The following is a 136319-nucleotide window of genomic DNA, read 5'->3' as shown; positions in this document are numbered from 1 at the left end:
GACAGATCCCAAGGGAATAGTTGTGTTGGTGGGGGTTAGATTAAATATTAGGAAAGGTTCTTCCCCCAGAGGGTACTGGGCACTGCCCAGGCTCCCCAGGGAATGGGCACAGCTCCAAGGCTGCCGGAGCCCCTGAAGCATTTGGACAGTGCTCTCAGGCACAGGGGGGGATTGTTGGGGTGTCTGGGCAGGGCCAGGGGTTGAACTGCATGATCCTTGTGGGTCCCTTCCCACTCAGGACATTCCATCACCCTGTGTTATTCTATGAAATTAAACAAAGGGCTTGAATTCCTTCTGCTTTTCATCCTGCCTAACCCTAAACTGCTGAGGGCAGGCAGTCCAGACAACAACCATGATTCATTCCTGGCACAGCCTATTTTTGACACAACAGCAGCAGCCAACAATTTGCAACTCCATAAACCGGATGCATGATTCTAATTTATGTGTGAGCTAATGGATCGTTGCTCCTGTAATAAACTGCTCGGAGTGGGCTGGATTTATCAGCAAGTGGATTGCCCTTTACACATTTTTATTTAATTTTGCTTTATTTCGTGAGGTGCCAAGTCAACAAATGATTAAATATGAGCAAATATTTTTCCACTGGAGTTTTATCAAGGTACCAAATCCTGTTAAGGGATGGAATGTAATTGATTCTGGAAGCAAAGCTTGTTTTCCATCAGGGTTCTCAATTAAAATAAAGAAATAAATAAAGGGGGTTTCCCTTCTGAGTAAAACAGGAGGTTACAGAATGTGTTGTGCCTGGAAAACAAATAGGGAACTTGTTGAGAAAACGGAGGCTTTGGGTGGGATTTTGCACAGCCCTGTTCTCACAGTCAGTGCGCTCAGGGGACATTGGCTTCCCTTACCCATTTTGGGAAGCTGTCCCTGCCTGTTGCTGCCCAGCAGCCTTCCCCTGTGGGGCATAAATCAGAGTCCCCTCCCCAAAGAGTCACTGGCCTCTCTCTGCCCCCTTTTCCCCTCCAAGGGAAGGGTACTGAGCACATCCCATCTCGCAGGGCCACAACCAGGGAAGGGCCACTTCAGGAGCCCATCCCCTGCCCAGCTGCTCTTCCTGCCCGGCAGCAAATACAGGAGAAGGTTTTAGGTAGCTGGGGGAAGGGGCAGGGGATGTGCAGAGGGGGGACACGGAGCATTAAGGGGACTGCTGGTAGTTCATTAAACACTCCCAGGAGCCGCAGCCAGGGGCTGTTTACGGCGGCCAGGGCAGAGGTTAAAGTGCTTCCCTTGGCAGATCCGTCTGATTTAGAGCTCCAGGTCCATCAGGTCGAACCACAAACCATGCTGGAGTTACTGTCAGTCACTATCAACACTGGAGTCACCAGGGCTTGGGAAAACCTTGCTCTCCATCCTCCCTGCAAGGGAAAACCTCGCTCTCCATCCTCCCTGCAGCATTCCCAAAGCACCGGTGGCAGCATCCCTTCACCCAGGGAAAAAACCTCAAACCTCCCTGCAGAAGGGGTGAGAAAACCTCAAACCTCCCTGCAGAAGGTGACAGTGTCCCAAACCTTGGAGGAGCAGACGAGCTGGAGGATCCTGAGGGAGCTGGGAGTGCTCAGCCTGGAGAAAAGGAGACTCAGAGGCGACCTTATCACTCTACAACTTCCTGAAGGGTAACTGTGCTCAGCTGGGGCTGGGCTCTGCCTCCAGGAGCTGACAGAACCAGAGCACACAGCCTCAAGCTGCACCAAGGGAAATATAGGTTAGATATTAGGAATAAGTTTTTCACAGAAAGAGTGATAGAGTTCTGGAATGTTCTGCCTGGGGAGGTGGTGGAGTCACCATCCCTGGGTGTATTTAACAAAGCCTGGATGTGGCACTGGGTGCCAGGGTTGAGTTGAGGTGCTGGGACTGGGTTGGACTCGATGGTCTTGAAGGTCTCTTCCACCCCAGGGATCCTGGGATTCTGTGATTCTGGGATACTGGCCCAGTGCCTCCTTTCCCAGCTGCTCCTGCCCAGCCTTGAGGGCAGCTCCACTCGGGTGTGCAGCTCAGCGAGGGAATGGTTTGTGCTCGGGATTACCCGAGTCATTTGCTGCTGTTCTGTGCCTGAATTCTCCCTCTGGCTCGCCAATGCTGCCACCTATAGCGACTGTGCAGCAGCGAACAGCTCCGGGAGCAGCACCTGGGCAGGAGCCTCTGGAGAGGATTCCAGGGAGCACAGAACACACCTGGGCACAGAGCCCACCTGTGCCCAGCCCGCCGTGCCAACCCCTGCAGACACACACAAACAAGGGAAATGTTTCCTTTTTCCTTTTTATCTTTCCTTCTTGTGTTCCCTCTTCCACGTCCTGGCCTGAGCCACTGACGTGTCCCCCCACTCCTGAGCCCCCACAAGCACTGATTCAGGACTGTCACAGAGCAGAATCTTCCTTTGCCTTTTGTTTACTCAAAGAAATGAAAGGAAATACAACAGGAGTAGCTCAGAAATAGCAACGGGTTAACTCACTCTGAGTCAGGACAGACCTTCAGAAGAGAAACACCTGAAATACCAGAGTCCTGGAGGGAGCCTTGGAATTCTGTCAGAGCTCAGAGAGGGTAAAGGACAGAACAGAAAAAATCATCCAAGGGAGGAGAGGGCAGCTCTGAAGGCAGTAGATTAAAAGAGAAGCACAAGGAAGAGGAGCAGGTGTGGGTGAGGAGGGCTGAGGTACAAAAGGGCAGCATCAGCTGCTTCCCTGAGGCTTGGATTGACTCAGGCATGGAGGGAAGGGCAGGTGGGGGCTGTCTGTGCTGCTGCCCCTTCCTCAGTGCCAGTGTGGGCTCTGCTCAGGCTGGGGATGAGCTGGTGCACTCCAGGAAGGCTGGCTGGGGAAAGGTGCAGGGCACAGGCAGCCCCCTCTGTGTCTGTGCTGCCAAGGACAGAGACAAAGACACATCTCTGACAGCCTGGCCCTCTGGGCAGCCCCAGCTCTGCCAACCTGGCAGGGCCAGGCCAGGACTGCTGTGGATGCAGACAGAGCTGCTGGTCACTATCCAGATAAATGAAATCACAGAATCACAGAACGTTTTGGGTTGAAGCTCATCCAGTGCCACCCCTGCCATGGCAGGGACACCTCCCACTGTCCCAGCTGGTTCCAAGCCCTGTCCCTTGGGCACAGCCAGGGATCCAGGGGCAGCCACAGCTTCTCTGTGCCAGGGCCTTACACCCTCACAGTGAAGAATTGTGTAAATTACTGTAAATATTCGAGAAATGCTAATTCATCCATCCCTGCACCAGCCTCCATTGCTGCTGCTCTGCCTTTGAAGCCAAACTCTGGATGTTTTCAGGTACATTTTCTGGTTGTACCTTTACCACCAGACACAGTGTGTTCCTCTAGGATTTCCAGCACATGCAGAGCAGCCCATAAATATTGCATCTTTTTTTGTTTTAATTTGAAGCTGTCTTGCACACTGAGCTGTCTAATCCATGGAACATCTGCTCTGAGCAGGCAGCAATCTCTTAAATGCCACTGTGCACTTAAGGCAGCTCTGCAGGAACCCCTGGAAGAATTGAACTGATCTAAGGCACCTCCCACAGCTCGAGCTAATGATCACAATACAAACGACATTTGCATGCTATGATATTCCTTTTGTGCAGGAGGCAACCTGCACCCCAGCATCCATTCACCACTGGCAGCTTGTTTGCTCTCTGGCTGAACATTTTATCCCAGCCCAGGTGATGCTGCCACTGCCCCAGCAGGTGCCCTGGGCTCCTGCTGCACCTCAGGGTTCTCTTCTGGGTGTTGTGGCCCCTTCCATGCTTGGGGAGGACTGGGGGGGTTTGGGGCCCCTGGAAAGGGGATGTGGAGCAACACCACGGCCCCATGGAGGGGAGTGGGTGCTCTCTGCTGCCTGGTTTTGTGCTGTGGTGTGGCAGGGCTGCTTGCCATGGGGTGCTTTTGGGCTGCTCAAAATCTACCCTGACCCTTAAGGCAGCTGCTAATCCTCCCTGGCAGGGCTGAGAATCAGAATCTGGGAAAGGGAGAAGTTCCAGTGCTGCTCCAGAGCTTCCCACCAAGACCCTCAGCAGCACCAGCAAATCCCTTCAGTTTGTGTCTTTCTGCCTGATATTTTTCCACTCTTAATTTGCTTTATTTTAATTGATTGGGGTCTCCTGTGGCGTAGCAGCTTATTGGAAAAGAAGGCAGTAAGGTACAAAAAGAAAAACCAGCCCTAATATTTACTCCCTTGCCTCAGGGATTTGCACAGCTCCCCTGCCCCAGTCCTTAATGACACAAACCTATAATGGCTCAACTACAGCAGCCCAAGGGACTCAAAATCAATGGCATGATGTTGAAATTACAGAAGATTTGTTGAAAAATGTTGTTTCCCATTGTTTGCTCACTGCAAATCCCGGCAGTCTCACCAGAGCCAGTTCATGCACTGAAAGCTCCCAGCTGGCAGCAGTTTAACAGTGGCATCAATGCTGTAAAATGCACTTTTAGGTAGGGTCTGCCAGTAGGATGAGCCATGGGGAGGGGCAGAAAGGCAGGAACTGGGGGTCTTGCTTAGAACCAGGCTTAGGGAAATGTTTCCTTTTTCTAAGTGGCTGCTTTGTGTTCCCTTTTCCATGTCCTGGCCCCCAGCAGCCTGGCCCCCCACTCCTGAGCCCCCCAAAAGCACTGACTCAGGACTGCCACAGAGCAGAATCTTCCTTTGCCTTTTGTTTACTCAAAGAAATGAAAGGAAATACAACAGGAGTAGCTCAGAAATAGCAACGGGTTAACTCACTCTGAGTCAGGACAGACCTTCAGAAGAGAAATACCTGAAATCCCTCTCCCCTGCCTGCCCTCACCAGCTCCACAAAGCAGCCAACAAGACAGATTTTAATGGGACTTACATTCAGGAAGACAAAAAGAGGGGAAAATGGAGAAACTGAATTAAAAATGCTTCCAGAGCTGAGGCACCAGACAAGATAAATAGGGATCATCATTCCTCCACTCGGGGAGGTGCTGCCACAGTGCTGCTCACCTGGGCAAGGCAGAGGTAAAATTAATGCCACCACAGGCACATTAATGCTACTCACCCCGGCCCATTTGTCTCCTGCTGCTGGGTTCCAGGCCAGCCCGGACACCTTGGCTTGCTGGCAGCCAAGCCAGGCACGAGTTTGGTTTTTCACTCCTCAGCCTGCTGCTGAATGCACAGGGTGAATGCTGGGGGGGCATGGTGAGCTCTGACCGCCACCAGCTGCCCCCAGATGTGAGGCTGTGGCTGGGGAAGCCCTGACCCAGAGCCCAAAGGCAGCATGGGAGGGGAGAGAGCAGCAGAGTGGTGGCAGTGGGATGTACAGCCACCCAGGAGGGACATGGAGACCTGGGGGACGTGTCCAGCCAGGCAGTGGAGGTGGGGACAGAAATTGGCTGCCCTGTGTTGGCCCACGAGTGGTGCTGGAGAGGAGCTGAGCTCCCCGTGGCTGTGTCTTGGGAACAAGCCCCCATCTCTCCCTTCCAGTGCCAGAGCTCGGGGCTGTCCCCACTGTCAGAACTCACCAAAGGCCAAAGGGACTCTCTTCTGTCCCCTTGTCCTTCTGCAGAGTCCTCCAGGTGACATTTCAGGAGAACTGGAAGCTGTGAAATTTAAGCATCGGGAGCTCAATCCATTAGTGTCCTGACAAGCCTTTCAGAGATTTACAATGGGTTTTACCACCTGCTGAAGGTGCAGCAATGAATTTCCGTCTCTAACTCATTCTTGGGCCAAGATTTACAGCTGCCATCAGCCCCGTGCTGTCAGTGTCGCCTCCGACCAGGTGGGGAAAGGTCACTTCTTAGAGACACAAATGATGAGGCTGTGACCAAGCCACCTGCCAGGCTCCACCTGCACTGAGCCTGTCCCCAAAGCGGTGACCAAGGGCTTCAGCAGGGGGAGAATTAACTTCCCTGTGACCCTTGAGAGCCCCTCAGGAACTCAGGGGATTCGTGTCACTGCTCACCCTTCAGCAGGGGGAGAATTAACTTCCCTGTGACCCCTGAACTCAGGGGACTCGTGTCACTGCTCACGTCTTCCAGGGATTTCCTAAATCCATAGAGTTTGAAGCCAAGAGGAAAGGGGATGTGAAGGAGACAGGGTTCTGCTTGCTCCCAGTATTTATTGCCAATGAAACCTCCTGCAATTTGGGATCCAAAATCCCTGCCAGCTTCACACACTCCACAATATTTTCCCAAATATTGCTATCCCAGCATGGCAGCCCTTGTCTTTGGAAACTCTTCTGTGCCTGAGGGCTCTCCCTGCTCACACATTTCCCTGCTGTTTAGTGTAAATCCCATCTCTTAATTTCACTCCCTTCCTCTTTCAGATAAATCTCTCCCCATCCTTATGCCCAGGATCTGCCAGGAGGAATTTTATCCTCGCTTTACACACTGCTCTTTTTTTTTGGGTGCTACAACAGAACATGCTTACTGAAAAATAAACCTTTTCATAACTCACAAGAACAGCAATAGAACACAAGTAGGAGCTTATAAAGGGAGAGAAATAAAAGATTAATCTCCTCCTATTTTACAGTGCAGCATTTAATACATGGCAGTGGCTGTTCCTGTTGCCTCTGGAGTTTATCAGCAGCTGTAAAGAGCCCAGCATGTACACAACACACAGACCTGCCCTGTACATGGAGATAGAGCAGTTGGTAAACTCAGGGGCCAGTGAAATTATCTCTAAACAAACCTAAAATCACAGCCCTTGGGAAGAGAAGGAGAGAGACAAGACAGGCACAGACAGTTTTTCCTCCATTTGCACCGAGCGGAGTTGCTGCGTGTGAATGACAGCAGGAGAAATTTCAGCATAAAAATAAAATTTAAAAGCCCAAATTAGTGGCCTCTGGGAGCTCCCCCTCAGAAAACCCAGGCTGGGATGTCCCAGGCTGCTGCACACGTCTGAGGCTCATTTCCAAGGGGAACCAGGAGCCGCACAGCTGGATGTTAAATGGAAATATTCATCTCTGCGGGTGGGCAGCCATTAGCATGTAGCCTTTGTGTTACAGCAATTCCCAGGTGCGGGAAGCCCGAGGGATGCGGGAGAGGAGGCAGCCGGGAGGGTCCTGTCCTCTGCCAGGATCCCCCAGCTGCGGGATCAGAGAGAGGAATCCTGCAGGAGCCTGGGAGCCCCTGCACTCTCCAGGTGTGCTCACAGGAACGGGGACTCCGGCTCTGGGGCACGCCCCAGGTAACTGTCAGGAACATTAATCCACTAACACCTGAGGTTTGTGTCCAAAAAGAGACAGAGGAGTCCTGGAACTTCATTCCAATAAAGTTGGAGAGGCCATGGGGCATTTCCCATGCGGTCTCTCAAAATTTGGAGGACACAGCCTCCTTTTTATCCCAATTTCCCGGCTGCCTTTCACGCTCTCTTTCCACACTGGCTAAGGTACTTGAGAGGTACAAACTTCCCAAAACGCCCATTACAGACCCCCTTCCAATGTATAACCCCCTTTTTCTTTTCCTTGTGTCAATCAGTGGCATTCCTATGGAATCCATGGTTCTTCCCATTGTTTCTTTCATCTCTCAGTATCCAATTTTATTTATAAGCAGACCTACAGTTTGTTTGTAAAGACAAATCCCTCTCATTCCATTTATCAATCAGTGGAATCCTTCCCATTGTTTCTTTTATCTCTCAGCACTAGTTTTATCTACCAGAAACCCATGGTTTGTTTGCAAAGACAAATCCCTCTTTCCTTTCATCATGAGCCACCTCACAAGGAGGTGGCAGCCCCTGCCTGTCCCATGCCCCCCATGCTGTGGCTTTGCTCTTTGACAGACTTCTCTGTACTTTCAATTTTTATCTTAAAAACCCTTCTTGAAACCACACACCCCTGGTGCAGGTGCAGTGTCCCTGCAGCAGTGACACAGAGCTGTGACAGCTCCTGGACAGGAGCAGAACATGACCCTGTGGCATTCACATTCTCTGAACAGAGGGAGATAATTCTCTCTCTCAAGTTTTTTTCCTGAAGAAGCATAGAGGGAAAACAATTTTTATCTCTGCTTGCTGCTCCTGGTGTTTTGCACATGTGGAATGTGTTGGGAAGATTCTTTATCTAAAATAATTTAATAATTATATCCTGGTGGAGATTCTTTATGTTACTTAGCCTATCAAGTCCAAGCTGTGTGGACTGTCAGTCTGCAGACAGTCAGGAGTTTTTCAGTTAGTAGTAAATACGATATAATATAGTATAATGTAGTATAACTCTTTAATATAGTTGTAATGTAATATAGTATAGTTTTAATAAAGCAAGTGTTCAGCATTCTGAAACCTTAAAGTCAAATACCAATCATTTCCTTCATCAGGAGTATCTTCTTTTCAATATGACCCTGCCTCTTGGGAGAGCCCCCAGCACAGGATCTGCCTAAATGCCCCAACCTGGCTGGATCTCCTTTCTCTCCCCTCATTTTTCTCACTGCCCTTGGGTTTTTTCCTGCTGCTCTTTTGCCAGATCCTTTTCACCACGTGTCTGGCCCTGGATTGCTGTGGGATCTTCTCTCCCTTCCCTGGTGCTTGGCTGCACTTTGGGGACACACAGGGTGGGACAGCACCCTGGGGTTCAGGCCTGCTTGCTGTCATGACACTTTCCCGTGGGATTTTGGGCTCCTTTCTCTCTAAGCCCAACCACCCCAGAGTTACCTGCAGCAATGGGAGGTGAAAAATGCTGGGGGAAGGGAGATTTGTTCCTTGGCACCGTCCTTATAATGCACATGGGGAAATTAACTTAAAGCCTGGGTTATGAAGAGAGCTAATTAGTTAATCCATGTAAAGTGCTTTAAGACTCTGGAATGAGGGGGAAGAATAGCTAATGGGGGAGCTCAGACAGGGCTCTCCTGATGCAAAGTGAATTTCTGACAAGAAATCCTTACTGTACAGAACGGAATTAAATTCAAGGGCTTGTCTAAAAGAAAAACCTCAGAATTGATCACATCCCAGTGAATAAAGACAGTCCATCAGTTCAAGGGCATCTTACATGGATATCCATGCCCACTAATTATTCTGCTTCAAACCAGCCTTCCTGGCAGATTCCCAGAGTCGATGCATCGAGGACCTCTGTGTCAACATTAGCTTTATATCAGACGGATAATTGGTGGTAAGTACCCAGAGCTGGACTGTGCTGGACAACATAATGGCAAAAATTAAATTCTTCCAACAAAATAGCTCTTTGCAAGCATGTTCAAGCAAACCAGGCTCGGGAGAGAGCTCCTCTGTGAGGCAGCACAATTACAGAGCAATTAGAGGGGTGAACTTCAGCAGCTCACCTGCACAACACCTATTTTCTCCTCTACAATCATCTGTCAAGGCTTCAAACATTTCCTTTGTTCCAAACAACAGTCACTGGCTGAATTACCATCAGCAAGAACACCGTGCAGCCATACAGCCAGCAGGAATCTGGGAATGGTGTCTCACAGCATTTGCCAAAGGCAAATACTCGTTTCTGGCCGAATCCTGCACTTTTTAGAGAAATTGTTCTCCCCATGGGCTCTCTCAGGAGAAATGATTTGCACCTCTGAGCACTGGCCATGTTGGTACCCAGGAGATGATACTCATGTCTCCATCAGGCTCTGCAAGCACCAGTGTGCCCAGGGGGGAGAGCACCCAAACTGGGCAGTGCTCGCTGGGGTGTGGGGCTGGATGTCACCTGCTGGAGCAGCCCTGTCCCCACCCTTGGTGGCAGCTCTGGGGGTACCAGTGTGTGGCAGCAGGAATAGGAAATCTTTATTCCCCTCCATGGGTGCTCAGGGCCCTGCAACCCTGAGATAAACCCTCTGCATGTCTGTTTTAACTCCTTCCTTCCCTCCCTTTGGCTCTCATGTGGGCGGACTCTGGGTGCTGGTAACCAGCACAAGATGGCTGAGTTGTCTCCCTGGGGAGTTCCATGGCAGGGGAAGCTCAGGCCAGACATTAGGAAAAGGTTCTTCACCCACAAGTGAACAGGCTCCTAGGAAAGCAGCCGAGGAACATCTGGACAACACTCTCAGGGATTGTTGTTCAGGCCAGGAGATGGCTGTGACGATCCTCACGTGTCCCTTCCAGTCTGGGGTTTTCCGTGATTCTGTGGTTCTAAGATGCCATGGCTGTGCCCAGGGAAGCCTGACACTATTCCCATTCTCCCTCCCACACTGCACTGCTGCTGGACTGATCTTTGGGATGGTGGGACACGGGACCCATCCCTGGAGGTGTCCAAGGAACACCTGGATGTAGCACTCAGTGCTCTGAGCTGTGTGACAAGGTGGAGATCAGTCACAGGCTGGACTCAACCACCTCAGAGATTTCTTCCCACCTAAATAATTCTGTGTTTCTATGACCCCAGGATGCTGGAATTTGGAGACCCCCAGGATTCTGGGATGTGGGGAGCAGCCAGACCCACCACCCTGGGGCTCACTTGCTGTCAGCAGCCACTCAGCCATGCGGAAAGGCCGAGCTGTACCAAGCTGTGCAGAGCTGCACCGAGCTCCCACTCACCCTGAGTGGCACGAGAGGGAAGCAGAGGTGACAGTGATGCAGGAGACTTGAATCAGTCCGGCTGCTCTGTCTAGTGAACGGCACAAATTGGATTATGTTGTGAAGTTTCCAATGAGGACAGCTCTGCTGTTTGAGTGGCATTTCCATATTCTGTCAAGCAACCCACATGCCCATAAAATCTGATAAGTTTTCTCGGTCATCACTTTGTGTATTTTTATGAGTCTATTAAAATGTGATTTACATTTTTCCAATTTCCCCCCCCCCTTTTTCCTTCAATATGCCCAAGGGATGGGTGAATTAGATTGGAGGGAGCCCAGGACCATATGGCCAATTGGATTAGGCTCTCCTAAGTGCTCAGCAGAAAGTAATAGGGGTTTTAAACCTGGATCCCAAATTCTGGATGCCTATCTTGTCTGAACTGCCAAACAGCTCTGTTTTATAAGGCTCTTGTGGAGTGCTGGGGCCAGTGGCATGGTGACAAGGATGCCCAAGGTGTGTCCTGGCAGCTGACTGGTGACAAGGACCTCAGGGCTAGTGCTGGGGTGGCACTTGAGGCACAGGACCACCTCCACCCCCTTCCTCACACTCTGGAATTAATCACCAGTTAATCGTTGTTCAGAGCCAGTATTTTTAGTCAGAGCAACACTTTCTGTTTGAGTCAACAGAAGCGTGAGTTGTGCTTCCTGTGTTTCTGCTTGCTCAGGGCAAACGCTCCTGTGTTCCCGGGACAAGACCACAAAGGAGATGCTTGTGCTGCTGGATGGAAATTTCCTTTCAAATTTGAGAGAATATTTGTAGGAATTCCTTTCTCTGCTATTTGCTCAGCTCTGCTAACAACGGGCTGTCAGCCGGGTTCAAGGACAGACGAGCAATGGGCTCTGAGCAGCCGCTGTAATTCTCTTTGCTCTGAAGAGACAGAGGGAGATTAATAGAAAAAGCAGCAGCAGGAGGATTTGTCAAGAAAAATAATCATTTTCAGGCCAAGAAGGCTTTGCTATCTTGATAGTGAGCAAATGGCAGGAGCAAAAGGACTCCTGAGCCTGCCCCTTTTTACTGAAAGAAGAAAATTAAGGCAATTGCAGTTGAGCAGAAAACTAACATTTGGCTTTTTGCCCCCTCAGCTGCTCTCCTTGTCCCCAAGACCCTCCCAGCCCCCTGTCCAGGGCCAGGAGCCGTTTTCCAGCCCATGTTTTCATCCACAGGGTGATGGGCAGCTTTGGCTCAGAGTCTCCCCAAGCAGCGCTGAAGCACCGCGGGAGGCTCCTGCCACCTACAGAGAGAGTCTGGACAGTGGGGACCAGGAGGGACAGCAGGGACCAGGAGGGACAGCAGGGACCAGGCAGGGACAGCAGGGACCAGGAAGGTCAGCGAGGACCAGGAGAGACACCGAGGACCAGGAGGGACAGTGGGGACCAGGAGGGACAGCGGGGACCAGGGAGGGACAAGAAACACAAAGTGACCAGAGGGGGACAGTAGGGACCACAATGCGGACCAGAGCGGGCAGGAAACACAAGGGAGGGGCAGGGGGGACAAGGGAGGGACACCAGGGAGCAGTTAGGGACAGGGGACTGTAGGGAACAGGAGGTGCAGGGGGGGAGCAGGAAGGGACAGCAGGGAGCAAGGGAGGGACAGTGGGGACCAGGGAGGGACAGTGGGGACCAGGGACAGGACGCAGGGACCAGGGAGCAGCAGTGGGGACCAGGGAGGGACAGCAAGGACCAGGGAGCAGTTAGGGACACCAGGGAGGGGCAGTGGGGACGAGGGAGGGACAGTGAGGACCAGGGAGGGACAGTGGGGACCAAGGAGGGGCAGTGCTGGCCAGCACTCTCCCTGGTAGAGAGAGTGGGCAGGGGGGGATGGCAGGGAGCAGGCAGAGCAGTGGGTGGTGAGGGCAGGGTGGTGGTTCAGCCCCGAGCTAACACCTTCCAGCCCCAAATGCTGGCTGGAGCACCCAGGACACCCTGGGCATTGTGTCCAGGGGCTGCAGGTGTGACAGGCTCAGCGGGTGCCCCTGCAAAAGGGCAGCAAAGGGAGGAAGGCACAGTGGAGGTTTTGCTGCCCCATTCCCCTTCTCTCCCTGGACAAGAGAGCAATTTACTCTGATTAACAGCCAAAAATAATCTAGGTTCACTCTCCACCTCCACTGGCAGCACATGCGTTTTGTTTGTTTTCATTCTCCAACAGCCTCTGTATCCCCTGACACTTCTCTGCTTGTAAACAGTCAAGTATCACATTCCCCCTGTGGAAACTGTGGAAACCAGGGTCGACAAAAACCTGAAATCCACCTTTTTACTTTCCCCCCCCCCCCCCCTTTTTGCAGCTGTGCTGCAATTTCAATTACCATATGCCTTGTTTTGCCCCCAGGGAATGGTGGTGAGACGAGGAACAGGGGAAGTGTGGCAGGTAATGAAAGACACGTTCTCATTTCTGCTCCAGCAGATAGTGCAAGTGCCCATTAAATGCAGAAATTAATTGTTTAAATTGTTCTGAGCAGCATTTATGGTGATCTCCTTGTCGGTGCAGCTGGGCACTGCCTTTCAAAAGCTTCCCTGGGCTATCTGCAGCCCAACGCTCCAGCAGCGACTGTCTCACCACAAACTAATTTGTTCAACACGCATTTATTGCACAACACTTACAAAAATACGTGGCAAAAATGCAGATTTTTTTCCTTTTTCCCCTTTTGTGTTCATGCTGATCCAGGGACAAAGTGCTGCAGCACCCAAAGGTGGCACTTTGTGACACAATGTCGTGGGCACAGAGGTGTTTGGTTGAGGGTTGAATCCGATGATCTTGGAGGGTTTTCCACCATAAATAATTCCATGATTGGAGCATTCCAAGGCACTGTCTCACCCAGCCAGAGCAGCTGCATCTGGAAAACCCAAAAACCCCACTGGAGCTGTCTGAGGGCACAGCCAGGATGTGCAGAGGGCACAGGGAGCCCTGAGAGCCAGGAGGGTGAGTAAGGATGGAAGTGCTCCCAGTGCTCCCAGTGCTCCCAGCCTGCCCAGCCAAGCTCCTCTCCATCCTACTAAGCCTGAAGAGGGAAACACACAGGCTGCAAGTGGGATAAATCCCCTGCTCCAGCCCGTTTCAGAGGTTGGGCACTGATACAAACCTTTGGCTGGGTGCTGGAAGATTAAATAGTCCCTGGCTGGGACTGCTGGTCCCAGGGTCTGCCCCCTCCAGGGACCTGTCCCCTGGGTCTGGGGCTACCAGGGGCAGGCACTGGAACCTCCACAGGCAGGAAAAGGTCCTGGCAGGGCAAGGGACAGCTCCCTGTGAGTACTGAGGAAGGCAACAGCTGTCAAGTGATATAAAACTCCAGCATCCAGTAATTCCTTCTGTTTTTCCAAAGCCTCGGTGCCTGGTGCCAGCAGGGCTGACAGGGACTGTAACGGCCACCAGCCCAGGGCAGGGTTTAACACACATGGATGTGGCACTTGGGGACATGTGGAAGTGGCACTTGGGGACATGTGGTGGATGGGCAGTGCTGAGGGAATGGTTGGACTCGATGATTTTAATGCCTTTTTCCAGCTCAAGTGATTCTGTGGTTTATCCTGTCAGATGAAAGCTCCCATCCAGGAGGGGCTGTGCAGCATTTCCCTCATCCAGGGGGGGTTGTACAGCTTTTTCCCCATCCAGGAGGGTTTTAGCCTTTCCCCCATCCAGGTGGGTTTCAGGAGCTGGTTACCCACAGTGCCAACACGGTCATCTCAGGGGTGAGACAAGGAATCACTTCTGTGCCTGTGAATATTGTACAGCTGCTTAGAAATTAAAATGAATTTTGAATTGTGTAGCATTTATCTGCACTCCTAATTTATGTTTGAACAGGAGAAGAACTATTTTCTGTCTTGAAATCCAAGCTTAATTTTTATCTTTATTATCTTAAGAGCTTAGTGAATAATTAATTCTTTTTCTTGCAAGTATTTTTTTTAGATTTGAAGAAAAATTAATTCAGCCAAGGGCCCAGCTTTGTTGTCATTGATATTGCAGGAGGTTGTGGAAGTCCCAGAGTAGCTGAGGGTCCTCTGGGGCCAGAAAATCAGACAGTTTTGGGGATAAAGAGACTCTTCCTCCAAGCAGAAGAGCCAGGGAAGTAGGGCTGGGATGGAAATCATGACAAGGAGTGGGATGGACAGAGACCAGGACAGAAGGGAAAGGGTGTCAGGGAGTGGGTTGGGCATGTGGTTTCTAGAATTTGGCACCTCTTCAAGGATGGATATGTGTTTCTGATGAGATTTTTATTACTTTTTGTCACTTAAAATTTTGATTTATCTTTAATTAGAGATGAAAACCAGGTATAAACTATCCTGGAGCAAACGAGGATGTGGAAAACACCAACCCTGGGATGAACCAGGGCCTGAGCAGCCCCCGTGCTGGGGATCCCCCACCTCAGGCACTGCATCAAAAGGAGCAATAATTTCTTTTTCCAGACAAAATGTCATCACAAGTGAGGGTCCCTCATCCTCAGAGAAAGGGCAGGGGGGCTTTGCCCTGGCTTTTTCCAGCACAAATTGCCCTTGGAATCCCCACAGCCCCCTGGATGCTCCTGGCACGGCCAATTCCCATTTACAGCCAGATTTCTGCTGACAGCTTAAGGTGCAAATACACAGAAATTCATTCCAAACTTCCTGAATATGGATTTTATTATTAGTGGGAGGAAGAGCATATTATTCTGGCAGCATCCCTTTATGTAGAAAAATTAATAAACTCAGTATAAATGCTGTGTTTCCATCAGCTCTGGGCTGTCAGTGCTGGCAGCAGGGAGCCACTGCAGGTTTGGTGTGTGTGGGTTCTTCACTCTCCACATTAACCTTTTCTGTGCTGCCTCAATATCAATTCTCTTCTAATCAATTGCTGTTTCCAGGTTGTTTTCCAGCCCAATACCTGCTGTTATCAGCACCCTGGCCTGACTCTGGCCCCAGCCCATGGAGCCCCTGAGCTCCCCAGTTCCTCTCAAGGTCCCACCTGGCTGGAGGTGTTTTGAGGGGCATTTAGGGAGAGGAACTGAGGGAACACTTGGGGAGCTTCATCTTGCACAGCCATTGTCATTGAAGGGGTTTCATTTGCACTGGCAGGAGCTGGTACCCTGCTGTGATTGGCATCTTAATCAATCAAAACACTCAGCTATGGCTCCCCCTCCTCCTGCAGAGCCCTATTTCACTCCAACCTGGATGTGGTTATGAAGCAATGCCTGTGTTTTTATAAGATTATTGTTCCTATCCAGCTGATGGTTTTGCTCCTATGAAGCACAGGCCAAAATGCCACAACCAGCACTGCAATCTCCCTTGGGTTTACTCCAAGTGGTGCAGATTTTTGTGGATTTTTGCATGTCTCAGAGCCTGGAGAGAAGGAAAGCCCTGGATTCCCCTGCATTTAGGATGAGCTACTACACAGGTCAGAAAAATGCCAGGGAGGAGTCCCCATTATTGGGGCAAAACTGCTCCAACAGGGAAATTTTCAGCAGTGTTACATGGTGTAGTTAATTTTCAGCAGTATTACATGGTGTAGTTAATTTTCAGCACTATTGTCCTGTGTAGTTGACCTCACTGACCTTAAATAATTGCATCTTAAAACAGTCTTAAAGGAGCTAGTTAAGGAAGGGAGTACAGCTGGCCATATTTCAGCATTGATTTTCTGCCAGCTCTCTGTACTTTGGATAACTTGAACTCCACAGATCCCTCACTGAGCTCCCCTCCCTGGGATGGGGCTGCCCCCAGTGTGGCAGGACAGAGGGACAGGATGGGATGGGCAATTTGTGTTTCACCTGCACCTCTCAGGGCTGAGACCTCCCCAGATGATGCTTAAGCCCAGGTTGTGTATAAACAGGAAGGATTTCCAAATTTTTCTAAGAGCTTCGTAATGTTTTGAAACAACTTTATCTCTTAATTCAAAAGTCTGTTTGAATAACCCAAAATGAGATCAGTGTGGAAGGGCTGGAAGATCATCTAACAAAGAGCAGCAATTCCTTCCCATTCAACTCAATTATCCCTGGCTCAGTCTTGGGGAAACAGCCCGATTGCTTTCCTGCCAGCTCCTGGCTGCCGAGTTAATAACATCGCACGCTGCGTGTGATGCACCAGAGCATTTTGCAATTACTCCTGGAGAATTTCCCTGGAAGGGGCTGGGAGGGCTGCAGGGGCCGGGGGCATGTCGGGAGGTGCCTTGTGTCCTTGAATGTCACCCTGTCCTTGCTCCTGTTGAGTGTCACCCTGTCCTGGCTCTGGTTGTGTTACCTTGTCCTGGGTCCTGTTAGGTGTCACTCTGTCCTGGCTCTGATTGATTGTCACCCTGTCTTTGATCGTGTTGAATGTCCCCGTCCTGGCTTCTTTTGAGTGTCACCCTGTCCTGGCTCCTCCTTTCGGGGTGCTCCAGCACTGACAGACCCCGCTGGCCCCAGGCTGTGCCGGGCGGGATGAGGCACACCGGATCGATCTGCCTTGCTCCCCTCGGCTGAGGCACACCCGGCCGATCCCCAGTGCTCTCTCAGATGAGGCACACCGGGCTGATCCCTGTGCCCCTCTCGGATGAGGCACACCAGGCCCATCCCCAGTGCTCTCTCGGATGAGGCACACCGGGCCGATCTCCCATGCTCCCCTCAGATGAGGGACACCAGGCCCATCCCCGGTGCTCCATCCCAGATGAGGCACACCAGGCCGATCCCTGCGGCTCTCTCGGATGAGGCACACCAGGCCAATCTCTGGGCTCCCCTCGGATGAGGCACACCAGGCCGATCCCTGCGGCTCTCTCGGATGAGGCACACTGGAGCGATCCCCGGTGCTCTCTCAGATGAGGCACACCAGGCCCATCCCTGGGGCTCTCTTGAATGAGGCACACCGGGCCCATCCCCGGTGCTCCATCCCCAGATGAGGCACACCGGCTGATCTCCGGGGCTCCATCCCCAGATGAGGCACACCGGGCCGATCCCCGGGGCTCGCTTGGATGAGGCTCACCAGGCCCATCCCCGGTGCTCCATCTCCAGATGAGGCACACCGGCCGATCCCGGGGCTCCATCCCCAGATGAGGCACACCGGGCCGATCCCCGGGGCTCGCTTGGATGAGGCTCACCAGGCCCATCCCCGGTGCTCCATCCCCAGATGAGGCACACCGTGCCAATCCACAGTGCTCTCTCGGATGAGGCACACCGGGCCGATCTCTGTGCTCCCCTCAGATGAGGCACACTGGGCCCATCCCCAGGGCTCGCTCAGATGAGGCACACCGGGCCCATCCCCGGGGCTCCATCCCCAGATGAGGCACACCGGGCCGATCCCTGGGGCTCGCTTGGATGAGGCACACCGGGCCGATCCCCGGTGCTCTCTCGGATGAGGCACACCGGCCGGCCAATCTCTGTGCTCCCCTCAGATGAGGCACACCGGGCCCATCCCCGGTTCTTCTCGGATGAGGCACACCGGGCCGATCCCTGGGGCTTGCTTGGATGAGGCACACTGGGCCCATCCCCAGGGCTTGCTCAGATGAGGCACACCGGGCCCATCCCCGGTGCTCCATCCCCAGATGAGGCACACCATGCCAATCCACAGTGCTCTCTCGGATGAGGCACACCGGGCCAATCTCTGTGCTCCCCTCAGATGAGGCACACCGGGCCCATCCCCGGTTCTTCTCGGATGAGGCACACCGGGCCGATCCCCGGGGCTCCATCCCCGGTGCAGCCGGGCCGGGAGCAGCAGTGTGCAGCAATTGTGCTCCCTGGCTGCCGCACCGAGCCCTGCAGCTGCCGGGGCTCCGGAGCTCGGGCTGGCACCGCGGCAGCGCAGAGGGGCTGCGAGGGGCTGACACAGGCTAAAAGGGCTGGGGCTGCTCATTTTTGGGCTTTGCAGAGTGTGAACCTGTCCAGAAACACCAGCAGAGCTGGACCCTGCGGGGGCTGAGGATGCTACCAACGGGCACCCCGGGACAGGGGATGGAGGGGGGCTCGTTTCCAGCTCCCCTCGGGCAGGATGCGAGCTGTGACAGCCTGTGTGTCGTGGGGGACACGGGCAGAGCGGTGTTGCACCCCTGCTCTGAGCCCTGGCGGTGTCAGGCAGAGTGTGGCCATCCCTTCTCCCCGAGGTGATGCTCCAGGCCTGGCTGTCCCAGCCCTCTGGCACCGCCGCCGTGGCTTCCCTGGAGATCCTCGGCTCCTTTATTTCAAATTCCAGACCCATGGACGTGTCCCCTTTCAAAACCAGGCAGGAACTGGGATTTCAGCAAAGAAGGTTATGAATAAATAAACTGATAAACTCAAATAACGTAAATAAAGGTAAAGGGAAAAACAAAACCAACCAAAAAAAAAACACCAACAAACAAATAAACAAGCAAAAAAAAAAAAAAAACCAACAGAAAATGCAAACGAACTGTTAAATGAACACAAACTGTAAATTTCTAGTTACAGAGTCACTGGCTGCTGGGGAAGGGGCATCCTCAGCCCAGTGCCCCTCACAGGCTCCCAGTGCCTAAGGGAAGGGATGGTGAATTAGAGAGGCGTCAAATATTCTGTCAGTTCAGCTGCCAACCTGAAAAACCTGGTGCTTACAGGTGGTTTGAAACCCACTTTTCAAGCAGTATTAATTTCAGATCAACCTGTGCCTGTTTCTCTGCCCTCAGGAGTGCCACGAGCAGAAGCCAGCTCGGGGGTGACAAAGTGTCCGTGCTCCCTGTGCCCTGCTGTCCCCTCCCCAGGACTCCCCAGGCCCAGCCTAAGGGGAGGGGATGGGTCAGGCTTTAACTCCTCACTACAGTGAATAAACGCTGTGTGCTTTTACCATCGCTGGTCCATTCTGATTCCATTCTCACACCCGAAACCTTCCCTGGCTCGCCTGACAACGGCGTTTTACAAGCTGGATCAGCGCTGTCTCCTGCTGTAAAAGCCAGCAGGGCAGTGAGAACCATCGAGGGCAGCACACGGGGACCCGCGGAACCCCTGACCGCAGGGAACCCTCCCTGTGACAACTCCCTGGCAGCTACCACACTGCCAGCAACCACAACCCCAGGCTGTAATCCCTCCTTAAGCACCTCGGCAATGAGAGGATTAACCAGGGATCTGCCATGGCCGTGTGCCATGGCCGAGCCTGAGAAATCCCGATGGGAATTGCCGTGCCCTCCCCATCTCCCTCCCGTCCTCCTCTCTCACACAAGGATGCTCCCGTGTGGCAATTAATATTGCTTGAAATTAATATTGTGGGAATTAATATTGTGGGAATTAATACTGCTTGGAAAATGGGTTTCAAACCACCTGCAAGCACCAGGTTTTTCAGGCTGGCAGCTGAACTGATAGAATCCTTGACATCTCTCCAATTCACCGTCCCTTCCCTCAGAGGGAAACCGACGGGAGGTTTTTGTCCCGTGCCCTCCCGACCTCCCTGCCTCCTCCTCTCCCACACAGGGATGCTCCTCCAGTCCCTGCTGTGCTCCAGCCCTGGGCTGTGCACAGCCCAAGCCCCTGTTGATGAGCAGAGCCCCATTTTCAGCCCTCACCCGTGGGAAGTGGATGGATGGGGCAGCACCTGCGGGCAGGACACCTGTGCTCAGCACTTCCGCAACACCTGGAGGCCCCAAAATCTATCCCCAAACTAACCCTTCCTGCTACAAACTGCTACCACGGTATTTTTATGAAAATCCTTTTACCAGGATATTTTCTCCTGAGAAGCTGGGAAGCTTCAGCTTCTCCATGTTTTGCTGCTTTGGAATGTGATTTGGAGAATTGTTTACACAACATGTGAAATTGTTTTTTTACTTGATGACCAATGATAGCCACTTGTGTTGAAGCTGTGAGCAGTCACAAGATTTTATTATCATTCCATTCCTTCCTTTTCTTTCCAGCCTTCTGACGGATCCTTTCCCTGTATTCTTTTTAGTATGGTTTAGCCTGGGACCCTCAAACACAACCATAACAAATATCACCTCTCAGGTGCAGCCTGGCCCTGGTCCCCAGTGGGATGTCCCTGGGGGCTCCCACAGTGACCCAGCTCTTCCAGATCCCTGTTCTGGCTCTCTCTGCTCCATCCCCCCGGCCTGCAGGGGCACAGCGTCCCCTCACAGCCCCAGCTCCCCGCACCGAGCACAGACATTACTTTTAATGATGTGCAAATTGGCTCAGGGCAAGGACAGCGGTCAATCCTGGGCTCAACACGTCGGTGAGGGAGCTGGCGGCTCTTTGTTCGGGGGCAGCAGCTGAGGAAGAGGAGGGAGGGAAGGCTGCTCTGCCCGGCGCTCCAGACACGCAGGAATTGATTTGGGATTGTTTCTGAGCAGCAGGCGATCCAACAATCAGATCTATTTCTCTTGCAGGTCTGAGTGCAGAGCTCTATTATTCATACTCTGGCTTTAAGTTATGGCCAGTGTCGTGTCAAATGTACCAATTCCAGCAGCTTTAATGGAGTTGGCCTCTGCACCCCTCGCCAAGTGGCAGCTGATATTTTCTGCCCACATCCCTTGTATCTACGAGGGGAAAATATCGAATGCTCCCTGTGGCTCTTGTTCCAGTGCCTGTGAAGGGGAGGGTTCCTGGTCCTGGTGACACCACGTGTGCCAGCGTGCACATGGCCAGGCACGTGTGGCTCCTGGCACAGCCACAGCCTGGCACTGCCACACCAGGGCACCCCAGGGCCACCTTGTGTGTCGTGACCAGCTGGGCTTTGCTCCACCAGTGGCACCCAGGGATCTCAGAGAGGAGAAAAGCCCAGCTCCACGTGCTCACAGCTTTCCTGGCCCTTTGGCCACCACTTTGCCAGCCAATGGCCAGTGCAAGCTGCCATGCTGGTGCTGGTGTGACAAGCAGCAGGACCTGACTGGGAGCCTGGGCACAGCAGGGTGCAGGATGCTCACTTCAACCAGCCCTCACTCATCAGCCTCTCTCAGCTCACACCAGTGAAATACCTGACTTGGTGGGAGGAAAAAACTTGAAATCCTGCCACTGAGAGGTTGAAGGTTTCCCCTCAGCTGCTCTTGCTGCCTTCTCCTCCTCCTGCCAGCCATGGGGAGGCTGCAGCTCCAGTGAGTGTTGTGTGCTGGGCATGGGGATGGGGATGGGGGGAGGAAATGCTTCCTGCAGGTGGGATCATCCTCCAGAGAGGTGGTAGAGCAGGGCTGCCCCTTGGGAAGAGGGCAGGAGGGTGGGTGGTGCCTGGGGTGCTGTGGGAGGCCCTCACTGTGCCACCACATCTTCCCTCCTGCACACCCCTTCCTGACCTCGGTGTCTGGGAATGCTCCAGGCAGGCCCTGAGCAGCTGGGAGGGCTCAGGGCATGTTCCCATATTCCCTGGTGGCTACACATCCTATCCATGCTCCAACACTCCCACTGCAGCTGGGGCAGAGACCCTGCAGACGTTTGGTTCATGTTCTGCTGCCGCTCAGAGCTCAGCCTTTGGTCCATAATTGAACCAAATGTTTTAAAACAAGCTTTGATCCCTTGAAAAAGGCAATTCCCCTGGCTGCCCCCATCACCATGGCACCCGTAAACAACTGGCAACCTGCCCACCTCCTAATTTTAGTAACTAATTACCTCTCGTTATCTTGCATCAGGCCAGTAGCCAGCATGTCACCAAGTGATTAATACAGTTCACACAGCAACATGAAGCTGCATCCCTCACTCACCACCAGAGTCATCCTGTTTGCCCTCTCCTTGTTTACCTTCATAAAGCAGTGAGAGAGGCAGGAAATACAAGGAATCAGTATTTACTGCTGGATGAGCAGCTGGGAAGGCAAAGGAGCAATAGGGCTGGGCCAGGAACTTCTGGAGGCAGGAGAAGTGGCTTTGAGGAATTTGTAATTAAGATTTAACCCAGGAGCCTCTAATGGGCTTGTAAATCCTCTGCATGACCAGTGCAGCCTGTGGGCTGCTGACACCCTGCAGAAGGATTTTAAACCTAAAGGTCTTGAACCACAACAAGACAGAAGGAGGATTTCTCTTAAATTGTGCAGTTTGTTTTTGGTTTTTTTTCCCATAGGTTCTCCCACAAGGCTGGGAAGGATCCATTTGCATCCTATCCCACCCCATCCCTCAGCTCCTGCTCGTGGCTGGTCACAGGATTATGCACTATAAATTAAATTGTGGTGGCTTCATCAATATCAATCAATTTGATGATACTAAAAAGAGCCTGACCAGAGGCACCAACCCTGCTGTCCAAATTAAAACAGACTGGTTTTTCACCCCTGAAATTGTCCCATTCCCTCAGCCCATGACAGGAGCATCGCTCAGTCACCTTGGGATAATGGGTGTTGGGTGGGCTTGGGAGGAGGAAACAGTGGGTGAGTGGTCTGGGGCAGGAGGGCAGCTGAGGGGGGCAGGAGAGCAGGTTTGGGGTGTTTGGGGCTCAAACTTACCGAGGGCTCAGTCCCATCCTCACCCAGGCTCCTCCAGCAGCAAGGGCAGGCAAGCACTTACAATAATGAGGTATTCAGCACTGACACTTTTTAATTCCCCAAATGATTAACTTGCAGCAGATTAGAGCTGGGATGGCTATTTAATTAACAGACACGTCAAGCTTGCTTATGAGTCATTAAAAAAACCCACCCTAATGATTGACTTGTTAATACGGAAGAAATCAATTAGATTTTTTTTTTATTCCTCCTCTGAAGTTTTCAGATCCAGCCGAAAGGAGGGAAGAAGAAAGGATGCTGGGATTCAGCAGAGCTTTATTCTTTACAGAGGAGGTTGCAGGAGCAGCTGGATGCAGGGGTTTGGAGGGTTTTTGGGAGGCAGGGACTGAGCCCTGTCCCAGGATGCAGAGGAGGATGCAAGCAACCCCTCAACACCAGGTTGGTTGTGTCAGAAAAGCTGCCCTGCCCTCCCTCAATCCCCTCACTCTCACCTCCAGGACCTAGTTCCAGGTGTTCCACCCCCCTTTCCCAAAGGCCTTTACACTGAACTGCCTGGCTCCCCGTGTGGCTTTCCCACAGAGCCTGGAAGAGGGGATGGGAATGGCTGGAGTGGGAAGGGGGATGCAGGGTGGCTGCCTTGGGGCTGGGGCAGCTCCTCAGCCCAAAGCTGGGTGTGCTGCTGGGTTATTGCACGGGGTCCTGCAGGTGCTGAGTTCATGATGCACCCAGGGAAAAGTGCCTTGGACAGGAAAGGCTGGACCTGAGCAGGAGTTGTCTGCTCAGAGAAGTTCAAGGGCAAAGAGGATTTGGGAGCTGCAGCCAGAGAGCCCCGAGCTCAGCAGGGTCAGGGTCGGGGAGGTTTGAAGATCTCCCGAGCACCACATCAGTGCCAGGACAGGGGAGAGCCTGTCTGACCCTCCTGCTCCCTGGGGAAAGCCCACGAGGGGTTAAATGCCTTTCTCACACACAATTATGTATTGCTGTCTTCGGAGTCTGACTTAATGCACAGGAACTCTGATTGCTCAAGTCGTAGATTGCCTCTTGACATTAATTACTATGTAAATCCGGCAGATTAACATTGTCAGATGATGAGTGGCAAGTCTCACTCGCAGTCAGTCTCCCAGGAGCGCCGCGGTTGCAGAAGTTGCCATAGCGATTTTTTCCTCTTGGAAAAAAAAAAATAAATCCCAGATAACAGAATAAACTCAAAACAAGCCAGCACATCCCTGTGCTCCCACCAGGCGCTGCTGCTCTCCCTGCTGATCCCAGAGCCTCAGCCGGACCCTGCTGGGGCAGGAGCTCAAGCTGCATTTTGACCCTTCAGTGGGTTTAATGCTCTTCAAGTGCCTGTCTGGCTCCTCTTAATGCTTCATGCCTAAGTGGCCGTGATGGGGGGCTCATCCTTCCTCCACAGGAGCTGCCTGGCTCGGCTCCCCCAGCTTTGGTCACTCTGTGCCCCCATGGGGGCTCATCCCTGCTCCCCAGGATCTGCCTGGCTTTGCTCTCCCAGCTTTGGTCACTCTGTGTCACCATGGGGGGCTCATCCCCCCTCCCCAGGAGCTGCCAGGCTCCTGCTCCTCTGGCTTTGCTCATTCTGTGCCCCCTTCACACTGCTGGGCACAGTCCTGGCAGGCAATGTGGTGCTTTTTGGGGAACAGAAAGCCCCTCTGGGTCTGCTTGAGGAGGATATTTGATGTTGTTATCCCAGTCTCTGAAGCCAAACAGTGCAAAGAAAAGGGAAAAAACCCTCGTTTTTCACTCAAGATGAAAGATGCATGAGCAGAACGAGCAGAGCTGCTCACCGAGGAGTCAGGGGCTTTGAAGGTGAGCTGAAAGCTCCCTACATAAATTGATAAACTGCCTCAGATCTGTGGTCAGGAGAGCACAGGCAGCCGGCTGCAAGCCTCGCTGTGCCCGGGGGTGCTTTGGCCTGACCCCCCAGCCCTGTGCCCTGGCTCATGTCAGCCCTGAACTGCCAGGTGGGTGCCTGAGATGCCCCCGGGGTCTCTCTGGTCCAAGATCTCCTTGCCAGTGTTCTCCCGCAGGTCACCCAGCTCCCAGGCACTGAAACAGGGGTCCCCAGGGCCCCCCAAATCCCACTTCTCCCCCAGGCTGAGCCTGGATCAGCCTCTGCTCCCCAGGGACAGACCGCGGGACTGGGTGGGCTCTGCAGCATCACCACCACCTCTGCGTGCCCTGAGGGAAGTTGCACGACAGAGGTTGTTTATTGCCTTTGAAAGGCAAGAATATGCTCCTCATCCATGTCACACTTCTAAAAATACCAGACGTGTTGCCCCGACTCTCCTCTCGTGAGCTAATGACAGCTGAGGAGCGACGTCTGTATCATAATGGATGAGAAACAAGTGCCTCTGTACCCGGGAGAAGGCTGATTATTTTACTGGCAAGATGCATTAAAAAATGCCTTGTGACACAAAGTAACATTAATGTCAGCAAGCGGCAGCGCGGCGCCTCCGGGGAGCCCCGCTGCTGTCACCCTGATTAAATTAGCGCGTTCCCCGCATCCAGCCGCACATCAATATTCATGTCGGGGTGTGCCCGAGCCAGGCTGCCGCGCCTGACAGCCCCGAGGAGGCGAAACAGCTCCGCCGCGGGATGCAGGAGCGGATCCAGGGGTGGTTGCCCTCCAGGCGGTGCCCGAGCATCCTCCTCTCCATCCCTGCGGTGCTGCATTTTAGTTAAATGGAACGCTCATTGGCCCAAGTCTCATTCCGCGCCCACTTTGAATCTCCCCCTTAAGCGGTGAGAGGGAGACCAGGCTCCCTCTTGGCCCCTCTCTCCCCTAGGCTCTCCCTCCCCCTTCCCCCTCTGAAACCATGTTGCCCCCGGGGGTGGGATCCCCAATAAACCCTCATCTAATTGGGGTGCCCCCCCCCCCCCAAAACAAACTGCTACACATCCCCAGGCCTCAAGAGGGGCAGGGATGTAGCCAGGGCGATGCCCTGGAGTGATGCTCCACAGGGAATTCCTGCTTGGTCCACGGGGTCTTCCCTCAGCAAAGAGAATTTTCAGAATGAAATTAATTTTGGAATGAGAACATGCCAGACCCCCTCCGTTTGGCTCGGTGTTTCCTGCTTTCAGAAGCCCCAGCCCGTGGGAATTGACAGTTCCTGGCTGGAATGCCCATGCCTGGAGCTGCTGCAAGGATCTCCTGCCTCTCCTCAGAAGGTAATTATGCCCTACTGGGCTCTGCAAAATTCATGGCTATAAATGTCTCCGCACGGGGAAGGTGCTGTAACTCATGAAGAATCAAATGCCAAAATGCTGCTGAGGAAAGGCCGGAAAGAGCTTTAATTGCCCCAATGAATCAGTGTCATCCCAGGCTTCCCAGGCATCACCGCTGCACATCAGCCCTGCTGGCAGCCTGGCCTGGGGATGTGTTTCCAGAAGTGCTGCCAAGCAGGCAGCTGTGGATCCTCCTGCCAGCTCCCACCCCTGTGAGTGCAGCATCAGTCCTGTGCAGGGCCAGCCCTGGCTCCCAGTTTGCCCCCATAACCTCTCCTGGATGCAAGAGCAGGATCTCCTCATCTCCAGGAAGGAAAGCAGAGGATGAGCAGAGCCTGGGGAGCTGCAGGGACACCCCAGCACTGCCAGCTCCAGCCTGGGATAACTCTTCCATAACTCTGCTGCTGCAGGGGGTGGTAACGAGTGAGAACAGGCTCAGGGCAGTTTAAGGAGCTGTGCAGGGGCTGCCCTGAGCTGAGCTCTCTGGAAGGTGCCAATCTGCTGGGTGAGAGAGCCTGGACTCGCTTTGTTCACATGGGAGCTGCCACCCACCGGAAGCATTGCCTGTAGGACCTCAGACTGGTTTGGGGTGGAAAGGGCCTTAAAACCAATCTCATTCCACCCCCTGCCATGGGCAGGGACACCTCCCACCATCCCAGGGTGCTCCAAGCCCTGTCCAGCCTGGCTTTGAGCAATGGGGCAGACACAGCTTCTCTGGGCAACCTGTTCTAGAGCCACACCACCCTTCCAGGAAAGATTTTTTTCCCAATATCTGGTCTAAACCTGTTGTCCTTCAATTTAAAACCATCTTTTTGGTGACCCCAGCTCCACCCTCAGTTCAGGGCTGACTTGCCAAGGGATCCAAGCACTGGCACTGGCACTGCTCCTGCTGCCATTGCCACAGCTGGGGTCCTGTGGGCTCCCAGTGTGGTTAACAACTTTTTTAAAACTGAACTCCCTGGGAACTTGTTATTCCAGAATTGCAGCCATTAAGGGCTTGTTAATATTTATGAAATAATTAATAGATGCACCTCTGTTCTTCAATAACTCATGTAAAGTTGTGCTGGGGAAGGGGGTACTGGGTGTTCTGCTCAGAGCAGCTCAGAGCAGGAGGAGCCCTTAATTATGTATTAAACACACACAGATTTATTGCACAAAGTTATGAAAAACAAAGGCATTTAATTTTAGAAATAATGAGGCAAGTTCTGCTACCTGGAGAGCCGTGTTAATGAGGAAACTGGCTGTGGAGCTCTGCTCCAAGGAAAAACATTTCCAGGGGCCTGGACCCATTGTGGTGTGCTCGCTCTTTATGTGGGAGGTTCCGTGCTCAGCAGGGCAGGGGTTGGGAAGGGCAGGCAGGGCCACCCCAGTGCACACACACAATGCTTTCTGGGAGCTTTCCCAGTACCAGCTCCTCTCCCTGAGCCCAGGATGTTCCTTTGCTCCAGGGACCCCCGTGCAGGTGCCCCCCACGCAGGCTGAGGGTCTCTGGAGTGGCACCGAGGCCCTGGTGGCACACGCACAGACTGCTGCCCAAACCACGATCCGTATTTTCAATTTTCCAAAAGATTATGTTTTCATCTTAAAAGATGTTGTCTGCTGCTTTTTGACCTGAATAAAGTGGAAGGCAATAGAATCCAGATGAAATATATATCCACATTAATCTTACACAGCCTGGCGCTGCTTCCAGGTGCTGCGCCAGGAGCAGATCCACTTACAATCAGGTGCCCACCTGGGTCTGAGTGATTCTCACTCTGATTTAACAGCATTAAATGCTGCTGTAAATGCAGCTGGTCCCAGTGTAGGGAGCACAGCTTCCCCCTGGGAGGGGGCTGGAAAAGCTCAGGGGGATGTTTTCCCTGAGCAACGTCCATGGCAGGGGAGGGGTGTGACCCTGTCACCTCCAGACATCAGAAGGTGACAGTGGGGTTGTCGTGGCAGCTCTGGTCCAGGCTGGGCCATGCAGCTGCTGCCAGCTGGGCAGAATGGTGCTGTGCCCAGCAGGATTCTGTGCTGCGCAGTGGGGACACAGCCTCAAGCTGCACCAAGGGAAATTTAGGTTGGATATTAGGAAAAGGTTTTTAATGGAAAGAGAGATAAAATTCAGGAATGGTCTGCCCAGGGAGGAGGTGGAGTCACCATCCCTGGGTGTGTTTAACAAAGCCTGGATGTGGCACTGGGTGCCAGGGTTGAGTTGAGGTGTTGGGCTGGGTTGGACTTGATGAGCTTGAAGGTCTCTTGCAACCCAGTGACTCTGTGAATTCTGTGACTGATGCTGTGATGAGGGGATGATGCTGTGCCCAGCAGGATGGTGCTGTGCTGGGCAGGATTCTGTTCTGCCCAGTGGGATGGTGCTGTGCTGAGGGGATGATGCTGCACTGAGCAGGATGGTGCTGTGCCCAGGGGGATGTCACTGTGCTGAGCAGGATTATGCCACCTCAGCATTTGGACAGGCACTTCCACCTGGATTTTGGCAGCAGGGGAGGTTGCCAGGAGCCCACGGCAGGGGCCAACCCGCCCACCTCAGCCAGCAGAGAGCATTCATTTTGCTTTGTATCTCCTCAGTTTCCTCCTGCAATTTGCATTTCAAAGCCTCTCGTGTGCTGCCTGTGTCCCCAGACAGCCCTTGTGCAGCCACAGGAGCTCCAGGCCAAGGTGAGGGGCACTCACAACCTTCACAGACACAAATCCCTGCCAGGGACAGGCTGCATCCCCCAAGCCAGACCCCAGAGCCAGGCATGGTGAGGCTCCAGCTGTAGCAGGAGAGAGTACTGGGGGAAGGACAGGGAGAAATTGGATTCAGAGGCAGCAAATGCAGCTCCCCAGAATGGATGTACATTTTCATTATACACTGAGTAATTGGTGGTAATACAAGAGATATGGGCAGTATCATTATAGACCAGGCTGTGCTGGAGATGGATTATCATCATCTGTCATTATCTGGGCTTCCTTGTGGCTGCTAAAATTGTAGAACATGATTTTAATAACCCTGGAAGGCAAGAATCATTTTTCTTTTGTCACTTAACAACTTGGCCTCATTCACTGATACCTTTAAATAAGAAGGGGGGATTAATTTCTAGTGGGATAAATGCAGACCTGGTTGTTTCCTCCTCTCCTCATTTGCAAAGGGGCCCCCTTCCATGCCTGACAGCTTTCAAGGAAATTGCAGATAATGGGGACAGGATGTCAGCGTGGAACAGGGGGCACAGGATCACCCGGAGACAGGTGGTAGTGCTGACACAGTGCCAGCCCGGGGACCCTCGCCCTGTGCCCCCCAGGAAGGGCACTGATGGCACTGGGAACCACAGCCTGAGGCTCAGGGAGTCTTGCCCAGGAGATTTGGGCAGTCTCAGAGCCATCAGGGTGGTGCAGGCATCCCAACCTTCAGTCCCACCTCACAGGGCACGGACACGGAGCCAGGGGAGCTGTGTCACTCCTGACCCCCCTGGACACTGTCAGGCTCATTTGGGGATATTTCATCTGTCACTCCTCTTGGCCATGGAAAAAGCCAGCAGCAGGAGAGGGACAAATCAAATTACAAGGCAGCTAATGAAAATAATGGGGAATAAAGCACTTTTGGAGGCTGCTTGGTTGGATTCCTATTTCCCTGTGTCACTGGGTTCAAGCAGGGATGTTTATAACCTCACAAGGACATTTCATTGCCTTTGTGATTAGCTCAATTGAGTGTGGATTTTTTGCTCTCCCAGATCTCAGCCCCTGGAAGAGGAGAAGTGCCAGCTCCAAGTCACATTCCTGCCCCACAGCTCGAGCACCCAGAGCCCCCCTGTGCCTTCCAGGGGCCTGGCACTGGCAGCATGTCCCAGAGTGACATGGATGGGGAATGAAGGGGGTCTCCACAGCCCAGATGGGGGGTTCATACAGCAGGAGCAATGAGGGAGCACTTGGGAGAGCTTTGCCCCTTTTCCATGCAATGCTCCAACCATGAGCAGCTGTCAGTGCCTGCCTGGGCTGGCAGCCCCTACCTGCAACTATTGACTCTGAGTAAATAATCCCCAGGTATCCTTTTCCTTTTCTCCTGATAAAAGCTGGGGTTTTTTCTATTATTGTCAGAGGTGTTTATTAGAGCAGAAAAATAATAGTGCTTTGCTTGCAGCCTGATTGCTGGGAAGTGACGGGAGTGGCCCCAACAGCTGGGATCAGAGTCAGACCTGCTGCCTGGCACCACGGGCACAGCCAGGTGAGGGGCTGTGCTGGGGGGAGAGAAGCCCCTGCCCAGGTGGTTTGATGGGTGGCAGCATCAAAGTGAAATTTCTTCTCAGCAACAGCAGAAGGAGGAGATGCTTCACAAGTCTGAGCTCTGGAGTGACTCAGCAGAAAAGAGCAGGAATTTCCAGGAATATGAGGGGTGAGAGGCTGGTGCAGGGTCAGCCAAAGCTCTTGGGGAGGTTTCTCTGCCACAGACACCTGTGCAACAGAGGCAGGAATTTAAGGACAGGCAAGTTCTAGGTGGTCCCATGGAGGATCTCTCCCTCTTGCCCATCCACCCTATCAAACCACTCTGCCCAGCTGGAGCTGCAGCCCCTTGGCACCACTGTGGCATCTCGCAGAGCAGAGATGAATAATGGCAGCACATCCCACCCCTCCTCCCCTCCCCATGCCCATCAGGGCCTCCCCGGATCTGCCACACAGAAATTAATCCTCCTGCCTCATTAATTGCAGGAATGTGTCGGGAGCTGTTCAAGGTCAGCCTCCAGGACCCCTGCCATCAATCCTCTCCAAATTGCCTCGCTGGGGAGGAGCTGGCAGTGGCACAGCAGGGGGGCATCTCTGGTGTTTGGGTGACCTGAGCCTGCAGACAGAGGAGGGTCCTGCATGGGTGTCCCAGGCGTGGCTCCATGCTGGCAGGCTGCCCATGTCCCCCTGTCCCCTGGTGATGCCATTTGGAGCCAAGGATACTCTCCTGACCATCTCTGCCCACTTGATGGGGAGCCCTCTGCTCCCTCCTCATTGCTGATGGCTGAGCAAGGGGGTAGTCTGAACTAATTGCATTGGGCACCAATTAACCAGCTCTCCTCACCCATTAGAGACTGCAGAAGATTTTGCACTTAGATCTTGCATCTTACATGACTGGCAATATTCTGGTTTTTTTAGGGAATGAAAAGAAGAAAGGGAAAATCCCTTTAGGGGAGCTGGGCTTTGCTGCCTGCAGAGCTGCTACACACCAGGAATGTACTTTATTCTGTTTAAGAGCAATGATCCACCCAGCAGGGATGGAATCAGAGGCACTGGGAACAGAGAGGTTGTTGAGAGCTCCCAAGCACCGAATGTGGGGCTGCTGCCTGTGGACTGCAACCAGAGCTGCCCACAGGGTCTGGCCATGCCCAAGGGCTGCTGCCCAATGCCTCTGGACCCCATCCCACACACTGCAACCAGGGAAAACCCCACAGCTGCTTCCCCTTTCCACCTTCCCCCTTGCCTGATGGCCTCAGGCTTGGGAGGCTCCTGTGTCACAGACCGGGAGCCACGGCCCCACCACTCACCCCAAAACTGCTTCATGAGCATCCACCCTCCCTCCAAACTGTGCTCACCCTGCTGTCCTGCACCATGGCCTGTGTCACCTGCACCGTGGGACCCTCGGGCACCCAGCTGGCTCTCTCAGCCCGGCACCCCCCTCCCCACATATCCTCCTGCCCCAGCCCCTCTGCCAGGCTGGCGGGGACGCACGGCTCAGGATCCCTGCAGCACCCTGCACCCTGCCTCGTATTCCTGTCCCATGGCAGGGACGGGATCTGGGAGCTTGTGAGCGTGACTCAGAGCCGAAGGGGAACCGAGAGCGCTGACAGGGGGCACGTCTGCTCCATCCCCGCTCTGGGGCGGCTCTCCCGGCAGATTGGCACGCTCGGAGCCGCCTGGGACGAGCCTTTCCCAGCAGAGCAGGGCGAGGCGAGCCCGAGGTCAGGCGTGCGCTGGTGAGGGATGCGAAGTCCCCTCCCCGGCCCCGACCCCAGCCTGCGGCGGGGCCCCACCGGCGGCGGGCGCTTGCCGGTGTCCAGCTGGGTGTTTGCAGCGCTGCGCCCTCGGTTCCCACGGAGATGCCCAGGTCGCCATGGCTACCCACGGATTTTTTCCTGCTCGGCTGGTAAACAGCCCGCACGGCACCGGCTTCCGTCCCGAAGAGCTGGGGGTTGCTACACCCCAGGGAAATGTTGCGAGGGCAGCTCCCCAGGCCCGGGCAGGCAGTGGGCATCGGCCCTGTGCCCCAGCCCAGGCTGCTGAGCCCTCACCACACCCCTGCCAGCAGCCTGACCCCATTACAAGCAGGGCAGATTTGGGGGAAAGTGCCTTTGCTTGCACTGTCGGGCTTGTGAGGTCAGTGGTGAGAGGCCCAAGCCATCCCCTGCAGCTCTGCAGGAGGCAAAGCCAGATCTCCCCAGGCTGCTCTCCCACCACACCCTGCTCCCAGAGGGCTGCTCTGGCCCCCCAGATTTTGGCAGTGTGGGGCTATGGGAGCCCGGAGTGTGGAGATGAAACCCCGCCCCAAGGCAGAGTAAACAGCTCTTTGCACAACAGCCGCCGTGGTTGCGAAGGCTGTGAGTGTGGGAGGGTTGAGCAAACCTCTGTTTACCCCCATGCCAGCCCCGTCCCACCAGACACGGGGTTCCCCACCGGCGCTGTGTGCCAGCCTGGCACGGGTGGGCACAGCAGCTCGGCACGGCCCCAGGCAAGGAGATGTGAAATAACACAGGTTAATGGTCAGCACTGGGAGATACTGGTGGGAACACCGTGTCACGGATTGCCCTCGGGCACCTTGTGGGCTGCTCACCCTGGGGCAAGCTGGACTGTGTGGACGTGGACACAGACACGAGTGTGGGGGTGTGAGCTGCTCCCAGACAGCATCACACAGCTGGGTTTGCCTCCTGCCCCTTGAGTTGCTCATTCCCTGGCCCATGGCCTGCTGCCACTTTCCCCAGCGTCCCTCTGCCTGTCCCCCAGCCCAGCCCGGTGGCCCCAGGGCAGTTGCAGTGAGGAGCTGTCTGTGCCCGGCTGTGCCAGGTCTGGCCCTGGCGGGCAGGGTGAGGCCGGGCGCTGCTCGGGGTGCCCGCGCCCCCTGGGCTTTCCTGCCTGCGGCCAGCAAGGAGGGGGTCGCAGACATCAGGGAAGTGTTTTGCAATCACCTTCTTCAGAGCGTCGCAGCAACTAACGGCCCTGGTTTTGAGGAACTAACGGGGAAAGCAGCATGTGAGCAAACACTCCGAGCACGGCCAGCCGCCGGCTGCCGCAGCCCCGCGCTCGGAGCGGGCGGTGAGCGCTGCCGGGCACACCGGACACAGCACAGGCAGGGATGGAGCCGAGGTAGGGATGGAGGTGGGGTAGGGGTGGGTGCCACTCAGGTCCCCCTGAGCAGCACCTGATCTGCGGCTGCTGTGCCAGTCCCCAGCCTGGGACAGCCACACGTGCCAGGGGTGCCGCTGTCCCACTCGCACACTCGAGTGCTTTGTCTCCCACTGGATGTTGGCGTGGGGGTGAGGAGCTGTGGGCACCCGGAGCTGGGCACAGTGTGGGCAGCCCCTCCTGGGCCACCAACGTGGCTGGGACCCATCCGGGGCAGAGGATTCGGGCAGGGGCAGAGGCAGCCACCGCTGCCAGGGCCATTCCCAGCAGCAGGCAGGGGACAGCCGGGAGGGGCGTGGGCAGGACCCCGCAGCCCCGGCCAGTCCCGCTCTGCTGCTGTCGGTCATTCGCTTCCCTCTCCCAGCTTATCGCCCTCCGCCGCCCTCACCCGCCCTCAAACCGCAAATCTCTGCCCGGCAGCGGCTGGAGATAAAATCATCCCGTGCCTGCGGCCGGGCACAGGGCGCTGTGCCCGGGATGGGGCGCGGGGCCGGGACGGTGGCGGCGGTGCGGGGGGACCCGCGTCCCGGGGTCTCTCCGCCGCGCTTCCCACTCCAGCGGCTGTGGCGGCGCGGGCGGCGAGCCGGGGGCGGAGGTGTCAGAAGGGCTGCGGGAAGGGCTGACGCTGACAGCGAAAGGACATTCTGCTCCAGCAAGAGCCGCTGACAATGGAGCCCGGCTCCTGCAGCCCACCTCGTTCCCAGCCCTTGCCGACCCCCAGGACAAGCCGCTTTCTCCGTTCCAGGTGATGCCAAAGCCACGGAGGAGACCATGGCCAGGCGCGGTGCTGGGACACCCTTCCTGCGGCAGCTCTCCCTGCTCCTGCTCCTCCACCTGGGCGGTGAGTGCGGGGTGCATCCTGTCCTGTCCCACAGCCACACCATCCCCGGCAGCCTGTGCCCTGGCCGGGGCCCCGGGGCAGGCAGGAACAGCAGGCACGGGCAGGATGGGGCCTGGCACGTGCCCGTGCCTTGCCCAACGCTCGACTCTTCCTCTCCAGAGTGGGGGGCCCATCTAAGGGAAGAGGCTCGTCCCTATGTCCTGCCTGGGCGCTGAGGAGCTCAGATGGCTTTGTCACAGCAGTGCCCAGGATGTGACATGTTTTTCCTGCCCACAGGGACACTGGGCTGCGCCTCGGTGACTGTGAGCCCCCCCATTGTGCCCCTGGGCTCGGCTGTCAGGGCATCCTGCACCGTCCAGAGAGAGCTCTGCCACGGCTTGGAGCAGGGGAGGGTCCGGATCAGCTGGATGCTGGACAACAAGCTCGTGGCTGGGAGCCAGCGCCAGGGTCCAGGGGGCACAGAGGTGTCCAACCTCACCCTGCCCCGCTTCAACCACACTCAGGCCAGGCTGTTCTGCTGTGTGGAGTGGAATGGGACCAGGCAGCGCGTTGGCATGGCCGAGATCAGGGCGGGCTGTAAGTCTGCTGCCACTACAGATCACCCTCCTTCGCAGCAGGGACGGGCACTTGCTTAGGCTCTTTCTCCCCCAGACCCTCCTGCAAAGCCTCTCAACCTCAGCTGCGTCCTGAACCTCGGTGACTACGGGCTGACATGCCAATGGCAGCAGGGAACCGACAGCCACCTCCCCACCAGCGTCGTGCTGAAATGCACGGGGTAAGTCCTGGGACTATTGTCCCCCTGCCAAACCCCACAGCAAGGACCCCGAGCCCACTGCCCTGTCTGCTGCAGGAGCAGAGCCCAGGCAGTGACGGGCTGCACCCCGCGAGGAGGGCACAGCCACTGCACGGTGCCAAGCCGGCTGCTCCAGGTGTACCGGCAAATGGAGATCTGGGTGTCTGCCACCAACGCCCTGGGCACGGCCGAGTCCGAGCACCTCTGCATCGACCCCATGGATGTGGGTGAGTGATGGCACACAGGGCAGGGGCCGGGGAAGCTCATCAGCCATGACAGGGGCATTAAAGTGACATTAAAGCACGTGGGGCCTTCACGGGCAGGTTCTGTGATGAATGTCCTGCCGGGATGAATCTCTGCCAGCGCCGCGCTGCAGAGCGAGCAGCACACACGGCGGGTTATGAGCTGCCAGTTGACCTGCTGCACTCCACAGCTCCTGCAGCAATTGATTACCCATTTATTCAGCAGCTCTATTAATAATGGATCCCGTGCCTATAAACTATTTATAAAAGGAGCCTTCCCAGACGGAGAGGCTTATCTGCCCTGATCCGGGGCTGGGGAAGGGCTGCCGAGGAACCAGCTGAGCTCTCCCCTGGCTGTGCCACACTCTCACCCCCGAGCAGACCCAAATGTGGGGTGTCCCAGGCACCACGCCCCATGGAATCTGTTTTCTCTGCATAGGCATTAATGCAGAGCTGTGCTAGTGTTGCATTACTCTGTCCCAAGCAGGGCCACACACTGGCTCCTGTCCCTTGCCACCAGCCATTCTCCTAAATGGTTTTGGGTGGTTTCCCCCATTTCTTGCTGCAGCACCCTGGCTGCAGTTCCTAGCATTAGCAACAGGCACATGTGAGGTCGTGGCTCTGAGCCCTGCCCACCACACACCTCTCAACTCTCCCCTGCCCTTCCTACAGCCAAGCTGGACCCCCCAACCCTGCAGAGTATCCAGTCCATCCCCTTCCAGACCGACTGCATTGCCCTGGCCTGGGATGTGGCGTGGGGCACAGAGCACATGGAGCTGCAGTGTGAGCTGCGCTACCGGGCACCCGAGGACCCTGCCTGGGCCCTGGTGAGTGCTGCTGGGGCAGGGGGACCGGGCAGGAGCCAGGACCCTCCCTCTGCTCCAAGCAGTGGGAGAGGAAGGGTCCCTATGTAGTGGGACAGCAAAGTGTCCCCTGAGCCCACAGCAGGGCCAGTCCTGCCCGGGGCAGGAGCCAGCACAGCCCTCGTTTGGCTGCCATCAGGTCACGGGCATCATCGGGCAGGCCGGCACCGCGCAGCGCTGCGGCTTCCTCTTCGGCACGCAGTACCGCTTCCAGATGCGCTGCCGGCGGAGCTCAGCCTCGCCACTGGCCTCCTGGAGCGAGTGGAGCCCCAGCAGGAACTACACCACCCACGAGAAAGGTGAGTGTGAGGCACCCGCGGGGTGTCCTCTGCCCAAGGAGGCGGCACAGCACTGGGGACACACAGCACAGCACTGGGGACACATGGCATGGTGCTGGGGACACATAGTACACTGCTGGGGACACAGGGAACAGTCCTGGGGACACCTGGCAGAGTGCTGGGGACACATGGTACAGTGCTGGGGACACAGGGAACAGTGCTGGGGACACCTGGCAGAGTGCAGGGGACACATGGTACAGTGCTGGGGACACATGGCATGGTGCTGGGGACACATGGTGCAGTGCTGGGGACACAGGGAACACTGCTGAGGACACAGCACAGCACTCAGGGCATAGGGCACAGCGCTGGGGACACAGAGGGAACAGTGCTGGGGACACAGGGAACAGTGCTGGGGACACAGGGAACAGTGCTGGGGACACATGGCAGAGCACTGGGAACACAGGGAACAATGCTGAGGACAGAGCACAGCACTCGGGGCATAGGGCACAGTGCTGGGGACACAGGGCATAGCGCTGGGGACACACGGCACAGCACTGGGGACACAGGGCACAGTGCTGGGGGCAGAGCCACATGGGCCCCTCTCAGTTTCTCCCGTCCCCCTCCCGTTGCAGCCCCCACAGGGAAGCTGGACGCGTGGTGGGGGGCTCAGCCGGCCGAGGGGCGGCTGGAGGTGCAGCTGCGCTGGAAGGTGAGCAGGGGGACGGGGGGCACAGCCTGAGATCCCCGCAGGGACTGACACCCACCCGCCCTGCCCACACCCAGGCCCCACGGCAGCGGGAGGCCAACGGGCGAGTGCTAGGCTACCGCGTCACCCTGAGCCCCCGGAGGAGGGGCAGGGACCCCCCCACCATCTGCAACACCACCCACACCCAGTGCAACTTCTCGGTGCCCGCGGCGACCAGGAGGGTCTATCTGTCAGCCTACAACGCTGCCGGCGAGTCGGCACCGACCGAGGTCATCCTCCTGGAGAGGACAGGTGAGGGCAGTGCCCGAAAGCTCCGCGTGTCCCCAGGGCTCTGCTCGCCCCGAGCAGGCTGCACAGCCAGGGCAAGGAGAGGGCAGACTCCAAACCCGGTTGTACAGAGGGAGAGGTGCTCCCCTCTCCCACCATCCCGGCTGTTTGTCCCACGCAGGTCAGCCCCTGGCCGGGCTCCGGGCCGTGCCCGGGGGCGAGCGCAGCCTCTGGGTGCACTGGGAGGCACCGCTGGCCCCGGTGATCGCCTACGTGCTGGAGTGGCAGCGGGTGGCAGCAGAGCCTGGGCACTGCAGCGCCTGCTGGCAGATGGAGCAGGACGGGGCAGCCACCACAGCCCTCATCCAGGGTAAGGGGGGCTGCCAGGGGGCCCTGATCCTCTGGTCAGCTGTCCCAAAGGGTTGGCACCCATCCTGACCAAACCAGGACCCAGCCCTGCCCCCAGCCCACTCCCCACCCTCCCTGTTTCCTCTGGATCCACCCCCAGGTGGGTGGGGGTGCCGTGGTGCTGGGGGGTCTCAGCAGTGCCTGAGCTCCCGGCCCCCTCTGCTCTCCATTGCAGATGGCATCGAGCCTTTCCAGCGCTACAACATCTCACTGTACCCCCTCTACGAGGGCACTGTCGGGGTGCCCATCCACACCACAGCCTACTCCCAGCAGAAGGGTATGTGGGAAGGGTGTCCCACCACCAGAACTTTGCCCTCCCAAAAGGAGGAACCACCTCTTCCCCATGTACCCCAAACCCAGGGGCTGTACCAGAGAGCTCAGCCTGGGGGGCTGGATTTGTCTCATCTCTGAGTGAGCTCTCAGCCCCCCTGCAGCATGGACAGGTCCTGATACCCACACCTTGGGAGTGGGACCCCCCCATCAGTTCCCACCTGCAGCAGTGGCTCTGCTCAGCACTTGGTCCCCCCCTGTCCTGATCTTTCCAGCACCATCCCATGCCCCCAAGCTTCACCTGAAGAGGATCAGCAAGTCAGAGGCCGAGCTGTGCTGGGAGCCACTGCCAGTGGAGATGCAGAACGGCTTCATCACCAGCTACACCATCTTCTGGGCCAGCAGCATCACCAACGTGGCCAGTGAGTCCTGTGTGCAGCACCTCTGACCTGGCCCTCTGTCCCACCTCGATGTGCTGGGTGGAGATATCAGGAGTCCTCCTCAGAGAGGGTCAGGGGGTTCTGTGGGTCCCTCACAGGGCTCCCTGCCAGCAGAGACCTGGGGGCTGTGCAGGTGGGGCCATTCTGCCACACCAAGAGCCCCGTGTGTCCCCAGGTGCCACCGTGAATCCTTCCCTCAGCTCCTTTGCCATGCGGGGGCTGAAGCCATCCACCCTGTACAAGGTGCACATCATGGCATCCACGGCTGCTGGCAGCACCAACGGCACCAGCCTGACCCTGGTGACCACAGTGCTGGGTGAGGGCTGCGGCCACCCGGGCGAGGGGGACGTGGGAGGGGACCTGCAGCCCCTGGTCCTGCCCTGGCATCGTGGCACAGCGCAGCTGGCAGTGCCCACTGCATCTCCCTGTGACCCTGTCCCTCTTCCCAGACGACAGCGAGATCCAGTTCCTCTTCCTGAGCCTGGGGCTGGTCTTTGTCGGGCTCATGGTGTTGCTCATCTGCTTCCAGAAGAACGAGCGGTGAGTAGCAGAGCCCTGCCCGGGCTGGGCTGCCGCTGCCGCAGGGTGGCCTTGGAGAGCTGCCATCCCACCGGGAGCCAGTCCAGCACTGAGGCCACCCATTCCAGCCCTCCTGGCTGAGCCCCCTCACCCCCCTGGTCCCCAGGATGAAGGAGCAGCTCTGGCCCAGCGTCCCCGACCCCGCCAACAGCAGCCTGGGCAAGTGGGTGCCGGCAGCGGTGCCGCAGGTGAGACCGAGCGGCCGCTCCCCCATTGCCCAGCCAGCGCCTGGCCCCCGGGAGGGACAGCAGGGACGGCTGGCACCGCCCGTGACCTCCCGCTGCTCCCCAGGAGCCGCTCCAGCTCCTCGCGAGGGAGCCCGGCCCGGCCGCCATCTCCACGGTCACTGTGCTGGAAGGGGAACCGGGCAAGCAGCCGGGGAAGGAACCCCCCGCCCTGGCCGCCGCCCCCCCGGCGCTGCCGCGGCCCTACGTGCGGCAGGAGGGTCCCGGGGAGCCGGTGCAGTACGCGCGGGTGGGCGGCGCGGGGTACCGGGGGCAGCGGCTGCTCCCCGAGCCCGCTCCCCGCTTCTACGAGAACCTGCGGGGCCGCGGGGACGGCGGCGGCGGCGACTGGGGGTTCCTGGAGGAGCCCCCCGCCACCTTCCCGCTGCTGCAGGGGCTCCGCATCGGCGGGGCCGAGGAGCTGCACGAGTGCCGGGCGGACTAGCGCGGGATGCAGCCGGGCAGCGGCAGCCCCGGGCTGCGGGGTCCGCCCGCGGGGCTCTAGCCGCACCCCGGGGCGCTGCCCGGCTCCGCCCCGCTCCGTGTGCGTGTCCCCTCCCGACCGCCTGCCTCCGAAATAAACCGGGACGTGCTGAGAACAACCCGGGCGGCTCTGCGGGAAGGGAACGGGGATGGGGACAGGGACAGGGACAGGACGGGGACCAGGATCGGGCAAGGAAGGGGACGGGACCGAGACAGGGATGGAGATGGAGATGATGGAGATGGCGATGATGGAGGTGGAGATGATAGAGATCATGGAGATGATAGAGATTATGGAGATGATGGAGATGGAAGTGGAGATGGAGAGGGACCGAGACGGGGACAGGACGGGAACCAGGAACGGGACCGGACCAGGACAGGGGCGGGACAGAGACAGGGATGGAGATGGGGATGGAGACACGATGGGGATCGGGACTGGGACAAGGACGGGGACAGGTAGGGGACAAAACCGAGACGGGGACGGAGATAGAGATAGGGACGGGATCTGGATGGGGACGGGGGCTGCGTCGAGGATGGGGATAGTTAGGGGACCGGGAGGAGTCCGGGACCGGGACAGGGACGACGACAAGGAGGGGACCAGGATCCTGGACGGCCATCGACACGCTCGGCTTTCGCTCCCTCCGCCCTGTCTCGGCGCTCGGCAGTCGCGCCTGGGCAAGATGGCGGCGCCCATGGCGGCGTGTCGGTGAGCGTGGGCCATGCTGGCGCTGCTGGGCCGCGGCCTGGCCGGGCCGGCCCGCACCGGGGCCGCCGTGCTGGGCAGGACAGAGCCCGGTGAGGGGCACGGGGGGCTCGGGAGGCCGCGGGGAGGGAGGGTGGAAAGGGACGCGGACCCCGCTGGAGGAATTGGGAGCGGCCGGGGCCGCGGTGGGGCCTGAGGGTGCCGGGAAAGGGCGATCTCGGGCTGGCCGGGGACACTCAGGGGCCACACACCGGGCTCGTGGTGTGTCCCCCTGAAACGAGACAGGGCACCGGGTGACCTTGGGGGCTCCCGGGTGCGGGCAGGAGGCCGGGGGTCGCTCGGGACAGCGGGGCCGAGCCGGGCACAGGCGAGTGGCCTGAAGCACGTCCTGATCCCAGCAGCAGGGCCCTGGAAAAGCAGCTGGAAGGGTTGGTTCTTGAAAGGTCAAAGAAGGACAGAGTGCCGGCTGGTGGTGAATATTCGCATCTGTGTCACACAGAGGTTGTCCCCGGGTGTCACTGCCCCTGAGCCCTGACACTGCGGTGGCCCAGAGCAGCCCGGCCACGTCGCTAATGAGATTAATTAATCAGTTAATTCAGCAGTTTCAGCGCTCTAAATGAACACGTTTGCCCTCACACTGCTCAGACTGCAGTTGCTGCTCCAGCTGTTTGCCCCTGTCAGGCAGCACAGCCTGGTTTGTGTGAGAGCCCCCCTGAGCCACCCCACACCCTCTGGGACAAAGATCTGCCTGGTCACTGATCACCCGGAGGCTCAGTGCTCTGACCACACACACCAAGCAGCATTTGATGTACAGAGCTGGAGGAGAGCACACCTGCCTGAATCCTTTCTGTTTCTCCCACCCAGGCTGCAGTCCTGTGCTCCAGGCAGCCAGGGGCTATGCCAGACCTGTGACAAAGAAGAGGAAAGGTATGTCAGATCCACAGGAGTGGTGTTGTGCTGTTGGCATGCTCAGAGCTGTACCCTCGTGGCACAGAAATCATTCCAGAAATAGTTCCTTGCCAGCTCAGGAGTTACTATGAAGATTCCCCTCTTTTTCAATGTGGGGGAAATGAACAATTGTCAGTAGGATGAGATCTGTGAGGGTGGGCAGGCCTTGGCACAGGGTGCCCAGAGCAGCTGTGGCTGCCCCTGGATCCCTGAAGGTGTCCAAGGCCAGGTTGGACAGGGCTTGGAGCACCCTGGGATAGTTCAGTGTCCCTGCCCATGGCAGGGGGTGGAATCAGATAGGCTTTAAGGTCCCTTCCAGTACTTTTTTTCCAAACTCTTTTGGTATTCTGTGATCTCTGAGCTCAGTGGATTGCTGTAAATACATCTACACCATACTGTGAATCCAGAGTGCTGAAGGGAAGAGACTGAAGCTATTTTTTTCACTCAGTTCCTGCCCTCTTGGCTGGATCTGCTTAATTCTTTTTGTTTGGAGCACACAGCCAGTGTCCTTCAGAACATGCCAGAGCTCTGACTTTGTCCTGCTCTTCCTGCAATGTTTCTCTCTCTGTAGACATCCCCAGCCATCTGGATGACCTTCCTCCCACCATGCTGAAGAAGGATTATGCCAATCTCCCAGTCATGAGCAGGTATGGACAGGGAGAGGGAGTGGCTGCTCTCTCCAGGGGTTTGCACCTGGCACATAAAGTGGGTGGAAGCTGTCACCTGCTCACTAATTACTTATTAATGCTCTGTGGGCACAAAAATGGCAAAGTCAGGTTGAAATCAAATTTACAGACACAGACAGTGCTCAGGGCTTGATTGTTCACTCCATGTGAGATCAAGTGCTGGTTGCCAACATCCTCTGTGGGCTTTGTAGCCCATAAGGAAAAAAAAAAACAAACCAGGAAATAATCTTGAAATACTAGAAACAGTCATCTTGGAAATAATCTGTGCCTGTCCTGAACTCAGGTGATGGAGAGAGTCATTAAAAAACTCCACATGAATTCAGCTGCTGCCAGATTTGGGCTCTGGGGCTCAGCACTGTTGTGCTCTGATGCAGAGCTGCTCATGTGTGGTGCAGGGAGGGCCCCCAGTGGCTCAACTGTGACTTTCACTGCTCCCTAGAGGAACCAGCCTTAAAATTAAATATTTTTGCAGCAAAACTACTCCATACTCCTGTAAGCTGAGCCATGATTTTGCTTAGGAAAGTGAGCACCAGTTTATGGCTGCCAGGTTTGGCAAGAGGAGAATCCCTGTAAATTTGTAGACTAAATTAAAGCTGAGAAAAGTGAGTATGTTCTGAGAACCTGAGTTCATTTCTGTTGTTACATGGACTTGTTTCTGGTTTATAAGCTAATTTGCCATCCCTTGCAGCGTGGATGATGTGGTGAAACGGCTGCTGTCCCTGGAAATGGCAAGTCAGGTCAGTGTCATTCTGCTTGCTTGCAAATAAAACAGATTTAATGAACACCTTCATGTGAGACTTGTCTATGTTGTTAAATACTTTCACTTACTGTATCTGGAAGTGACAGTAAACATGGGTTGAGGAAATACAGTGATAAATCTGATTTGCTCTTAAAATTTATCACACTAAAGTGGTAACAATTGCATATTAAATGGAGAGAAGAAAGTATTCAGGGGTGACAGGGCAATGAGCTGTTCTGCTGCTGCTCCTGGCTGACCCCCTGTGTTCTAGCAACCATTGCACTGGACAGCAGATGTCCTTCAAGTTATTTTTCTTTCCATATGCCCAGAAAACAAACAGGTAGGAAAGTGGCACAGGGATCTCTGTACCATTCCTCTGTGCTTGCCACTTCAATTTAAAAAGATTTGTAAGCACTGAGTAAAGGTCTGAATTGCAAAGTCTTTAACTGGGAGTTTGGGAAGGGAGCTGAGTGTTCTGGGACAGTGACAACCTCTTTTCTGTGCCCCACAGAGGGAGAAGCTGAAGGTGAAGACACAGCAGCTGGTGGAGAAGGTCAGGAGGTCTCCCAATGACAATGGCTCCTTTGAGGTGCAAGGCAAGTTAAAAAGGAAAGAGTATTGTTGGCAGATGAAACATCTCTGCTTCTCTTCAGCTGCTCCCACCCCAGCACTTCCAGTGTGCTGTAGAATTCAGGAGAATCTCCTCCAGGAGAGCTGCTGAGAGGCAGGCAGCCTGCAGGGTCCCCTGCAGGGCTGCTCCAGGTCTGGAAGTGTTGCAGAGGCTGCTGGGGTTCTTCCAAATTCCTGCTCCACATCCACCCTCCAAAGGCAGTGTGTGCTTTATTCTGCTTGCTGTGCTTCTGTGAAGCACTGAGCTGCAGCTGATACCAAAATGAACCAAATTCAGCCACAGAACCCAAATTTTTCTCTGCATCAGAGAGCTGTGCCTGAGGCACAGTGGGGACAGTGCAGGGACAAAGGTCATGTTGTACTGACCACTCCTTTGTCATCAGCAAAGCCCTTCAGTGCCTCAGGATGCCACCAGCCCCTCCCTCCAGAGCCTGAAATCCCAAAGACCTGGCTGCTGCCTTTGGAAAAAAACCCTTTATTGCTGTCTGCTCCTCCAGAGCTTAAATCCCATGAGGTGAAATAAATGTCAAATCACTGTGAACTGAATGTGTGCAATAGGAATAGATTCACAGATAAATTTATATAATGTGTTGCTAAAACCTTACCCTCTAATTAAGCAGCCTCATAACAGTCACAACCCTGCAGGTTGTGTGTTCCTGTTTGTTGAGGACAGGGTTTTGCTGTGGGGAATGTCTGTTCTGCTGCTGTGGGCAGTGTTTGCTGTGGGCAGTGCCTGGTGTGTACAGTGTTTTGCTGTGGGCAGTGTTTGCTGTGGGCAGTGCTTTTTGTGGACAGTGTTTTGCTGTGGACAGTGTTTGTTGTGCTGCTGGGGGCAGTGCTTGGTGTGAACAGTGTTTGGTTGAGGACAGGGTTTTGCTGTGGGCAGTTCTTGGTGTGAAGAGTGTTTGGTTGAGGACAGGGTTTTGCTGTGGGCAGTTCTTGGTGTGAAGAGTGTTTGGTTGAGGACAGGGTTTTGCTGTGGGCAGTTCTTGGTGTGAAGAGTGTTTGGTTGAGGACAGGGTTTTGCTGTGGGCAGTGTTTGCTGTGCTGCTGTGGGCAGTGTTTTGCTGTGGGCAGTGCTTGGTGTGAACAGTGTTTGGTTGAGGACAGTGTTTTGCTGTGGGCAGTGTTTGTTCTGCTGCTGTGGGCAGTGTTTGCTGTGGAGATTGTTTTGCCGTGGGCACTGTTTTGTTTTGGGCACTGTTTTGCCATGGGCTGTGCTGCTGTGGCTCCCTGCAGGGGCAGCAGTGCTCAGCTGGCAGCTTGAGGCAAGGCAGAAGATCCTGGCTCACCTGGGAAAGCTGCTGCTCTCACACAGCTTCTCTCTGTCCTTCACAGTTGCTATTTTGACTGCCAAGATACGCACGCTCGAGGAGCACCTCCAGAGGCACCCCAAGGTAACTCAGGGATCTGAGCCCACAGCTGCTCAGGTGCTTTTCTCAGTTTATAACAAAAGGAGCTTAATCCTGGGGATTATGGCTTTCCTAAGGAGGTTTATGCAATGGTTACAGCTGCTCCCTGGTGCCAGTGTGGGGAGCTGCTGGCTCAGGCGCAGCTGGATTCTCGCCCGCTCTGCTCTGTGCTCTGGTTTGTTACTGTAGTGGAGGAAACAGCTGAGGAGATTCCTTTGGGCAAACTGGAGCTCCATTTCTCCTCACTGCGGATGTGGCTTCACTTCTTAGTTTTCACTAATTAATGAATGCAGCTGCAGTAATTAACAAAGAGCAAAGTCTGTGCTTGTTCTGCTCATGGAAAGGTTTGGTGGACAACACTGCGTGAATGTCCCACTCCCCTGCCTGCAGCTACCTGGGTTCGGGCCCAAATTTGAGACATCTTCTCCTGAATTTATGTTCATAAACCAGACATCCAAGATTCTTTATGCAGGGCAAAAGGTGGGAAATGGATTGATAACTGTATTTGAAATAAGTGCATAATTGTTACTCATGAAAAGCTGGAGGGTACAAGAGAACAGAATTGAGCTTTTTACTACAAGCCACCAGAAGCTGTATCAGGTGTTGAAGTTGGACCTTTTGGAATTTCTTGGCTGAATTTTTTACATAAATCACTTGTATAGGACAGGAAGATGTCTCCTGTGAGGGATTGCCCTGAGTGGTGTGGCTCAGGCTATGCTTGTGCCCTTCCAAAGAACAGCCAGACAGTCAGAGCCAAGTCACAGATTATTTTCATATTTATTTTCTGGCAAAACAAAGGTAAATGCTTCTGTTATTCTGAAGCAGCACCCTTCAAGAGAAGCAGGTTTTAGCCAGAATAATTTCCCTGCAGCTTTGGCACAGCCTGAATCTGTACACAAGCTGAAAACAGTCTTCAGGGAAGCTGAAGGTGCAGCCATGGAAGGGAGAAAGTAATTCCAGTACAAAGTAAATTACATCTCCTTGGATCAGCTTGTGCTGACCTGATGTACTCGCAGCATCTGCCAACAGAAATTGTTCTTAGACTCTGTCCTTAACCTTATAATTGCCTTTCAGCCAAAATCTGCTCCGTTCTCAGTAATTTACTGGACAGGCAGGACAATCTGCTGTGGCATTCACATTTTCTAAAAATCCCTTTGCCCAGGATTTTTCTCTTGGGAAACTGAGAAGCCTCAGAGAAAAAGGAAAACATAATTATCTGATTTGCTTCTCCTGTGTTTTGCTCCTTTGGAATGTGTTTGGAGATTGTTTATCCACAGGTGATTGTTTCATTGGTGGCTGCTGTGAGTTGTTTTCACTCTTTGGCCAATCAAGGCCAAGCTGTGTTGGGACTCTGGAGAGAGTCACAAGTTTTCATTATTATCTTTTTAGCCTTCGGTAAGTATCCTTTCTGGATTCTTTAGTATAGTATTCTTTAGTATAATATAGTATCATAAAATAATGAATTAGCCTTCTGACAACATGGAATCAGATTCATCATTCCTCCATCTGGGGGCTGCACAAATACCATCACGTGCCTGCAGCAGAGTGAAGGCTGGGTGCCTTGCAGGACAAGAAGAACCGCAGGTTCATGCTGATGGATCTGGACAGGCGGAGGAAGATGCTGGGCTACCTGCGCCGGGTCAGCTCCAGCACCTTTGAGAACACCTGCAAGGAGCTGGGCATCCAGTACAGCCCGCCCCAGCCCTACAGCCGCCGCCTCACCAAGCGCTGGCTGGCCAAGAAGGCTTTGTGCATCAAGGTATGGAGCGGGCTGCACAGGGAAAAACCCCTCTGGAAAAGGGCGGGAAAGGGACTTTGTGGCATTCACATTTTCTGGGAAAATCCCTTTGTGGCATTCACATTTTCTGGAAAAATCCCCCTTTTTTGTGGCATTCACATTTTCTGGGAAAATCCCCCTTTTTTGTGGCATTCACGTTTTCTGGAAAAATCCCCCTTTTTTGTGGCATTCACATTTTCTGGGAAAATCCCCCTTTTTTGTGGCATTCACATTTTCTGGAAAAATCCCCCTTTTTTGTGGCATTCACATTTTCTGGGAAAATCCCCCTTTTTTTTGTGGCATTCACATTTTCTGGAAAAACCCCCTTTTTTGGTGGCATTCACATTTTCTGGAAAAATCCCTTTGTCCAGATTTTTCTCCTGGGAAGCTGAGAAGCCTCAGAGACAAAAGAAAACAGTTATCTGATTTGCTTCTCCTGTGTTTTGGTGCTTTGGAATGTGGTTGGAGATTGTTTACCAACAAGTGATTGTTGTATTGGTTTCTGCTGTGGTTTATTTTCACTCTTTGGCCAATCAGTGCCAAGCTGTGTCAGGACTCTGGAAAGAGTCACAAGTTTTCATTATTATCTTTTTAGCCTTCTGCCTGTATCCTTTCTGTATTCTTTAGTATAGCATTCTTTAATATAAAATAGTATAATAAAATAATAAATTAGCCTTCTGAGACCATGGAATCAAATTCATCATCCCTTCCTTCGTCTGGAGGAAAAGGAAACACAATAGGATTTGTAGAGAATTCTTAAAGTTTGATAGAAGTTATGTCAGCCCAGCTCCTGGACTGTTTGCAGGTTGCTTTGCAATGGGAAGGAGTTTCCAGGAATAAATTTGTAAATCTTATGCAGACACAGCACGTGCAATTGTGTGAAATTCAAATAGTATGTATTTGTATGTAAACTTTGAGATAAGAAATATTTTTACAGTTTGATGCCTTAGGTTTGTAAATGCTAAATTTTAGTCCAATTAAATTACAACCAAAGGACTGGACCAAAGGTGTCCAAGGAATGACTAGACATGGCAGTCAGTGCTCTGGCCTGGTTGACAAGGTGGGGATGGGTCACAGGTTGGACTCTGTGGTCTCAGAAGTCTTTTCCAGCCCGAGTGATTCAGTGATTGACTGGGTGACTGTAACAGAATAATCTCAGATGGTTCCCTGGAGTAAGGAAGGCACAGAGGGAGGATTTGATCTGGCTCCTGCTGGAACCACTTTGCCGGCAGCAGACAGCTTTATCTCTCTCCCTTCTCTTCCACAGGTGTTCCAGGAGAAGCAGAAACTGCAAGCAGCTGAGAGACTGAAGCAGAGGAGAGAGTGGCAGGCGAGAGCAAGGGCTGCACGGGAACAGCAGGAGAAGCAGGTGCAGGAGAAGGAGAAGCAGGCACAGGAGGGGACACCTGTGTAGTGGCACAGCCAGGCTGGCACAGCCAGGCTGACAATAAACACCTGCCCAGAGGCCTGAAGCCTCTTTGCTCATGTGGTGTGGTCTGTGCTGTTCTGAGCACCTGGGAAGGGCAGCTGGTGGTTTGAGTGGTTTAGAAGTTTAATTTCAGGCCGAGTGCTGGGCAGGTGGGTCTGTGAGAGGAGCTGGGGCTCCAGCATTACCCTGCAGGCACAGCTCAAGGGCTGCCTGTGCCCTGTCAGCACAGCCAGTCCAGAGGTTTGCACTGCCACATTTTCTTAGATATCTATAAACTGAAACTTAAGACATTTAGATTGGACATTATGAATAAATTCTTCCCTGTGAGGGTGGAGAGGCTCTGGCACAGGGTGCCCAGAGAAGCTGTGGCTGCCCCTGGATCCCAAGGACAGATTGGACAGGGCTTGGAGCAACCTGGGACAGTGGAATGTGTCCTTGCCCACGGCAAGTGGGTGGCACTGGATGAGCTTTAAGGTCCTTTCCAATCTAAACCATTCTTCAATGCGCTGGGGCCGTGCTTGTGCACTGGGGTGATCCACACAGGGACTGGGATGGTGGCACAGGGACAATGCACACACATGCCAGGGATGATGCACACGGGGGTTGTGACAATGCACACACACCGGGACTATGCACACTCACACCAGGATGATGCACACATGGATCGGGAGGATGCACACATGGATCACCATGATGCGCACACTCACACCGGGATAATGGACACACACACCGGGATAATGGACCCTCACACCGGGATAATGGACACACACACCGGGATAATGGACACTCACACCGGGATAATGGACACTCACACCGGGATAATGGACACTCACATCGGGATAATGGACACTCACATCGGGACGATGCACACACTCAGATCGGGAGGATGCACACATGGATCACCATGATGTGCACACTCACCGGGATAATGGACACTCACACTGGGATGATGCACGCTCGGACCGGGACGATGCACACTCACACCGGGAGGATGCAGACATGAACTGGGATGAGGCACACACTCACACCGAAACGATGCACACTCAGACCGGGAGGATGCGCACACCAATCGGGATGATGTGCACACTCACATCAGGGGGATGCACACGTGGATCACGATGATGTGCGCTCAGACCGGGACGATGCACACACTCACACCGGGACGATGCACACACTCACACCGGGAGGATGGACACTCACACCGGGAGGATGGACACTCACATCGGGATAGTGGACACTCACACCGGGAGGACGCACACGTGGATCACCATGATGCCCACTCACACCGGCAGCTGCGCATGCGCGCCCCGCCGGCCAAGACGGCGCTCCCGGATTGGCCCCGCGGCTGCCCGGCAACGGCGGCGCGGGGAGCGGGGCCGGGCCGGGCCGGGCCGTGCTGTGCCGGGCCGGGCCGGAGCCATGTCGGTGCGGACGCTGCCGCTGCTGTTCCTGAACCTGGGCGGGGAGATGCTCTACATCCTGGACCAGCGGCTGCGCGCCCAGAGCATCCCCGGCGAGAAGGCGCGCAAAGGTGAGCGCCGCGCGGGTCCCTCCGCGCCCGGTGCCCGCCGTGTCCCCGGGCACGGCTCTGCCCCCGCCTCCCCGAGAGCGGCTCGGGCTGCTCCGCCCGGCATTGCCACAGAATCACAGAGGAAAAGGCTGGAAAAGACCTTTAACATCACCCAGCCCAAGCCGTGCCCTGCAGCTCCTCGCAGCTAAACCCCGGCACTCAGTGCCGCCTCCAGTCTGTGTTAAACACCTCCAGGGATGGTGACTCCACCCCTCCCTGGGCAGACCACTCCATTTCCCAGCCGCTCTTTCAGAGAATAATTTTATTTTTTCTAATGTCCGACCTCAGCTCGGCGCAGCTGGAGGCTGTGCGCTCTCCCTGCCAGCCGTGGCACCGGGACGCGCTGTGCTGGCACCGGGGGATGCTGCGGACTCACGGCCTCGGTTTCCCTGCCCCGGTTTCAGTCATGACCGCAGTAATTACCACAGAAATCAGCCCTCGGTGTTCCGCGCTCTGCCTGGCTTGATCAGCTCGGTGAGGTTCCTGTGCTGGGAACAGCCCGAGGGAATGCTGAGCTTGCTTGGGGAGGTTCTCGCCCAGGAGGAGAAAGTGGAGTCGGTGTTGGTGTTTCTGTGCTCAATTCGGGGGTTAAAGCTTCAGAAATGCGCTTTTGGACTCAAAATAACCCAGGATTTGGTTATGTCAGCCCAGCTCCTGGGCTCTTTGGGGCACGCCAGGTTGCTTTGCAATGGGAAGGAGTTTCCAGGAATACATTTATAATTCTCGTGCAGAAATTCAAATACCACTACAGCTCCTGAAACCTTTGTCTGGCTTTTATACAATCTCATTTGGCCAAAATCCTTGTACAAACAAAGCCTCGTGCCTCCACGTGGGCCATGAAACTCCAGCTCCCAGCCAAGCACCTCTGCATTTAATACTTCAATTTTTTTTTGCTTTACAAGTCGTTGCACCTCTCTGTCAGGGCATGGGGAATGTGCCTCAGGAAGCTCTGTGGTATTTTAATAAAAAATCAACTTGGTATGAGCTTGGTATTGTTATCCCTTCTGCCTGTCCTTTATGAAGTGCTAAACAACAAAGGGTTCACAGTGTAATTGTTGTATTGTTTGTGAGGGGGAAATTTGTAATTATTCATGTGTGTCCTGATGAGGGAATGATGTGACAGAAGTTTACTGCTGCTCATTCAGGGACAAGTTTAGGATTTTAGCTAAATTAAATCTTGGTGGAGTATCTCAGCAGGAGAATTGGCCCGGTTTGGTTTGTCCACACATGGATTTTTTTTTTTCTTCCAAAAAATTGTGTGTTAATCTCAATGAGATGTGGTTCATCCACACTGAGGTGTTTGTTGATGCTTAAAGCTGTTCACTCAAATGTTGGTTACTTCTAAGTGCAAAATACAGCTGAAAACTACCCAAGCTCATGCAAAGGATAAAATTTGATGTGCACTGAAGCAGCAGGATTTTATCCAAGGGGAGGGTGAGGTTCTTGTTCAGTGCTGAATGCTGATGAAGACGAGACAAAATCCATTAGTTAGCTTCTTTTTTTTTAAGTTTATTTCTTTCTATTTTCTTTTCTTCTCCTTGCAACTCTTGTTCTTACATCTTGAACTGCTGTTTTGTTTTATATGCTTCGTGTAGATGAATGGACAGATGTGGACAGGAAACGAGGTACAGTAACTGCTGGCTGCATGCACCAGTCCAACCCCACGTGCACACCTGGGGCTCATCGTGCCTGAACACCTGAGGCTGTCCCTGCAGCCTTCAGACAGTGTCACAAATGAACAATAATGCTCACCTGCTCCTTAAATGCCCTTTTGACTGTGAATAAGTGAAAAAAAAAAAAACCAGACCGTATCTTAAAATCATATGGCTTCAAAAATCAGCTGTTAATTTAACAGAGAATATAAATGGAGCAAAGCTTTTTATCCTGGTGGTCTTGCCTGCAAAAATGGTATTTGTGTTTCTTTACAACTGTTTTCATGCAAGCATGTAATTGTGTGAGCATTGTGCAGGTCGTTTTTCTGCTTAAACGCAGGAGTATTGAGTGTGTTCCATTTTCCAAGGTTTTATCTGATGCATTGCTCAGGGTTTGGACAGGTGAACTCCAGGGATGATCGAAGGCATTCCCATCCCAGCTGCTTTACCCACCTGTGCTGGTGGTCACACCTGGCAGAGCCATCCCAAAGGAGCAGGAGCCCCCAGCTCAGCCAAGCTCATCCTGGCTGGAGGGATCCTGAGGGTGGGATCGAGCCCTGGGGTGTTTCCTCTGGGATCTGCCCTGGAACAGGAGCCTGCAGCGAGGGCAGTGCAAAGGAATAAGGAAATGAATCTCTTGGATCTCAGGTTTTTGCTCAGTGAGCACGAGCAGAACTTACAGGTCCTTCTGAGCAGCCCTTTTTTAAGAGGGATCAAGGTTGTGATTGGTGTTTTGCAAAATAAGCATCATTTGGGTAGGTTTTAATATTTACTGAAGGTAAATGCTGATGTCCTGGAGTCTGCCCCAGCTGTTTTCTTACCATTACACGCTGTTTCCAAGCACACCCTTTAACTCAGAAATCCAGGGACAGATTCCATCCCGTCCCAAACAAGGAGGAGCTGCCCAGAGCTGGGAGGTAGGGACACAGGGCTGGCTCAGGGGCAGGTCCCAGGCTGACCCTTCCCTTCTCCTGAGAGAGAGAACACTTTGCTCAGTGCTCCAGGGGATCTCAGCAGGGTTCTGATGTCACCCCTGGGCTGTCACGGATGGAGCAGTGAAAAGGTCCCTGAGGAGCCCTGTGGCACTCATGGTGACTGCCCAGAGCTCAGAGTGTTCCTTCTGCTGCCCCAAACATCCTCCAGAAGCACCAGCATCGCCCAGGCCTAGCTCCAGCCTCATGTCATGCATCCCAGCCATGCCAGTGACACGTGCTGTCTGTCACCAGAGGCTTGGTGTGGGGAGGCCAGAGCCACCATCACCCCCAGCTTCTGCCCTGTCCATCACACTGGTTATACTGGTTTCCCTCCTCTCATCCCAGTTGATGACCTCCCCTCTCTGCTCAGTTGCTTTTTCTGTGCTGCTTGTGCCATGTCCCTGGGGCAGTGCTCCTGTGTCACCTGCCATGGCCACTCCAGGGCCCCCTGAGACCTTGGCTGTGTCATTATCAAACATGTGAGAGATTTATGATCAATTTGCCCTTTTCCGTGAAATTTTTTTTATGTCTTTCTCAGTTCTTTTTATAGCCCACACAAGAGGTTTTAATTTATGGCTGTGGTTTTTCTGTTGAAAAATCAGTGTACTGGGAGGTGTCTGTCTCCTGCTGCTTTGGGGTGTTTGTGGCTCTCCAAAGGCAGGAGAAGTCTTTCTGTGGGGCAGCACACACAAGCAGCTTAAACATATTTTCCTTAATAGCAATATAAAGCAGAAGTTTTATTTTTGTCATAATTTATTCCCTGCAAAATTAACTAGATACTAGTATCTACTAGTATAATATATTTTATTTTCTCCATGAAAAATAGAGGATTTCTGCCTGAGATTGCAATTAGAGATTGTTTTATGGCCAGTTTGTTTGAAAGGAAGGGAGGAAGGAGGGACTTTTTTCCCATTTGTAATTAGGTATATTCCTAATTCAGACTGCTGAGGAGCTGAGGTCTGTCTGTGGTTTTGGGGTGTTTAAACCAGGATTAGGGAGCCCTGCCAGGTTCAGCAGAGGGGCTGCTGAGCTGTGTGTGAGGAACCTGTAACCAGCAGGTTTAGGGAGGAGAGGGAAGCACTTCAGGAGTCTTCTGCCCTTGGGAACAGAGCTCTCCCTGCCCAGGCTCCCAGCAGTCCCCAGGGAGTTCATCCTCTGGGAAATTACCTTTGTTTTGTCTGTTGGGTAGGACAGGTGTGAAAAGCCAGGAGTCTGACGCCCCAGGGAATCATTAGGGCAATGACTCAAACCATTGGTCACTGCCACTCTCTGTATGTTCACTTTTTCTTCTTTTCTTTTTTTTTTTTTATTATTTATTCTGAGATTTTTCTAATCCACAAGAATTGTCTGGCATTATGAGCTTTGTAAGACTCATCTGCTTAGGAAAATCCACACTTGTACAGTAATCTGTGACCTGATGTATTCATTTACCTTTTTTTGATAGAGGAATAAATGTTTATTGATGATAACTCTTTAGAGTGTATCAGGGAGATAATAAAAGTGGCAGACCCAGCACAAAAGCTCAGGTGCTGCATCTGCTTGAAGCACTGCACAATGTTTTCCATCTTGTTTGCATTAGAAGCTCAATAACCAGAGCACAGTCCTTACACTCAGCACTCCTGAGCTCTAGCAACTCCTCAGTAATAAAACAGTTCCATGGCTAAATTTACACATTAAAATTAACCACAAGTAAGGAAATTTGGAGTTCTGCATTTGAAACTCTAGGGCCTGCAGATGTTTCAGCTGTGAGAGCCCTGAGTGGGTTGATATAGATCCCAGGGATATAAATGCTTTATTAAATACCTGCCAGCGTAAATCTGATTGCAATAAAGATTACAGAGAGCCCTGCAGGAGCTTCTGTTGAGAGGTTAAAAAATAGACTGGTGGTGTCAGAGGATGTCAAGGAACAGGCACAGCAAAGATCTACCACAGTGCAAAACGCTCTCCTTACGAAGCAGAACTGCAGCTTTGGTAGATAATAACACATCAGAGCAGTGTTACAACATCAACAACAAACAACATCCTTTAAAAATGAAAAGTGCCAACCATAGCTGTAAAACCAGGGCAACAAAGCCAGCCTTATTCCCACTGGCAAACAGGGCCTGCTGCCTTCAGCTGGGGTGGCATTTGTGCCCTGGGGGACATCAGGTGGCTGAGCCCAGGTGGGGCTGAGGCACAGCTGGATCCAGAGGTGCTGCTCCCCTGTCCTGCTGTGCACAGGTAACCCCGCTGTGCCCCTGGGATGGAGCAGGGACACGCTGTTCCGGAGCAAACCACAGAGCCTAAATTTGTCTTTGCAGTGATGAACGACATCATCAGCACCATGTTCAACAAGAAATTCATGGAGGAGCTGTTCAAACCGCAGGATCTGTACTCCAAGAAAGCCCTGCGCACCGTGTACGACCGGCTGGCCCACGCCTCCATCATGAGACTCAACCAGGCCAGCATGGACAAGGTGAGGCTCCTGCTGCCAGCCTGCCTCTGCTCACTCCCCAGCTGCCCTCCACCAGTTTCTGTTGCAGTATTTAACCCGTGGCTTTGCCATTTTGAAGTATTTTGGAAAAGCTTTCCTTGTGAAAGTGGTTCTCTGTCACATTTATATTTTCTGAAAAATCCCTTCGCCCAGGATTTTTCTCCTGGGAAGCTGAGAAGCCTCAGAGAAAAAGGAAAACAAATTCTTATCTCATTTGCTTCTCCTGTGTTTTGCTCAAATGTGGAATATGTTTGGAGATTGTTTCATTGGTTTCATTTGAATTGTTTTCACTCATTGGCCAATTGGGGCCAAGCTGTGTCAAGACTCTGGAAAGAGTCACGAGTTTTCATTATTATCTTTTTAGCCTTCTGTAAGTATCCTTTCTGTATTCTTTAGTATAGTTTAGTATAGCATTCTTTAATATAATAAAATAATAAATTAGCCTTCTAAGAACATGGAGTCAAATTCATCCTGCCTTCATTCCTGCCTTCTTCAGGGCACCCCACAAATAGGTTAGTTCTTGGCCAAGGAAGTCTGTGGTGGTATCAGCTACTTCAGAACTATTTCTGCTTGAACAGAACATGTTCAGCTACATGTCTGATTTGAACAAGTTCACTGAGCATTCCTTAAGTTTATAGGTGTTTTCATATGTATTAAAAAGATACACATGTATGGTATATGGGTGTGGATAAATTCTGTATTTCTGTACTGACACCCACTGTCTTGCAGGTGTTGGAGTTGTTGCCAACAAACAGTGTATCCACAGACAAATTTAGGGGAAAATTGTAGGAATGGGATTACCAGAGAGCCCTCCACCCAGGTGTCAGGGCTGCTGAAATTCATAGAATCACTGGAGTTGGAAAAGCTCTCCAAGAGCGTCGAGTCCAAGCTGTGCCCAATGCCCACCTTGTCCCCAGCCCAGAGCACTGAGTGCCACCTCCAGTCATTCCTTGGACACCTCCAGGGATGGGGACTCCACCACCTCCCTGGGCAGCCCCTTCCGATGTTTAATCAACATTTCCATGCAGAAATTCCTGCTGATGTCCAACTGGAGCCTCCCCTGGCCAACCTGAGGCCATTCCCTCTCCTCCTGTCCCTGTTCCCTGGGAGCAGACCCCAACTCACCCTGGCTGTCCCCTCCTGTCAGGAGCTGTGCAGAGCCAGAAGGGCCCCCCTGAGCCTCCTTTGCTCCAGGCTGAGCCCCCTGAGCTGCTTCAGCTGCTCCAGCCCCTTCCCCAGCTCCGTTCCCTTCTCTGGACAGGCTCCAGCCCCTCCATGTCCCTCTTGCACTGAGGGCTGAGAGCTGGACCCAGCACTCGAGCTGTGACCTCACTGGGCACTGGTGGCATTGGAGACCCAGCTGGAAGGCTGGGAGTGGGACTGCAGGGGTCTTGTTTTTTAGGAAAGGAAGCTGAAATGGTTCCTTGTGCCACAGGCAGGCGCTGGCCTGACTGAATCCCTCTCTCCATGAATCCCTCTCTCCATGAATCCCTCTCTCCATGCCCAGAAGGTTCCTCTGTGAAGGAGCAACATTCCTGTGTTCCTTTGCAGCTCTACGACCTCATGACTATGGCCTTCAAATACCAAGTGCTGCTGTGCCCTCGGCCCAGGGACATTCTGCTGGTCACCTTCAACCACCTGGATGCCATCAAGGATTTCATCTCCGACTCCCCTGGCATTCTGAACCAGGTGGATGAGACCTTCCGGCGGCTGATCGAGGTAAGAATCCTCAGATTCACTGTGGTTTGATTTTATGGGGCTTTTTTACCTCTTTAGAGATTAATTACTACATTAGAGAGGGCTGTGAGTCAACTGGTATTTTTCTGCTGGCCCACTTTAAATCAATGTGTTGCTTATTCAGCTTGATTCAAGTCTCCACTGATTTCAGCAGAAATTAAATCAGACTTTTAGTGGCAGACAATAATTATTGATAATGACCAGCAGCCCCCTTAGAGCATCTCTGCTCCCCCTGAAAGTGGATCAGAATATTCAGCTGTACTTGCTTGTTCCCTCTTTTCCCTGGGTGGGACATGGCACACCTGTAAACCCTTGCATGATGATTTTCCTTTTCCAGACCTACAACTGTCTCTCTGATGGTGAATTCCAGCTCATCAGGCAAACACTTCTCGTTTTCTTCCAGGACATGCACATCAGGGTAAGAGCCCAATCCAACTAGGCAGGGAGAATGGCAGAGAGTTTGGGGCTGGAATATAAAAGGATCTGCTTATAAACACTGCAGGTTTGGGTTTGTTGTTTGTGCTTTTCAATCATCTTGATGTGCTTGTAATTGCAGTCAAATTTCACAAATTGAGCACATATACTGCAATAATGCTGAATAATTCTACAATATGATGAAAAAAGGAATCTCTACTAGTGTGATTTGCTGTTTGATAAATCTGTTTTTCCTTTTAGAGGAAACTTGATAGGAAACCTGAGCATGAAGTCTTGATGTTCTCTAAACAAATTGGTCACACAACAAATTGGTCACACTCATGTGCACGAACAGGATGTAGATTTTAATATAATTTTTTTAATGTTAGGTCAGTGTGCCCATCCTCTGGACCACAATTCCACACCACTGGCTTTGTAAATACATCCCTACACAGATCAAGAGCTCTGGGAGCCCTTCCCCAGCGCAGGCAGAGAGGCTCAAGCTCAGATTTCAGGGAATTTGGATGGGAAGGTCCATGGGGATTTCCCCAGGGTGTGATGTTTGTGATGTCCCTTTGCAGGTCTCCATCTTCCTGAAGGATAAAGTGCAAAACTCCAACGGTCGCTTCGTGCTGCCAATCTCGGGGCCTGTCCCCTGGGGCACAGAGGTGCCAGGGCTCATCAGGTGAGCTGGTGCCACTGTGGGGCTGCCCAGAGAGCAGCATCTCATGCCACAGGGCTCAGGAATCCAGCTCAAACTGCCATTCCTGCTGCATGGATAGCTGAACCTGCAGTAAATACTATTTAAGAGACTATTATTATTATTATTATTATCATTATTATTATACTTTATTTTATTTTTCTTATATTATATTATTATTACTATTTAGTATTATTTAAAGGGCAGAATTTGGGACTAAGTCACCCAGCAATGGAATGCTGAGCTGCTTTTGGAGTTTTCTATCCCAATAAATTAGCTATCATTAATTTATCCCATAACAGTGGCATTTAGCAATGTACAGAACTATTAATATTATTAGTACACAGAATATTAATATTATACATAATATAATGTTGCTATCATATAGAATTATTATTATTATTAATAATAATAATAATAATGAGAAATACTATTTAAAGGGCAGAATTTAGGACTAAGTCACCCACCAATGAAATGCTGAGCTGCTTTTGGAGTTTTCTATCCCAATAAATTAGCTGTTAGTAATTTATCCCATAACAGAGGCATTTAGCAATGTACAGAATTATTATTATTATTAGTAGTAGTATTTAACATTATTATACATAAGTATTATTTATTTTATTAATTTTATTATTATTGTTATTGTTATTATACAGAATAGAGTTTTATTCCCCTCATGCAGAAAGCAGAGGAACTAGGTACTAAAATCAGGACTGAAGCCACTAAATGTTTCAATAATGCCTTGTTTTTAAGGATATTCAATCACAAAGGAGTGGAAGTTAAAAGGGCTGAGTTCACCACTGCTGGGAATTATGTTACTCCACAAAGGGAAGGATCTTTTGAGCTTTATGGAGACAGAGTCCTCAAACTTGGAACAAATATGTAAGTAATTTTTGTTCTGTGTAGAAACCTGAACCAAATGCTGATGGATTGGTCAGAAGCACATCTTCAGCCTGGTGTGGTTTTGGTCTCTTCTGTTATTAATTATCAGGTTGACTTTGTTACAAGGTGCTGTCCTGCACCAGGACATGTGTGGACAGTGTACAAAGAGCTGCAAAAACCAGCAAAACTTTGATTTATGTCCACAGTGGAGCTGAGGAAAGAGTGTCCTCACCTGGTGCTGCATCTCCTGTGAAATGTGATTTAATGTAACCACAGTCAAGAAATCCTCTCTGTTCTCCTTGTTTGCCTTAATGTACATTTTCCATTCAATGAGATTTGTGTTCCTTCTCACAGCTTTGTCCCTCACACACCTTACTGCCTCCACACTCAGCTGCAACTTCTCATTGCATTTGTTCAGTCTTCAGGAAATTATCCTAAAATTCTGTGCTCTCCCTCTGGTTGCTGTACCTGGTCCCAGAACAAGCTGTTCTTCCACTAGTGTTTTCCCTCCAGGTACAGCGTGACCCGGCCAGTGGAGACACACATGTCAGGCTCATCCAAAAACCTGGCATCCCAGGCAAAGGTCAGTGTTGTCTTCCTCCTATCACTTAAACTATCCAATTCTTATTCTACAGATATGGGATAAGGTCAGGGAAGCTTTTCTGGTGTTCCCAGAGCCTCATCCAATCCTCCCCAGTCCTGTGAAGCCAGGGCATGTTTTCCCAAAGAATCCACACGCTCCTGCAAGGATGTGCTGGCTTCCATTTTAATCTCCTCAGAAAACAGAAAGTTGGCTTTACAGATTTCTCATTTGTCCAGTTTAGCTGGAAAAGTATCTTGTGCTGAGTCTATAAATTCAAGCAACCATTTCCAGTATGGAGCTGGTGATTACTGTGGTTATCTGCCCAATCTGTCCCAGGAATAACAGGGAAATAAATGTGTTTATATCCCTCTGAAGGACTTTAATACAATATAGGAATATATGAAGGACATATACAGAATATCAAAGCTCCTTGCAGCCCCAGGTAATTGCCCAACGAGCCCATTGCTGTTTCCTGCAGGAGAACATAGCCCCCAACCCTCTTGCTAAAGAAGAGCTGAACTTTTTGGCCCGGCTGCTGGGAGGTTTGGACATCCAGAAACCCGCTGGTGGCGAGTCGGGATTTCGGCTGAACTTGTTCACCACGGACGAGGAGGAGGAGTACGCTGGAATCCTTCTGGGTTTGGGGTGCCCTGTGGGGAGCCCTGCAGAGCAGAGCTGGCCCTCGAGAGCTTTAGGGTCAGAGCAGTGTGTTGTTATCCTGCTCCAGGTGTCTCTGTGATGCAGCTTTTGTCCCAATGCCACTGGAGAGAAATATGACTCCAGCCAGTTTAGCAGGATGTTTCTGTCTGCGTGTTTCTGCTGCAGAAATATTCCTGCTCTTCTACACTTAAATATCTAGGACAGGGAGAAACCTCCAAACTGGGGTGAAAACATTAATTTGCCAAGTAGGAACAGAGCCATTGCCAAACTTCATGGAATTTCAGAATGGTTTGGGTTGGAAGGGAGCTTAAGGGTCCTCTAATTCCACTCTGCCATTCCACTGAGCTGAACTTTTTGGCCCGGCTGCTGGGAGGTTTGGACATCCAGAAACCCGCTGGTGGCGAGTCGGGATTTCGGCTGAACTTGTTCACCACGGACGAGGAGGAGGAGTACGCTGGAATCCTTCTGGGTTTGGGTTTGGGGTGCCCTGTGGGGAGCCCTGCAGAGCAGAGCTGGCCCTCGAGAGCTTTAGGGTCAGAGCAGTGTGTTGTTATCCTGCTCCAGGTGTCTCTGTGATGCAGCTTTTGTCCCAATGCCACTGGAGAGAAATATGACTCCAGCCAGTTTAGCAGGATGTTTCTGTCTGCGTGTTTCTGCTGCAGAAATATTCCTGCTCTTCTACACTTAACTAAAATATCTACGACAGGGAGAAACCTCCAAACCGGGGTGAAAACATTCATTTGCCAAGTAGGAACAGAGCCATTGCCAAACTTCATGGAATTTCAGAATGGTTTGGGTTGGAAGGGAGCTTAAGGGTCCTCTAATTCCACTCTGCCATGGAGGGGACACCTTCCAGTAGACCAGGCTGCTTCAAGCCCCGTCCAGTCTGGCCCTGTGAGCATCCTCTGAGCATCATTTGTGCCTACAGGAACCTGATGAAGTCTGATTTTTATCATTTGCTTATACATCTTCATGGGATTAACCACTCTTCTCATGTTTTTAATCAAGACACGCTGCACAGACCAGGCCAGAGGAGTTGTCCTACAAGGTTATCAACATTGAAGCCACACAGGTACGTATGTGAAAACGTACAGGTATGTTTCACATCACCGATTCTCACCATCCCTGTTTCACCCATGTTTCACCCAGAGTAGGGACTTAAAAATACATTTTTTCCCATTTCACTTAAGCTCGTAACTAAGTAATTGCCAATTTTCTGCCAAGACGGTGGAATTGACGAATATTTAGTAAGAAAACTTGAATCCTGACAAACACCAGAGCAAGTTTTTAGCGGACTTGGGTGAAGAAGGGGCACGTCCCAGGGGAGCCCGGCCCCGGGCGCGGTGCCACAGCGGTGTCTGTCCCGCAGGAGCCGGCGCGGCGGGCGGAGCTGTCCCGCATCCTGGGCGAGCTGGACGTGGCGGAGCCGCGCCCGGGCAGCGGCGAGAAGGGCGAGGACCTGCTGGCACTGATGGACGGGCTCTGAGCGGGACACGGGACACGCGGACAGCGGGACACACGGACAGCGGGACACGCGGACAACGGGGCATGGGAACATTAGAACACGCGGACACCGGGACATAGGGACACCGGGACATAGGGATTTTGGGACACTCGGACAACGGGACATTGGGACACGCGGACACCGGGACACGCGGACAGCGGGACGCTGGGACACACGGACAGCAGGACACGCGGACAACGGGGCATGGGAACATTGGAACACGCGGACACCGGGACATAGGGATATTGGGACACACGGACAACGGGACATTGGGACATGCGGACAACGGGACATAGGGATATTGGGACACGCGGACTACGGGACATGGGTACAACTGGAGTTGGGGACATTGTGACACCGGGACACACGGACACCGCGCGTGGCCGCCCCGCCCCTTCCAGCCTCGAGGGGCGGGGCGAGGGGCGCGGCCGCGCGTGCGCGAGGGGCGGGGCGGCGCGGGCGAGCGCGCGGGAAGGCGGCGGCGGCGCGTGAGTGCGGGAGGGGGATGGGGACAGCGGGGGGACCTGGGAGGGGACAGCGGGTGTGGAGGGGGGCTGAGGGCAGGGAGAGTGCGAGGGGAGGGTGGTACGTGTGCCAGGGGGGTGGGCGAGGAGAATGGGAGTGACTGGGGCGAGGGGCGGCGTGCGGGGAGTGTGCGAGGGATGCTGGAGTGCAGGGGAGTGCGAGGGGTGGTGTGAGAGCAGGTGAGTGTGCAGGTGGGTGTGAAAGGGGCCGTGTGTGTGCAGGTGGGTGTGAAAGGGGCCGTGTGTGCTGGTGGGCGTGTGACCGGTGATAGGTGTGCAGGTGAGAGTGCGAGGGGCGATGTGTGCGTGCAGGCGAGCGATTGAGGGTTGGTACAGTGGGCAGGTGTGTGTGTTCAGGGACTGGTTTGTTCAGGTGTGTGTGCAGGGCTTGGTCCATGGGCAGGTGTGTGTGTTCAGGGGTTGGTTCATGCTCAGGTGTGTGTGCAGGACTTGGTCCATGTTCAGGTGTGTGTGCAGGGCTTGGTCCATGCTCAGGTGTGTGTGCAGGGCTTGGCCCATGGACAGGGACTGCTCCCTGTGAGGCCCAGCAGGCGGCTGTCCCCAGCCCCTGTGCCCATCCCCTGTCCCGCCGCAGCCGCCATGGAGGTGAGCCACTCCCTGAAGGAGCGCACCATCGCCGAGAACAGCCTGGTGATCCTGCTGCAGGGCCTGCGCGGCCGCGTCACCACGGTGGAGCTGCGCGACGAGAGCTCGGCCGCGGGGCGCGTCACCAGCGTGGACGCCTTCATGAACGTGCGCCTGGCCGAGGTGACCTTCACGGACCGGCACGGCGCCGTGTCCCAGCTGGACGAGCTCTTTGTGACCGGCAGGAACATCCGCTACGTGCACATCCCCGACGAGGTGGACATCAGGGCCGCCATCGAGGAGCAGCTGCGGGCCATCCACAGGGTGCGCTACTTCGGGGGCCGCGACAAGGGCCGCAGCGAGTTCCCTCACGCCAAGCACAAGTGAGGGCCTGGTGCTGCCCACGGCCCAGGATGGACTGCCAGCTCCCTCTGTCCCACCCAACGACAGCCCCCGAGGAACATTTTCCGCAGGGGATTTGAGGGTCTGCTGTTCCCCACACCTGCAGAGGAGCAGGACTGGTTTTTGTAGTGAATAACACCACTTAAAGGCTTTCTGGTCTCTCTGCTCATTTCCTGCTCCATTGGCAGCAGCTCATGGCCCTCCTCCAGTGGCCAAAAGACCCTTGGCTGGAGCTGCCATCCCACTGCCCCTGGCTCAGCCTTTCCGTGCCCGCTGAGCAAAGGACTTGCTGTCACCAGCACAGCTACCCTGGAGCTGGAGCCGCTGGTGCTGAGCTGGGCAGGGGCTGGTTCTGGTCTGTGCTCATCTTCCTGCTGAGCCACCATTCTGGAAGTGTTCAGCGAGATGAAGGGGAGTGAACACACAGGGGAAGGGGCAGCACTGTCTGCCTGAAAAAGCAGGAACGTGCTTCACCCAGAACACAGAACGCTGGCACTGCCAGCTCCTCTGCTTCCTGCCCCTCCATCACCAAACTCTGCAGTGCCACCAAAGTCTGCAGCCTGTTCCCACAGGGACCCCGTGGGACACGGAGCCGTGTGGCCTCTGCGAGCGCACTGGGGGCTGTGCCCTGGGGGTGCTTGTTTGCACGGGCCTGGGGCTGGGCAGCAGCGCAGGGGCTCAGCCCGGGGGGTTCCAACCCCGCCGGTCCCAGCCCGGGGCTGAGAGCGCGGGGATTCGGGGGTTCCAGCCCGGGGATCCCAACCGAGGGTGCCCCAATCCGGGGGTCCAAACTCAGGGTGTTCCAACCCAGGGTGTTCCAGTGGGGGGATCCCAGTCCGGGGGTCCAAACCCAGGGTATCCCAACCCACCGTGCCCCAATCCGGAGCTCCAAACTCAGGGTGTCCCAGTCCAGCGTCTCCCAGTCCGGGGGTCCCGGTACCGCCGGGCGGGGCTGTGTGGGCGTGGCCCGCTGTGTCTGTGGGCGTGGTCATCGCGACAGGCCCCGCCCCTTGGCCAATCACGGCGCGTTCGAATCTCCCGCGAGCTCACCAACCCTGCAGGCTCCTGGCCCCAGCCTGAGCCAATCAGCGACGGGTTGATCGCACCACAGCCAATCAGCGCCCGCTGCTTGCTTCCCTCTCTGCTGCACGCCCCAACCAATCAGAGCCCGCCGCAAAACCCGGTCTGGCCCCCGGGCTCTCCTCCAATCACCGCCCGCGCTGTCGCCGTCGCCCAATCAGCGCCGCCGTTTCCCCGTTCCGGCGGCGGCCGGCAGGGGGCGGGCTGGCGGTGGGGGGCGGTGGCGGCGCGTCACTTCCGGTGCCAGGCGGCCGCCGGAGCGGAGCGAGGCCGGGCCGGGCCGGGCCCGGGGCCATGGGTGAGTGAGGGGTGCGAGAGAGCGGGGGAACCGGGCTGGGCCAGGGGTGAGTGAGGGGTGCGAGAGAGAGGGGGAACCGGGACCGGGCCGTGGGCGAGTGAGGGGTGCGAGAGAGCGGGGGGAACCGGGCTGGGCCATGGGTGAGTGAGGGATGGGAGAGAGCGGGGGAACCGGGACCGGGCCAGGGGTGAGTGAGGGGTGCGAGAGAGCGGGGGAGCCGGGCTGGGCCAGGGGTGGGTGAGGGATGGGAGAGAGCGGGGGAACCGGGCTGGGCCAGGGGTGAGTGAGGGGGAACCGGGCCCGGGGCTGTGGGTACGGGTCAGAGACGAGGGAGCTGGGGCTGTCGGAATGAGGGCGAAGCAGGGACAGGGTGGAGCGTTGGGGGACATGGCCCCGGGACCCGTCCCCATCGCGGTCCCGCTGTGCGCTGGGCCGGGAGCTGCTGGTACCGATCGTCCGCCGGGCCTCGGTGGGACCGGCCCGGGGGAGCTCCCCGGTGCCGGCGGCTCGGGGAGCCTTGGCCGCCCGGCTCGGCTCGGTGCTGCCGGTGTTCTCCAGGCTCGGGGCTAGGTTTGAGCCCCGCAGCAGCTCGGGGGGCTGGGGCTGCTGCCAGCACCGAGGGGCTGAAGGAGGCGCAGCCCGTGACTGGGGCTGGCTTTGCCTCCAGCCTGGGCAGGAGTCTTTGAATTTAGACTTTTGGGACCTCTGTGCCGAGGAGGAGCCTGGTGTGCCTCAGCAGTGAGTAGGTGAGGGCTGTGCCTCGGAGTGAGGGTGAGTAACAGCAGCAGGTGTCAGAGCAGGGCCGGACCCTGCCCTGCACTCCCTGGTTGCTCACCCGAGGGGCTGGGGGGACCTCCCACCCCCAGAGCCGGGTGCTGTCCCTCTCTGCTCGTGGCCTTTGGGAGCCCTGCTGCCTGTGCAGCACTGAGGGTGTGAAAGGTCTCACTGCTGGGGGGACCCCATGGGACATCATCTCCACCCCCTGCACACGGGTTTAGGGTTGTGCCCATCCAGCTGCTCCCTGCTGCCCAGGCTGTGCTGAAATGTGCTGCACCAGAGCTGGGGATTCAGTTCTTTGCTAGTTCAGAGCCTTAATGTGTGAGCTTAACATCTGTGATGAACAGATGTGCTGGGTGTCTGGGGCTGCAATCCTGTGTCCAGAGGGAGCTGGAGAAGTCGGAGCAGAGTCCATTGCCTGATGTGGGGGGGCTGAGCCACCACCCCTCTGCCACGTGCTGTGGACAGTACCCAGCTCCTCTGAGGCAGCAGGGACACAGTGGGGCACAGGGGAGGTGCCTGGCACCCAGGTGAGGCGTGGCCCGAGGGACAGCAGGGGAGCACTCACCTGCTGGCATGGAGCCCTGGGCTGGCAGCACTCAGGGTTCAGGACATTTCCCCGTTGCTGGAGGGCTCGTGCTGCATCCATTGGTTGTTTCTCTGTGGTGTCCATGCTGAGGGTTTGATCTCATAACTGTGCTCCTTAAAAGCAAAGTTCAGCTGTGACCCTCAGGATGTTTCAGAGATTGGGACAGGCAAGGGAAGCCTCCTGGGCACTGAGCTGGGCTGTGATTCAGCACAGAAAGGACATTGACCTGTTGGAGTGAGTCCAGAGGAGGCACCAACCTGATCAGAGGGCTGGAGCACTTCTGCTATGAGAGAACTGGGGTTGTTCAGCCTGGAGAAGAGAGCCTTCAGGGTGGAATAACTGCCCCTTCCAGTACCTGAATGGGCTACAAGAAAGATGGACAGAAACTATTTACAAGAGCATCAAGTGACAGGACAAGGGGACATGGCTTTACAGTGACAGAGGGCAGGGTTAGATGGGATGTTAGGGAGAAATTCTTCCCTGGGAGGGTGGGGAGGCCCTGGCACAGGTTACCCAGAGAAGCTGTGGCTGCCTCATCCCTGGAAATGTTCCAGACCAAGTTGGACAGGGCTTGGAGCAACCTGGGGTAGTGAAAAGTCTCTTTGCCCGTCGCAGGAGGGTGGTAGGGTCTTTAAGGTCCCTCCCAACCCAATCCATTCTGTGACTATGAATAGGGACAGCCCTGGGGATTGTGCCTGAGCTGCCCATTGAAGGGGGTGTTACCCATGCAGGGGCTCCAGGTGCTCCAGGCAGGTGCAGTGTGTGTCTCCTTCCTACCTGGGAGCTCTTGCTGGACAGAGTAGGCTGTGTGTGGCCATTTTCTGTGTGAAACAGACTGTTTTGGTTAATATTTTTTTTGCATGTGTGCAGTCAGTGTGTTGTCACACTGCAGACACCAGTAGAGTAGGCCTGGCAGTGTGTGCAGGTAACTCCAACACGTTTGTCTCCAGGTAGGGCCAGGTGAGTCACTGCTGAGAGAAACTGCAGCCACACCTCGCTGGGAAGTGTCAGCACGTGTGTGGGTCACACTCTGTGCACACAGAGGTCCTGCTGCAGGGGCTTGTGGCATATTGATAGTGTCAGAAGCAATCAATGAGAAATAAAACCGTGTCATACAGCCCACCCCTCACCCCTGGTGGGGTTGGGAAGGTGAGCACAGCCTGACTGCAGGCACAGTCTGGGTCAGGGACTCACGTGCTGGGGCAGCAGTGCAGCCTCAAGTGCTGCAGCTGCATTTCCAGGCTCCTGCTGCCAGGGTGTTGGGCTGGAGTGGGGATTTTTCCTGGTGGATGTGGCCTGTGCTGCAGCACGAAAGGGTTAAGCTGAGGTTGGTGTTTATGTAACCAAAGAGGGAACTCCCAGAGATGAGTCCTTGGCTATCTCATGTGTTGATGCATCAGAAGGGCTTGAAGAAAGCCTGGCTTGTTGCTTGCGCCGTAGTTACGCACTGGAACCCTGTGCTTCAGAGTTTCCCTGGCTGCCGGGGGGGCAGCCAGGATGGAATTTGCTTTCCCTGCTGTGTGACTTGGCCTCTGGAAGCCTTTTTTGTCCCTGAGGAGCTGGAGACTGACCACAGCTGGATGTGGGCGGAGGTAAGGTGTGCTGGGCTCCTGTAGGGATTCCCAGGTGCTGGCTGTGCTTTATTCATGTGCCTGGGGTTCAGCTGATGCCCAGGCTGGGCTGAGGCAGGAGGATCTCCAGTGGGGCAGCTCAGAGGTGTTCCTGTCTCCCAGCTTGTAGAGCTCAGTGATTCCAGACTCCCCTGGGTGCCTTCCAACAGCACAGGGCTGTCCCAGCCCCTTGTGCTGCACCAGTGCCCCAGGATTCTTCCTGCTCCTGTGGGCAGAGAAGCTCTGTGCCTGGTTTTGAGCGAACTTCTCGCTTAGGGAAGAAGTTGAATGAGTCTCCTCTCAGTTCCAAGAACCCTGTGAGTCAGGGCTCTGTTTCGGGAGCAGGCTTCCCTTCCTGGAAGGGCAGCGCAGCGGAACACAGGCTGGACTGACTCATCCAATGGGCTTTTTATATATATCTATATATATTTATATATATATTATTGCTTCTCTTGGAGAACCGTTCAACTCCCAGAGCCTTCAGTAACAGTTAACATTCCTGCAGAGGGAATCTCCTCTGTGCTGTGCAGAGGGAGAGGAGTGGAGTTCACCTTGATGCCCTCCACTCCTCCTCCCCAAATGCCCGTGTGAGATGATGAGCAAGGAGCCAGGGAAGGGCTGAGGCTTCCCCTGTGCATTCCACATTATCTTTAGGGATGAAATTGTTCCTGGCTGATGTCGGGAAGGCTGAGCTGGCTGCAGGAGAAGGGACAGACAGGATGGGCCTGGTTTGGCACTGAAGAACAAAAGTCCTGTAACTGAAACTTTGAAGGACACTATGTCCAGAAAGTAACTTTCACCTGATTAAGAGTCATTTAAATATTAAAATGCACATCAGCTTAATGAAGTACGTGCTCTACCTATGACTCTCAATTTCACCCCCTAGATCATGCTGGTGTGGTGTGGGAGGAAGAGGATAAGGATGGGCTGTGCATGAGGAGGGCAGAAATTTCACCTTTTAAGGAGGAAGAAAAGCTAAAAAGCCCTTGGAGACACTTGATGAGTTACTCTCCTCTTCCTGCTCCCAGGGTGGGATGATGTTTTCTTGGTCCTCGAGGTCTCTGGATGTGCTCCTGGTCTCTGAGGACCAGCTGAGACACAAGGGGTGTGTTTCTGACCAAATTTCATACACTTAATGCAACAGCCTGCTTTCCTTGGGATCTGCCCCACAAACATTCCCTTTAATCCCCCAGCCAGCGACTCCTCCGCAGGCCTGCCCGATCCAAGCTCCGCCTGTTCTCAGGGAAGCTTTTCCAATGAGAGCCGAGGCTCTGGCCCTGGGCGTGCTGATGACTCGGGTCTGAGCTGTTCCTGGCCGGGTTTGCCCGGGAAGGAGTGAGGCAACACTGGGATCGTTGCTCCTTGCAGTGACACCGACCTGCTGGTGTTCCATGTGGGAAGCTGGGCCGTGCTCCAGCTTTTACCCATTTAATGTTTTGTTCATGGAGGTTTTTAGGTCATGTCCGACACAGCTTCCCATGAGCCAGGCTTAAATGTGACCTTGGATTAACCATCGCTGATAAATACTGTCCACTGTGGTATTTAGGTGGGAAGAGGTGCAGCCTGATTCTGCTCATGTGATTCTATTTTTGAGCTTTATTTTTGCAAACATGAAGGCTGCACAGAGAGGGACAAAAACCTGTGGAGTAGCTCTCCAGCTTCATCCCAGATGCTGCAGTTTTTGCCTTCAGGAGGCAACACTGGGCAGGAGGGCTGCTGCAGCAGAAGGCTGCACAGAGAGGGACAAAAACCTGTGGAGCAGCGCTGCAGCTTTTGGCTTCAGGAGGCAACACTGGGCAAGAGGGCTGCTGCAGCGTGGCAGAATGTCTCCATCTCTGGGCTCCAGAGGCAGGTCCCTGGAATGGTGTGAGCTCCTTGAAGGAGCTTCTTCTCAGCAGTGCTGAACTTCCAGCAGGTGCTGTGGGGCTCTGTCACCTGCTGCTGGTTCCCAGCCCATCCACTGCCTTACTCACCACGATGAGCTCATCGCAGCACTTTGGGGTTCCCAGTCCTCACACAAGAAGTGCAACTACCACTGAGCTTGTGTTGTGCCCTTGGGGCAAGACAAGCCCCCCAAAAGTGCAGTGGGGGCTGGACCAACTGCTCTGGAGCCCTGAGTGGTTTCTGTGCTCCTGAGTAATTCTGCTCATGCCCCAAAGCTCTGAGCTGTGGCTGCTGGACTGCAGGATCTGCTTGTTCCTTATTCTGGGATGAAAAGGACTTTCCTCATCTCATGTTTTCCATTGTTGTTACACCGGGCACTGAAACGTGCAGTAATTCAGGAATTAAACAATTCCCTTAAGCTACATAATTAAAAGGCATTACATTTAGGTCCTCAAATTAATTGATTCATAATTCTATTAAAGTCCTAGCTAGTACACTGAGAGGCTTTGGACTGGCTTCCAAGTGAGATGTTTGATATATCCCGTGTGTCACATCAAAATTAAGTATAAATTTCTGTGCTGGACTTGTAACTTTGTCGGTGTGAGGGACCATTTTTGTTCCAATGGCAGGACAGCGGAGGAGGGTGGTTTGATTCAGCTTGGATTTGGGGAAAAGGGATGCATCTGTCCACAAACAGGTGGGACCTTCCAGTTCTTAAGACTGAAAAGAATCATTTTAACATCAGCAGGATCAGTTTTGAGAGAGAGAGTCTCTTACATTGCTGCAAGGAACCAGGACAAACCCATGTTTAAAACACTCCATCCCAGGGACAGTGATATCAGATACTGATCTGACCTGAACTCTGTTAACTCCTAGCCTGATAGAAAGCTGCTGGTGGTGCCAAGGAGTCTCCTGGTGTTCAGTCAGGTGTGTTTGAGATGCTGTTAAGCCCAGGCAGGTGCTGCATGGCAGGGTGTCCAGTGGAGCCTGTGTTTGTCCCTGTTCCAAAGGCCTGCCCTGCATCACTTTGGAGATGGGTGGCATAAGAGTTTGTCCAGCAGTGCAGGAACTGAACTTCCAGAGCCCTTTTATTCTCACCAGGAACTTCAATCCTTTACCAAGCCCAAACAAACAGAGACGTTTGGGGCTGTAAATGTCCAGTGCATCCTGTGTTATCATGATCAGAATAATCCAGAACCACAGCATCAAGTGTATCTCATTTCACATTACAGAGTCCTCGACCTTTTGCCCATCCAGCCTTCTCCAGGGTGATGACTCCTGCCTCCTGAGACGTTGGAAAACCTAGTTTGGAAGAAGAGTAACGATACAGTTGATGCTGAACTACGTGAGTCCTCAGGTTGTTCTGATTACAGTAGCACCATTTACACCAGCAAGCCAAATTGCACCATGGATTATCTCAGAGCTCCTGTGCAGGGGGTTTCTCCAGTGGAAGTGTTACTGACATTTCCAGCTGAGGTAGTGATGTACAAAGAGAGGAGGAGTTCGTCAGGATGTTGGGTCAGGGATGCAGAATGAACAGAGCAGGGAGCACGTGGGGGTCAGACCTGTGTGCTGTTCAGCTCACTGGGATGGTGACACTGCTCTGTGGAGGTGTGAAGGTGCTGGAGTCAGGAGTGCAGGAATGCAAAGTCTGCTGCAGGGCTCCTCCCTTTATCTCCTGGCTGTTGCTGGTGCTGGACAGGTGCTGCTGGATGAATCAATGCAGTGAGCTCAGCCTGTGTCCACAGAGAGGGCGGGACTGCCAGAGGGTGAACTTCACTCACAGGGAGGTGATTTATCAATCTCTTACGTGGTGAAACACCTGGGATCTTCTAAAACAAATATGTACAACCCAGAAAATATTTTTCCCTGTCTGTTATCATAACTTCTTAGGGAAGAACTCCTGGGATTGGGTTTGAGTAAGGAAATGGAGCTGTGCTTCATTCCTCTTCTCACCTACCCCTCCCAAAGTATCTTTAAAAAGTGAGAGCACAGACCTTGAATGTGTAGATGTTTGCAAAAGTCTTTGAAGCCATTTTCTAAAATCTGGAGATGAAGAGGAGCTGTACTAGGAGCAGAGCTTCCCTTGGCTGGAGCTGATGCATGTGGAGAGCTCGCAGCACACCTAGCAGCTCACCTGAGGGATGCTTTTCCATCTAAACTGAAGCAAGACTTTTCTTTAGTTTTAGTCATAAGCCTTGAATTTATTTGGCCCTTTAGGTCTTGGCTGTGCAAATTCTCTTTAGATTTCTCAGCAGCAGAAAATGGACAGTGGAAATCAGACTTTCTGCAGTACCTGAGTAAGGAGGAGGTATTTGAGTTTCACTTGTTGGTGCTGAATAGTGCTGATGTGTCGACCTTGAATAAATTCCTAGATGCAAACCATGAGATTCACATCTAATAGATCAAATGGGGTCTTGCCAATAATGGTTGTGCAGGAAAACACACATGTTGTCACCAGTGTTGCCTTTCACTGAAATGTCCATTGGGGCATTTAACAGTGTGTTAGTTCTAAACACAGCATTGATTCCTGCACGTGGGGCCTGAGGTAGCAGGGTTTTATGTGCTGGAGTCCAAATTCCAGCTCCACTGGATGTAGGTAGAGAGATGTAATAAGGTCAGAGTCTAATGCAGTACAGAGAGAGGGGACTTTTTTCAAGGCTAAAAATACATTTTTGAAAAAAAACATTGTGAACTGAACTGAATCTCACAATAACTATTGTGCTTGTTTTCTATGCCCTTGTTGGGAAAGGTGAAAGACACTAATTTTTGTGGTCAGTTTTGTGCATTCTTGGCTGTTTGAGGAACAGACTCGAGCCTCTGAGGGACTCAGTGGGTGGCTGTGATGCCTCATGTGGATCCTCTGTGGAGGAACCCCCAAAAGGCTGCAGCAGCAGCAGACACCCATACACAGGGCTAACTTGGGCATCTTCTTTCAGAGCTCTTAGAATATGTTAATTTGCAAACTTGTTTTTGCTGTAAAACAAGCTTTAATTATCTTGACTTGTTCCCACTATGTCTCTCAAACAACTGTTGTAGGAAATGTTGCCCTGAATAACGAGGCTGATTTATGCCTTGAGAACTGCTCTGAGCCTGCAGCCCACCCCTGGTCTGTCAGCAGGGAGCCAGGGCTGTGAGTAGACACACAAGTAGGCAGAGCCACCAGTGCATCTGTAGGTGAGAGCCTTCCAGCAGAAATCAGGGATAACAAGAGAAAATAACTCAGTGGCTCATCAGATGTGATCTCTCTTCTCTTTCAAGAGCCGAGGATGAAGCGGCGAGCATCGGACAGAGGAGCTGGGGAAACATCCGCGAAGGCGAAGGCTCTGTGTGCGGGGATTTCCGGGAATAACGCCAAGAGAGCAGGGCCTTTCATCCTGGGTAAGCAGGGACGGGCTCTGCTCTTGCCAGGGAGGCTGCTGGTGGCAAAACCGAAAGCAAAAGGCACTGTGGAGTCAGGGGAAGCAGGTGTGTAACTCAGTGTCTCACCTGAGAGCGCAGGTCACTGGGTGTGCAGGGCAGCAGCCTGGGAGCTCCTGCAGCTGGCCAAGCTGAGGAGGTGTGGGGTGCCAGTGCAGCAAGGCAGGCAGGGCTTGGGAGAGAAATAGGAGAGCTTGATTTTACCCCCTTGGGGGGTTTTTTTGGGTTTGTTTTGTTTTGTTGAACTCTGTTCTTCAACTTTGTAAAATACCAAATTCATTGGGGGGTTTTTTCATCAGGGCTGTGTTCGACCCTGCTGACCTGGAATGTGTTGTCACATCAGCATGGGGGCAACTTAGCAATTCACTAGTACTCAAAGTGCTATGTACCAAGGCAAGGCCACTCTGCCAGCTCTGGACAGTTACTAGAATAGTTGTTGGTTCAGAACTGTCAAAAATCATAGACCTCACATTGGAAGCCAATGGAAAATCAGTTGGAGCTGACTTATTTAAAGTGAGGAGTGGAGACTGTATGCTAACTTGAAATCTGGGCTAATTTGGACACCCCTGAGCCATCCCTGCAGAGGTGGCAGCTGTGTTCCCAGGTGTGGCAGTAACAGTTGCCATGGGTGTTGCTGTGAATGTAAGAGCTGTGTGGTTCAGGCATGCAGAAATTTGGATTTCTGCAAACAGCTGGGCCATGTGTGGGCTTTGATAAATTTTTTTCCAGAGAAAAATGAAACATTATCCCAAAAGGTTTCAGAGTTCAAGACCTTTTTTTTTTTTTTTTGGCTTTAGATTTGTGAAAATGCACTCAAGCTCCTGCAGAAAAGGGAACTTGGTGCAAGCAAACATAGCTAGTGACAGCTGATGTAACCTTGGTTAGTCACTGCTGCTGGAGGGAAAACAAGTCTGTTTCTGCTTTGTGCTGTAGGTCCACGTTTAGGTAACTCCCCTGTGCCAAGTATTGTTCAGTGTTTGGCAAGAAAGGACGGGACAGATGACTTTTATCAGCTGAAGGTAAGCAAACTGCAGGCTCCCAGACCTTCAGGGCTCTCCAGCTCCTGTGCAGAAGCACTTGGGCACTGAGTGAGTGGTGTGGGCTGAACCAGTGGGACAGGGCTGCTGCAGCTCCCCCTTGGCAGGGCCAGATCCTTGTCCAGATCAGCCCTGAGATGAGACCTCTGCTGCTCTCTCAGAGCCCTTGGATCTGTACCTGAATGGGACAGCTCCAGGAGGGTAAAAGCACCTGGGATATTTGCAAACAGCCACCTTTCCATGTTAATGAAGCTGCTGCTGTGAATTCTGCATGGGTGGTGCTGAGTTCAGACAGGCCTGTGGCAAGGACACAACCATCAGAGCACTTCCACAGCTGTAAACACATGGGAATGCCAAAAATGAGAGAGGGCTGGGGGCATTTGTGTGCCTCTGGGAACTGTAAAGGCATTTTCCCTTTTCCTGAAGATTCTCACCTTAGAAGAAAGAGGTGATAAAGGAATAGAAACCCAGGAGGAGCGACAGGGCAAGATGCTGCTGCACACGGAGTATTCCCTTCTTTCCCTGCTCCACAACCAGGAAGGAGTGGTCCATCATCACGGGCTCTTCCAGGTACACTTGGGCACCATCCAGGCTGGGGCAGTGCCAGGGATTGCTGATGGATTGAGCTGCTTTTGTTTAATGTACAGTTCGTGCTGACCCTGCTCTTGTGTGTCCACGTTGCAGCACTCTGAGGTTAACCACCTCAGAGCTGCTTCAAACAGGAGCTCTGGAGAGTACAGTAAGATTTTGGGAAATGTGAGAACATTCACAGATGGGACAGAACAACAGCTATTTCACTGGCAAAATAATTAGCACCTTTTAGAATTAAATTTGTGCTTTTGGTCTCTGTACTGTTTATAACTTGTCAGAGGGGACAAAGAGCCAAGGAACTGTTTCAGCAAGTTAAACCAGTCACTGTGCTGGTCAGTTTTTGTGTGAGTGGATTGTGTTGCTGTTGGTGCCTTTAAGGCTGTTCACTGATGTGAGGGGCTGATAGCAATTACTGCTTTGGGTGTTGGTATTGCCTGACTTGCTGGTTACATTTTGCCAACACACTTCTCACTTGAGACCATCTGTACTAAATCTTAGATAAGCCAAATGTCCAGCTCAGCTGTGTCTTGTTTACTGTCATGGAAGAACTGCTAATTGTGCCTTGAGATTTCTGTTCTTATGAACAGTGTGCTGGATCCCTCTGTTCCCAGAGGCTGCTCCACTGCAGAGCTGTCCTGAGTTCAGCTCAAGGTGTCTGTGTGCATAAAGAGCATTAGTGCTGATGTGCACAGAGCAGAGACTTCCTCTGCCTTCTGCACTCCTCCTGCTCCTTGGGAAAGCTCTTCCCAGTGAGGGTGGGGAGGCTCTGGCACAGGCTGCCCAGAGAAGCTGTTGCTGCCCCATCCCTGGAAGTGTTCAAGGCTAGATTGGACAGGGCTTGGAGCAACCTGGAATAGTGGAAGGTGTCCCTGTCCATGGCAGGGCATGGAATGAGATGAAACTTAAGGTTCCCTCCACCCCAAACCAGCCTGGGATTCATTGAGTAGAGCTCCTGTATCTTTTTGAAATCCTGCTTTGGGACAAAGACCAAGCACTGTGATTGCATTTGCTCATTTTGAGATCACCCCCCAGTTATTCAATTATTTATTCTGCCAGGCTCTGTGCATGTGTCCTGGAGCTTCCCTGAGGGGTTGCTGCTGTGTTTGCCTCCCCACAGGACCGAGCTTGTGAGATCATAGAAGATCTGGAAGCCAACAGGATGGTCAGAAAGATGAAGAAGCGCATTTGCCTGGTGTTGGACTGTCTCTGTGCTCACGATTTCAGTGACAAAACAGCAGATCTGATCAATCTGCAGCATTATGTCATTAAGGAGAAGAGACTCAGCGAGCGGGAGACCGTGGTGATATTTTATGACGTGGTACGAGTGGTAGAAGCATTACACAAGGTGAGAGCTTGCACAGAGAGCTCTCTTCCAGTGCTGGCAGGCAGAGTTTTCCCACATTACAGCAGTAGATGCTTCAAAACTTCTTGGGGCAGGCAGTGGCCGGGTTACAAGGCAAGGATGTTAGCAGTGTTCTGCATAAGACCTCGTGCCCCAAGCCCTGAAGTGCATTCCCTTCCCTCCCTGCTCTTCACATTTCTGGATGATAAAGTGGTGTTTGTGGGCTGTGGAGAGGGGCCAGCTGGGCTGAGGGCAGGGCAGGTCAACCACAGTGTGGGCAGCAGAGGAGAGCAGAGCCTGATCAAACACAGGAAACAAAAACTGTTTTCTTGCGAAGCAAAATAAATCACAGTTGATTGTTTGAATTTGATTGAAGTTGATTGAATTGATGAATTCATTATTGAATTGATGAATTCAAATTGATGAATTTGAGTAAAGTTGATTGAATTGATTGGAGATCAGAACCTCAAGCTACAAATTTTGAGATCAATGAACTAGAAACTGTTGTAATAAAAATGGATTCTACTGATGCTTGACTCGTTCCCCTGTGACACAGGACATGTGACACAGGGCAGTGCAGCGTGGGTCTGGTAAAGGAATGCTCATCAGATTGCTCTAACCAAGCCTGGACAATTCAGCTTCGGATCTCTTGGATACACTAAGTCTGTCTTCGTGTTCAGAGTAGCAAATTTGCTTGTTCTGTCCTGATCACATTCAAAAGTGAAGGGCACAAAGTACTCAGGGTGAAACCTGACCTGAAACCTTGACCTGGGTTATTTCAGAGTGTGCAGATGCCATGATTTCTTTTTAGTGCTCTTGTGCAAGTATGGAATTTGTGCTTCTACAACAAATAGGCTTTTGCTCACGTAATACTCCTATATTTTTTACAGAAAAATATTGTGCACAGAGACTTGAAACTAGGAAACATGGTGCTAAACAAAAGGTAAGTGTGCTGGAGGGCTGCTGGCCTGGCAGTAGTCTTGTTTCTTCCTTGAAGCAGATTTCTAATGCAAACACAGCCAAAGGCAGCACTTGTTGCGTGCTCTTGTGCAGCAGGGTGAGGAAAAGGGAAGCAGGCTGTGCAAAACTATAAATCCAGCTCAAAGTTATATAAATTAATCTCCAAAAATGAATTTAGCCCCACCTAAGTGGTTCACTTTTCCCACCCAGCTTTGTGGCCCCTTGTCAGGACTTCTTTTTGGATTCTAACTGCCTAAAGCTCAATTTTATAGTAATTTAGTAACCTGCAAAAGGATTATTGATTTTATATATATTAAAAAGAAGCAGAAAACCATGGTGGTTGGTTCTGTTCCCATCATTCACCCTCCATCATGCTAAAGGCATTCCCAGCCCTGCTGGCTGTTCTACAATCACAGCAGTGTTAGATCTGACTGCTGCCCTGCTGTGTTTTTGCTAGCAGTGAAATATTGACTTATCTAAACAAAAGCACTTCTGTCCAATGTGCATTTGTGTATGAAATGGCTCCCTTGTTCCACTGCTGGTTTGACAGGAGCCTCTGGAGCCTGGCAGGTGCTGGATGCTGGTGCAGACCCAGAGGGACCAGCCCAGAGAGGGGCAGGAGCTCAGCAGGACCTCAGGGCAGGGGGGGTGGCCTGTCTCTGCTTGGTGGCTCTTGGAGCTGCTCAGTGCCTTGGGGTCTGTGTTCCTTAGCTGGCAGCCTAGTTCAGCTCAGATCCTCTGCTCTCTCCTCCAGGATTACATTACTGACTAAATATTTTGCACTTACTTGAAGAATGAGTGGAATTCATCCTTTTCACACTGTCTGGGTTTCTGTGAAATGAATAAAAAGCAGGAAGGCTGGAGTTCTGCAGGCTTTGAGTCTACAAAGCTTGCAGGTTTGCTGGGCTCACAGCTTGCTGCTTTCTCCTCCCTAACACTGAGAGGAAATGGGTTTTATCTACAGAAGTTGAACTTCTTGGTTCCCCCCCCCACACACACACACACACAGAGCTGCTGCTGCTTCTCAGGGCCACCTCTAAGTTGTTTCAAGTTGTTTCTGTAGAGCTGCTTTAAGATAAATCTCTTTTGCTTGCTGCTTTGATTCTCCTCCTTGCTGGAGGAAGCAGACAAAGGTTGGTGCTTTAAAGGATCCATGCAGAACTTCTTTTCTGGGCACTGAGTGCAGGGGAGCACCCCACCAACAGAGCTACACCCAGGGCCCCACTAGCAGTATTTGAAGCTTTGAACACACTTGCCAGAGTCACTCTTTGTGTTACATGTCTCCTTTTGCTTTTTTCTCAGCGTTGGTGAGGGAGAGCTGCAGCCTGTGCAGCAGTGAGTCACAGGGAAGGGTGGGAGAGGCGTAAGAGCCATCTCCATGGAGAGGAGCAGCCCGTGGGGCTGAGCAGAACCCTTTGTTCTGCTCCAGCCGTGCTCACAAAGAGCCAGGGCCCTCCTCAGGGCAGGGAAGGAAGGTAACAAGGTGGCACTGCAAGGGCCTGGCAGGCACATCCCACCTGGGGCTGCCTCAGGCCTCCTTCCCCACAGACACTAAAGCCTCTCAGGTTTCCTCATAAGCCAGTGCAGGAGGAGTTGGGTGATTACAGATTAGATCCAATTTCAGGGACTAAATAGAACCAAGCAACCCTGAACATTTTAGTGTCCTATAGAACACTTAGTCTTTTAAACCCTTAACAAATCCTGCAGCTTGTTATTCAGCCAGGGAAGTCTCCTGACAGTTGAAGCTAACACTTCTTAAACACAAGTCTGTCTGTTTTAATAACCAGCTCTCCATGGCCAACCCACACTTGGTTCTATTTCATTTGTCTGTGAGACTGGCTGGAAATGTTTCTTTGTTATTGTGACTGACTTAATCCATTCTCTCAGGTTCTAGTTGTGAAATACTTTTCAAGAAATCTTCCAGACAATGTTTTTGTACTCACAGCTTTACATTGTAAGTTAAAATCCAAATTATCTGAATGACAGGGAAGATTAATGGAATAATAGTTTTGTAATTAGCTCACTTGTACTGGAAAAAATTGTTAATGGGAGCTGGCAATACCATAGGGAGGTAGGGGTGAGCTAAAAAAGGAATTTTGTGTACCTGCAGCTCTCCCTTTTCTCTGTAAGGTTTTTGGGTGTTGATCAGGCTTTGTGCTGTGCACACCTGATTGTGAAGAGCAGTCCTGTGGATCAGATGGAACTGCCACCAGGCTCCTGTGTGGGACTCCTGAGTGACACAGGTGTGGTTGTGCTGAGCCTGATCACAACTCCTGCAGCTCCTCTGTGTAAACACACAGTGCTCAGGGGCCAGGCACAGGGCAGCTTCCACAGGGTGTTTTCCCTCAGCTCCCAGAAAATGCTGAGTGGAGAAGATGGCAGCTGGGAAGTGCAGGGCACAATCAGCAGCTGAAATAAACCTCAGCTTTGTTCACACTCATGCCTTCCAGTGGTCAGGCAGCACCTGGGGCAGATCCAGTGCTGCAGGCTGGGGTGCTCCTGGGAGATCAGCCAAGGCTGCAAGATGAGCCAGGTACACCCTGTGCTTACAGCCACGCTGACACAGGCCACCCAGACATTGTCCCAGAGCCTTTTACTGCCCCTGTGAGTGCCTTGCAAGCCTTGCTGGCAGGCATGGAATCCCCCCTTTTGGGACAGAGTTGATTTTACTGCTCTGTGTGTCTTCTCCCAGCACTTCAAACCCCCCAGAAAGCCCCACAGGCACAGTCCCTGTTCTGGAGTCAGCTTGCTGTCTGTGCTGCATGGCCTGTGTTCCCTGACACCTTGTGCTTCTCCCCAGGACTCACAGGATCACCATCACCAACTTCTGCCTGGGGAAGCACCTGGTGAGCGAGGATGACCTGCTGAAGGACCAGCGTGGCAGCCCTGCCTACATCAGCCCAGACGTGCTCAGTGGTAGGAATTCCCCTCAACACTCATTTCACTCATTTTTGCCTCCTGACAATAAATAAAACCACCTGTTGTGTTCCCATATGCACCTTCATGAGAGCCTCTTAATTAAGGTCCAGTTAGGAGACTTGGTCTGGTTTTCCAGCTGGGAAAGTTGGAGGGGAGGAGTGAGCCTTTTTTCTTAAGGCTTGTGTAAACTTCAAAGCTGCTTCAAATCTGGCTGTTCCCAAATGAGTCTGACTGCAGACAACATGTTCTGTTTCCAGTGTCAAAATTCAGTTCCTGAGGCTTTCTTTAAGCTGCAGGTAAAACCCTGGGCCCGAGGGGCAGCCAGTCCAGATCCCAGCAGGATGTCAGTGCATTCCAGCTGTGCACTAAGAGCACCAGTTCCTCCAGCTGCTGCTCACTTCCAGGAGGAAACTAGTGACCCTTTGGGCAGCTTCTGGACCAACTGAGAGGAGTTACTTAAAATTAAAGGAATGATGACAGCAGGCCAAAGCAGTCTGGGCTGGATCCCCCCCTCCAGCAGCCTGGCCTGTGCCTTTTCTCCAGCAGAGGCTTTGAGCAGAGTCTGGCTCTAGCACAGAGCAGCTTTCCCTGGTGTCCTCCTGCCTTTAACTGTTCCCAGTGCATGGGACCATCAGGAACAGCTGTGCTTTCTTTCCAGTTGCTTCAGGAGGTTTCTCTCCATGAGCTCTTATTCCTGCTCTGTTCATAAATCTTTGGGACCAGATGGGATCCACCCCAGGGTGATGAGGGAGCTGACAGATGAGCTTGCCAAGCCGCCCTCCATCATTTACCAGCAGTCCTGGCTCACTGGGGAAGTTCCAGATGACTGGAAGCTGCCTAATGTGACACAGAAAGGGTGGGAAGGAGGATCCTGGTAATTATAGGTCAGTTAGCCTGACCTCAGTACCTGATAAGGTAATGGAACAGTTTATATTGATTTCATCACCCAGCACTTACAGGATGGCCAGGGTATCAGACCCAGCCAGCAGGGGTTTAGGAGGGGTAGGTTGTGTTTGAGCAACCTGGTCTCCTTTTATGACCAGGTTGGATATTAGGAAAAAGTTTTTACAGAAAGGGGGATAAAGCACTGGTATGGTCTGCCTGGGGAGGTGGAGGAGTCACCATCCCTGGGTGTGTTTAACAAAGCCTGGATGTGGCACTGGGTGCCAGGGTCTCGTTGAGGTGTTAGGGCTGGGTTGGACTCGATCTTGGAGGTCTCTTCCAACCCTGTGATTCTGTGCTCCTGCACCAGCCTTTGAGCAGGCAGGGGTGGTCCTAGTTGTCAGTGTAGTGACCCAGGCATCACTTTGGGGGCTATTTCCTCTCGTGCATGTGAACCAGATTAGTGTTGAAGGCTGCACATACAGGTGGGACTGTGCATACAAAGCCTCTCCCTCTTGTAGATCCAGGTATGAGGCATTAACGCATGCCTTACTTGTTCCTGGTATCCCAAGCAACTGTATTGCAGAAATGCCCTCAGAGGGAGCCAGTCCTGGAAGATCCAGCCCCAGTGGACTCCCCTCAGGAGGATTTTTGTCAGGTTTGCAGGCAGCAGCAGTAAATGTAGCCAAGCTCTTCCATCCTGATCTGCCAGGCAGGTTTGAAGCGCTTCCCTCCCAGCAAGGCAGGCAAGGAGGTGGATCCTGGGGCTTTTGCAAGCCTTTCCTGTTCTGCAGGATATCCTGAGGCCCTTGTGACCTGATGGATGATAGAAGCCAAGTGCTCTGCAGGAGCTTGGAGCAGTTGTGACTCAAGTGGCTGAAGGAGGCTACGAGGAGCTGCTCCTTTCTGCTCCAAGGTGCTGATCTATTCAGGCCTCCAGCTCCTTATCATGTTTCTTCTCAGGGCACTCTTGTGGCATAACTGGCCACAGGGCACTGAACAGGCTGTCTTGGCTGATCTCTGACAGCTGAGGCTGCTTGAGACCCTGCAAGGCACAGCCTTAGCTCAGGACTCATCCTGCTCTGCCCAGCCTGGCTCTCACTGCCATTGTGCTGCACCCCAGCTCTGGTGTCTGCCAGCAGCCCTTCCCATGGGGCCCATCCTGTGCTCTCCAAAACGCTCTCCCAAAACTGCTCAGTCTGCAGCTCCCCTCCAAGTACCAAGGGGGAAGTTACTCAGGGACATTCCACCTTCAGGCTTGGCGCATCCCTCTGTATTGCTGGTGCTCCTGTGCAGGGGGAAGCTGGAACGCCTGAGAAATTAATCATTGTTGTGGGTCTCCAGGAGAAGCTGTCTCTGCTGAGGGATGGCTGCTGAAATGTCACAGCAGGAAAAGTTGGAGGAGGAGGGAGAGGTGCCTTTTTCTGAGCATATAAAGCAAAGAATAATTAGTACAAATACCAAATGCTGCAGCAGTGACTCACTGTGTGAGTCAGAGGAAGTCTCTCCCTGAGTCCTGAGCTCTGCTGTAGCACTGGGGTTTGATTATGTGACCCTGTCCATGCTGCTGTGTGCTGATTATTGTGACCAAAGGCACTTAGAAGCAGCATTTCCATCAGGTGAATCCTGGGGCTGCAGCAGCCTTGCGTTAGGGCTTGTCTAGTGTCTTTGTCTAATGTCTTTGTGCAGGAAAGCACCTTCTGCACACTCTGTGCCTTTACATCTGGCTTCAGTGGCTGTGTACTAGATTCATCCCACAGTCAGAGTGCCTTCTCCATGGGCTCAGCTTTATCCTGTCTGGTCTTCTTTCCTGCATCCTCCTGCCCTGTGCTCCCTGGTCCCTGATTTCCCTCCACCTTGCAAGCTGGGTGTCTCTGTGTGAGGCACACTGACCAAGGAGCTCCAACACAGCAGTTCCAACTACCTGATGCCCTTGGTTCACAGCAGGGATATTCCTGCTCCATTGGGAACAGGAGGACACCTGTGTGGAGGTTGACAATTTGCTCATTCACAGAGGATGCACCTTGGAAAGAGTTTTGGTGTCATGTTAGGGGAAGCCTTAAGTGTTATGGTTAATGCTTAGAAAAAGGGTCCCATGTGAGGGTTACTCAGCGTCTCCGCTGTGGGAGGTGAGGGGGTTGCCAGGCTGTGCTTTCCAGGATTTTCAGGCTGTGTGTGCCCTCTCCCTGCAGGCCGGCCATACCGTGGGAAGCCCAGTGACATGTGGGCGCTGGGGGTGGTGCTGTTCACCATGCTCTACGGCCAGTTCCCCTTCTACGACAGCATACCTCAGGAGCTCTTCCGCAAAATCAAGGCTGCCGAGTACACCATCCCCGAGTGAGTACAGCCTGCCCTTCCTGCCTGGCCACGGGGGGCTTGCTGGGCCAGCTGCAGCTGGAGGGGCTCCCCTCAGCACCCCAAGGGTCACAGCAGTACTGACAGCAGGCTGTGTGCAGGAAGCAGGAGCAGGGCTGGGACAGCTTGTGGGAAGGAGCAGAGCAGTGATGGCTCGTGTTGCTCCTGGCCTGTGCTCCCAGCATGTCCATCCTGCCACGCTGTGCCCACCCCAGGCTCACCCCGTGCTGTCTGTCCCAGGGATGGCCGGGTCTCTGAAAACACTGTGTGCTTGATCCGGAAACTGCTGGTCCTGGACCCGCAGCAGCGGCTGACGGCTTCTGAAGTGCTGGATTCCCTCAGCTCCATCATAGCGTCCTGGTATGTGCACGGGGAGACAGGACACGCTGTCTCTGGCCACAGGCTGTGTTGTTCCAGCTGTGGCTGGCTCACCTCACCAGAGGAGAGTCTGGGAACTGCAGTAAGCCTTTAAATCCCATGTGTCCACCACTGTGTGCTGATGGATACAGCTGGAGAGGCCTGTGCAAGTGCTTATGGCAGCCGTGGCCATCCCAGTGGGATCACCCTGGGGCTGGTTGAGGGTGGCTGAGCCAGTGCCATGCTCTGGATCCCAATGCTGTGCTCTCCTGCAGGCAGTCCATGTCCTCGCTGAGTGGCCCTTTGCAAGTGGTGCCGGACATAGATGACCAAGTGGCTAATCCCGAAAACCCCCAGGAGGTAGGTTTCCCTGCTTTCCACAGAACTGCTTCTCTGTGCTGCTGTGCCAATCTGTCTGTGATGGCACCCACTGTGTCCTCCAGCTGGGAAGGGGAGGGTGGGGAGGACACAGCCGAGTCCCTCACGTTGTGCAGCGGAAGGAAAGGCCGATGCTGCTGGGAGCAGGAGGCACATCCAGCTGGCTGAGCTGCCAGGAAGTGAGCTCGGCCCCGGAGCTGATGAGAGCAGCTCTCTCCGCTCCCAGCAGCGCTCACTCCCTCGAATGCTGGGAGGAGGCAGCAGTGTTGGCTCTGGCTCCCAGTGAGCTCTGCCATGGGAGCAAACATCCTGTTTTCCTGCTGGTATGTTTCATGCTAGAAGTGTCAACCATGGCCTGGCTGCCCAGGGTCTGTGACCGTGCCGCAGGGACAGAGGTCATGCAGCTGCAGCCTCAATGCTGCCAGGGTTGGGATGAGCCATGTCAGGACAGAGCTGCTGTGGTGGCCTGTGTCCTCGTGGCACTGCTGGCTCACGAGGAGTCCTGCCTGCATCCCCAGCAGCAGGGCCCTTTCCAGGGTTATGACCCCAGTTATCCCGTGGTAGCTCAGGCCCATCAGAGGAGCCGTGGGGCTGCCAGGTGTGGCTCTGACAGGTCGGTCTCTGCAGGTGAAGGTGACGGAGGAGTGCTCCCAGTACGAGTTCGAGAACTACATGAGGCAGCAGCTGCTCTTGGCCGAGGAGAAGAACACCTTGCATGAGGCCAAGAGCTTCCTGCAGAAGCGGCAGTTCGGGAACATCCCGCCGGTGCGGCGCCTGGGCCACGACGCGCAGCCCATGAACCCCTTGGACGCGGCCATCCTGGCCCAGAGGTACCTCCGGAAGTAGCTTCCCATGCCCCAAGAGCACGAGCACCACCCTGCAGCCTGCCCTCACCTCGCCTGCTCCAGCCTACAGCAATACCGGTGTCCCACGACGGGGAATAATGTAGCAATCCCAAGCTCTGTCCAGGGACACGCACTCACACCCGCTCCGGACGGAGAAGACTTTTGGAAAAGCTAGTTTTGGAAGCAGCAACCTCTTGGCATCTTCTGGAATCTGTTTTTTAAAATCGAAGCCTAGATGACTAATCTGCTTTTGATCATGACTGTAATCTACCTCTCTTGTCTTTTTAACCATGCTGTTCTCTGGATCGAGCAAAGCCCGTGGGAAAGGAGGAGACTTCCAAGGGTGAAGCTGCTGGCACAGAGCCGTGGCCGTGCAGCGCGGAGCCGGCCCGTGGCGCCCGCTCCGTGTGGTTTGAATAAGCTTGGATTTATCAGGGTTTCTCGAAAGGCAGAATTTCTTGAAACCTCCCACTTCCCTTCATCTGCATCAAATCTGTTTCTGTCCTTACGTGCCACCTGGTCAGGCCATGCTGGCCAGTCCTGTGTGGCCACCGCTGTGACCAGAGAGCCCGGCCACCGCCTCAGGCAGGAGTTGAGGAGTCCGGGCAGGGATCAGATCCTGTCCCCAGTTCAAAGGTTTTGCAGGACTTGGCCCGCCAGGGCTCCTGCCCCCTCTCCCCCCTCTCACTGATTCCTTTAGTTTATAAGGATCTATGATTTAATCTTATTTTTCAGTAGCATATCCCAGGTGCAGTTACAGTTGCATTAATTCTGATTTAGCGTTTCCCCCCTCAGTTGTGGTACAGATGTAATATATGAGTTATAATGTGAAAAGCTTCCCAAAATAATTTGCCTAGAGATAGGAGGGCTGGCTGAAGTCTCTACTGTATTTGTTCCCAGCTTTTCTTGCCATCCCAGCCCAAACCTGGGGCTGCCTCTGCCCTCATGCCAAGGCAGGAGAAGGACATCCTGGTTTGTCACCTGGTGCCACTGGAAGAGCTTTGGCCTGTGCTGAGAGCAGGAACGATTGTTTCTGAGCCTCATTTATGAACTGGATGCCTGTCTTGCCAGATGAACTGTTCTCACACAGAGCTCCCAGGGCTCCCAGTGCCCTGGCCAGGGCTCCTGCTCAAGGCAGCACCTTCTTCAGCTGCCTCCTTCCCTGCTCCTGTCTGCTCCCAGCCCTGGCATTGCCCTCCTGCCAGTCCTGTGAGCAGGGAGGGTTGGAGCTGGGGGGGCTGTCCTGCTTTTTGGGGCTGCACTGCTCTCTGGGCCCAGCTCTTGCAGCACAGTGGGCGTGGGCAGGGAGCGATTTGCAGATGTTTGTAGCGTGTTGTTGCCTTTTCTTGCCCCGGGCTGGGGAAGGGGACAGGGTCTAAGCTGGGCCACGCCAGCAGTGGCTTTGTGGGGACAGGGGGCTGGACCTGAACCTCCCTGGCCATGTCGGGCATTACGTCCTGCCTGCGCCTCGCCAAGGCCCTGGGGCCAGGCAGGGCCTCGTGAACACTAACACAGACCAGCTCCCTGCACCGCCCCAGCTGAGCCAGTAGCCCCAACTCTTTCGCCTTATTTATTTTGAAGATGGTGGGTCTGTCCTGTGGGCCCATCACCCCCTGTGCCACCAGCAGCAGGGCAGGGATCCCCTGAGCACCCCAGCAGGGCCCTGCTCTCTCCTTCTGGTTCTCTCCTGCCTCACTCCCTGTTTATTTTTACTGTTTTTCCCCAATGTTAAAGCAAAAAGCAATATTCTGGGACTCCCTGAGGCTGTATCACACCAGGATCCTGCAGTGGCAGCACCGGTCAATCCACTTGTGCTAAGGCAAACTGGAAGGGGGTGGTGCAGGGGACATGAGGGGGGCCACAGGGCCACGGCGGGACAAAGCCTGTTGTAAGGAAAAAATAGAAAAAGAGAAAAAAAAAAAGGAAAACAATTTGTATAAAGACGTTATTTTTGTACTACATCGGAACTACTCCTGCATGTCGGCAATAAAACTTCATACGACAGCCCGGCGACCCCAAGGGAAGGGTGGGAGGGATGGGTGGCATGGGGGATTTTGGGGTACTGATGTGCTCTGGGAGGGGGGCAGGCTCACAGATCAGCGGCCCTGAGTGCCCCATGGGACCCCCAGCCCTGTCCTGGCCCAGGGCCCCGAGTGCCACTGAGCCTGTCCCTCCCGGGCCGGCCTGGAGTGCGCGCTGGGGACAGCGGTGGCATGCGGAGCCTCGTGTCCCCGAGGTCCGGCCCCAGCAGCCCTGGCGTGTCCCACAGCTCGGCTGGTGGAGCTGAGGGGACCACCCTGCGTGCCCCCCACCTCCGTGGCGCTGGCACCAGCCCCGGCAGCTCCCTCAAACCCACACCGGGGCTGAGCCCCCCAGCCCGGAGGGCTCCTTGGCTCCGGCACTGCCAGCCCAGCCTAGGCTGGGCACAGCCAAGCCCGGCCTGGCCGGATGGGCGCTGGACAGGGCCGGGACGGGGCCTGGAGCCGCCTGTGGCCCCGCTCCGGGGCGGTTCCGCTGCCGGGCCGAGCGTGGCGTCCCGGGGGAGCGGGACGAGCCCCGGCCCCGCGCCCCGCTCAGCACCGGCCGGGGCTGCCATTGGCTCCGGCGGGAGCGCTGACCGCCAGCCGCCTCCGAACTATTTCCTGTTGCTGCAGCGTTAATGCTAAACAGACCTTGCTCTCTCTTCCCTCGCTCCAGCCGAAGTGCAGCGGCTCTGCCCCGCCGCCTTCCCGCCCCGGTGAGTACCAGCCCCGGGCACCCCGGGGACCTCGGTCCCGTCCCCGCTCGGGTGCTCTGGCGCTGGGGGACGCGGGCCCGGTGGGCGCGGGGACACGGGGGCTGAGGGCACAGGCTCGGTGACACAGCTCGGGCTGCGGGAACGCAGCGTTGAAGATGCGGAGCAGGCGGCTCGGGGACACGGTGTGGTGCTCGGGGAGTGCGCTGAGCAACTCGGGGCTCGGCTCTTGGGGACCCGCAGGGCCCTACAGCCAGCCCGGCCCCCATCAGCACCCGCCAGCGGCAGGGGATCCCTGGGGTTCCATGGTGGGCTGTGCCCCTCCTGCCCCACCGCAGCCCCTTGCCGGGGCAGGGGCAGGCGCTGGCCGAGCAGCTGCTCCATGGCGAGGGCACCCGCCCCTCCTGGGGACCCTGCTGGCCTTGTTTTGGGGTGTCCCACTAGAGGGGCTGCCCAGCTCCAGGGCGTGCTGCGGCCCCTCAGCTCTGGACCGTCCGGGATGGTTTTGCTGATGTGTCACATTTTCTGCATTTCTTTCCTCATTCCTCCCTCTCTGGAGCCGTTTCTGGGAATGAGCTCGTCCCCTGCCAGGGCCAAATTTTCTCCCACCCTGCCCTGCCCGGTGTCCTGCCTCCCATCCTTCCCACTGCCCTGCTGCCCATCCTTCCCGCTGTCCTGCCTCTCATCCTGACCGCTGGCCTGTCCTGATGGCCTTTGCACTGTGCCTGGCCTTGTCCCTGCACTGCAGGGTCCCACGGCAAAGGGCCAAGGCTGGAGCTGGGCCAGAGCAGTGTGGGGGACAGGGAGAGGGACAGGGACGCTGCCCCAGGAGTGTGTGGAGCACACGTGTGTGCCCATGAGCACCGGCAGCCTGGTGCTGGGACTCTGCTCTGCCCCGTGACCCATCCCATGGCCGGGCATGGGACACAAACCCTGGCCCGGTGCCACAGATCCGCCTGATGCCGTGGCCAGGAGGAGCCGTATCCGTCCCGGTCCCTCAGGAAGGACGGAGGGCGGCGGGACTGGGACAGCTCCAGCTCTGCATCCGTGGGGTTCCAGCCCTGGATGGAGCAGCCCAGCCCTGCTCAGCTGGAGCTCATCAAGGAGCCCCCGGGCACACCCGGGCACGGCCTTGAGAGGGACAGGGCGCTAGGGGGGGATCCCAGCTCCTGCAGAGCGTTGCTCAGCCCGTGTCCCGCAGATGCCCAGCATGTGCCATCCCTGGAGCCGCTGAGAACTGCCAGGCACAAGGATGGAGAGTCGCCGGAGGGACATGGAGCTGCTCAGCAACAGCATGGCCGCGTACGCCCACATCCGAGGTGAGCCAGGACGCGTCCGGGAGGTCACGGTGGGCCCCGGCAGGCGCGGGCAGGTCCCTCACCCCCTCTGTTCCCCCCGCAGCCAACCCCGAGAGCTTCGGGCTCTACTTCGTGCTGGGCGTCTGCTTCGGGCTGGTGCTCACGCTGTGCCTGCTGGTGCTGCGCTTGTCCTGCCGGCCCTCCCCGCGGCCCCCGGCGCGCCCCGGCGACAGCGAGGACGACGACGACGAGGACGAGGACGAAGAGGACACCGTGGACCGCGCAGCCTCTGAGTCGCTGCTGCCGGTGACCGAGATCCCGCTGGAGAGCCACGGCCCCGGGGACGGGGCGCTGGCCGTGAACGTGTTCGCGTCGGCCGAGGAGCTGGAGCGGGCGCAGCGGCTGGAGGAGCGGGAGCGCATCATCCGCGAGATCTGGCGCAACGGGCAGCCCGACATCCTGGGATCCGGCACCATCGGCACCCTGGGCCGCGTCCACTACTACTGAGCCCGGCAGCTGCCCTGGCACGGTGTCTGCTCCCCCCACGGCTGATCCCACACCGTGCCAGGAGCGACCGGGGGGACAGGGGGGCTGCCCCTGAGCTGCCTTGGACTGTCCCTGCAGCACGGAGAGCCAGACCCCGGTGTCACGGCTGGGCTCGCCCCCGCCGCTGTGGGACACGATGCACTTTGAGCCATTGGTACGACGGCTGGCACCAGCCGAGCAGCCCCGGGACACGCGGGGACAGGGACAAGGACAGGGCAGCCCTCGCTGCGCCGGGGTTTCACCCGTGGGGCAGGGCCGGGCTGTACGTCCGTGTGAGCCGTGGGCTCCCGCCCCACAAACATGGTGCTGTTGTACACGAACTAGAGCCCAGCGTGGCGGGTCCGGAGTTTTGGGGGCCCTGCACACAGGGACGGTCTCGACTCCCCCCCGAGCCAATTCCCTTCCCGTCCCCACTAAAATTAGCCGGGTCTTTTCCGGCGCCGCCCGCCGTGACCCCACGCCCTGCGGCCGGACCAAGGCGGATGTTCCCGCTGGACTCTGCGCCGGCCGCTGCTCCCCAGGGATGCGGCAGCTCCCGCCGGGCTGAGCCGCATCCTGCCCCATCCCAGCCCAGCCCCGCGGGGTGCCGGGCCCCGCTGCCCCCTCCCCGGCAGCTTTATAAAAATAGCTCCTTCCCAGGCTGGTTCCCCCCGCCGCCAGCGCCAGCAGGATCCAGATGTTTTCCAGATGTTCTGCAGTGGCTGGAGGCCAGGATGTGCTGGGGCTGGGACTGGAGCTGGCCTGGGAAACTGTGCGGGGGTGGAGGAGGAGGGGGAGGAGGTGAAGGGGGAGGAGGAGGAGGCCCTGCCACGAGCCCTGGAGGGACCCCTTGCGCCATGGTTGGACCCTTTGTGCCTGGCAGGACCAGCCCAGCCCTTCAGGGGCATGGCAGCCAACAGCCCTGAGCAACCCCCACACAGCACTTTGTACACAAAATAGTTTATTTTAAACGATTTCTACAGGTCATGGGGCTGTCATGCTTCAAGGAGCAGTGCCTGGGTGTGGGGTGGGCATTGGTATCCGATGGGTGCTGGGGGCACACGGAACCATGTGCCACCCACCTGCCCCCCCGTGCTAACAGGGCAGCCCCTTCCTCACTCGCTCGATCTCTGCCTGTGGAGAGAGGCTGTGATTGTTGGGGGGCACAGGGGACCCCAGACAAGGCAACCCCTGGCAGGGACTCACCTGCAGCGCCTGGCGCTGAGCCCGCTCCTGGCACAGCTCCTGCCGCAGCTCCTGCAGGTCCCGCCTGCAACACGCCAGGGTGGCTCAGCTGGGGACAGGACAAGCAGCCAGGAGCCACTGGGGACCCCCTGACACCCCCATCCCCACTCACAGGTGCTGGACTCGCATCAGGTCCACAAGGATGTGCAGGGTGCGGACCTCAGCCTTCAGGTCCTCCAGGGCCAGAGACCTCCCCTCCAGCACCTCCAGCCCCTCTGTGCTCCGCGGCAGGACGGGCGCCTGCCCCGTGCTGGGGACAGGGGCACAGAGGGCAGCACGGGGCAGCCCCTGGGGCTGCTCCCCCCCATGGGGACCCCCCGTGCTCCCCAGGGCCATGCTGGGTGGCCGCTGGCCGGGGACTCGTGGCCGTGTGGCTGTGGGGTGGCTCAGCCTGGCTGTGGTAACTGACACCGTGTTGAAGCCATTGGCATCTGCCAAAGAAAGAACAGGAATCAGCCCCTGGTGCTGGGCAGGGCGCACCCACCCCTGAATCCTACCTGGGTCACCGGCTCTGCCCCACTCCATGTCAGCTGAGGCACTGGGCTGGGGGTCACTGGGCCTGGGGAGAGCAGAGGTGTGAGTGGCACAGCCAGGGAGGTGCCAGCCCCACGCCGAGGCCAGCCATGAGCATGGCGCTGGCACTGGGACATCGCAGTGGCCCTGGACACCCCAGCACAGCCACAGGTTTCTTACTTGGTGGCCAGCACGGGCGCTGGTTTGGTCTTGGCAGGAATGGGGGGAGCAGGAGCCATCCTCTTGGTGAGTGGGAGCTTGGTCGGCTCCATCCTCGCTGGTGCTGGGCGCTCTGGGGAGAGGAGGCAGAAGCAGGGCTGGGGCCGGGACCGGCACTGACAGGAGTGGGCAGGAAGCGCTTCCTGCTCGTGACATGCCCTGGCCCAGGCACATCCCTGCCCTTCCCTCTCCTCCAGCCCAGGACTCACCCGGGGGGCTCCCTGTCCTCGCCCTCCTTGTTCTTCTCTCTGGTTGCAGCTGCTGGGGAGCAAAGGGGCTCGTAGGTGCTGAGGAGGGACCCTTGTTCCAGCCTCTCCCAGCCCCACACCAGCCCCGCTGTGGTCGGCGCTTCCTCTGTGTGAGGCGGAGCAGGCAGCTGCAGAGCTGCCGTGAGCTCTGCGGCACGGGCAGGGTGTCATCCTGCCACCGGGGTGTCATCCTGCCGCCATCCACGGCTCAGCAGCATCCCTGAACTGCTGAACCCTGGGGTCACAGCAGGACAAGCCCACTGGCGTGGTGGGATACAGGACATCAGGCCATGATGGACCACTCTGTCACCATGGCAGGCCCCCCTGTCACCACGGTTGGCCATGCTGTCCCTGTGGAGGGCCACCATGTCCCTGTGGTGGGCCATGTTGACCCCATGGTGGGCCAGCAGTCCTGCTGCTGCCACCAGCACAGCCCTTGTCACAGAGACCTCGCAGACACCAGAAATGGTGCTGGTATTGCCCACCCAAAGACAAGGCTGAAGCACCAAGGGCTGCAGGGATGAGAACACCCCAGTCCAAGGCCCCAGTGCTCCTCGGCTCCGCTGGCACAGGGTGATGGTGCCCAGAAGTGCCCAGAAGTGCCCAGCATCCTGCCCGCCCCTCGCCGGCAGCTCCCCCGGGCCCCTGGCACGGCCCGGCCCTGGAGCACGATCACACAAGGGCGCTAACCTGGGGATGATCCCGTGCGCGGGACCCTCCTGCCTGCCGCTGCGGGGCTGCCCCGAGGCCGAGCCGTGCCGTGCCGTGCCAGGCTGCCCCGGCCCCACGCCGTGCACGTGATGCCGGAGGAAATCGGCTCCACGCTGGGAAGGAAGTTGAAGCAGAGGGCACCTCAGTGCTGGTCCACGCCGCATCCCTGTGCCCCACGGGGGGCTCCTGCTCCCCGGCCCGGCTCCCCGAACCCACCTCGTGTCCTTCCCGGGCTGGATGGGCACCAGGGCCGGGCCGACGGGACTCCCTGTGCCAGGACGGCAGCGCTGGTTTCGGCTGTGCGAGAGGCTTTGGGTGAGGGTGGGACGGGAGGGCGCTGGGAGCGTGGGTAGGGAGCGCTGGCAGAGCCCCCAGAGCCATGTGTCCCCTGGCCACCCCCAGCCTGGAGCCCTCACCCACCTTCTCCCGGGGCAAGACTGGGCCATCCGTGCCACCGCGGGGGCTCGCTGCTGGCACTGGGAGCCGTGGCTGATGGGGAGCCGGGAGCGCAGCCGGGCCGGGGTGACAGCTCCCACTCAGCCGGGTCTCACAGCGGTTCTGTCACCCTCGGCTGGAGGGGAAGTGAAACCCAAACCGCAGAGGGGCTGAAACCCACAGACCGTGAGTGCAGGGGCGGTGCGGCCACGCTGCAGCTGCCCCTCCGCAGGGAGTGAAGGGTCAGTGGGACACCAGGGCTGCCCCTGGCCACTGCCCGGTCCAGGAGACAGCGTGGATATTCCTTTTGGCCGAAGCATCTGCCCCAGCAATACCGAGCTGGGGGCAGGGAGGAGGGCTGGGAACCAGCTGTGGGGCAGAGATGGGTGACAGAACAGAGGTTCCATTGCACTCCCCAGGTGTGCCCACTCAGGCCAAGGAGCTGGGAACTCTGGGCACCCATTTCCTCAGGCTGGCTCAAGGCTGAGTGTGAAGGGAAGCACCAGCCGTTAACCCAGCACTGTCCCAAGAGCTCTTGGCCAACACCGTCACCCACAGCAGCCAGGAAAGCTGAGCTCCTGCAGAGGCTGCACAGGCAGCAGCCCCCCAGCAGCCTCCCTTGGGATGGCAGCGATGGAGAAGCAGCTGCTGCTGGGCACCAGCCAGGGCAGCACACGGGGCTGCAGCTGCCCAGCACCGGGACCAGCCCGTGTGAGCTCCTGGAGGAGCTCGGGTGTGGGAAGGATGGAGCTGCTCCTGTGCCCGGGTGACACAATCCCTGCTGGCAGCAAGTGTCACCACTGTCCCCAGGCAATCAGTGCCAAAACAGGGGCTGAATGATCTATTAGTGCATAAAACCCAACAGGGAGTTGCTCCCCTGTTGCTCCTTTCAGGCTCCCACCCAGCAACTCAGGACACAAACCAAGCAGAGTTACACCTACGACTTATTTTATTGTATTTTATTTGCATAAACAAACTTCGGGGCTTTGCTAAACAGGAACTGTTCAAGTCAAAACAAACCAAACTCTAGCTGGTGTGTGGGGAACAGCACAGCAATCCTAGGGAGAGGGACAGGGGGAGCAGGGGCACGGCTGTGCCTCCCCGCCCAGGCTCACGACCTGGCTGGGAACCCTCCACAAACTGCTCCAGAATATCTTTAAAGTAGAAGATAAAAAGAAATGCATCCTAAGGGCCGTCCTCAAGCAGCTCAGGAGGAATCTGCCTTTTGGTTTTATAAAAAGATTAATAAAAAATATTGAAAAATTCTCATCTCCATTTATATTTTTTTCCCCAAGAAGAATTCGGAAGTTCCTTAGAAAACTGTGTCACCTTGGAAAGGGCACTCGGGTCACAACCAGCTGCAGGGAGGAGACACAAATGCTACAAGCAGTTTGGGGTCCAGCACACACCAGGCCTAATAGTGAACACAAACAGTGGCCAGAAGTAGGGTGTAATTTTTTTTCTCTTTTAAACCATGCTAATTTTGTTAACTTCCAACATAAAAGGAAAACAAAAATTTTTAAAAGGCCCTAAACTCAACTGTTACATTAAAAAAAGTTTAAAAAAAAAAAAAGTCATAGCAGTTTGGTCCCAACAAATGAACATTTAGATGTTTACTCACATGCTTCATTATTTTCTTATTTATAAGAACCAAAAATAGTTTCCAAAATTATCTCTGAATTGATGCTACTACGTATGTAAAGGCCTAAAATAAGCAGAATTTAGAAAATTGAATACACAATAGGGGAGGAAAATTTGAGCGGGCGAGTGAACCCCGACTACCACTGGGTCAAATTATAAAAGAGAAACAAAAAGTCAGGACAGGCGAGGTCAGGTGGGCACAAACTAAAACCACATCGTCCTCAAAGCCTGTTGCCAAAAAATAACCGACCATCCATAAGGTCACAGAGAAGGGAAAATCTGGGGTCTCACCCAGCGCTTGACCGTATCCAGTCCAGAAGGGAAGTCTTTGGGAAGAGAAACTCCAGGAGTGGATCCGAGCGTAAATGATGGGTCAGTCCCAGTCCGTGCTTGGGGAGGCTGAACTCTGGAAATGCAGTTAAACAACGTCGGGATGGTTTCCGAGCTGCTCTCCAGGGCTCCGCTCAGCACGTGGGGATCACCCTGACACCCCAGCACCAGCCTGACCCCTCCCCTCCTGCCAGGGCTCCCAGCACCGCGCGGGCCCCGCGGCTACTCGGCCGTCGTCTGCAGGGCGTCCTTTTCCTCCCGGTTTTCCGTTCCGCTTTCGTCGTCTTCGATTTCTCCCTCTTCCCCACTGAACTTGTCATGAGCCCACTTGGGGCTGGTGCTGGACTTGCGGAACATGAAGCGGCCTCTTCCCCGGGGGAAGGCGCCACGGCCGCGGCCCCTGTTCACCCACTTGTCCGTGCCCTCGCCCTCGCGGTCGTCGTGCTGCACGGGAAGCCAAGGACAGCAGGTGAGACAGGTTGGCACCGCCCTGCACCGCGCCTCTGCGACCGCCCTTGGGGATCCACTTAATGGGAACCACTCTACAGGGAGCAGGAACAAGCTCTCTTTAGGCAGGAGCCAGCAGCCTCCCGTGAAGCGTCGCCCGAAGCCTTACCTGGTGCGTCAGTGACAGCGGGTGCTTTGGCCTCTAAAGCACCTGAGACCGGACACACCTGGAGCGCACGGGTGTCTCAGCACCCAGGTACGTACCAGGTAGTATTTCTTGCTCTTAGGTGTGTACTCAGGGTCCCACTCCTCCTCCCTGCTGCGCTTCTGGAAGTCGTTGTTGCCGCCGCTGTTGCTGTTGTTGTTGCCTGAAAAGTTGCCTCTGCCCCATCCTCTCCCTCGAGCTCTGAACTGCTGCAACAGCAACACAGAGGAGAAAAATAGAACAGCTGCAGAGGCAGTATCCTCCCACTCCAGCCAAGATACCCAACATCCCATCCAAAACACCTCTCAAACCTATCACTAAAGCAAGAGGACAGCTTTAGCGGGGCTGCACCACCTCCTGCACTCATGGTTTCGGGGTTTTAGTTCATCTGATCACACACAGCAAATCCAGCTCCTGTAAAGCTGATGAAGATCACCTAGAGGCATTTCAGGGCCACCTCAAGCAGGTGAGACCCCTCTGTACATGGACTGCACACAGGAGCGTGGCCAAACCCCAGTGGAAGCACAGCGTGTGCCCATCGGGCTGCTCAGCATCGCTAAGGCACAGAAGCTTCCAGGCTTTGTTCTGCTCCTCCCATCTGGAGTTTGCTGCCCACGGCACACCCCCAGCAGCCTGGTTTATACCCCAGACCTGGAGCGATTCCACTGGGGCTTATCACCCTGGGGGTTTCTCCTCTAGGGCAGCTTTAACTGAGAACACACAACAGCCACTTCCTGCCCACTTTGGGAATCAACCCTCAGGGCACAGGTGGAGACCATTTGGGGCAGGGGTGGAGAACACTCACAAAGGTTCCTCTTGCTCTTCCTCTCTCATTTGGACCAGAGAATTCCTTAGTTCCAAGCCGAGACTTGTCAAAGCCTGTGGAGCTCTCCTCCCTCTCCTCAGTCTCCTCGGGATACTCCTCTGCTTTGACTGAATGGGAGGACCATGACGATGATGAGCTGGACCTGGATCTCTCACGCACCCGTCGGTGTTTCCTGTTCCAGTGGTGGGAATGGAGGGGAGTGGGACACAACAGCATTAGCCACTCAGCTGTGACCCATCAGATACAAAACCACTTCTTTACCACTCTCTATCACTGCCATGCTTTCCCTTTCCTACTACAAGAGGCTTTAACACAGGGCCCAAGACCTCTCCTGAAGGAACTTGTTGCTCCTTCCTAAGGTGTTTACGCCATCTGCTCTCAGCTTAGCATGCATCCATGGAGTTTTAGTCAAATGGAAAATTAAGCTTATAGAAAAGGATGAAATGAACATCAAAGCCAAGTCATTTTAACACGGCTGTTTCTCTCTTGACACAACAGGAACAAGAAGGAAAAGTGACTCACCCATCCTGACACATGGAGCTTTTCCCATCTACCTTTTACAATTATTTAGTGTTTCTGAGAGATACAATGATAGCGAGACCACACACAGAGGGGTAGCTCAGGCCACTGGAGGAGTTATGTCACAGGTGCACAACTGTGTGCACAACTGTTGTACACGGTGTCATCTCCAACCTGAGCAGCAGAGACACGAGAGGCACAAGGAAATGGCTACTGGGTTTCCTACATACTTTTTCTTGGAGCCTTTGTGACTTTTCTCCGTTTTCTCAGTTGATCTTTCCCTTGAGTGACTTGAATCTCTCGAGTCCACCGACTCCCTGGATTTATCGCGTTTAAGATCTCTTTCCTTATGTTTTTTACGGCGTTCAATATCAAGGCGCAGATCAACAGGGTCGTCCTTATATTTCCCTTCAGCCTACAAATGCAGAGGAGAGGGAGGGCAGAGTTGAACACAAGGTCTGCAGTGGCCCAGCTCAGCACCATTTACTTTGCTACTGACTGCACAGACTTCTGGAGAACTGGAGTTTAACTGAGCACTAATGAATATTCCACTTTAAGATGTCAAATAATGCACTACTAAAGTAAGTCTGCCTTTGTCAGAATTCAATTTTCCTACATTTAAAATCACTGATTTTTAAACTTTTAATCTCTTCTTTAAACAGCATTAAAATAAACAGTCTGGTAGAGGGGAGGGAGACATGGAAGCTGACATTTATTGTACACCACAGCCAGCAAGGATGTAAACAACTTGGGGATCCCATCCAGCTGATTATGGACCACAAGGACAGTGTGGCAGAGCTCTCTGACAGCCCATGGGTGCACCTGAGGTCCTGCTGGCAGCCTCACCTGGGCAGGGGCCAGAGGGATTTTAATTCCCAGGTCTAGAAGTAACACTCTGGGAGAAGCAAAAGCTCTTTGCTGCTTGGAGCTACCCAGGATTAGTGATCCAAGGGGCAGGAGGAGGCAGTGAAAGGCAGCATCCAAGGGGTTTGGGGAAGGCCAACATCCCATGGATAGGGAGGCATTCCTGTCTGTCAGGAAGATTTATTCAGTGCAGATGCCACCTACAGCTCCTTCCCCTGGGCTGGAGGGCACCGTGTGACAGGTGCCACAAAGCCCCACAGACACACTGTGTGTGTCTCCACAGTCCTGCCAAGTCTGCTAAAGCAAGCTGGTGTCTCACAGAGCAAAAACCCACCAGCTGCATGAAAAATTAAAACTAAATTTACATTGCTAATTAAAAACAAACATAAAAGACACCTGGCAATGCTTGCTTTGAGTTGTATTTAAATTGGTACTTCAAGAAGGGATTAGGAGTTTATTTGGGAAAGGAGCAGTTGTTGTCCCTGCTCCTCCTTTGAGCCCTGTGGCACCTGGATGAGATTTTGCTGCCTGCCCTAAGTGACAGTGGCTGTGGTTTGACAAACAGGTAACTGGGCAGCAGGAAGCCTTACACCATGTTGGTACCAACACCCAGCCTCAGCCATTGCTACTGCATTTACACAACACTCATCCTGGGAACTGTACAACTTGATATGCAACATACATCAAATTAACCGCCTTCAATTAAACACAAAAGGATTAGTAATTCTCTAGCTGTTAAATTTTTACTTACATGAGTTTCTAACCACTTTTTTGTTTAAATAAATATGTCAAATAACGCAGGAGTGAAAGCAGGCATTTTGTTTTGGTATTTTGCTCTTCTACTTTCCCCAGGCAAAGAGCTTTAATTTCTACTCTGAGAATAAAACTGCTCCCAACACGATGGATGACAGATAAGTGACAAAATCAGCAGCAGCTCCCTTATGTGGCACAGCAAACACCTATTTGGGTTTGGGAGGGCACGTCTGTTTCACGGAAGGCTGGCGAGCTGTTTGGAAACCACGTTTATAACACACTCTGCCAAGCTGATGCTCAGAGTTCAGGCCCATCAAATCCATCTCACCATCGTCCATGTCAAGCCACAAGTGTGTTTGGAAAAAATCGAAAACAAATATGAAACAAGTAAGGTTTCAGCAGGACTGGTTAAAATCTCTTCAATGTAAATATGTATGAAGGTGAATAAACAAAGGTTAAAATTTTAAACATTTTACGTTAAGCCTTTTTTATGATTGTTTACAGTGAGTGCAATGGCTTAACATTCATCTACTCAGCAAAGCTAAAACACTCAATTCCCAAATGCTCTGGATCTAAGACAAGTGCTGAATGTTAAAGTAACAGCAATCAACAGAAATGGCACAGTCAGTTGTTAGAACAAAATTTATCAACTGCTTAATAGTGTATCTGCTTTAGCTCAGCATTTAGTTTTACTTTCCTCTCTTTGACATGCATGTCTTTGAAAACATGGTTGGCAAAATTGCACGTAACAATGGAGTTAATCATACTTACAAGCAGAAAAATATCACAAAAAGTCTCTTCTCTCATCATGGGCACTTGTTCCAAAAATCCTCTCTTTTTTCTCAAGCTCACCTCAATTGACTTTGGGGTCATTTACCATAGTCTAACCACTTCACAAAGGTTGTTGATACATTTTTAATAAAAATTAACCCTTTGTAGTTCATTTTTAGAATTATGCCCATCCTTAAAAGAAAAACACAAACTTAAGTAGAGAGTAATTTAAACAAAAACATCACTGTTAAGTTCATGCCCAATGCACTCATTTTGTTGAATTAAACTAATCAGAGTAACAGTTCACCTTGAAGCCAGGATCTCTGGAGCTTTTCGATTCCTCTTGAGAGAATCCATGTTTTCTAAAAGTACTGGGAGATATATCTATCCTCCTAAAGCCAAAAAAAACAAACAAAACAAAACAAAACATAGCTATAACCTTGCTCATAAGAAAAACCTGAAGATTTTAGATCAAATGTCCTTTAAAGCAGACCGGTATTTCCAAAGGTATTTAAAACCCCCCTTATTTTTCCATTTTTTGGGTGAAGCTAGTTATACACTTGAATTATTCTGGAATTATTCCAGAGTTTAAGAAATGAAATCTGGAATACTTCTGCAACGTTAAGACAGTGTCTAACAGCACCAACCTGTGGATTTCAGGGCTCTTTTTGTTTTTAGCTGCATCTTGTTCCATTCCTTTCTTTAGATATTTGGTAAAGCGTTCGTTCAGCGTCATAGCTGACGACCCAAAGTGATGCTCTGTCAGGGGTTTGAACAAACAATACCAAAATATTAGTGCCAGTTTTGTAAAAAGACAAAGCCCACCCATCCCACAGCCTGTTAAAACCCAGGTGCAGGTCAGTGAAGCACAGTGGGGATGAGCTCTAATGCTGCTGACAAAAAGCAGTTTCAATTTTTTGTGTTTCAGTGAAATGAAAACTTCTTTGAGTGAATCACAAAGAACACAAAATTCTAAGTCCCAGACTCTGAATATTTCTCAGGTAAAAACAAGAACACCTTCTGCCTGTGCAGAGGAGTATTTATGTAAATAAAGATGATTGTGATCATGCTACTGCTGTCATCTCTGGAACATCTGCTGGAAAACAACTCCAGGCATTCTGAGTGCACAAACCCCACTGATCTGGGCAAGGCAGGAGTGAACCTTCCCCGAGGACACACGGACTCCTGACCCACCTCTTACATGATGGACTATAGTCACTATGTGCTGAGCAAACAGTTCAGAAGGGCTTCGCTGCGACTGAGCCGACTGGATATGATGGAAAATGGAGCGGAATTCCTGCTCCTTCTTGTTGCTGTGCACAAGATCCCGGCACAGCTTCCGCTCCTGAGCCAATATGCCACTGGGACTGGGAAAAGAAGAGCCCATGAAACAAGAATGGGGTGAAGGGGAGCAGTTTAAGGTGTTTAATTCTGCAGGAGCTGGGAGCTCACTGATGGTTTATGCTGTTATTAGGGAGGCACCCACAAATACTCAAAAGCAACATCTTTAAACACACTGTTCCAGGTTACTGTGATAATTCAGGTCACTATTCTAATGCTGCGTGGAGAATAAGAGTAGTAAAACACATGGCAGAGAATCAAAAGGATTTAAGCAGCACAGTAGCTCCCCAGCATAAGTCAGCTTCCCTCAGCCAGAAGCCACTGAGTACCTGTCTCCACGTGGGGCTCTTCCCAGAGCCTGGTGCATCCTAATCTAATCTTACACAGCAAAGGTTAGGAAAAAGTTAATCTCTAGCTCCCAAAACCACAAACTGTGATGCAATATTGCTTAGCCTTCCTCACACTTGGCAAGCACATGGGGATCTCAGGAAGAAAAACAGGAAAAAACATCACTACTGAGACTGCTCAAAAGCTGTCAGATCCTTACCGTGCCAGATCCTCATCGAAGGAATCCATTCGAATATTGACCTGGGCCTCACGAGTAATGGAAAAGGAGGATTTGCCAGGAGTTAGTCCCTCTACTTTGGTGCCTGGCTTCTCCTTCACCTCGGAAGCCTTTCTTGGTGGAGGGGAAGAGCTTTTTTCCTGGCTTGACTTGTAAGTGGTCACTCTAAAATTCTTTTCAGGTACAAAACCCCTGTGACCAGGTTCAGCTCTCTTGGATCCTGGTCTCTCTTCTTTTTTGGATCTTTCAGAATAGCTTTCCTCCTCCATTTCATCAGATTTCCTCTGCTTCTCTTTTCCAGGTGGCAGGAACACCACACCTTCCCATTTTCCTGACCTATCCTCTTCTTGACTTTTACTTGAAGTCGCTACGACTTTAGACATAAATTTGGGCTCATCATCAAATTCCGAATCTTTCCGGCCCTTTGCCTTGTCTTTCTTGTCCTGCTCATCTGTTTCATCTTTCCCATAATGACCTTCCTTGTGGAACTCTGGGACCTTGAGCTTGTCAAAGTCATCCCTGAACTTGTAGCGCTTGGGCGACTGGCTGCCGCGGTATCCCTTCTCCGAGTCAGCTTTCGATCCGTACGAGTCAGATTTTGCCTTTCCATCTGTTGATCCCAACTCAGAGAAATTCCCTTTTTCTTTACTTTTTTCTTTCTCAGCATTTGTTACTTTCTGGTCTTTGTCTTTCCCGTTCTCAGTCTTCTGCTCTTCCAGGTACCTGATCGTAAAGAGACATTACACAAGGTTTCTTATTAGAGCTCAACGAGGTCAATTCTTCAGTTCAAAGAGTCAAACTTCAGAGAACACCAAGCTATGCATGTACTGAAAGCTGCCTCTAGGCCCTAAAATAATTAAAATGTCAAGCACATTACTCAGCCTGAATTCAGACTTTTGTTCTGACTAAATTCAACAAATGTACAAAGAGATGGATATGCAGAACTGATGGAATGAGGCTCAAGGACAAATCAAACCCAGCTGACCCACAGATGCATTGGAAGGAAAAGAGGAACATCTTACCCACTCGGTTTATTTACTTACAAACCTGGTTCAGGAGAACAACACATCAAACCTTTCAAATTGGACTGTTCTGCTTTAAACAACACACTGGAAATAAAAGCCTCAAAAGCTACTTCAAATTTGGGATGCAAGTTTCATAGGTAAGCTAAATATTTCATGACAGACTGCAAACACAAATAAAAGCAAACAGGTTAACAGAGGAGAATATGCTGCTGGGAGAGATAAAACACTTCTGTTGAGAACAATTCAGCTGGTTTATAGCATCTGAACAGTTTTAAAGCATTCACAAATCAAAACCCTGGCTCTGTGGGACAGCAGGAAAGCCCATGGACACCAGCTCCATGCTTTGGAAAGCCCAAATAAAGAGTCACAGGAGTTTTTTCCCTTTTTAAATTTCATACATCCTTAATATAGAATCAGATCAAACCATCTTTAAAAACAATAAAGACTTGAAAGCACTTGTGAATGGTGCTGTATCTTTTAAAACAAAGTGACACCTTTGGGCACAATCTGCAGTGGATTAATCTAGAGACTGATGGAAGCAGATGCTTTCTGCATGGAAGGCTGTCTTCATTTTAGAGATGTATTTGGTGCTTTAGTTTCTCATCTTACCCACACAAACAGGAACGAGCACTGCAGCTGCACCTGCCTCAGGCTGCTTGCAGCAGGATATGCAGTAGGATTTAATTAATTTCTTCTAATTTACAGTACCTTAAAATTCCAGAAGGCAACACTAAAAATGTCTATAACCAACACATATGTAACTGGGAAATGTGAGCTTCCAGCTGCCAAGAAACCTCCTTGGGCAATCTTCACTTCAAGTGTTCACGGGCTATGAACATTTTTGCAGGGAATATATACAATCTTTAAGAACTATCCAAGTTGGAAAACCAATTCCAACTTCCCACAACTCTGGGCTGCCCGTGTTTTTTCCATAATTCAGAAAGGACCAGGCCCACAGCTGGCAGTATGCTGGCACAGCTTCCTAGCTGGAGCCTGCCCCAGTCCCTCACCCTGCTCATGGAGCACCCACGTGTGCAGCTGGCTCCTCAAAAGTAACCCACAAAATAACCCAGCACCACAAAACACTCCACTTGCCTCTTGGAGAAGGCTCCTCCCCCGGGAGCTGTGCCCTCCTCCTTCGGAGCGGCACCATACAGCGAACTGACGGGCGTGGGGCTTTTGCACACCGGGCTCTTTCTGGTGGGGCTCATTCCTGCCGAGCCGTGCTCGAAGGGGCTCTGGTGGGAGCCCCCCTGGAAGGAGGTGGAGCCGCTCTGGGCGGCAGAGCCCATCGGGGACGGGCTGGAGCGCGGCGGGCTCGGCTTCTGCACGGGGCTGGGCCGGGGCGAGCGCCGCCGCACCACGACCGACTGCAGCGGGCTCTTGAGGGCAGGGCTGCGCTCCCGGGGGCTCAGCTCCGACACCGACCCTCTGGACGTGGAGCCCGTGCCATAGCTGCTCACATCTTGCCACGGTTTTGATCCCTCGGATGCTTTGGCGTCTTGAGCCCCGGCTCCTGAAAACTGCTGCTCCTTAGACTCATCCCCTTGGTTATCTCCCGCGGCCTGGGATGCCCGGGCATCCTTGGAGGATGATTTCTTCTCCTTTCCGGATTTACGCTTGGAAGACTCAACCCGACTATGATTCGAGGATGAGCGGGAAGAGGAAGACCTCCTTGACCGGTCAGAAGATGACTTATCAGAATTCCTGGAATGACTTCTGGACCTTGGGGAAGGAGACCTTCTCTTGGGCGAGCGGGAGCGCGACCTCCCCCTGCGAGGGCTGTAGGCCTGGCGGTAGTTTTGCCAGTTGGACCTGTAATTCCCATATCCTCCTCGGTTGTACTGGCCCCAGGGATAAAACCCTCGGTTTCGGCCACGGAAATAATATGGTCTCCTGTATCCTCTGTTATGGCCTCTGAAATCACGGTTCTGATAGACTCGTGGGTGGTTCCTTTCTCTATTGTGAGATGGAGAATAGGATCTTGAACGAGACCTAGAACTGATAAAAAAAAAAAATTACACAAATATTTTAGGTTATAGTTTATTTTCATAATTTATTTTTGGAGTTTGTTCTGCCATGACTTTTTTTGAAGATATATTTTAAAAAGACTTGGAAAAACTCATTTCTAAGCTTTTAAAATAAATTCCTTTGGTTTACCCTTATCTGATTGAGGTATTAACTTTGCCGTGAACAAACCGCAGTGGAAATAACTTGTACCTGTGATACTGTCAAGTATTTGATCTCAGGATCATTGCAGAGACCATGATAAGCACACATTGCTCTCTGTTTTGCTGGGATGAAAATGGCTGCTATCCAGCTTCAGAAAAAGTGACAGATCTCAAGCATCCAGCCCTCAACAGCTCAAGGTCATGGTTCTACCTCACCCACAAAGAAGTATATTTTATAAAAATCATGCTACAGTTATTGCAACAGACCCCAAATCTCCCTCTCTAGTCCCAACTTCAGATGCATTTTAAAATTCCGATAATCCAGATGAAGCCTCACTTTTCAGTCAGGCAAGTTCAATAAATGGCTACACCCCAAGAGCAGCAGGGCAGCAGTGGGGAGAAGGGCACGCTGCCCTACGGGTTTAAGCTCCCAAAGGTGCATCCCATGGCACCATCCCACGGCACCATCCCATGGCTCCATCCTGTGTCACCATGGCTCCATCCCATGGCACCATGGCTCTATCCCACGGCCCCATCGTGTGGCTCCATCCCATGGCTCCATCTCATGGCCCATCCCATGGCTCCATCCCATGGCTCCATCCCGTGACTCCATCCTGTGGCACCATCCTGTGGCACCATCCCGTGGCACCATCCCGTGGCTCCATCCCATGGCTCCATCCCATGGCCCCATCGTGTGGCACCATCCCATGGAGTTCCCTGCCAGGCACCACCAGGTGCCGCTGTGGACGCCCCTGCCTATATCCACAAAACCCCAATCCAGGAACGCACAAACCCTGGAAAAACGCAGATTCCAGTGACTAACTGTCCCAACAGCTTCACCCATTAAATTGCTGTGGTTGTGTAACTGTTTAAAGGTCCTGCTGTAGCTCAGATGCCAGAGCTACAGGAAGGACTGGCCAAACTAGGAAGTTGAAATAGAAAAGAGATTTTTCCGAATGGAATTTCAGTAAATAACATTCACTGGAACAGTTTCCACAGCCCTTTCTTGTACTCTGACTTCTGGCCCTGACACACACGTTGGTGGTACTCCAATGGACATGAACTTCCTCACACAGATCTCAGTGCTGCTCCTCACATCCCAAACCCTCAGAACCAAGGGAGAACAACCTGCCATTGAAATTCCTACATGGTTAGCACACATGTGCAGTCAGAGATGAACTTTAGTTCTATTTTAATTTCTTCCTCCTACCAAACAGGTCAGAGTTTAGCAGGAAACTCTTATTCATACTCCAATCATTGCTCAAAAACAGCTTAATGACCACTTTAACAGATTCTTCCATCCTTCAAACAAGCAAAAAACTTATCTGAGACACTTCTTCATTCAAACAATAGCGACCAGAAGGAAAAGCAGAGAGGCAGGAGGCAAGGACCAATTATAAGAAGCTCTAGTCCAAGGCATGAGGAACAGAGACACTTGATTTTCAGACAACTGCTGCATCTGTGATCAATTATCAACAAGGACCTGTCGTATGACGCTTCCAAAATCTGTTCTAGTGATTTAGAGAGGCTGCAGCAGGAAGATTTCACTCCAAAAGTTGCAGACTATTTACTAGAAATCTTTTTAGAAAAATACAGTAAAAGTTATGCAGTAAAAGAAAAACCAAAAGTAATAATTCCCCCAACTCTGCCAGCTCCCAGAACTGCAGTAACTGCACTGCTCCAGGTCTAAATCCTCAGCATTTACAAGAAGTGAGAAATAAAGTCATAAAGAAAGCAGAAGATATTAAGCAGACTCCAACACAGCACTGTAACTTAGGAGAAACAGCAAACCTACCAAAAGAAGAATAAAACAATTTGTGGTGCATCCTCAAGTACACAGCAATGGCCTTTTAAGCTGAGATCCCACCAGACCTACCTTGGAGCACATCCCAAGGCCAGGCAGGGGGGCTGGGCTGGGCCGACCCCCTCCATTCAGACTCCTTTTTTTTAAAAAAAGGAATTATTTATAAAGCAGAAGTAGCTTCAGCAGCAGCACAGAGGAAACAATCATGTTTGCCTTTTTCAGGGTGCCTTTTTCTCAACTGCCAAAGCTCCTTCACAGCTAGGAGATATTCCCAAATGAGCACGGATCATTCCAGCTTCTTCTGCACAGGGCTCGGTTGGACTCAAGTCTCCGCCTCTAATTTAGTTTTGTCATGTCTTTTCTCCAACTGTAAATTCATGAGAGCTTCTGGACTTTTAAAATCTCTAACTGGTAACACTTGCATGTGTTCACAGCCCAGTGGTTTTCAGAATACGTGTTATTTGTATGAGTGAAAAGGCAGGAGAACACCATTACACCCCATCCAACTGGAATGGCTTTGCCAGATGCAGAATGCTTAGCCAAGAAAAAAGGAAAAAAACATCCAGGGAAGACACAAGCCTGTAACTGGCCTGCTCAGAAGTAATTCAGGGAGACAGGAACAACTATTACACATATTAATCATTTCTTAAAATTAACTGCAGCAAAATTATCTTTTATCCACTTTATCCCTCCAGGAAGATCTTCCCTATTACCTGGCTCCTGAATGTCGAGGGGAGGAGCAAGGGAAGAATTATCAAGAATATATCAAGAATTGTTCTCACCTTTCACAGCAGTGTCTAAAATTGATACTAAAACTTGCTTGAATTCACTTCTCAGGAGGAGAAAAGCACACAATGACATCTACAAAGACCCCTTGAGTCTGGGATCCATTACATTAATGCTCCTCAAAAAAGCCAAAGTCTCAAACGAAAGATCTTGACTGTGCTGACAAACATCATACTCTCCTAATTTATTTATTTATTCACAATTTATTCTGTTTTATGAAACACCCAAACAGCACAGGTTGGCAGGAAACAGCCTGACACACAGGACGTTATCTGTCCTGGGATCTAATCAAAGTCTTTCCCTGGAAAGGAGCTAAGTGACAAACCACCTGCAAGGGAGGAAAAGCCCTGTTCCACCCTTTGGCTGCACACACTCACCTCAGCCTGCGCTTCCTCGAGCGTGAGATGGAGCGGGAACGGGAGCGGGACTTGGAGAAGGAACGGGAGCGGGACCTCGATCCAGACCTCGAGCGGGAGGAACGCGAGCCAGACTTGGATTTGTTAGTTTTAGACATCTCTGCAAGCACCTGTCAGTGCACCTGAGGGAAACAGGGAAATAGAGTATTTGAGAAATGAAGCATGTGGTTGATAGGAGAGGACAGGCAGCACCTGGCAGGCTGACAGACTCCAGGGACGTGGAGCTTGATAAGGCTGGAAATAGGAATGTTTGAAGTGCCTGCTAGGAACAGATGAATGGTGCTGGGCTCAGAATAGAAGGTTCATTTCAGTCTAAAGAGGAAAATGCAAAAAGAATAAAAGGCTCTAAACCCAGAGTAATCACAAATGAGAGTGTGACAGTTAAAGTGCCAAGTTACTGCAAACCTAGGAAGAGGCAGAGCCACGGTTCTGGCTGAGGCAAGGACACCTCTACAGGCAAGCTACCCCATGGAAGTGACAATTCCATGTAATTGCAGCCACATCCCTGTCTGTGCAGCCAGCTGCCACTGCTTTAAAGGACAGGGAAGAAATAAAAAAGCTTACCATCAAAAAACCCACCCCGTAAACTTTTATCTAAACTTTCAAAGGCAATCAAAAAAGAGCTGATACTCCAAGACACAGGAATGTGACCCCGTTTGCACAGCTCTGCTCAGGGTCAGTCCTGTCCTCTCTGCTTGTGCAGTTCCTGCAGTTGCTGTGATCAGTCACCAGTGTGGATCACCCAGCCAAGAGTTCTGTTGCAGCCAAAATAGATCAGATGTCCTTCCAAATATTCAGAGACAGAAGAGATTATACTGTTGCATTAAATGACTCAAAATAGCTGTAATTATGAATTACCTGGGCTATTTTCAGGCATGTATCCAGGTAATGGTTAGAAAGTCCCTTAGAAGATGATTCAGGGAATAGTCTGACCACACAAATCTTTCAGTTACACCCTCCCTGATTTGTTCTCCTTTACCAATGAGGAAAATTTGCATTAATTGCATATTCAGTAAGTTATCAACAAACTTTCCACCTAAAATGATTAATGAAAAAGAGCCAGAAATAAAAAGGAACTATGTTAGCACAAACATTTTTTTTTTTTACCCCACTGTTTAAAAATACAGACATTCAGGTACATAAACACAACTGATCAAGTGTGGCTGCTGCTGTTATATCCATTTTAAGGAAATTCCAGAGGACTGACTTGCAATGCCTTCACTTCCAGAGGCTCTCCAAAATTACATATATGGTTACTAAAGGCTTCAACTTCTACAGGGCACTTCTAGGAAAAACACAATGCTCAGCACAAGGAGCAGCTGCTGGGAGAGTGGATGGTGGTTCCACCAGAGCTGGGACTTGCTAGAAATGGGAAGTTGACTTTTATTTAAAAAAATCATGTTACATGCTCCTGTTCTTCCCTTTAACTATACTAAAGATGTTAGATCAATTCAACTGAAGTATTTGAATATATTCCACATCAGAAAGCATGCAGAAAAAAAAAATAAAATTGATGTTCCTGTTTTGTTAGGAAACAACAGATGTTGTTTTATTCCCTGTTGCCCCAGGGATGAAAATCAAAAGATAATGCCACTGAGAACCAAAGTTTGTTCTCGTGCTTGGTGATTTTTCAGAGAAAGAGTGTGGGAAAAGATAATTTTTAAGTATTTCCTTTTAATTCACTGAATGTGTCTGTTGAACCACTTCCTGCAACACTTCCTACTCTGTTGCCCACAACAATCCAACGCTGAGCATTGGAAACCAAAACATGGAAAAGGAGAAGAAATGGTAACAGGAACTACTGCAAGATACAGAAGATGTGGCACCAACTCTCAGGAAATCCCAAGAAGACCCCAAAATAGATTTTTAAACTACCACTTTGATCTGCTTAATAGTTTTTGCCTTTCACTTTGATCTACAGCACTTCCCAGCCAAACCACCCTGGTGTGTGCAACGTGTGCCAAACGCTCACGTCTTGGATTCTTTATCTCTGCCAACATTTTAAACTTGATTCATTCCTAACATATGAAGTAACTCCTACTAGGATAGAAACAGAGTTGCTATGCTCCATCAGCACTTAAAAGGTTAAACAAACTGAACACTGGAGTCACGTCAGCTCCCCTGAGCTAACTGCAGTTGTAAACTCACTGTGATACACATTTAGTTTTAAGAATGACTGACTCAGGTAAAATATGTTCAGCAAAATACCCTGCTCTGAAAGCATGTGCTCTTATAAAAAGGATTTTATTTTTTTTAAATAAAGAGGTGCCTGTAAGTGAAGCAAAGACAAACTCTGAGAACAGCAGTGGCTGCTGACCTCCCATTCCCATTTTTCCCCTGCCCATGGAGCTCCTGGAGTTGCTGTGTCTGGCCCCGAGCAGGGACTGCAAGCAGAAGCATTTGCACAGTGCTACAGGGACTCATCCTTAATCTGCCCTGCAGAGTCCCACTCCCTTCCTACAGCTGCAGAACCCCCCAAGAGCAGCTCCTCTGCACCTGGGAAGGGACAAGGCTGATGCTGCTGCCTGATGCAGATCTCCTCTCCCAGCAGGCAAGCATGGCTACACTCATCTGGAAGGCATGTCCTGCTGGAAGCACTGCCAGGGATTTTCAACTTTTGGTTTTTTAGTTTGTTTCCTCTGCAGGCATAGTTCTAAACTGTCCAGCAGATCTTCCCAAGGAGTGCAGTCCCCCATCGAAAAACATCCAGAGTTTTTGGATGTGATCTGTGTGCTGAGTTTAGAAGCTCTGGTAAGGCACCACCCCCTGGGAAACAGACACCTGACAGCTTGTTATCTGTCATAAAACCACACTGCATAGAGCAAACTTTGCTTTCTCCATTCCCAAACCCTCAGGGCAATCCAGCAGACCACTGATGGAAACAATAGAGGAGCAAATGCTCCCACTAAAGCACCACGATGGACTTTGCCCTGAAGGCAAACTATTGTCAGGAAACAGTGGCAGGAAAGTTAATGTTTTACCTCCTGACAGAACCCAAAAGAGAGGCACAACTCTGCTCCACTCTGCAGCAATGAAAAAAGGTCACCACTGAGAGTCTCTCACAGCTGGGCCCTTCCATGAGCTTCCACAAAAAGCTTTGGAATTTAAATGTTCACAATAGTTAAGGAAAACTTTTAAGCCTGCTGACTGAAATCACTGCAATGTTCAAGCAAAGAAAAAGCTGGAGGAGGGCACATGGCACAATATGGGATTTAACACTTAGATCAGTGTGACATTTAATTATCTGCCACTTATGGTATATGGGGGAAGCAGTGTTCTTCTCCCAAAAATCACCAGGGCGTAAATCCAAAGATTAATCAATATAGAATTAAAAAAACAAAAACAGGTACTACTACTTCCAGGACATCCAGGATTTTTTTCACCAAATTGTTCTACTTTACCCTTATACTTTGCAGTTACTTGGGAAGACAAGTCCAAACATTCCAAGACACATGGCTGACTTTTCTCTTCTAAACCTGCTCCCTATTTTTTGCACAACAACAATGAAAGCAGAATTTTACCACCAGTCTAACTTGCAGCATGCCCAGAAGAGAAGAGATCTAAGAAGGTCTACTACAAATCCCAGGACAGGCAGTTTTACCTCTTGTGAATATTTATTTTATTTGCTGTGCCTACCTGCTTGAGCAGGCTCACACCTTGCACCCTTCTGTCAGATTTCACCGTCTCAGCTTTGTCAATTATGAAATCAAGAAGAAAACCTGAAATGAGAAGAAAATATACCTTTGTACATGCGTTGCTGTACTGCCACCAGGGATGAACTGGCTGCCCTAAGCTCCTGCTGCACCCAAAAGGTTCATCAGATCCCCAGTGTTTCAGGGAACACACACACCACAGCTGACCAGGAATTTTTCCATGGACTTTTATGAAAAATGTAGGTTTCAAAACGATCGTTCATGCTTTCAAAATTTTAAGTGTTCTTCCTTCCTTGCTCCACCTCCCCTGCCCCATCCCACCTGCTGTGACACACATCTGTCAGTGCACCTGTACAGCCGTGCTGGAGTCATTTCTCTCAGCCCATTTGAATGGTCTTACTGGGCTCAGGACTAAGGATTTTCCCATATTGTTAAAGGAATCCACAAGCCAACAGAAACAATTCTTTTCCTGACAATTCATCCATCAGCATATCGCCGTCATCCAAGGGAGCCACCAGTCCACTGGGAGCTTTTCTGACAGGTCTACAGTTACATTTCAGAATCCTTCCATGCACTGCTGGAGGGGTGGAGGTTTTAGAAGAGAAAACAACAGTAAACACAAGCTCAGAAATTACTCCATGTTATTAAACCTCTGAGCTAACAGCAAGAATGTCACTTACTCTGTGTTCAGCCATAAAATAGACTTGTTTAAAGGTATTAATTTCTTGTCCATACTTCAGGGAAAAAAGCACAGTTTTCAAGTAGCCTTGAAACCTTTCTCGAACTGGTGATTAAATCCTGTTCTCACCCAAGAGGAAAAGTGGTGTTGCAAAGTTTAGTGATTCTTAAATCCTGCTTACCAATCTTGGGAAAAAGCCACAGACTTTTTTTTTATTATTTTTACTGTCTAAATGTCAGCAAAAAGACATCTCAGCTTATATCTTACAAACATCTTTGACTTTCAGCCTTTCACAGTGGCAGAGTTTGCCATACCCATTATTTCTTGCTTCGTGACCCTTGGGCTCTGGGGTTTTTTTGCCTACTTCCCAGACACCACTGTTACCACCAAGTTTTGCTACAATCCCACACACAGAAGTGCCATCCAGAGCAAAACCTGGATTCTCCTTTGGAGAAAAACACTATTCTTGTGTTTAGAGCACTACTACAGAAAAAGTAACCACGTCAAGACACAACAGTCAGGACTAGCAAACCTTTGTTCCTGATAGTGAAAGTGAATTGGGAAACGTGCTCAACACTCTCTGCTGAAGTGGAAATCATAGTCCAGGAGTTTCTTATTCCAGAACACTGTAAAGAACATTTCCATGTGCCAAGTCATGGGTCAAATTAAAAACATTGCTGGTTGTCAAAAAGCCTTTTTCCAGGAATCTGTTCTCTGCTTCCAACCGGCCTGTGTTACTTTGTGACTCTTTCCATCTTCCACTCCTTTGTTCCAGGTCTTTCAGGCAGCAGGAGTTGGGATTTCAGCCCTTCCCCAGCTGCTGCAGAACAGCCCTGCCCAGAACAGCCAGCTGGCACATTCCAGCTGAGCCCACTCCATCCCCAGGTGTCAGTGAGGATCCTGCACAGGGAGCACCACAGCTGGCCAGCTTGGAGAGGGAAATGAAGCATGCACCTCCCTGCCAAGGCAGCTGTTTGTGTTCATATCTGAGCATAAACCCCAAAACACCTGGAAACAAGTGACATGGCTTGTGCACATGCCTCAGACACAAGCGTGGTGTGGTGAAATCCATTACAGCGGTTTGCAAATCCATTACAGTGTTTGCAAACACTCAGCTCATAAATGTTAAATGTTTTGTAAAAGCTTTTGTAGGAAGCTCTCTGGAAGTGCTGTAGGAAAACAAAAATTTGCTTTCTACTGGCCAGCATTTGAGTGAAGCTGTTGTGGTTTATTTTGCTGTGAGGCTCAAAGCAAATGAGGTGGCACCTCATTAGAGAGAATATTTCTGCCCGAGCCTCTTGGCATCCATTTGGTGTCACCAGCACAGACATTCAGCTCGGGAGGAACAGCTGAACTGCTCCTTCATTTGCTCAACACCCCTCATTATCAGGAAAGAAAAAAAAATTTAATTCTCCTTGAGCCAGCTCTACAATTCCTAATCCCAAGCCCCAAAACCCAAACAAGATTAGCTCATTCGGAAAAAAAAGAATAATCCCACAAAATACCTTACAAAGTGTGCTCCGTATAATGAGGCAACAACAATCACTGCAAAAATAAGCTTATAAAGAGTTGCAGCTCTCTCCATGTCCCTGAAGTGCAGCAGCAAGTGCAGACTCATCTTTGTTAGCTCAGAGCCCATCTCCTAACACCTCACTTTCTACTGGATTCTTCCTTTTCAAGCTAATTTTTGGTGCAAGATGCCTTAAGTATGTTCTTATAGCAATGGAACACTTGAGGGGAAGGGAAGAGCCACCTGCACAGCTCCTACAGCCAGCCAGGGAGGAGCAAATTAAAATGTTCATTATAATCAAATTTCTTTCAGGGAACAAAAAGCAGAATGATTTCTCTTTCCAGATCCAATACCAGTGTGTTTTCAGAAGATTTATTACACACATTAACTAAAGCCACACGTTAACTACACCTACCGACCTCCTCAGCAAAATATGTCCCAGACAACACTGCTAAAAGAAAAATTACCAAAAACTTAACCACAAAACAGAGTGTTCTACTCTAACATGTGCTCAACATACTTGGGGGAGAACATTCAAATTTATTCTGCCACAGCAAGAGAAACACAAATTTGTCAGCAAACAGTTTCAATTTCTCTCTAGTCTATGTGCTTCCAAAATTAAGATCTTCCTTCAAGCACATTTGGGTTTTCACACCATTAAATTAATCCCTAAAGAAGTTTAACCCTGAGCTCCAGCCCTGGCTTCAGATAATTAGAAGCAGGTTCTGTGGAATGGTTGGAAGAGTATTTACAGGTTCTTGTGGAAAGAACTGATTCTGCAGATTGTAGTGCTGAACAATCCCTTTCCAATTAATTTGACCAGCTACAAACCTCAGTCAGTGACTTTTTGAAACTGGCTATTTGAGAGACACTGTTTTATAAATGTTTGAGCTTAAAAAGTCCTATGTTGTTATTCAGACAGTTCAGTGACAGGGAGCTCAAGGAAACAATCCAAGAAAAAGCTGATTAAAAATCTGGGTGCTTTTGTTACAGAAGTTGGGCGGCTGGAATTTCTGTTAAACACAGAAGAAAACATCCATAATTTTTTAAAAAAGGGGAAAAACCTATTTCATCAGCTTTTCCCCTCCAAATTTACACAGCTTGGGAAAAGCAGAAAGATCAGGTCTTTCCCCAAACTGATGGCTTCCTCACAGCACAGCCCTACTGTTCTGGGAATCCGTGCCTGGAGTTCTGCAACCCCCACAAGAAGCAAGAAAAGGTCCCATTTACCCCCCCTAAGAAAACTATTCACAAATTAGTTAACTCAAAGAATTCAAACTTGCATGTAAGTGAAGCTCTCAGCAACGGAAGGATGAACTGCACCCTCGAGGACATTTCCATCCTCTCAGGTGTCTGCCAGCTGGAGCCCAGCAGGCGACACGCACGCTTAAAAACGTGGAAGTTCTGCTTCCAAATAAACAGCAAGTAACAGCAAAACTGTTTGAGTGGGGGGGGTCTTTGGAACTTCTTCTGCAACACACAGTATAGTTACAGCCAAAAAAATCTCCTGAGGGATTACAACTCTCCACACATTTAACCTATGAAAATACAAACCCCATCAAATTTCATTTATAAGCTGAAAAGAGCAAAACTACTCATACATTCTCAAGCCAGCACTTCATTTATCTCTACCTTAATGGGAATCCCACTACCTCAGGGGAAAACAAGGAAAAGGATTTCCATGACCTGGTATAACATTTAAAGTTCTTTAATTTTTTTTGGTTTTTAATTGTGGCAATATTGTAAGGACAAGGCACCAGACCAGGCCATCCCTACACTCTGACAAACTTCAGAGAGAAATGCCTGTCCACAGGAATCCTGTACATATGGAATAAGTTTATTTGAACACTTATTTGAATACTTATTTGAAGAATTTTCCATGCTATGTTCACGTACCTTGTACAAGTGTCCCATCAAATCTGGTTCTAAACACTGCTTCTTTAGAAGCGATTGACCTAAGTAAAAAAAGGAAAATCAAATTTAAACCAAACCAGACACTGGCAAATCCTTTTATTTTAGCAGCACAGGAAAGGATTCTAATTTCAGCCATTCATCTCAGTGTCCCAGTAAGAAAAGGCTGCCAAAACAACCTCATCTAATCAGACGGTGCATACACAGGTCTTAACTCAGGAAACCAACCTCACCCACAGCCCCACAGGAACAATTCCTGTAATTATTTCAGGTGTAAATTACGATGTTCACCATGCACCTGGTATCACATGTCCAGCCCCGTGTTAAGGTTAGTTAACATCATTAATGCTGAGCCCCAGTCCCTGGAGGACTGAATTCCAGCCTGACACCCCACAGCCCCATCACCTTCAGTGCTCCCAGAGCAGCCACTCCCGGGGGGCTCCTTGCCCCGCTTTCCTCAGCTGCTCTCACTCAGCCAAAGGCAGGAGTGACCCCGGGCAGCAGCAGCGCCCGGCCGAGCCAGCCCCGCACCCTGCGGTCCCAGCAGGGGCTCCTCGGGGTTTGCACACCCACCTCACCCTGTAAATCATGGCAGGCTAAAAATGGCCGGGTGACGCCTGTGGAGGTGAAATTGTGAGCAGGGCACTCGCTCTGGGATCACTGGGGCCGTGGGCAGGGCCGTGCACAGGCCTCACTCTCGCACACCAGAGAGGCACAAGCTGTGTTCAGGTGTGACAGGAGCAAGGGCAGGGACAGAAAACCCCTCCTTGGGTGGGAAACAACCCCCAGAGCAGCCGGCTGCCATCTCTTTGTGCCACTAGCTTCACTTTTTTTTTAATGCCCGGCAGCTTCCGGTTACCATGGAGTGAGGCAGCGCAAACACCATTCCCAGCTGGCATGAAATGTGATCCCGTGATTTCACTATTCATAGCTCTGACATGATAAAGCTAAATTAAGCAGGAACTCTTCACTTCTCCAAGCTCCCAGCAGTGACTCCCTCAATGCTCAGGCTCTCCTAACACAGTTTCTCTGTGAGGAGGGGAAGGATGTTTCCTTTAGGGTAGGAGACTCCAGACCCACACACACAGCCTCTCATCCGGAAACAAAATGGCACCGGCTCCTTCCCAGGCACAGATCTGTCCTGGCACCAGCAGCAACAAAGACCTGATGAGCTGCTGGGGCCAAATTTAACAACTTCCTCATCTTGGGACTCACTACAGAATCCTACAGAGCAGTTTAAGCCTTGTTCCCAGGCCTGTCCAGCACGGGCACCACCGTGCCAGGAACAGGGGCAGCTCAAGGGCCACTGGCACAGCCCCACTGCCACCAGTGGTCTCACAGCCTGGCACCATCATCTGGCACAAGCTCCCCAGGGAGCCAGAACAGCTTCTGTAATTGCCACCACCACTCCTCTTTCTTCCAACGTCCATGGCCTGAAATATGTGGTTAAATATCCTGAAATTCCTGCCTCACCAAAGAACTCCCTGTACCGCTGTAATTCTGAAGAAACCACACGACCCAAACCCCACATCCCTGGCACGTGCAGCCATTAAACACAGCTCAGGATACTGTAAACTTTTCCAGAAATGGAGAAAAAGATCAAGGGCTCTGTGGCTGCTCAAACAATTAACGAGTTCCAACATGACAAACTGTCCTTTCACAAAGACAAAGCCAAGTGAGTTGAAAAATACTTAAACTTCTGGCAAAACCACTCTATTCCTTCAGGGATACAACCAGGGAACATCATGGCCTTGCAATGAAAAGCATCCTCAGGCTTATCCAGTCCAGCTCAGCACTCCCTAGGCCTCCCAAAGCAACATTTCTCTGACAACAGAGAAAGTGGGAACAGGTAAACTAAATTTAGATCTGCTGATGTGCATGGATTGTCACTTACTCTGAGTTGGTGTTTTATAACCGTAACATTTTTGTTTTCTAATAGCAACACCGATACCAGAAAGAGTTCACCAGCTTTCCTGTACCTCACTGTGAGGGCCCAAATGACTCTTTTCTTTAATAATTTACATACTTCCTGACTTAAATCAGCTGGAGAAAGCAGCAGACAGCTAAATGATTATCATAACCCCATCAGCAGAATATCCTTTTTTTTTTTTTAGCAATACATATGACAAAGCCTTACTTCCATGAAAAAGAACTGGAAGTGAAGGACAGGGCACATGGCTGGTCCAAACCCCAGTGTCCAGGGAAGCCTTTTCCCAGACAGCATTTGCTGAAGCACTGACAAGAGAACTGTCTTCCAGAGACACACAACTCACAGAGAGGCAGGGAATTAGGAAGGATGGGAAACAGCAGGGTATAACTCAGCAGGGACATGGGCAGGACTCCTGCAGACAAAGAACAGGGCAGGGATTGTGGCTGCTCCACCTGCTGCTGCCAACACAGTCTGGGTGAACGTGTGGCTGCAGCCAGAGCACCACTGCTCCTCACAGCACTCTGGGAAGGCACCTCCTCCCCAGGGCCAGGTCATCTCTTCACAGATTCATCTGGGTTGGAAAAGACCTCCAAGATCATAATGTCCAGCCTTTGACTGATCCCCACCTTGGCACCCAGCCCAGAGCACTGAGTGCCACATCCAGGTGCTCCTTGGACACTTCCAGGGATGGGGACCCCAAATCTCCCTGGGCAGCCCCTCCCTTCCAATGCCTGATCTCCCCTTGCAATAACCTGACAGGTAAAAGGTTTCCTCTTTGGATCTCTGGACAAAAAAAGATGTGAAAATGAGATAAGGGGCACCTTCCTCACCCCACAGACAGGACCCCCAGCTGGAGGGGAAGGGTTCAGACCCCAAAACTCTGCAACCCCCTGTGACCAGACTGCAGCATTTCCAAATCATACTCAAGTGGAACACACACCCAAGGCCCATCCACCAGAGTACTGCCTCAGGAACTGCATTCCCAACCTTCAGCTGCCTAAGGACATTGGAGGAAACTGTTCCATTAAAGTACTTACTTGCCTTCCCTGTTCCTGCTGAAGCAGGGACAATAATTCCTAGAAGGAAGGATGCAATTCAAAAATACGTAGCAGCACCCAAAGAAATGTTAGACAAAAATCACAAGGCCCTAGACCCTCCAGAGGATCCTATGACACAAAAACGTACATTTGCAAAAGCTCTCTACACTAACTGTCTTGTTTTGTCCTTTCATCTGCTGTGAGATTGTGCAACCCATAAGAAAGGTCACAAAGCCAGCCATTTCCCCACTCCATGCTGGGCACCTGTGAAATTCCAGAGCAGGACACAGAGCAACCATGGAAGGCACTGCTGTATCCCAGCACTTGCTTTCCTGTGCCTGCACTGACTCTCTTCTGGGAACCTGGGAGGCAAAGCTTTGAAACACCTTCTGAGTGAGTGGAGCCAAGGCTGTGACACCCAATCCCTGCGAGCTCTCCCAGCCCAGCACCCACCAAAGGCACACTAAAGCCCACCCGAAATGTCACACAGCAGCAGCACTGACACAGCATCTGCCCCTGCTCCCCATGAGAGGGAACTCTCAGGACTCCTTCCAGAGAGGAACTGGATGATTTAATTGTGCTCTCAGGAAAAGCAGCCTGGAAAAGTCCATTTGCTGATGTGACCCTGCTGCTGCAGCAGCAATAAAGGCTCTTCTCTTCCACCACCAGCTACAAGACAACCCAGACCATCATCCATCCAAATGGTTTGAAATTGTTCATTTCAAGCAACAAATCTGTTGTTGTGCCACAGCACCTGGCACATCGCTGTGCACATAAAAATCAAGGAGTCCCTCACATCTGACAGGTCCTGAGAGGATGGTGTTGCACACACCACACACACACGAGTTCACCTGCTCATCCCAAGGCAGGGCACAGGGAATGGCTTCACACTGAAAGTGGGTTTGGATTGAAGATTAGGGAGAAATTCCTCCCTGAGAGCGTGGTGAGGTCCTGGCACAGGTCACCCAGGATCCCTGGAAGTGTCCAAGCTGGGATAGTGGAAGGTATCACTTTGCACACAGTAGGAGGTGGGACGGGATGAGCTTTACGGTCCATTCCAACCCAAACCATTCCATGATTTGGTGATTCTATGGAGCACTGCTTACTCCGGACTTACCATGTCACATTCCACACAAACACCCAGAACCCCGTCCAGGAGGAAACCCAGCAACAATCACCTTGGGCAGGCTTTGAAATGCTTTTTTAGAAATGCTCATTTCCCCAAAACAACACCAACTAGCAGAAAAACCCTTTATGACTACACGGAAAATGAAGACGCAGGCTTCACACGTGTGTCTGAGCCACTGCAACGCCTCTTCTGCCACATCGCCTCAAGTTCAGCCGAACTTCACGGGCAAGCAGGACGCAAAGCAGGCAGCGAGAGAGCCCCGATCCTCCCCGCCGCACCGGGGAACGGGCGGTGCCGAGCGCCGCGGCGGGAGCCGCACACCCGCGGGGCGATGGCCGCGGCTCCCTCGAGGTGCCGGGCCCCGCCCGCCTCCTCGGCGGCCCCGGCAGCGCCTCCCGCGCCGCAGCAGCACGCGGAGCCCCGGACATCGGGACGGGACCTCCGGGACAGACCGACGGAGCAGGGAACGTAAAGGGCGCGGCCCAGAGGCGCGGGCGGAGGGCAGGGATCTCCGGGAACGGGACAGCGGAGCAGGCTGCATAAAGCACATCGGACCACGGGCGGCTCCGGGAAAGGGCCGGGCAGGCCCAACCGGCCCGGGGCCGCGAGGAGGCGCCAAGGCCTGCCCGGGCCCAGGCCTACCACGAGGCGCCGCTGGGGCCGGGCCGGAGCGGTCCCGAGAGCCGCGAACGAGCCTCGCCCGGGGACATGCGGGGCCAGGACACCGGGAACGGGGGGGAGCAGCGCCGCGGTGAGGCCCAGGAGGGGCGGGATGGGGGAGTGGGCAGAGCCGGAGCGAGGCGGCTGCGGAGGGCCCGGGGAGGAGGGAGGAGTAAGGGGAGCTGCCGGTGGCGGCGGGCGGGGCGGAGCAGCGACCCCACGGACCCCCCGGTGCCCCTGCACTCACCGGCGCCGCTCCGCCGCGGCCCCTCCGCACCAGGCGCCCCCTCCGCCTCACGCACTTCCGGCCCGCGCGCGCGCTCTGCGCGCCCGCGGGGGCCGCCGGGAGTCGTAGTCCGGCCGGCACAGAGCGCCCCCAACCCTGCCGCTCCACCGCACTACAGCTCCCGGCGGGCGCCGCGCGCGCCATTCCGTCACTTCCTCCTCCGCCCGTGGCGCGGCACTGCGCGCAGCCCTTCCGGCGGGGAGCGGGACCGCGGGCGGGAAATGGCGGCGGGGGCGGTGACGGGGCGCGGCCTCCTGCGCCGTGCGGGCCGCCAGGGCGCGGCGCGGCCCTCGCCAAAGGGGCCTTGCGGGACCTCTCCCGTCCAGCCCTATTGTAACCCTCCCGCTTTGTCCCACTCCTGAGGGCCCGCGAGGGAAGGGGCAGCGCTGGGACAGGGCCCTGCTTGCGGGTGGGGCCGCCGGGATGAGGTTTGCCCACATGGCCGGGACGGAGCTGATGGAGCGGGCAGCGCTGGGGGCGAGCCCGGGCACGGGGGCGAACCTGCCCCGCTGCTGCGGAGACCGAGAGAGTGCCCTGCCCAGCCCAGCCCAGCCCTGCCCAGCACCGAGGCGCGGACACGGACCCTTCCAGTCCCCTCCCCGGACACAGAGAGGCACGCCGCGGGCATTGTCCACTTTTAATTGTTGTCAAAGGTTGTCTGGATGCATAACACTGTCACAAGGGCACAGAGCAGCGTGGTGCCGGCCGGGCCCGGGGACACACGGACATGCGGGAGAACGTGGGCACCGGGAGCTGTGACACGGCCCCCGGCCCCCCCCGAGCCCCCCAGAGCATCCCCACGCCCGGCCGGCTCTATTTACAGTATTCACAGACGTTGTACCCAGCGAGTTAAATAACTACATCATTACACCACACGTCTGGGGCGGCTCCGGCGGGCTGCGAGGGTGGGCTGTCAGTCTGATAAGGTGCATATTTAAAATAAAAAAAAAAAAAAAAACCAACAAAACGAAATAAAAACGAGAACAAAGAGAGGAGCCAGGCATCCTCACCGGGGCCCTGCAGCCCCCGGGCGCCCGGGAGGAGCAGCGAGGGTCGTGTTTGACGACAGCTACGGGTCTGTGTGGGCCGCCGGGGTCAGGGAGCAGGCAGCGGCCCCTGGGAACATCGGCCAGGCCCTCAGAGCACCTCTGCGGGTGGGGAGAGCGGTGTGAGCCCGGGGCGCTCACAGCGCCGTCCCCCCACAGCCCTCTCGCTGCTCACCTGTCACCTGCGGGGGCTTCACCACCGCCTGCTTGAGGAAGGGCTCCTTGTCGCCGAAGGGGATGATGCTGCCGGGGCTGCCACCGTGGTGGGACAGATCCCGCAGCTCCTTGGAGCCCTCGGTGCCCGAGAAGCCGTTCTCGTGCTTGCCGGGCTGCACGCCGTTCACCAGGGCTGCCGCCTCCTTGGAGCTGCGGGAGGGGAGGGCCGGGCTCAGCCCCAGCCCCGCCGCCCCCCGGCTCCCCCCCCGGTGTCCCCGCGCTCACCTTGGCTGCAGCCCCTCGCCCACCAAGCCCTTTGTTCCCCCCGGCGTCCCTGCGCTTGGGGTCTCCGTCTCCGGGAGCTCCTCTGCCTTCGGGATTGGCCCCAGGTGCTTCTCGCGGCCTGAGGACATGGCAGAACCTGGCTCAGCCACGGCCCGGGCCAGACCGTGGCTGGGGGAAGCAGGCCCGGGGTGCCCACACACCTGGGACATCCTCCTGCTCGGCTGCTTTCCCGTTCACCACCTTCTTGTCATCCTTCTTCTGCAGGGACAGGAGAGCTGTGAGGGTCTGCAGGCAGGGGCAGGAGGGCTCTGTCGAGCCCAAGTCCCCAGTGCCCCAGGACAGAGGACAGGCTCCCACCTTGGTGTCTGCTGCGTCCGACTTGCGCGTCCTCTTCATGATCTCCTCCAGGCGCTGCAGTCACACAGGGACTCACACACGGCCCTGACCACCCAGACCCGCCCTGGCAGGATCCCTTCCAGGGAAAAACCTGCCGTGCCCCGTGCCTGGAGATGTCCCCCACCCTCACCTTCTTCCTCTCCAGCCGCTCCTGCTCCTCACGCTGGAAGTGCTTCTCCCGCTCCAGGCGCTGCCGCTCAGCCTCTTCCCGCGCCCTCGCCTCGGCCTCTTCCTTCTGTGCCACAGCAGGGCAAGAAGGGATGAGATGTGACAGGGGGGAAAGGGATGGGGCAGGGACCGGGGCAGGGACCAGGCTGGGGGGATGTGCTGCCTGGACAGCTCAGCACAGCCCCATGTTCCCTCCTGCCACCGTGGGCCTTGAGGGGCTGGGCTGGTTCTCACCCGTTCACCCCCATGGAGAGTGAAGCACAGGAGAACATCCTTGCCTTCCTCCTCCATCCCTGCCCTTGTCCCCCACCTCCTGCAGCCCCTTTCCCCAACGCTCTGTCACCCCAACCTGTCTCTGCAGCCGCTCCACCTCCTCTCGCTCAGCCCGGGCTCTCTCCTGGGCCTCTCGTTCCTCCTGCAGCCGCCGCTCCTCCTCCCGCTGCCGTGCCAGGGCCTCTCTCCGGCTCTGCTCCTCGGCCGCCCGCTGCGCCCGCTCCTCCTGCACCCGCCTGCGGGGAGGGGGCCCTTAGCACGGCAGGAGGCCGGGGCTGGGGGCCAAGGGGTCAACACCCACCTCTCCTGCTCCTCCTGCTCCCGGCGCTCCCGCTCCTCCCGCTCCCGTTGCTCCCGGGCCTGGCGTCGCTTCTCCGCCAACAGCCGGGCAGCCTCCTCCCGGTCCGTGGTGCCGGCAGGGGGTCTGGCTGGGGGGCTGGCCGGCACAGGGCCGGGGGCTGCAGGGACTGGGGGGCCTGGGGGAGGCAGGCAGCGTCAGGGCTGCTCTGGCTTCTCCCAGCCCTGCGGCTTCCCCACTGTCACTGTACCCACCTGCTGTCGGCTCTGCGGGCACCTTGGGGGGTTCGGGAAGGGCCGGGGGTGCCGGACCCCGCTCCTCCTCCTTCTTCTCCCGTGCCTTTGCCTGGCCCTCCTGCTCCCCCCGCTCCTCCCGAGCCCTGGCCCGCACCTTGGGGGAGGAATGGGCGCTTCGAGGCAGGGGTGGCTTGTGGGGAGAGCTGAGAGCTGGGCTGGGGGACGCCGGGCGGGCCTTGGGGGTGGCAGGGGACGAGGGACGGTTCTTGGGGGTGGCAGGGGATGAAGGACGGTTCTTGGGGGCGGCAGGGGATGAGGGACGGTTCTTGGGGCCGGGGCTGCAAACAGAGCAAGAGACAGTGTTAGTGGGGCTGGGGCAGCCCGCGGGTGGGGTCAGGGGCTGGGAAGCCTCAGGGTGAGGGTCCTGACCTGCTGTCAGCTGCAGGCAGGAGCCGGGGCTGTGCCGCCGGCAGTGACTGCCGCTTCCTGAGGCTGCGCTCACGGGACAGGGCGCTGCGCTCCTTGGCATTCTCCCGATCCTTCTCCTTCTTCTCCTTCTTCTTCTGCTCCGGCCAAGGACAGACAGAGATGGCGTCAGCGCTGGGTGCTGGGCTTGGCTGGAAGCCACACCGTGCCCCACAGCTGCCCTGGCACCCGGGGTCCCCGTGGGAGGTGGCACTCACGGGCGAGGGCTCGGTCCTGCGGCGCGGCGTCACATCAGGGCTGGCAGCGGCCGCCTTCCGGCGCTCCCAGCAGCGGTGTGGCAGGCGGTGGTTGTGGCAGGGGCTGAGGGGGCTGGCGGAGGCTGAGCGGGGGCACACGGGCACTGGGAGAGGAGTGACCAGGGTCAGGATGGAGCTGGCTCCAACGCCAACTGCCCACTGACTCCAGGCTCCCTCATCCTCGTTCCCTGCCTGTGCCAGGACTCGCGTATCCCTGATCCCCGGCGGCTCACCCTGCTCCTTGCCATTCCCAGCCAGCGTCACGGCGCTCCGGCTGCGCGCCAGGAAGGACAGGGTGGGCGTCATCAGCCGGTCCACGATGCTGCTCTCCCATGGGCTCAGCTGCAAGCTCCGGTCTGGGGAGGGAGAGGGGCCATTAGTGGGCCACAAACCTCCAGACTCCAGTCCTGGCCTCACAGCCGCCGCTGGGAGGGAGCAGCCATGTGTCTGCAGCAATAGCACGGCGCATGCACAGTTCCAGGAGTGCCCAGACCTTGGCCGTGCTGGGGAGGGGTCCCCACACAGCTGAGGAGGACGAAGGGCCGTGCCCATGGGTGGGCGGCTGGGTGCCTGTGGACGGCGCTGTGGCATGACGACAACGGTGCCCTTGTGTCCTGTGGACACTGCAGTCACCGTGTACCAGCGGTGCCGGGTGCCACCCTGGTGACAGCAGTCCCCCCACTCTGCCCTCTCCTTGTGCCCAGCAATGGCACCCTTCTGTGCCACTGCCTTGTGTGAGCAAGGCCCTGGCACATGCCAGCTGCCCGGGGAACACCACAGTGTGCCCTCAGCCCACGGGAGCTGTGCTAGATCACCAAGTGTGCCCCAGGAACCAGGCCAGGATTACAGCACCCACAGAACGGCGATGCCTGGCCACACAGGTGGCTCAGCTGGGCACCAAGCTGCCACTGGCTGCCCTGCAGCACATGTCACCAAACACCCTGCGGCGCATGGGAAGCACCCATGGAGACAGGGCCCCTCTGCCCCTCTCCGCTGGGCATCTGGCCAGGGGCAGCACCAGCTGCTGGGAGGGGAGAGCACAGAGCCACGGATGCCGCAGGGGGACAGGGTGGCAGGTCTGGCACGGGCCCAGGGAGACGCTGCTCCCACCCGGGCAGTGCTGACAGCCCCCAGGTGCCTGTCCCTGGGCTGAGCCCCAGCACAGGGCGGTGGGAGCTGCCTGCGTCACCACAGCCACGGCGTCAGCTGCTCTGGCTATTTATACCCGTCCGGGAAGGCGCCCATCGCCAGGCAACCCCGAAACACAACAGCAGCCCCGGCACTGGACGCATCCCTCTGTCGGACACATCCCTCTGGCGTGGCTGCAGCCCTGGGCAGCGCTCCCAGGGCCAGGATGACCTTGCAGCACCACGGCCACAGAGCTCTGTGGCGCCCAGCTCCAGGAGCCTGTGGGGGCTCTGGCATCGTGCCCAGCCCCAGGAGGGCAGGTGACAGGAGCCCCTCTGTGGCTGCACCAGCACCCACCAGAGCTGCCCTGGGGCAGGGAGCCAAGCTCCCATCCCTGTGCTGGCGCCCCATGGGGCTGCCACCATGGCAGCCATTCCTCCTCCTCCTCCTCTTCCTTCTCCTCCCAGCCCACACAGCCTCAAGGAGCCACCGGCCGGTTCCAGCCTCCTCCCCCAAACAGCAAACGGCTTCTCCTCTCTCCGCGGGCACCTGGGGATGGGGGACCCTGGCATCGGGGGTCCCCAGCACTGGGCGGGGGCCTGGCTGTGCCCCCTGCGCTGGGGCAAACGCAAAGGGCTCTTACTTCTACTGGGAGAGTTCCAGAGGGTGGCGGAGGATTTGGAGAGCCGCTTGTTGATTATAGAGTCGACGTGTTTGGGGAGGTTTACAGCGGACACCGAGCACCGGCTCGCACCTGGAGGAGGGAAAAGACACAAGGGCATTAAGGTCCCGGGGCCGGGGCCGGGCCCCCCACATGCAGCATGCACAGATGTGCCAGGGCACTGGGGCAGAAGTGGAACGACCAGGGGAGATGCTGGAGTCGGGGGACACAGCACAGAGTGGGGTAGGAGATGCTGGAATCCAGGGACACAGTACAGAGTGGGGCAGGAGATGCTGGAATCCAGGGACACAACACAGAATGCGACAGGAGATGCTGGAGTCTGGGGACACGGCACAGAGTGGGACAGGAGATGCTGGAATCCAGTGACACGGCACAGAGTGGGGCCATAGGAGATACTGGTGTCTGGGGACACAACACACAGCACTGGCATTCAGAATGGCAGTGTCTGAACCCTGCAGGGTCATGCTGGGGTCATGCAGGAATCTCGTCCTCAGAGAGCCAGGGCGGCTCCCAGGCCCTGCTACAAAAATTTTCCCAAACACAGTCCTGGGAATCGGGAGCGGGTGGCCGGGGACCTCGGCAGCACCAGGAGAGCATCCATCCTGGGGGAGCAGGGTGAGGGCAGCAGGTCCAGACAGACATGAGACAACACCACACAGGTGCTGGGTCACTGGCACTGCCAGGACCGTGCTGGTGGCTGGCAGCACTTCCACAGGTAGCTGGGATCTCCCCACCATGCCTGGCTCCTCTGGACAAACAGCCAGGGAAGCTCAGGGCCGGTGGAGGTGGGAGATTAGTGAGTGACAGCTGGCAGCAGCTCCAGCAGCACATCCTGATGGGAAGTGGCAGGGGAAGGTGTCCCCTTGCCAGACCCTGCCAGGTGCTGCACCACAGACACCCCGAGTGTGTCACAAGCCACACTGGCACACACAGCACCGAGACAGGCGTACCCAGAACGTGGAGCCTGTACACACAGCCCAGCCAGCCAGGTACAGCCGGGCACGCAACACCTGAGCACACACGGCACTGGGCACACGGTGCCAGTACACACAACCTGGCACACAACACCTGTACACAGCCTGGCAGGTACAGCCAGGAACACAACACCTGTACACAGCCTGGCAGGTACAGCCAGGAACACAACACCTGTACACAGTCTGGCCAGGTACAGCCAGGAACCTGTACACAGCCTGGCCAGGTACAGCCAGGGCCACCACACCTGCCCCATGGCATGTGAAGGCCAGACAGTTCCCAGGAACACAGCACTCTCCTCTCTGTCATCATCCATGCCAGGCAGTGCTGGCACTTGCCAGCACAGCACAGCAGTCAGGGGACAGTGGAGACCTCCGCATGTCCAAGTGCTGAATCATGCAGTGTCCCCAAGAAGCCCCCACGGAGCAGGACCAGCTTCTGCAGCCACACATACAGCCATGGTCACCTCCATACTGGACCTGGAGGTGTGCCAAGCACTGCCCCCACCCAGCTGGGGGACAAGGGACACGTGGCAGCACAGACCCCAACCAGAGGCTGCAGAGGCCTCGTGTAGTCCCACAACCCCTGGGGCCAGGGGCCCTTCACAGCTGCTGGAGACCTGGCAGTGTGGCCATGGCATGCTGAGGCAGCCAGGGCTGCCCCCAGGCAGGTCTCTGAGTGGAACAGGGACTGTGACACACAGCCTCCAGCTTACACCCAGCCCCACAGGAGCAGGGAACAGCCATGGGACCCCATCAGTCCCCAGCACAGCCCAGAGTGATGGCACCATGCCCCACTAAGGGGGGCTGAGCTGGGTTTGAGGGCTGGCAAAGATGCCCAGCTGCCCCCACCGCTGTCAGAGTCACAGGGTCCCAAGCTGCCTGTGCCCAGCCCAGCACTCACCATCCTTGTGTGCAGGGGAGCCGTGGTGCAGGGCCCCAGCCCAGGACCACCGCTGCTGCCGGATCTCTGCCCACGTCTTCTTGACCGACCGCTGGATTGCTGCCTCATAGCGCTCCTGCCCGAGGGAGAGGGACAGGCTGAGCCCAGAGGCTGAGGGAGCGGGGCTGAGCCAGCCAGAGACTGCCAGCATGAGGCCATGACAGCGATGGGGGTGCTTAGAGGGAGACAGGACAGTGATGCCTGCCCTGGCCAGGGCACACGTGCTGAGAATCTGGGCACAGTGCAGGCTCTGCACCAGGAAGGAGGGGCAGCAGAGGATGGGTACAGTGGGCAGCTCCCAAAGACTTCATGAAGCATCTCCTGAGGGGCTGCTGGAGCCACAAGAACTCAGGGATTGCATCCCACGTGCCACCCCAGCCTCCTGCCCACTGCACCCACGACACCCATCCCCATGCCCACCTTATTCTTCTCCAGCTTCTGCCTCTGACGCTCCTCCAGGACCGCCCGGCGCTTCTCCGCCCGCAGCCGCTGCTCCTCCAGCCGCTTGCGCCGCTCCTCCAGCTGCTTCTCCCGCAGCAGCCGCGCCTTCTCCTCCTTCTCCAGCCACAGCACCCGCTTGGCAGCTGTGGGGGGCAGCGGGGTCGCACCGGAGGCACAGCCCCGGGCAGCCCCGTGGTGGGAGCGCGTGCCCATGCCGGTGGCGTGGGGCCGCAGGCCGGCTGCGGCCGGGGCACGCGGCCGGGCTTGCGGGGCAGGCAGCATCACGGCTGGCCAGCGAGGGAGGGGTTTGGGCCAGGACAAAAGGAAGGCCGGGAGCCTGCCGGGAGCCCGCCGAGCCGCGCGGTGAACAATGGGGGAATGAGGGTGGAAAGAGCGCGGGGACAAGGAGGCCCCATGCTCAGCGCAGGGGCCCTGCTCGCCCGCTGCCCCGAGCCACTGCGGGGCTGCCCGCACACGGTAGGGCTGGGTACCAGGGCTGGTGGCACCTGCACAGACCTGGGGAGTATCCATAGCAGGGAGCAACAGTGTGTGCTGGGGGGGTCAGCAGTGTGCCTGGGGGTCAGCAATGTGCCTAGGGGTCAGTGGTGTGCCTGAGGGTCAGCAGTGTGCCTGGGGGTCAGCAATGTGCCTGGGGGCCAGCAGTGTGCCAAGGGGTCAGTGGTGTGCCTGGGGATCAGCAGTGTGCCTGAGGGTCAGCAGTGTGCCTGAGGGTCAGCAATGTGCCTGGGGGCCAGCAGTGTGCCTGGGGGTCAGTGGTGTGCCTGGGGGTCAGCAGTGTGCCTGGGGGTCAGTGGTGTGCTGGGGGGGTCAGCAGTGTGCCTGGAGGTCAGTGGTGTGCCTGGGGGTCAGCAGTGTGCCTAGAGGTCAGTGGTGTGCTGGGGGGGTCAGTGGTGTGCCTGGGGGTTAGCAGTGTGCCAGGGAATCAGTGGTGTGCCTAGTGGGCAGAGCTGCCAGCACTGCAGTTCGCACCCAGGCTCAGCTCACCACAGTTAATGGGATTGCCCATGACCCAGCAAAGCTCCTTAGCCCCTGCCTCCCCCTATCCACTTTCCCTCCCAGCCCATACCCAGGTACTTGGCCCGTTCCTCACGCCGCTCCTTCGCCTGCTTGTGCCTTGCCTGGGCTTTCTGGGCATCTGCAGAGGGGAAACACCGTCAGGGTAGTGCCCAGCCCCAGCAGGCATCCATTGGTGCCCACAGGTGCAGCATCACTGGAGCACCTCCTGGCACCCACCTTGCTTGGGCCGGGGGCTGGCGGCAGGAGACGGTGAGGGGCGGCTGCTCCGGGGGCTCACGTCCTTTGAGGGCCCGGCTGTGGCACCCAGGGAGCTCTTGGCATCAGGAGGGGCCCCTTGGGTGGCAGCTGGGGCCGGGGGCTGGCTCCCGTGGGGCAGCGTCTCCGCGGAGTGAGGGGCGGCAGCGTGGACGCGGACAGGCTGGCCAGTGGGGTGGGACAATGCCTCTTCTTTGGGGTGCTCCATCCCAGGTGGCTTGGGGGGTCCGGGGGGGGAGTGGTCACCCCGGGGGGAAACACTCTGTGCTGAGGGGACCACAGTCGCAGGGCTGGGGGACACGGGCTGTCCTGGCGGTGGCACGGCAGGAGGGCCGGGTCGGTCACGCTGCGGGGGGCTGTGCTCAGGGGGGTGCATCACGGCCGGGGGGCAGACGGGCTGCTGGGAGGGGGGCACAGCTACAGGGACGGGCGAGACGGTCTTCTCAGAGGGGGTGATGGCTGCAGGGACGGGTGGGACAGGTGGGACAGGGGGGACGGTCTTTTCCGAGGGGATGACAGGAGGGCCGGGTCGGTCATGCTGGGGGAAGCTGCGCTCTCCCTGCAGGGCACCCCCAGGCATAGGGGGTGGCACAGAGGGAGGGGGGATGCTGTCTCCCATCGGGGATGGTGGCTTCCCTGCAAGAGGAGCAGAGCAGAACACAAGGTCACTCACTTGGGGAAGCCTGTGGAAGACCCATCCTCCCCAAACACAGCCCTCAGGAGACACAGCCCTCAGGAGCAAGGCTGGGGAGGGAAGTGGGAGCCCAGCTCAGCCCTGCTGCTGCTGCCCCGATCCTGGGGGGCACCCGCAGCGGGTGCCAGGCGCTGGGCGCACAATGCACAGAGGGACAGCCGGGCTCCACCAGGCACTGCCACCACAAAGCTGCCCTTCATCCCCTGGCAGCTGCCGCCTGGCCCTGCCGTGGGGGGACACGGGGCCAGAGACCCCCCGGGGGCTCAGGGACCCACACACTCCCCTGCCACTCTCCCCGAGGGGACGAGGACGTCGAGCGTTTCCGCGGCACAGCGGAGGCAGGATGGGCGCGGGCCGTGGCCTGACGTCACCGTGACAGCCCGTGGCCCCCATCGCGCCACGGACCCGCAGCCATGAACTCATGGCCCAGGAATGCACACCAGGCTGCCAGACAGAGCCCCCTCCCCGCGTGGGGCCGGCCTGGGGCAGCCCGGGGGGTGTCCCCCGTTCTGGGTGACCCCTGGGCACCCCGAGGGAGCGCTGAGCACAGCCCAAGACGGTGCCAGCGCCTGGCAATGCCATGGCACGTGCCCTCTGTAGAAGTGGTGTCGGAAGTGTCCACAGTGACTCCCCCGGCCCCCATTATCAGCCCTCTGCAAACAAACCCTTCAGTACTCGCCAGGATCCCAAATCCAACCCTCATGCAGCAGCAGCAGCAGCAGCAGCAGCAGCACTGTCGCTCCTGGCCAGAATAACGCCAGACCAACCCCACGACACAGTTCCAGCCCTATGGACACCACTGCAGAGTGAGGCCCTGGCTCCAGGGGGATGTGGCAGAACCCCAGTGACCAGCAGCCACCACCAGCTGATGTCACACGGCAGCTCAGACGTGTTTGCAGAGCTCTCCACAACCCTCAGCGAGGGGCAAAGTGTGGGCTCTGCAAACACAGCCGGCGCCGCTCCTCACCCATCCCACGACTCCTCACCACAGCTCCTCACCCGCCCCACAGCTCCTCACCCACCCCATGCTGGAGTGCTCCAAGCCAGGGTCAGCCCAGGCTACCCAAACAGGCACTGCCAGCCTCCTGCACTGACAGCATGGGCACACCCCAGGTCCCCTGGTTCCCAGAGAGGGGCTGAGGGTGCTGGGCAGCCCCCCAGGCCAGGGCTGTGCCAACAGGGTTCCCCCACCCTGGACTCCGTGGGGACACAGGCAGCCCGGCCCCCCCGCAGACTTTCCGGGTATTTTCTGCTGCAGGAAGCCAGCCCATCCCCTGGCCACGTTCCTGCACATCCCATGTCCCCAGCGCTGCGCCCTGCGAGGCAGCCATCGGTCTGATGAGGGGCTGGGACTGGGGGTCCCCTGCTCTGTCCCCCCAGGGCTGCCTCAGATGGGCAACCACAGGCAGCAGGGCTGGGCAGCCCCCAGGCGCCAGATCCTGGGATGGCACCTGCAGTGTCACTACGTGTCTACCAGCTGGGAGGGGTGACCCTGGGACCACTGTGGTGGCACAGCCAAGTGCAGCCCACAGGGTGTGAAAGCATCAAGGCCAGGCTGATCCCATGAGCAGATGGAAATAGCTCAGAGAGCCCTGGACGTGTGGGAAGCACTGGCAGGGGACAGTGGGTGCCTCCTGCCACCCCACACAGCCAGGCACAGAGCCCTGGGCAGGATCTGCCCTGCCCCACTGGCCAGAGAGACAACAGCACCTGTGGCCAGGGCAGGGCTGTGGGCACGGCCAAGACCTCCGGGCCCGGCCAAGACCCCCAAGGTGGGGCAGGGCCAGCCCTGCCGCCATCTGTCCCTGTCGCTGCTCCAGCACGGCAGCTGCCCTGAAACCCAACGCTGCCTGCGCCCAGGCGGCGCGGGCGTCCCCTCTCCCCCGGCCGGGGCATTCCACACGGATTAGCTCCCGTCCCTCCAGACACGCAGGCACGGCTGCCCTGCAGCACCCAGCCCGGGCGAGCCCGCATGGCACCGGCCCCGCTGCTGCCACCGTGCCCAGCACGGGGCGAGGTGCTGCCCTCGACGCCGCGTCACCCAGCCCGTCCTGCTCCTCCCATGGGTCCCTTTGGCACCGGTGTCTGTCCCACCGAGCACCAGCGGCACCTCCAGCCCGGCAGCGCCCGGTGCAGCGTGGCTCCTTGGCCGGCACATGGCCAGGGATGCTCAGCCAGGCGCAGGCAGATCCCGGTGCCGTGAAGCGAGAGCACATCGAGGCCCGCGGGCGCCGCTCGGACCAGCGGCCCTCGTTAACTGTCCCTGCAGGGCACTGCCCAAAAGAACGGGGGGGGCACACGCCCGATGTCACCTCAGCTCCCCTCAGCTCCGTATCCTTGTGTTCCTGCTCCGCAGCACAGCCAGAGCAGCCACAGGCTGCTCCATGTGCAGCGCCTAGCGGGGCAGGGGGCATCAGCAGGGCTGATGGTGCTCTGGAGGTCACTGCTGAGCGGTGGAAAGCCACCCAAAGGTGCTGGTGTCACAGTGCCCAGCCACCCTGGCCATTGCAGCAGGGCCTGCTGTGCTAAGGACGAGACCCTGAGGCCAGCCCAAAGAGCCACTGCTGGCCCTGCAGGGCTGCTCCCCACAGCCCGTGGGGACATCCATGTGTGCAATACACCCTCAGGCCCCCCCCGGTGCAGCTGTTCCCAGCTGCCTCCCCTGCCTCGATAGCAGCCCCATGGGGATGGGTTCCTGGGTCTCTCCTTGCCAGCAGGTCGTGGTGCAGAGCAGGAAGGCAGCCGTGGCCACAGAGCAGGGATGGCTCTGTGGGTGCTGGTGTCCATACTCCCTGAGGTCACCAGAGCACTGTGGCAGGCACCGGGATGCTTCAAGCCCTGGGGGTGCTCCAAGCCCCAGTGCTGCCCCTGATCCCACCCCCAGCTCAACACTCAGATGTGCCTTGGGGCTGAGCCCTGCCCTGTCCCACCCAGCTCCTGGGATTCCCGTGTGCTGCAGCCACCCTCACACCTGGATGACAGGGACAGTGAGCAAGTGCTCCTGACACATCCCTGGAATGTCCACAGCACATTCCCAACACGTTCCCACTATGTCCTGCCTGCAGGCACAGCACTGACACGCACCCTCAGTGCTGGCTCACATGCCTGGGCAGGGAGATATGGGCAATGCCAGCAGCCCCCGCCTTAGGGGTGGCCACTGCCACTCTGGCAGCCGCCATCAGCAATGACACCCTGTCCTCAACGGGGACAGCCACTTGCAGCCTGTCCCCAGGCACACGGGCACTGTCACCCATGGCTGGCTTCTCTCCCCGCCACCTTGGAGCCAGTGAAACACAGCTGGCATCTGGCTGGGCTTCAGTCACCGTGTCCCACCACTGCCCAGAGCCCCGCTCCGGGGGACAGGCCTCTGGGGACAGGCTGGAGCAGGGCAGGAGGGGACAGGCAGCAGGGCCCCTGCCAGGGCACAGCCAGGTGCCAGGCAGGAGAAAGAGGCACATCCAGCCTCCCTTCCCAGGGCTTGTGTCCTGCCAATGCTTCACAATAAGGGTATGGGGGGCAGCCATGAGGGAACCGCACCAGCCCCTGGGCAGAGGTCATTGAGCTCCTGTGGCACTGCTGAGCCTGCAGTGGCGTGCCGAGCTGGAGAGCAGCAAGGGGAACTTGGGATCTTGTGGTGAGAGCAAGGCCGGAGCCAGGGGGTTTCCAGGGTTTAAAACACACATGAAGGAAAGAGCCGGAGCTGCTGCTGCCCCAACACCCCCACAGCAAGCTGTGGCTGTGGTCACAGTGCAACCCCAAGCAGCCCGAGGGCAGGGGCAGGAACACCTGCCCACCATCCATCTGGCACGCTGGCAGTGGCGACAGGAGGTGCCCTCGTCCTTGGGGCGACCCATGCGGCGCCACCAGTGCCCAGGGCAGCCAGCCCAGGCGCTCCCAAAAACCTGTCTGCTAGCATCATGCTGGGAAACAGAAACCTGGCTGGAAGGCAGGACATGGGGCTCTGTACCTGCCAGCATCCAGCCCCTTGGGGAGCACGTCAGTAGCCCCAAAAAACAGGTCCTGTGCCTCACAACACGGATGTGGCACCTGCCAGGGCTGGGGCCGTGCAGGATCCAGCTCTGTTCCCAGCAGGCTGCCTGTGGGGCTGCCCGACCCTGCTCAGAGCCCTCCAAGGAGCGAGAGCTGTGCTAACTATTTTGGACATGGCACCACGGGACTGTCACATCACCACTCTGCACGTCGCATCACGTTGCTCTGACGGTTTCTTCCAGCTCCCGCGCTGGGAGAACTCCCGAGCTGCTGCTCCCAAACACAGGCACTGGCGGGCAACCAGCTCGCCCTCCCTCTCCTCCATGCTAAGGGAGAAGGGCTGGAGAAGCTGGGGGAAACATGGATAAGGACAAACCTCTGCCTGCTCCCTGCAATGTCCTCATCCCTCTGTACACTTCATCCCTCTGCCCACCTGCGCAGCTCCGCAGGTCACGCCCTGCCCTGGCCGCCTTTCAGGAGTTTCTGGCCTCCAGTGCCCCTTGCTGCCCCATACATGGTGGGTCCTGGCCCCTTGAGTGAAATCCCATCCCTGCTGGAGGCTCCGACCCGCTCTGGGCAGCAAGACAGGAAGCAGCCCGGGCTGCCCAGTCCTGCAGGTCACCCACACGGGACAGGTCAGGGATGGTCCCTGAAAGAGGACACGGTGCAAAACCGCCCGTGCTCTTCAGCACCATTCTGTGCTCACAGGAGAGCAGCCGATGACCCGCAGGGTGGCCGGGAGCAGCCAGCCCTGGTCCCCGGGCCGCGACAGCATCGAGTGGGCAGGCCACGGCGGGCGGGAAGCGGCGGAGGCAGACAGCGGGACTCAGACAACATGTCTGGCGCAGGACGCGTCCTTCGGGCAGCGATGCCAGGACCCGCGGCCGGTTGGTGCAGGAGCCACCGGTTTTCAGCATCGCCGGAGCCGCAGCCATCCCTCCCTCTCAGCGGGCCCGGGCGATGGAGCTCTGGGGCCGAGGGGGAGGGGAGCCACCTCTCCTCTTCCTCCCGCGGTGGGAAGCGGCTCCGCGGAGCTCTGCTTAGTCACAGCGAGCGCTGCGCTGGAGCCCCGAGAGGCAGCGCCAACCCCGGCCCCGAGCGCGGCCCCGCCGCCGCCCTCCCCGGTTCATCCCGGGGCAGCGGGACCGGCCGGGCGGGCGGGGGGTGCTTCCCACAGGGGGCATCGCCCACCGGCCGGCGGGGACGAGCCGGGGCGGCGCCGGCGCCGCCACCCCCGGGGCTTCCCAAGGGCAGTCCCCCTGCACCCCCCTCGGCGGCGGGGCCGGGGCCACTCCGGCCCTCCCCAAGATGGAAGGGCCGTGCCCGGGCTTTGTCCCTCCCGGGAAGCCGCCCCGGCCCCGGCAGTGCATTCCCCCCCCTCGCCCCCCCCCGGCTCTTCCACCGCCTCCCCGGGCCGCCGCCCCGCTCCGCTCCGCCGCATTCCGCGGACCCGGCCGCCGCATCTCCGCCGGCACGGCGGGCCGCATCCCGCACCCCCCGGCAGACCCCGCACCCCCGGGCCGCATCCTGCAGCCCTCGGCCGCATCCCGCACCCCGACTCCCTGCGGCCCCGCGGTGCGGGAGGGGACCCGGGCACCCCCCGGAGCCGGTACCGGCGCCGCCGCCGCCGCGGATCCTTACCGAGGGGCTGGGGCTGGGGCCGGGGCTGCGGCTCCCGCCCGGCGCAGCTCCGCTCCATGGCGCGGCAGGCGCAGGGGCTGGCCCAGCCCCGCTCCCCCCGGCCCGGGGGGATGCTCCGCCTCGCCCGGCTCCAGACGCGGCCCCGCAGCCCCGAGCCGGCGCCGCTCCTCCCGCAGCCGCGGCTGGGACCCCGCGCCCGTCACCCCCGCCTCGGGCCTGTCCCCGCAGTGCTCAGCATCCCCCAGCTTTGCTCGGCCACTCGCCCGCCTCCAGCCCCTGCTCTCCCAGATTTTGGGGCTCGCACACGCATTTTACGATGCTCCGGTCACGCGCGAAGCGCTGGCCCCGCAGCAAACACGCCCCGCCCCGAGCAGCGCCGCGATGCACAGCCAGCACCACCGGGATCGGCTGCCCCAGCCTCAGGCACCCCAAAAAGACACCGATTTCCCGTTTCCAGCCCCACCTCAGCTGTTCGAGAGGCCTTGGAGCTGCTGCTCCCCCGCTCCCCGTCACACGTGAGCCTTAGTCACCGCCAGCAGCCGCCTCCGCTGGCGGGGCTTCCCCCCGCCCGCATCCCACCCCCCACCCTGCCCCGGTAACCGGCAGACAACAGAGGCCGCTCCCGCTCCCCGGGCAGGAGCAGCGGCCCCCGCTCAGCGCAGAATCCCCTTTGTGCCCTGCTTGGACGGGAATGCGGCGGCACGGCCAGGGAAGGGGACGAGTGGGCAGCACCAGCAGTGGAAGTAACACGGCTCCAGGCTCTGCAGGGGCAGCAGGAGGCAGGGGCATGTCCTTGTCCACCACGTGGCCAGCCTGCTCCAGGCATCCCGCAGAGTGCCCGGCTCTGGGCATTTTTGTGGATGAACAAAGTTAGTTTTCTGCGGGCAGCACCCATCAGAGATGCCTGTTTTGGGGATGATGTCACCGCAGGCCAGGAGATCCCCTGCCACTCATTCTCCCTCACCTACCAGGCAAACAGGTTTACCGAAATCCCAGCCCTTTCCCTTGGAAGTGCATTCCCCTGAGTCAGGGATGAGGAGCTCCTCAGCAGACGGGGCGGCCCCGCTCTGTGATGCTGCAGGGGTAGCCCTACACCCCAAATCACCCGAAAGTCATCACCCTCCTACAGCCTCAAGCCCTGCACCCTCTCACCTGGCTCAGACAGAGCAGAGGCTTCCCGAAACTCCCAGAGCCTCACCTGCCAGCTGACTCCCCACCAGGGAATGCTGCACGGTCAAGCCTCAGCTCTGGGAGCTGGGCACCCCATGAGAAGGGCAGGGAGAGCAATGTCCCAATGAACTCACAAAGCCAGGATGTGCCCTGGCACAGGAAAGGGGAACAGCCCCGCTGACACTGTTGCATGGCTGAGCCTCCAAGGGGCTGCAGCAGTCCCACAGCTCTGTATTTCCATGGCACACAAGGGATCTGGCAGAGTGGGACTGGAGCCACTCCATGACATGCTCCAAGGGTGACTATGAGTGGCTTCCAAACCTTAATTGCCTGTGGGTCCCACAGCTTCACCTGGAGCAGATGAGCATCTCAGGGCTCCGGGACAGCCTGGCACTGGATCCAGCCATGTCCATGGTCCTTCTCCCCACAGTGGGGTCAGTCTGGAGCTGACTGAGGTGAGGAAGGGGCAACTGTGGGCATACAGGGCCTGTGGCCATGCTCCAACAGTGCAACATCAGAGGGCTTGTGAATGCCATTCCAGCCCAAGTCGATGGG

The 136319-nt window shown here is 54.7% G+C and overlaps 9 protein-coding genes across 21 annotated transcripts; 6 read left to right on the top strand and 3 right to left on the bottom strand.

The window, feature by feature from the left end:
• Nucleotides 1-33186: 33186 nt before the first annotated feature.
• CSF3R (colony stimulating factor 3 receptor) lies at nt 33187-39845 on the top strand. Its single transcript, XM_041417676.1, has 16 exons — nt 33187-33306; nt 34091-34186; nt 34463-34762; nt 34838-34961; nt 35037-35206; nt 35894-36048; nt 36224-36383; nt 36995-37071; nt 37146-37359; nt 37517-37705; nt 37919-38020; nt 38289-38435; nt 38629-38769; nt 38903-38993; nt 39139-39220; nt 39324-39845. Exons 2-16 carry the CDS (start codon nt 34117-34119, stop codon nt 39699-39701), a joined length of 2400 nt encoding a protein of 799 aa, XP_041273610.1. The 5' UTR covers nt 33187-33306; nt 34091-34116; the 3' UTR covers nt 39702-39845.
• A 530-nt stretch (nt 39846-40375) lies between these two features.
• Nucleotides 40376-48116, top strand: MRPS15 (mitochondrial ribosomal protein S15). The gene is made up of 8 exons (XM_041417677.1): nt 40376-40531; nt 41304-41366; nt 41959-42034; nt 42762-42810; nt 43324-43408; nt 44781-44839; nt 46422-46613; nt 47899-48116. The coding sequence occupies exons 1-8, from the start codon at nt 40456-40458 to the stop codon at nt 48043-48045; spliced, it is 747 nt and encodes a 248-aa protein (XP_041273611.1). The 5' UTR covers nt 40376-40455; the 3' UTR covers nt 48046-48116.
• A 1175-nt stretch (nt 48117-49291) lies between these two features.
• Nucleotides 49292-61487, top strand: OSCP1 (organic solute carrier partner 1). The gene is made up of 10 exons (XM_041417518.1): nt 49292-49591; nt 54557-54711; nt 56281-56448; nt 56804-56884; nt 57462-57565; nt 58334-58462; nt 58976-59045; nt 59524-59663; nt 60714-60777; nt 61075-61487. The coding sequence occupies exons 1-10, from the start codon at nt 49330-49332 to the stop codon at nt 61189-61191; spliced, it is 1290 nt and encodes a 429-aa protein (XP_041273452.1). The 5' UTR covers nt 49292-49329; the 3' UTR covers nt 61192-61487.
• Nucleotides 61488-61629: 142 nt separating this feature from the next.
• On the top strand, nt 61630-62871 carry LSM10 (LSM10, U7 small nuclear RNA associated). Of its 2 annotated transcripts, none has more exons than XM_041417519.1 (2): nt 61630-61697; nt 62329-62871. In XM_041417519.1, the coding sequence occupies exon 2, from the start codon at nt 62334-62336 to the stop codon at nt 62703-62705; it is 372 nt and encodes a 123-aa protein (XP_041273453.1). In that variant the 5' UTR covers nt 61630-61697; nt 62329-62333; the 3' UTR covers nt 62706-62871. The 2 variants fall into 2 exon arrangements, with proteins under 2 accessions (XP_041273453.1, XP_041273454.1); XM_041417520.1 differs by having other exon boundaries at nt 61667-61697; nt 62241-62871.
• A 1137-nt stretch (nt 62872-64008) lies between these two features.
• Nucleotides 64009-86048, top strand: STK40 (serine/threonine kinase 40). 2 transcript variants are annotated; one of them, XM_041417563.1, is made up of 12 exons: nt 64009-64098; nt 70191-70303; nt 72220-72339; nt 73312-73397; nt 73842-73985; nt 75124-75351; nt 76239-76291; nt 79109-79224; nt 82302-82446; nt 82705-82824; nt 83097-83181; nt 83827-86048. In XM_041417563.1, the coding sequence occupies exons 3-12, from the start codon at nt 72228-72230 to the stop codon at nt 84043-84045; spliced, it is 1308 nt and encodes a 435-aa protein (XP_041273497.1). In that variant the 5' UTR covers nt 64009-64098; nt 70191-70303; nt 72220-72227; the 3' UTR covers nt 84046-86048. The 2 variants fall into 2 exon arrangements, with proteins under 2 accessions (XP_041273497.1, XP_041273498.1); XM_041417564.1 differs by having other exon boundaries at nt 70191-70315.
• A 557-nt stretch (nt 86049-86605) lies between these two features.
• Nucleotides 86606-88942, top strand: EVA1B (eva-1 homolog B). The gene is made up of 3 exons (XM_041417510.1): nt 86606-86781; nt 87980-88097; nt 88180-88942. Exons 2-3 carry the CDS (start codon nt 88031-88033, stop codon nt 88581-88583), a joined length of 471 nt encoding a protein of 156 aa, XP_041273444.1. The 5' UTR covers nt 86606-86781; nt 87980-88030; the 3' UTR covers nt 88584-88942.
• A 2032-nt stretch (nt 88943-90974) lies between these two features.
• Nucleotides 90975-92756, bottom strand: LOC121342813. Its single transcript, XM_041417509.1, has 2 exons — nt 91615-92756; nt 90975-91578 (listed from the first exon to the last, which is right to left on the bottom strand). The coding sequence occupies exons 1-2, from the start codon at nt 91981-91983 to the stop codon at nt 90994-90996; spliced, it is 954 nt and encodes a 317-aa protein (XP_041273443.1). The 5' UTR covers nt 91984-92756; the 3' UTR covers nt 90975-90993.
• Nucleotides 92757-92903: 147 nt separating this feature from the next.
• THRAP3 (thyroid hormone receptor associated protein 3) lies at nt 92904-119326 on the bottom strand. 9 transcript variants are annotated; one of them, XM_041417499.1, is made up of 14 exons: nt 119193-119326; nt 114175-114233; nt 110439-110666; nt 110073-110155; nt 106398-106558; nt 102355-103260; nt 100217-100957; nt 99523-99695; nt 98976-99087; nt 98636-98720; nt 96171-96355; nt 95401-95593; nt 94655-94804; nt 92904-94387 (listed from the first exon to the last, which is right to left on the bottom strand). In XM_041417499.1, the coding sequence occupies exons 5-14, from the start codon at nt 106532-106534 to the stop codon at nt 94166-94168; spliced, it is 2904 nt and encodes a 967-aa protein (XP_041273433.1). In that variant the 5' UTR covers nt 106535-106558; nt 110073-110155; nt 110439-110666; nt 114175-114233; nt 119193-119326; the 3' UTR covers nt 92904-94165. The 9 variants fall into 9 exon arrangements, with proteins under 9 accessions (XP_041273433.1, XP_041273431.1, XP_041273434.1 ...); XM_041417497.1 differs by having other exon boundaries at nt 110439-110663; XM_041417500.1 differs by lacking the exon at nt 119193-119326 and adding an exon at nt 114595-114750.
• Nucleotides 119327-119854: 528 nt separating this feature from the next.
• Nucleotides 119855-134707, bottom strand: MAP7D1 (MAP7 domain containing 1). Of its 3 annotated transcripts, none has more exons than XM_041417505.1 (18): nt 134595-134707; nt 128231-128905; nt 128064-128132; nt 126956-127119; nt 126497-126611; nt 124583-124693; nt 123045-123167; nt 122773-122915; nt 122519-122652; nt 122108-122427; nt 121857-122031; nt 121632-121791; nt 121245-121349; nt 121076-121129; nt 120919-120976; nt 120719-120836; nt 120453-120643; nt 119855-120379 (listed from the first exon to the last, which is right to left on the bottom strand). In XM_041417505.1, exons 1-18 carry the CDS (start codon nt 134650-134652, stop codon nt 120369-120371), a joined length of 2784 nt encoding a protein of 927 aa, XP_041273439.1. In that variant the 5' UTR covers nt 134653-134707; the 3' UTR covers nt 119855-120368. The 3 variants fall into 3 exon arrangements, with proteins under 3 accessions (XP_041273439.1, XP_041273440.1, XP_041273441.1); XM_041417506.1 differs by having other exon boundaries at nt 134507-134629; XM_041417507.1 differs by lacking the exon at nt 124583-124693.
• Between the last annotated feature and the right edge of the window lie 1612 nt (nt 134708-136319).

Source organism: Onychostruthus taczanowskii, unplaced genomic scaffold (genome assembly GCF_017590055.1).
Source record: "Onychostruthus taczanowskii isolate IOZ18803 unplaced genomic scaffold, ASM1759005v1 scaffold56, whole genome shotgun sequence".
Lineage (NCBI taxonomy): Eukaryota > Metazoa > Chordata > Aves > Passeriformes > Passeridae > Onychostruthus > Onychostruthus taczanowskii.
Note: the sequence above shows the minus strand (reverse complement) of the source record. Positions and strands in the feature narration are given on the sequence as shown.

Bases quoted from the DNA above. Each gene is read 5' to 3' on its own strand.
- LOC121342813 (XM_041417509.1), bottom strand. From the start codon at position 91,983: ATGGCCCAGTCTTGCCCCGGGAGAAGGTGGGTGAGGGCTCCAGGCTGG. The intron at 91,579-91,614 runs GTGGGGCCGGGG...GCACGGCACGGC, and splicing joins TCCGGCATCACGTGCACGGC to TCGGCCTCGGGGCAGCCCCG.
- THRAP3 (XM_041417499.1), bottom strand. From the start codon at position 106,534: ATGTCTAAAACTAACAAATCCAAGTCTGGCTCGCGTTCCTCCCGCTCG. The intron at 94,805-95,400 runs GTGAGTGTTCTC...TTGCTGTTGCAG, and splicing joins GAAGAGCAAGAGGAACCTTT to CAGTTCAGAGCTCGAGGGAG. The intron at 94,388-94,654 runs GTACGTACCTGG...CTTCCCGTGCAG, and splicing joins AGAGCAAGAAATACTACCTG to CACGACGACCGCGAGGGCGA.
- CSF3R (XM_041417676.1), top strand. From the start codon at position 34,117: ATGGCCAGGCGCGGTGCTGGGACACCCTTCCTGCGGCAGCTCTCCCTG. The intron at 34,763-34,837 runs GTAAGTCTGCTG...TTTCTCCCCCAG, and splicing joins GGCCGAGATCAGGGCGGGCT to ACCCTCCTGCAAAGCCTCTC. The intron at 36,049-36,223 runs GTGAGTGCTGCT...GGCTGCCATCAG, and splicing joins AGGACCCTGCCTGGGCCCTG to GTCACGGGCATCATCGGGCA.
- EVA1B (XM_041417510.1), top strand. From the start codon at position 88,031: ATGGAGAGTCGCCGGAGGGACATGGAGCTGCTCAGCAACAGCATGGCC. The intron at 88,098-88,179 runs GTGAGCCAGGAC...TTCCCCCCGCAG, and splicing joins CGCGTACGCCCACATCCGAG to CCAACCCCGAGAGCTTCGGG.
- MRPS15 (XM_041417677.1), top strand. From the start codon at position 40,456: ATGCTGGCGCTGCTGGGCCGCGGCCTGGCCGGGCCGGCCCGCACCGGG. The intron at 41,367-41,958 runs GTATGTCAGATC...CTCTCTCTGTAG, and splicing joins TGTGACAAAGAAGAGGAAAG to ACATCCCCAGCCATCTGGAT. The intron at 43,409-44,780 runs GCAAGTTAAAAA...TGTCCTTCACAG, and splicing joins TGGCTCCTTTGAGGTGCAAG to TTGCTATTTTGACTGCCAAG.
- MAP7D1 (XM_041417505.1), bottom strand. From the start codon at position 134,652: ATGGAGCGGAGCTGCGCCGGGCGGGAGCCGCAGCCCCGGCCCCAGCCC. The intron at 128,906-134,594 runs GTAAGGATCCGC...CTCCTCTTGCAG, and splicing joins GCCCCAGCCCCAGCCCCTCG to GGAAGCCACCATCCCCGATG. The intron at 121,792-121,856 runs GTGGGTGTTGAC...CCCTCCCCGCAG, and splicing joins GAGCAGGAGGAGCAGGAGAG to GCGGGTGCAGGAGGAGCGGG.
- LSM10 (XM_041417519.1), top strand. From the start codon at position 62,334: ATGGAGGTGAGCCACTCCCTGAAGGAGCGCACCATCGCCGAGAACAGC.
- OSCP1 (XM_041417518.1), top strand. From the start codon at position 49,330: ATGATGCCCACTCACACCGGCAGCTGCGCATGCGCGCCCCGCCGGCCA. The intron at 58,463-58,975 runs GTAAGTAATTTT...TTTTCCCTCCAG, and splicing joins CTCAAACTTGGAACAAATAT to GTACAGCGTGACCCGGCCAG. The intron at 59,664-60,713 runs GTACGCTGGAAT...TTTTTAATCAAG, and splicing joins ACCACGGACGAGGAGGAGGA to ACACGCTGCACAGACCAGGC.
- STK40 (XM_041417563.1), top strand. From the start codon at position 72,228: ATGAAGCGGCGAGCATCGGACAGAGGAGCTGGGGAAACATCCGCGAAG. The intron at 79,225-82,301 runs GTAGGAATTCCC...CTCTCCCTGCAG, and splicing joins CAGCCCAGACGTGCTCAGTG to GCCGGCCATACCGTGGGAAG. The intron at 83,182-83,826 runs GTAGGTTTCCCT...CGGTCTCTGCAG, and splicing joins ATCCCGAAAACCCCCAGGAG to GTGAAGGTGACGGAGGAGTG.